Source organism: Phascolarctos cinereus, unplaced genomic scaffold (genome assembly GCF_003287225.1).
Source record: "Phascolarctos cinereus isolate Bilbo 61053 unplaced genomic scaffold, phaCin_HiC Scaffold_5;HRSCAF=322, whole genome shotgun sequence".
NCBI lineage: Eukaryota > Metazoa > Chordata > Mammalia > Diprotodontia > Phascolarctidae > Phascolarctos > Phascolarctos cinereus.
The window spans coordinates 252,380,859-252,519,462 of NW_027555958.1; the positions used below are offsets into that span (position 1 = coordinate 252,380,859).

A 138,604-nucleotide genomic window follows, 5' to 3' on the forward strand; every position below is an offset into this window, starting at 1 on the left:
TGGCAGTAGGATGAATTTCCAGCATGAGAGAGAGACCACTGATGGTGGTCCGTCTGGCCAGAATCTCTGTCTTGGAGTGGTCAGAGGGATTCCCGTGTGTGGCCAGCCATTCCTGACTTCATTAACATGGTGGACCAGCTAGGGGCAGTGACATCCTTGCCTGTAGCCCTAGGGTGGGGTGAGGGAAGGAAGAGGCACCTAGCCTGCCACAGGGAGATAGCATAAGGAAACAGAGCTCAAACCCTAGCCTCAGTGGCTGTACCTGTGGCAACACTCAGTACAGAATGCATATGGGGAGAAGAGCTCAGGCTGCAGTAATGTCAGCATCAAGTGATAAGGGGCAGTGCCAGCACCTTTGGCATTACTGAGACCCTGGCAGAGGGAAGCAGCACTCAGTCTGGTACATGGTGACAGTATTCAGGTCTTGGGATAAGGGGGCATCACTAGAGTGAGGACGGAGGGAGGATAGAAGGTGGTCTAGCTGCCACATGCAAGCAATCACTTACACAGAATAGGGATTCAGAGTCAGATCCCAGCAGTGGAAGTGACTGCCACTGGAGGTCAATAGCAGTGGCTCTGGTGGTGCTCAGATTTTGGCATAGTGGGGTAGTGCCCAGGACAGAATGGGGAAAGCACTTGGGCTCTGGAATAGGGGTCAGAACTTAAAAACCAGCAGTGGTAGTGCTTGGCACAGTCCACAGCAGTGCTCAGGCCCTGGCTTAGGGAGACATCACTCATTCTGATACCGAAGGGCACGTGTAGGCCCAGCAGTGGCAGTGCCCTGGGTAGCCTTCCTGCTTTATCCCAGTTGATTAGGGGAGAGGCGGGTATAGCAATGGCACCAGGCAGCAGAATGGGCAGAGGTAGAGGCCCCAGCAACAGCAGCAAGGTGGGCAGTTATATGGATTCCAGGCAGACAGCAGAAGGAAGGGGCACAATGGGAATCCCAGTGGAGTGGGCTCAGAATAGTCTTCTGCTTACTTTAAGCTGAACTGGGAGCACCCCTTGTTGGAGGCAAAGCTCTAAAACCAGCCCCCTGTTCATTCAAGTTCAGTGTTAGGATGAAATAATGCGATGGGAAGTCACTAAACATTTAACACATCGGTTTACTTTGCCCTAACACTTCAAGGAAGTATAATAAAGATACAGCGGCATTTAGCTTCCTCTCCTCTCCATTTAGAAGCCCATGTAAGCATGAGGTTAACAGGTTATGGCTACTAAGTGGTGTTAGGCACCCACCAAGTCTGAGGGGCCCGGACTTCACGAAGCTGGGACCAAGTAGCTGCATCATGGAAGACAGGTCCAATCAGATCCCAGGGGCGGTTTTATCTTCCTTCAGGCAAAGCTTCCCATGTTTTGAGTAGGAGGAAAGAAGTTGCGTCAGTGTCCCATCCCATTCCTCCACATTGCTGCCAAGGTCACTGGACAACTCCTTCCTAAGGAAGGCTTGGATAGCTAAGATGACTTTTGAAGGTGGCTTGCTTTCTGGTAGGGAGGATGGGGGAGGGGGTGCGGAACCTAGCCCTCACAGAAGAAGATAGCTTAGCAGAGGTTTCTTAATAGGCAAAGACTTGGTATGCTTCCTCTTTTCTTGCCCCTCGTGACTCCATGAAGGGGGAGGAATGGAGCTGAGAACACTGAGTGGGCAGTGGTACTGGACAGTGTTGACCTTGGCACTGGAACAGACAATATGCAACAGGGTAATGACCTCTTAGTTACTGACTACAGATGACCCTGACCCATGCTGAGCATCAGTGACTGTGCCAGAAGTGACATTTTCCGCCCCTACAGCCCTGATGTCCCTGTTGATATTCCTAATCCTCTTTTATATTATAGGTTCTTCTTTACCCCCCTTTACATCAGGAGATCCACTGTGAACTGCCAAGATTTGACATGATATTTGATCACTCCTTCCGGGGACCATTATATTACTTGTCTCTGTTTTTTCTTTTTTTGGATGTCTTTCTGTTTTAGGTTTGTTCTTTTATTTTTTCCTTCCCCCTCTTTTAGCAAGGCAATTTATTAAGCATCTACTGCATGTCAAGTGGAAGCAGCTAGGTAAGAGTCAGGAAGACCTAAGTTCAAATCCAGCCTCAAACACGTACTAGCTGTCTGACACTGGCAAGTCACTTAACTTCTGTTTGCCTAGAGAAGGAAATGGCTATTATCTTTGCCAAGAAAACCCCATGAAGAGCATTGGCATACTATGGTCCACTAGGTCAGTAAGAGCTGGACACGACTGACTGAATGAATGAACAACAAATGTGCCAAATGCTGTACTAAGTGCCTGGCATGTAGTAGGTGCTGTACAAATATTGGTTATTATTTTTATCGTCATCATCTAACCTAAGCTACCAGACGAACCTGAATGAGGCCTATGACAGAGAGGGGTGGCTGAGCCAAATGACCTTGAAAGTGCCTTCTGGGTCTAATGACCCTGTTCTGTGTGTCTGTAGTTTTGTTTTGGGGTATGTGTGTATGTAGGTGTGGGGTGTGTGTATGGGTGTGTGTTATGCACACCTAAGAAAGGAGGAGAACGGTAGCAAAGCATTGATTAGGACTTGATAAAATGAAAAAAACAAAATTAACAACCATCACCATTGATCAACAACATCTTGGTAACAATTCATGGAACAGAGACACACGCGAATAGAATCTGGAACAGCACAGGGGAAGTATGAAAGACCTCCCTCTGTACTGATTGCAGGCACATGGAATGTTGTGGAACACTGCTTGGGCAGACTGATGCCCTGTCCACATTCCAGCACTTATTTACAAAATATTAGCACACGCTTGTTAAATCAGTGAAATGGAAAAGAACACTTAAATGAAATCTTAATCTTTTACCAGAACCCTCAGGATCACAGCTAACAAACATACAAAGGGTTCAAACATCTGGTTAGTGACTCATGTTGCAAGTTCACAAAATATGAACTAACATCAATCCTAGTTCATGCATGTGGCATATTTCTCCATACCAGAAGGGCTGAAGATCACAGAATTACAGATTTTAGAGCTGAAATGGGACCTTAGAGGTCATCTAGACAGGAGTCAAACATGTGGCCCACAGCACTTTGGTGTGCAACCTGCACCCAATTAAAATGTAGTTTCTATCTGGTTTTAATGTGTTAGTGTGTTAATAAATATGCAAAATGCATACATATATATACCCATATACATATATATACACACATATATACATCGACATGCAGCCTGCAAAGATCTTTGTGTACGGTTTAGTGGCCTCCTTGTTTCTATTTGACTTTGAAACCCCTGGTCCAGACTAGCACCCTTATTCTTCTGCTTAAGAAACTGAGCCCCAGACAAGTTAAGTGACTCGCCCAAAATCACACAGGTAACAGAGGCAGGATTTGAAACCAGGGTTCCTAACTCTAAATCCAATGTTATTTAATTCACACCATGGAATTCGTTCCGGTTTATTTCTCAGGAGGGACTCAAGGTTCTGCAAAATTCACCTTGGTATTCCCAGTTGGCAGAAAGATTTATCTATCTGTCAAAGAAGGTGGTAGCTTACCACTGGGCGGGGTCAGGAAGAAAGGAGCAGAAAGGAACCTGTTTCCACACTGGAATACCATGGCTCTTACCCAAGTGGGCCATTCTATGTTGAAACAGATACCTCCAGGGTAGTCTTGGGGTCCCCTCTCAGGAGTAGCACTATATAATCACAGTCTAGGAAAGTGCTACTTATTGAGGCAGTCTTAAAGAATAGGTATCTTTTCTTAAAGTAGATGGTCATCCCATACTGGTGATGAAAGAGACCAAAAGAGCCAACTTTATTTGAGGTGAGGAAGAAAAACTCAGTACTGTCTCTCTGTCAGAGACAATTTATTATCTCCAAGCATTGCTGCTTATAGAGAACACCAAAGGGCAGAGGTTCCTATTTTTTGCTGCAATTCTATCACAATCAATATCTTCTTATATCTTATAGTGACTGGGAAAGAAAGATTCTACAGAAAGATTAAAACAAGAGCACAAAGTTCAATCTTGGGATTTTTGATACACCTAACAGAATTATAGAAATATTAGTGTTGGTCCTACCTTTGCAGATGATGTCTTTCAGAAAAACTAAGGTCAGGTCTGAGAAATAATAGGAGGGTCACCTCCCTTGAGTTAGTCTGTGATCAGGGATGCTATGGAAGGGGCTAACAAAGGAATATAACCTCAAACTTAAGAGATAATTTTCTTAACTGAATTAAAATAAAATAAAATTTAAAATAAAGTTTCACTCTTAATTTGATCCCCACCGTATTGCAGAGAAAATGCCTTCCTGACCTTGATTGAGTCCAAGAATTTTTAGGTTTTTGATAAGCATGAAATAAAAAAACTTCAGAGCAAAACATTGTCTCTTTTGCCCTGATAATTTTTAAAAAATACTAATATGGTTTTTCATTCAGATTAGACCAAGGACATTAGATAAAAATACTATGAAAATATTTTATTTCTAAATATTGCAGGGAAAAAGTGGTCCAGTTATTGTCTGGCCAACATAATATTTCGGTTTTGCTATCTTCCTGATACTTTATAAGGATCTTGCCACTACCTGTATACAAGAATACTTTATTTTTCCTTTGTTTTATTGATATCTTTTGTTTTTACAGCATTTCTGAATATTTACATAATTTCTCTTTCCTCTACATAGTAAACCTACTCTTATAACAAAGATTTCTTTCAAATTCAATTTTATTTTATTTTCAGTTCTAAACTCTCTTTCTCCTTCCTCTCTCTCCCTTGCCCATTAAGAAGGTAAGAAAAATAAACCCATTAAAATATGTAGTCTTCCAAAACAAATTCCCATATTAGCTATGTCAAAAGAAAAATGGAAAAAAATATATACTTCAATCTTCATTCTTAGTCCATTTCCTCTTGTCTGTAGATGCTAACATATTTTATCACAAGTCCTTGGGAGTCCTGGTTGGATATTGTGTTGATCAGAGTTTCTAAGTCTTTCAAATTTGATTATCTTTATAATAATGTTGATATTGCACAAATTGTTCTCTTGGTTCTGCTCACTTCATCAATCCATACAAGTTTCCCTAGGTTTTTCTGAAATCATTCCCTTTATTATTTTTTATAGCACAGGGGTGGGGAACCTGTGGCCTCGAGGCCACATGTGGCCTTCTAGGTCCATGGATGTGGCCTTTTGACTGAGTCCAAGTTTTACAGAACAAATCTTTTTATAAAGGAGATTTGTCCTGTGAAGTTTGGATTCAGTTAAAGGGCCACACTTGAGGACCTAGAGGGCCACATGTGGCCTCGAGGCCACAAGTTCCCCACCCCTGTTATAGCATGTCTTCCATCAAATTCATATACCATGACTTGTTCAGCCATTCCCTAACTAATGGGCATCTTCCCAGTTTCCAATTCTCTGCAACCTCAAAAAGAACTGCCATAAATATTTTTATACATATGTGTCCTTTATCTCTTTCTTCTCTCTTTGGGGCATAGATCTAGTAGCAGTATCACTGGGTCAAAAGATATGCAGTTTAATAGCTTTTTGGGTCATAGTTTCAAATTGCTTTCCAGAATGGTTGGAGTAGCTCACAACTCTACCAACAGTGTGTTAAAGTATTTGTTTTCCCAAAGCCCCTCAAGGATTTGCCATTTCCCCTTTTTGTCAACTTAGCCAATCTAATGGATATGAGGTGGTACCTTAAAATTGTTTTTGTTTTTTGTTTTGTTTTTTTTTCAGTTTTCAACATTCACTTCCATAAGATTTTGAGTTCTAAATTTTCTCCCTCTCCTTCCCCTTCCCCCTCCCTAAGACTGTGTGCAATCTGATATAGGCTATACATACATATTTTCGCATTAGTCATATTGTAAAGAAGAATTAGGACCAATGGGAGAAAGAAGAAACAACAACAACAACAAAAGAGACCAAATAGTATGCTTCCATCTGCATTCAGACTCCATAGTGCTTTCTCTGCACGTGGAGAGCGTTTTCCATCATGAGTCTTTTGGAGTTGTCTTAGATCCTTGCATTGCTGAGAAGAGCTAAGTCTATCAAAGTTAGTCACTGCACAATGCTGCTGTTAACTATGTACAGTGTTCTCTTGGTTCTGCTCACTTCCCTCTGCATCAGTTCATGTAAATCTTTCCAGGTGTTTCTGAAGTCTGTCTGCTCATCATTTCTGATGGAACAATAGTATTCCATAACATTCACATACCACAATTTGTTCAGCCATTCCGCAATTGATGGGCATCCTCTTAACTTCCAATTCTTGGACATCACAAAAAGAGCTGCTACAAATATTTTTGTACATGTGGATCCTTTTCCCATTTTTAAGATCTCTTTGGGATACAGAGCTAGAAGTGGTATTGCTGGGTCAAAGGGTACGCACATTTTTATAGCCCTTTGGGCATAGTTCCAAATCACTTTCCAGAATAGTTGGATCAGTTCACAACTCAACCAACAATGCATTAGTATTCCAGTTTCCACACATCTTCTCCAACATTTATTATTTTTCTGTTTTGTCATGTTAGTCAATCTGACAGGTGTGATGTGGTACCTCAGAGTTGTTTTGATTTGCATTTCTCTAATCAATCGTGATTTAGAGCATTTTTTTCATATGACTATAGATAGCTTTAATTTCTGTATCTGAAAACAGCCTGTTCATATCCTTTGATCATTTGTCCATTGGGGAATGACCTGTATTCTAATAAGTTTGACTCAGTTCTCTATATATTTTAGAAATGCCTTTTTCAGATACATTGGTTGTAAAAAGTATTTCCCAGCTTTTTCTTTCCCTTTTAATCTTGGTTGCATTGGGTTTGTTTGTGCAAAAACTCTTCAATTTAATGTAACCAAAATTATCCATTTTGCATTTCATAATGTTCTCTATCTGGGGCAGCTGTGTAGCACAGTGGATAGAGCACTGGACCTGAAGTCGAGAGTACCTGAGTTCAAATCCAGCCTCAAACCAAACACTTGACCACTTGACACTTACTGGCTGTGTGACCCTGGGCAAGTCACTTAATCCCAATTGCCTAAAAAACAAAACAAAAAACAAAAACAAACCCCCCCTTAATGTTCTCTATCTCTTATTTGGTCATAAATTCTTCTGTTCTCCATAAACCTGACAGGTAAACTATCCCTTGCTCTCCTAATTTGCTTATAGTATCAGCCTTTATATATAAATTGTGTACCTATCTTGATTTTATCTTGGTGTATGGTGTAAGATGTTGGTCTATGCCTAGTTTCTGCCACACTATTTTCCAGTTTTCCCAGCAGTTTTTGTTAAATAGTGAGTTCTTATCCCAGAAGCTGTAGTCTTTGGGTTTATTAAACAGTAGATTACTATAGTCATTGACTACTATGTCTTCATTTATTTTCCCAAATAGTTTATATAGTATTGAAATTAATTGTTCTTTAAATGTTTGATAGAATTCACTTATAGATCTATCTGGCTCTGGAAATCTTTTCTTAGGGAGTTCATTGATGACTTGTTCAATTTCTTTTTCTGAAATGGGATTATTTAAGTATTTTATTTCCTCTTCTATTAATCTGGGAAATTTATATTTTTGTAAATATTCATCCATTTCACCAAGACTATCAAATTTATTGGCATACAGTTGGGCAAAATAACTCCTAATTATTGTTTTAATTTCCTCTTCATGGGTGGTGAATTTATCCTTTTCATTTTTGATGCTGGTAATTTATTTTTCTTCTTTTTTTTAATCAAATTAACTAAAATTTATCTTTTTTTTCCCATAAAACCAGCTCTTAGTTGTATTTACTAGTTCAATAGTTTTCTTAATTTCAATTTTATTGATCTCTCCTTTGATTTTCAGAATTTCTAATTTGACATTTAATTGGGAATTTAAAATTTATTTTCTTCTAGCTTTTTAAGTTGTGTGCCCACTTCACTGATCTTCTCTTTCTTTATTTCACTCATGTAAGCATTGAAAGATAAAATCTCCCCTAAGAACTACTTTGGCTGCATCCTATAAGTTTTGGTATGTTATCTCATTATTGTCATCCTCTTGAATGAAGTTACTGATTGTTTCTATGATTTGTTGTTTGACCCACTCATTCTTTAGGATTAGATTATTTAGTTTCCAATTAATTTTTAGTCTATCTTTCCATGGCCCATTATCACATGTAATTTTCATTGCATCATGATCTGAAAAGGATGTATTTAATATTGCTGCCTTTCTGTATTGGATTGTGAGATTTTTATGCTCTAGTACATGGTCAATTTTTGTGTAGGTTCCAGGGACCACTGAGGAAAAAGTATATTTCTTTCTATATCCATTCAATTTTCTCTAGGGTTCTACCATATCTAATTTTTCTAAGATTCTATTTACCTCCTTAATTTATTTCTTATTTATTTTGTGGTTAGATTTATCTAGTTCAGAGAGCCAGAGGTTGAGGTGTCCCACTAGTATAGTTTTGCTGTCTATTTCTTCCTGTAACTCATTTAACTTCTCCTCTAAGAATATGGATGCTATACCACCTGGTGCATATATGTTTAGTATTGATATTACTTAATTGTCTATGGTACCTTTTAGCAGGCTGTAGTTTCCTTCCTTATCCTTTTTAATTAGATCTATTTTTGTTTTTGCTTTGTCTGAGATCAGAATTGCTATCCCTGTTTGTTTTTTTTTTACTTCAGCTGAAACATAATATATTCCAGCCTTTTACCTTTACTCTGTGTGCATCTCTCTGCTTCAAAGGTGTTTTTTGTAAACAACATATGGCGGGATTATGGTTTTTTGTTTTTGTTTTTGTTTTTTGTCTTTTGTCTTTTTTTCTTTTGGTGAGGCAATTGGGATTAAGCGATTTGCCCAGAGTCACACAGCTAGTAAGTATTACGTGTCTGAGGCCAGATTTGAACTCAGGTCCTCCTGACTTCAGGGCCAGTGCTCTATCCAGTGCGCCACCTAGCTGCCCCAGGGATTATGGTTTTTTAATCCCTCTACTATTCACTTTTGTTTTATAGGAGAGTTCATCCCATTCAGATTCACAGTAATGATTGCTAAGTGTGTCTTTCTTTCTATCCTACTTCCCCTCTGTGTTTTTCTCTCTCCTTTCTCCCTTTTCCTCCTTATCTGTGTTTTACTTCTGACCACACACCTCCTTTTATAGACCCCCTCCTTTTTCTTTTCCCTTTCCCTTCCTAGTTCCTATAGGATAAGATAGATTTCTATATCCAAGTGAGTGTATATGATAGTCCCTCTTTGAGCTAAATTCAATGAGAATAAGGTTCAAACAATATTTGCCTCCCTCCCTTCTTTCCTTTTACTGTAATAGGTCTTTGTGCCATTTTATGTGATGTAATTTTACCTTTTTCTGCCTCCCCCTTTTCTCTTCCCCAGTACAATCTTTTTTTTAACCTCTTTTTTTTTTATCATCACATCAAAGTCAACTTATATCCACATCCACTGTCTATGTATACCCATTCTAAATGTCATAATAAAGATATAGTTCTCAAGAGTTGTAAGTGTCATAGAGGAGCTTGATACATGCTTATTTTCTTCTCCTTTCCCTCCCCCCTCCCCCCTCAGCTACTACTGAGACAACAGTGGGTACCACCATAGCTTCAATTGAGGTCACTCCAAACACCACTACAATTGCTCTTGTTACCTCTATAGGCACTACTATAGATACAACTTCAACCACTACAATTACCACCACAGGTGAATCAGACACCATAATATCCCCTGCTCCTACAACTGTACCAGAAACTATACCAGCCACCCCCATAGCTTCCTCCTAAAACCAATTATAGCCTCTACCACCATAAAACAAAACCTTACAGCCATGACCACTATCGCAGCTGCAACTATGGTGACAGCCATTACCACCAATAATATTGTACTTAAGTATATTACCATTACCAGCAATAATATTGTGCTTATTATGGTAGGGACAAAAGTCCCTACCACAACATGACTAATGTCATGGGAATTTGTTTTGGTTGACTGTGCTTATGTAAATTGGGTCCTTCCTTCTTCCCTTCCTTCCTCCTTTCCTTTATCCCCTCTTTCCCTCCCTCTTTTCTTTCTTTCCTTCCTTCTTTCCTTTTTTCCTTCCAGATGGAGGAAGGATATTTGATAATTGGAAAAATTAAATGAAAAACAGTTTTGATGATGTCACTCCTGAGCAAACATCAACAGCAATAGCAACAATAACGACAACAAACCCACAACTATGCTAAGGATCACTGTAACCCACCAGCACCAATGCCATCACCATAGCTACACTGTATACCACAATAGTCAGTACCACTACAATATGATAGGTTATTCACACAGCATGAGTGAAGGATAAAAAACTCTCTTGCCTTTTGTTCCATTGGTATTCTCTTTATGTTAGAAGAAATCTGAGAAAAGACCTTCAGTATGTTGGGTAGACAATTCCTGTTGCAAATGTGGTATGTGATTAAGTTGCATAGGATAGTCAAAAATTAATGGGTTGAAATCTGAATCCTGAAAGGAAACATCCATATTAATGAAATCATATACATTTTTATGTTTAATTTCATTTATTCTTTTAGCTATAAAAATTAATATTAGACTTATATTTGTAGACAATAAAAAAAATCAGTGTGTTTTTGGAAGCTGTTGTGCGCAAGTGGTTTACATGTATGCATGTATGCTATTCTAAATAAAATTTATTTTTTTCCTACCAAAAAAAAAGTTGCAAGTGTCATCTTCCCACGTAGGAATGTAAACAGTTTAACTTTGTTGAATAACATGGTGGGGGTTTTTTCTTTCCCTGTTTACCTTTTTATGCTTCTCTTGAGTCTTGTATTTGGAAACTAAATTTTCTTTCAGCTCTGGATTTTTCATCAGGAAAATTTGGAAGTGCCCTATTTCATTGAATGTCCATCTCCTCCCCTGACAGATTATGCTGAATTTTGCTGGGTAGTTGATGCTTGGTTGCAATCTAATCTCCTTTGCCTTAAAGAATATCATATTCCAAGCCTTCCAATATTTTAATGTAGAAGGTCCTGTGTAATCCTGACTATGATTCCACAATATTTAAATAGCTTCTTTCTGACTGCTTGTAGTATTTTCTCCTTGAACTGATAATTCTGGAATTTGGCCACAATATTCCTTGGCATTTTCACTTTGGGATCTTTTTTTGGGAGGTGATCAGCAGATTCTTTTGATGACTATTTTACCCCCTAGTTCTAGGACCTCAGGGCAGTTTTCCTTGATAATTTCTTTTTTTATTGGTTTTTTTTTTTTGCTTTTTTTAGGCAATTGGGGTTAAGTGACTTGCCCAGGGTCACACAGCTAGTACATGTCAAGTGTTTGGTCTGAGGCCAGATTTGAACTCAGGTCCTCCTGACTTCAGGGCTGGTGCTCTACCCACTGCACCACCTAGCTGCCCCTACCTTGATAATTTCTTGAAAGATGCTATCCAGGCTCTTTTTTAAATTACGGGTTTCAGGTAGACCAATAATTCTTAAATTATCTCTCTTAGATTTATTTTCCAGGTCAATTGTTTTTCCAATAAGATATTTTATATTTTCTTCTATTTTCGTTTGACTGATTCTTGATGTCTCATAGTCATTAGCTTTCACTTGCCCAGTTCTAATTTTTAACAAATTATTTTCTTTAGTTAACTTTTGTACCTCCTTTTCCATTTGGCCAATTCTACTTTTTAAGGAGTTGTTTTCTTCAGTGGACTTTTTTTCCATTTGGCTAATTGTATTTTTTAAGGAATTGTTTTCTACAGTCAAATTTTGCCCTTCCTTTTCCAAATTGTTAACTCTCTCTTGCATACTTCTCATTTTCTTTCCCAATTTTTCTTCTACCTCTCTTATTTGACTTTTAAAATCCTTCTTGAGCTCTTCCAAGAACACTTTTTGGGCTTAAGACCAGTTCATATTCCCCTTTGAAGTTTTAGATGTAGGTATATTGACAATGTTGTCCTCTTCTGAATTTGTGTTTTGATCTTTCCTGTCCCCATAGAAAGAATCTATGGTTAGTGTCCATTTCTGCTTTTTGCTCATGGTGTTTGTCTATTTCCTGGCGTTTAAAGTTGAGCTGTACTTTTGGGGCACAGGGGGGCACTGTCCCAAGCTTCTTGTGCTGGGGGCCAGGGTCCTGGTCACTGGCTTTGTGTGCTGGGGCCTCAGGTGTTGGCAACTGGAGGCTGTAGGGGTCTGGTAGCTTAGCTGGTGCTGAGCTGGGGTCCTAGTGGTGATGTCTGGTGTGTGCTAAAGCCACGTAGGGTTTTTCTGCATTTCCCTAGGGCTACACTGAAGCTCACAGGATAGAGGTAAGGAGTCTGACTGCTGGAGGATGCCTGATCACCTGGGGCTGTGCTGAATCATGGGGCAGCTGGCTGTTGGAGGACACCTTCCTGCCACATGTGCTGGTTCTCCGATCTGGAGTGTGCTGGTTCCCCTAGCTGTACCAAGGCATGCAGGGGTTCTGGTGTTGGTGCTTGCCTGCTCCATCACTCTGGGGCTCAAGATGTCCCACTGGCCTGCTAAGGTGGGCCTTGCCGGGATACTTCCTGTCCTGGACCATACTCTCCTTCCACCAGAGTCAGAGGGACCTTTCTTGCTGATGCCCCAAGCCTCCCGGGCTAATAGAATGCTCCTCCCCATTTTTCTGCTAGTTCTGTCTGCTGTTCCAGGATTTTTCCTGGGGTGATATTTTCTGGGTTTTTAGAGGTCAATAAGGGAGAGTCAGAGGGACCTACTGCTTACTCTGCCATCTTGGCTCTTAAAATTGTTTTAATTTGCATTTCTCTAGTTATTAGCGATTTAGAGCATTTTCTCATATGCCTATTGATAGTACAGATTTCTTCTAAAAACTGCCTATTCATATCCTTTGACCACTTATCGATTTGGAAATTGCTCTCATTCTTATAAATTTGACTTGGTTCCCTATATATCTCAGAAATGAAACCTTTATTAGAGAAACTTACTACAAAAATTTCCCCTTCCCCCAATTTCTTGCTTCTCTCCTAGTTTTAGCTACATTGGTTTTGTCTGTGATCAAAATTGTTCATTTTACATCCTGTGAACCTCTCCATTTCTTATTTGGTCATGACCTTGTAACAAAGATTAAAGAAAACAAAGAAAAGCAGTTCAGCAAAACCAACCAACACATAGACTGAGTCTACATCTGATGGTACCCTGGTTCCCATTTAGTTAGCCAGTCAATAAACATTTATTAAGTGCCAGGCAGTATGCTAAGTGCTAGGGATATAATACAAAAGAGAAGACAGCTTTTGACCTCAAGGAGTATATATATATTTTTTATAATTAATTTATTTTTAGTTTTCAACATTCACTTCCATAGGATTCTGAATTTTAAATTTTCTCTCCCTCCCCCCCCCAAAGAAGGCATGCAATCTGATATAGGCTGTACTTATACATTCATATTAAGCATATTTTCCCTTTAGTCGTGATGTAAAGAACAATTAGAATTAATGGGAGAAACCACGAGAATGAAGCAATAAAACAACAAAGGAAAAGGAGAGGAAATGGTATGCTTCCATCTGCACATTCAGACTCCATAATTCTTTCTCTGGATGCAGATAGCAATTTCCATCATGAGTCTTTTGGAGTTGTCTTAGATACTGGCATTGCTGTGAGGAGCCAAGTCTATCAAAGTCAGTCATCACACAATGTGGTTGTTACTGTGTACAATGTTCTCCTGGTTCTGCTCATTTCATTCTGCATCAGTTCATGTAAGTCTTTCCAGGTTTTTTTGAAGTCTGCCTGCCCATCATTTCTTATAGCACAATAGTATTTCATTACATTCACATACCACAACTTGTTCAGCCATTCCCCAAACAATACTCTTAGAAGCTGTGCAGGCCTTGCTTGGTCCTGAGTGGGGTGGCTAAGACTGGGCCCCACCTTCTGCAAGGATTTTTTTTGGCTTTGTCTCTTGCCATGACCCAGCCTGCCTAAATGCTAGGTTAGGTTAAGGCTGCCTGGATAATTGCTCAGGGCTGCTCTCTAAGAGTATAACAGTGCAACTCATCAAGCACCATGAATTTCTATATCTTGGCAAGAGAGATCGGGAAATTCCCCCACAGTTTTTCACCACATATTTGGGTGAAAAAGCATTTTCACTTTATTCCTATTTTAAATCAAAATTGTTGTTATTCAATTATTTCAGTTGTGTCTGACTCTTCATGACCCCATTTGGGGTTTTCTTGGCAAAGATACTAGAGTGGTTTGCCATTTCCTTCTCCAGCTCATTTTACAAGTGAGGAAACTGAGGCAAATTGGTAAATGGCTTGCTCAGGGTCACAAAGCTAGTAAGTGTCTGAGGCTAGATTTGAACTAAGGTCTTCCTGACTTTAGGCCTGGTGTTCCATCCACTGTACCACCTAGCAGCACTAATTAAATTCTATTTATTCATAAGACTATCTTTTGTGCAAAGGACAGAGTACCGAGCCTGGAGTCAGCATGGATATGCAAAAATGATACAGAGACATTTAGCTTCTCTGAATGAGGCCCCCTTTGTTTCCATATAGAAATATATCTACTCAGCAAGGCAGGACTGCTGCCATGTGGGCTTCAGAAATCCAAGTCCAAGGGGCTTAGACTCCACCTGGCTGGAACTGTTTATACCCTTAGAAGACTAGAAATTGTATCAGGAAAGATAGTTCCAATTAAGTCCCAAAGTGGAGTGGGGTGGTTTGAGGAAGGAAGTTCCATCAAGGAAGTTGGAGCCAATCACATTGGCCAATCAGGTCTTGGGGTCAGCTTTGTCTTCTTTTAAGTAAATCCCCACCCCCCACCCATGCTATGATGTAGGTGGGACAAAAGAAACTGAGTCAGGGAAATCCCTATCACAAATGGAGATCTCAATGTACCCCTTTCAGACCTAGACAAATCTAAGATTTTTTTTAAAAGGGTAAGGATCTGAATATAATTTTAGAAAAAATAAAAATAGCAGATCTCTGGGGATTACTGAAATGAAACAGAAAGCAGTTTAATTCTCAGCCATGTTTGTTGCATTTACAAAATTGACTTTATATAGGGACATAAAGACTTCACCAAAAAACCAAACAAATAACCAAAAACCTCAGAAAATCAGAAATACTAAAAACATCATTTTCTGATTATAAGAAATAAAAACCTCTGAAGAAAAAATTAAAAATTAATTGGAGCCTAAATAAGTTAATTCTAAAGAACTGGGGGTATGGGCAGCTAGGTGGCACAGTGCATAGAGCACTGGCCCTGGAGTCAGGAGGACTTGAGCTCAAATCCAGCCTCAGACACTTAACACTTACTAGCTGTGTGACCCTGGGCATGTCACTTAATCCCAATTGCTTCACTAAAAAAAAAAAAAGGAACTGGAGGGTCAAAGAACAAATAATAGAAGCAATAGAAATTTTCATTAAAAAATTAAAATAAGATATCAAACCAAAACTTATGAGAGATCTGTAAATATTTTCATCAACAAAAGAGAAGTAAAAAAAAAAGGAGAAAGAGATGTAACAAAAATGATAAATTGGACATGTACATTAAAAACAGCCACTAGAACAACAAATTAAGCCCTTTCAACTAAACAACAAGTAGACATTCTTAATCAAAGAAGAGGTTAATAAAATTGAGAGAGAAAATTATCAAATTGCTAAACAAAGCTAGGAACCTTTTGGGGGAAAAAAAAACTAAAAAAAAAAGATGCCATTAATCTAACATTTTAAAAGGGTGAGGAAAATCATTGTATTTGTATCAAAAATGAAAAAGGAAAATTCACAATTTAGGAGAAAAATAAAGGAAATTATCAGAATTATCAGCTAAATCACATGCTAACAAAAATCATCACTTACAGGAAGTTAATAAATTTTTACAAAAACATAAAACACCTTAGATTAACAAAAGAAGAAATAGATTATTTAAATAACTTCATATCAAGTAAAATAAATTGAATAAGCTATAAATAAACTTCCAAAGGGGAAAAAAATTCTCCAGGATCAGACAGACTTACAAGTAAATTTTACCAAATATTCCAAGAAAAACTAGTCCCAATATTACTTACACTATTTGAAAAAAAGAGGAAAAGAATGGGCTTTTCCAATTTTTTTCTTTCACACAAATATGATCTTGCTGCCTAAACCAGACAGAAACAAAGCAGAAAAGAAAACTATAGACCAATTTACCTAATGAACACTGAAGCAAAAAATTTTAAATAAAATGCTAGCAAATAGGATATAACAACATATTAGAAAAATTATACACTATGACTTGATTGGATTTTTGCCAGGAACACAGAGTTAGTTAATATAAAGAAAGATGTAAACATAATAAACAACATTAATAATATTAATAATGACAACCACATGAGTATATCAATAGGTATGGAAAAGGCTATTGACAAAATCCAACACCAATCTATTTTAAAAAAACAAACACTAGAACTCATGGAAATAAGTGGATTTTTCCTTAATATGGTAAATAATATCTATTTAAAACAAAGAGCAAACATATTTAAAGCTAAAAGCTGCAGGCCTTTTAAATAAGATAAGGAGTAAAGCAAGGATGCTCATTATTGCCACTACTATTTAACATAGTTCTGGAAATGATAGCCTTAGCAATAAGACAAGAAAGAAAAAGTGAGGGGCTAAGCATAGGCAAAAGAGGAAAAGCAAAATTATTGCTCTTTGCAGATGATACATTAAAGTCAATTAAAAATGAATTGAAATGATAAAATAAATTCTGCAGTTTCAGGATATAAAATAAAACTAAAAATTATCAGCATCCCTATATATTCCAACAAAACTCAGCAAGAAGAGGTAGAAAGAAAATTTCAATTCAAAGTAACTTCAGACTGTATAAAATCTTTGGAAATTTCTTTACCAAGACACACCCAAGAACTTTATGAATTCCACTCTTCATTTAAAATTTATTTTAAAATACTCTTTATGGAACTAATGACAGATCTAAATAATTGGAAATATATTCATTGCATCTGAGTAGGTTGTGTCAATATGACTAAAATTAAAATATCATTCAAATCAATTTACTTATTCAATGTCACACCAACCAAACTACTAAATACTTAATTTATATAGCTAGAAAAATAATAATAAAATTCACATGGTGGTGCAGAAAGTCAAGAATCTCAAGAGACCTAAAGGAAAGAAGTAGGAAAGAACAGGTCCTAGAAGTACCAGATCTCAAGCTATTCTGAACCAAAATGATTTGGTTCTCTTAAAAAAAATTGAGGGAAGGGGAAGCTAGGTGGCACAATGGATAGAGCACTGGCCCAGAAGTTGGGAGAATCTGAGTTCAAATTTGGCCTCAGACCAAACACTTGACACTTACTAGCTGTGTGACCCTGGGCAAGTCACTTAACCCCAATTCCCCCCCCCAAAATTGAGGAGAATGGATGAACAAGCTGTGGTAAATTATTTTGATGGAATACTACTGTACTATAAGAAATGATAAAGGGAATGGTTTCAGAAAAACTCAGGAAGACATACATGAACTGATGCAAAGTTAAGTAAGCAAAACCAAGCAAATATTGCAACATTGAATAACAATAATAGCAATATTGTAGCAATAATCAATGGTGAAAGATATAGCTATTCTGATCAATACAATGATTCACAACTATTCCAAAGGACCCATTATGAAAAATGCTATCCACTTCCAGAGAAAACTGATGAACTTGAGTGCAGAATGAAGCTTTTTTTTTCCACTTGATTTTTCTTGCCTTTTTTCCCCCAACATAGTTAATACGGAAACACGTTTTGCATGATTTCACATTAGTAATGAACATCATATTGCTTGTTTTCTCCAAGGCAAGGGGGAGAAGCGGTGCAGGTGGGAGGAGGAGAATTTAGGACTCAAAATTTAAAAAAAAGAATGTTAAAAAATTTTAATGAAAAAATTCAGGGGCAGCTAGGTGGTGCAATGGATGGAGCACTGGCCCTGGATTCAGGAGGACCTGAGTTCAAATCCGACCTCAGACACATAACACTTACTAGCTGTGTGACCCTGGGCAAGTCACTTAACCCCATTGCCTAGCCAAAAAAGAAAAAAAAAATTCAAAGAATAAATTTAAAAAAAAAAAGACTGGCTATACAACATACAAAAGGAAAACAAACATAGTATCACAGTATTCAAAACACCTAAAGACCCCAATTAGTGGGTACTGATGAAAGTTGCTGGGAAAACTGGGCAACAATTTAGCACAAATTAGGTTCAGACCAAGCCTCACAATTCCATCAAGATAAATACCCAATGGATATATGACTTAGATACAAATGATTATATCGCAAGCAAATTAGAGGAGGGAGAAAAAAATTACCTTTTGGTTTTATGGATAGGGAAGAGTTCATAACCAAATAAGAGACAGAGAGATTAACAAAAACAGATGGTTTTTCTTGCATAAATGTAATGAATATGCTCTGGTTCCTTCTCCCAGAGCTGGGCCTGCTACATCTCCTCTCAGGGATCCAGGCAGTAACACTTAAGGGTGGAATATGTCTTCTCTAATGTCATAGGTGAAAGCTGCATCCCCAGCTGTGTTTTCCCCATTGTTAAGGACATGTGCCTAGCACCCCAGTTCCATGTAATCACTTCACATCAGTTAGCTTTTAAAAAGGCATAGCATAGGGGGGCAGCCAGGTGGTGCGGTGGGTAGAACACCTAGCCCTGTAGTCAGAAGAACCTGAGTTCAAATGAGGCCTCAGATGCTTAACACTCACTAGCTGTGTGACTCCGGGCAAGTCACTTAACCCCAATTGCCTCAACAAACAAATAAACAAAAATAAATAAAAAGGGGGCAGCTAGGTGGTGCCACCAGCCCTAAAGTCAGGGGAACCTGAGTTCAAATGTGGCCTCAGACACACAACATTCACCATTTATGTGACTCTGGGCAAGTCGCTTAACCCCAACTGCCTCACAAAAAAAAAAGGCATAGTATATTCACTTCAAAAATATAGCCTTTTTTTCTGGGAGAGTATGCTCAAAACTTAACTCATTTCCTTGCATAGTATCCTACTAAGTTCATGTTCAGAGGCAGCATTACTTCCAGATGAATCCTTGTTCCAGCTTTCACTAGAATGGGTCCAGAAGATTTCTTTCTTTCTTTCTTTCTTTCTTTCTTTCTTTCTTTCTTTCTTTCTTTCTTTCTTTCTTTCTTTCTTTCTTTCTTTCTTCTTTCCTTCTTTCTCTTCTTTCTTTCTTCTTTCTTTCTTTCCTTCTTCTTTCTTTCTTTCTTCTTCCTTCCTTTCTTCCTTCCTCCTTCTTTCTTCTTTCTTCTTCCTTCCTTCTTCCTTCTTTCCTTCCTTCCTTCCTTCCTTCTTCCTTCCTTCCTTCCTTCCTTCCTTCTCTTCTTTCTTTTCTTTCTTTCTTTCTTTCTTTCTTTCTTTCTTTCTTTCTTTCTTTCTTTCTTTTTCTCTTTGGTCTCTGGGGCATCAGTGCTGGGCTGCTTGCAAAAGTCATGCACTTGGGACCTCTGGGGTGCAAAGGCCCCCTTTAGACCTTTTGAATTCACAAAGTTGTGGAGGCTCCCTTTCCTGTACCTGGTACAGAAAAAGAATAAATACAAAGAGGAAGAACCAATGCATCTTTATCAGGGGCCACATGACATCAGAGGGGAGAAGGCCCCAAGGAAGCTCTCCTTACAGCATGGTCTTTCCTTGGATGTTTTGAGTGAAAGAGTCACCCAAATCCCCAAATCCCCCTCAAGAGTGACTAAGGCAAAAGGGGAGGTAACTGATGAGCTTTTTGAAGATGCTGACAGTTGATAGGTAGCCAATCAAAAAGTCTCTTCCATGGTACACAGTCTTTTTGTTTTGTTTTGGGTTGTTTTTGGCAAGGCAATGGTGTTAAGTGACTTGCCCAGGGTCACACAGCTAGTAAGTGTTGTGTCTGAGGCTGGATTTGAACTCAGGTCCTCCTGAATCCAGGGCTGGTGCTCTATCCATTGCACCACCTAACTGCTCCCCACTGTGCCACCTAGCTGCCCCAATGGTACACAGTCTTCCTAAGGTACTTCCCTTTATACAACTTCACAATTCTCCAGAAGCAAGCTCCCTAACATCCTCTACATAAAGAAGTTACATCAGCTGAGCCATCTGATGGAGTCTGCACAAAACTGAAATTACATAATTTAACTGAGGGCAGTGGAAAGGAATCTTTGCAGCTAGTTATTCTGATAAAGATCTCATATCCAATATATACAAGGAGCTGATTCAAATTTGTAAGAACAAGTACCATTCACCAATAGATATGAACAGGTATTTTAAAAGGAAGAAATTCAGACTATCACTAGACATGTGGAAAAAATGTTCCAAATCACTAAGAATTAAAGAACTGCAAATTAAAACAACTCTAAGGTTCCACCTCACCATCATTAGATTGTCAAATTTGACAAAAAAAATAAAAAGCAAGAAATGTCAGAGTTGCTTCAGGAAAATAGTCACATTAATATACTATTGATGAAGAGGTAAATTGGCCCACACATTCTGGAAAGCAATTTGAAACTCCACCCCAAAAGTAATTAATACGTGACATACCCTTTGATCCAGTGATACTGCTTCCCAGCCATATATCCCACAGAGATGAATGAAAATATCTATGTGTATGAAAATATGTATGGCAGCTCTTTTTGTGGTAGAAAAGAACTGGAAATTAAGGGGTATCCAACTATTGAGAAATAGCTAAATAAATTATGGTCTATGAATGCAAGTGTAAAGACTTCAGAACTCTGATCAATGCAATGAGAAACCAAGATTCCAGATGACCAAAGATGAATAATACTCCCTATCTCCTGCCAGAGAGGAGATGTATTTAAAACGCAAAATGAGATACATTTTTGCACATGGCCAAAGCAGCGATTATTTTTGCTTGACTATGAAGACTTGCTATGAGGGTTTTCTTTTTTTTTTTTTGCTCAGTGGGAGTTAGTGGAAGGGGAGGGGAAAGGAAGTGAGAGAGAAAATGAATGCTTGTTAATTGGGGAAAAAAACTATGAAATTAATATTTAAAAATAATGTGAGTTCCTTGAAGGTAGGAACTATTTTTGCCTTTCTTCATATATCCAGTGCCTGGAACATAGTAAGCACTTAAGAAATGCTTTTTTACCACCTACCCAGCAAAACTGAGTATAATCCTTCAGGGTAAAAAATTGTCATTCAATGAAATAGGGGACTTTCAAGCATTCCTGAGGAAAAGACCAGAGCTGAATATAAAATTTGACTTTCAAATAGAAGACTCAAGTGAAACATGGAAGAGGTAAACAGGAAAGAGAAATCATAAAAGACTTATTAAGGTTGAACTATTTACATTCTTGCATGGAAAGATGATATTTGTAACTCATGAGTCCATCAGTATTAAGGTAGTTGGAGGGGAAAAAATTATATGTATGTATAGATAATAGATAGATAGATAGATAGATAGATAGATAGATAGATAGATAGATAGATAGATAGATAGATGGCACAGGGTGAGTTGAAGATGAAAGGGTAGTATCTGGAAAATAAAATTAAGGGATGAGAGAGGATTATTCTGGGAGAAGGAGAAAGGGAGAAGAAGAATGGAGTAAATTATCTCACATGAAACAGACAAGAAAAGACTTTTACAGTGGAGGGGAAGTGGGGAAAGGTGAGAGGGAATGAGTGAATCTTATTCTCATAGGATTTGGCTTAAAGAGGGAATAACATACACAATGGGGTATGAAAATCTATCTTGCCCTACAGGAAAATAAGAGGGGAAGGGGACAAGACAGCAAGCGAATGATAGAGAGAGGGGCAGATAGGCAGAGGGGATGATCAGAAGCAAACACCTCTAAGGAGGGACAGGGTCAAAAGAGAGAATAGAATAAATGGGGGGTAGGATAGGATGAAGGGAAATATACTTAGTTTTTCACAACATGACTACTATGGAAGTGTTTTGTATGATTACACTTCCATAACCTGTATCAAGATGTTTGCCTTTTCAATGACGGTGGATGGGGAGGGAGGAAGGGAGGAAATTTGTAACCCAGAGTTTTAAGAACACATGTTAAAAATTAAAAAAAAAATTTTTTTAAAAGAACTATGAGTCTCCTTAATAAATGGATACCCACTAAGAAAAAAAAATTTTTTTAGATTTACAATTTGCATGTTTACACCTTGAAAAAAAAAGAAATGCTTTTTAATCAATTGATTGATTGGTTTATTGATTCATGTATCCCTAACTGCTGAATGGACACCTGACAGTATTTGTCAAGCATTGCCAAAAACACCACCAGAGCCATGGAAGCCAGATCTTTGCTGTTTTTTTCCTCTACTTTCACAAGGCTATTCCAATACAATACTTCAAACTACCATCACTTATAAGCCAGTCCCAATTCACTTTGTGATCATCTAATCCAGGGATCAGCAACCCACAGGTTGGTCAGAAAGCCAAATCTGGCTCTTCTGTCTTTTTTCCACTTTATAATGGAAGGTTGATTTGGCCCTCAGCTTTGTTATAGTTTTCCAACCCCTGATCTAACAGTTAATGTGAAAGGCATACTCTGCAAGGATACAGCATTGATTCAGGTGAATACAGCTTCCCTACCCCTCTGCTGGCCGTGCTGATGGGCTGGTAGGCTGGTCAAAACGCAGTGAGGAACCACGACTGTCTTCTCATGGGCTGGCTTTTGTACTTAGGCTGACCAGGAAGCCACAATCCTAAACCTTACTCCCTTTTAATTCTAAAGGACAGCTTTAATACCCTGAATCAGTTATTTCAGACATTTCAGGTGAAGAGGGCAGTATGCTGTAACCCAATGATCAATGCAAAATAGGGGAGAGGATAGAAACCATAGAAAAAGTATTGATTTCTCTGCCTAGAGCTTCAATCGTAGGGACTCTTATTGTACAAACACAACCCATATGTAGTCATATTGTCAGCCTACCTGGGCCTTTCACAAATATAGATTTGGGAATGCAGGTCTACAATTCTAAAGGGGACTCCAACTAATCCATATCCTTGACTAGCTGAAGGGTAGATAGGTTAGCAGGACCCAAGTAAGTGAATGAATTGACAATGTTACAGGGAAAATTGGGGAAATTGGGGCAGCTAGGTGGCACAGTGGATATAGCACTGGCCCTGAAGTCAGGAGGACCTGAGTTCAAATCTGACCTTGGACCAAACACTTGACACTTACTAGCTGTGTGACCCTGGGCAAGTCACTTAACCCCAATTGCCTTAAAAAAAAAAAAGAAAATTGAGGAAATCATTGCACATGGAGCCTGAAGACAATGGTTATCTTTACTTATGTAATATGCTTTGAATGTTATTGGATATTGCTGGATGTATCATATATCATCACAAGTTTTGAATATGTTTTATTAAGTTCATGTTTAATTGCTTTTGTGTTAGTATTGTGCATATATTGTAGCTACATTAGTCTATTTCCTATGCATAGACTTGATGCTTGTGTTTGAACATTTACAGCTGGGTTGGGTTTTTTTTTTACATATTTTGTTATTCTGAAGGCTATTTGTGCTTTTCCTTTGTGCTTCTGTTATACATAGTTGTATTCTTTGGATATTGACAAATTGCTGTGACATGTGCACATAATACATCCTACGTGTAATTTAGACTTGTAGTCATTGAAACATCCTGTCAAATGATGCTTTACACTGTGCTATACATATAAAACGTCTCTTTGCTATGATATTTCTTTGCTATGAATGGCACCCCGAGATCATTACCTGGGATGCTGGGTTAATCATTTTTGTGCTGTTAAGCAATGATACTTATTTTGATGCTGTGCTGTAGAATTCCACGTTAGGTGTAGTTGGTTTTGCAAGGGACTGTGAAATTTCTAACCCTGGAGAGGAAAGAAAAGTGGCAAGCAAAATATGTGGGAGGCAAGAGGCAAGCAATGCACTTGAGGTCAGATGGGGTCAGATGGAAAAAGAAGCTCTCTCTCTCTCTCTCTCTCTCTCTCTCTCTCTCTCTCTCTCTCTCTCTCTCTCTCTCTCTCTCTCTCTCTCTCTTTTTCCAAATCACAGGAGTGTCTAACTGAGGGCTTGTCAAGAACCAAGGCAATTTTATTGTTAATTTGCATGATGTCCTCCCAAAAAAAGCAGAGGGAAGAAAATGCCATGGAAATCTGGACCTCATGGATTAGCAGCCTGGGCAAAAAGAATGAAAGTCTGCACCAGGTAAACAAGAGGAAGTTTTCCAGGCCTCACGCAACAACTTTTCCCATTGTTCTCCCTCGAGCAGGTTTAAAAGTCTTGTTCCCCGCAGTGGCTTGTTGAAATGAGAGAGGATTCAGCCCCCGCACTCAGACCTGGGGTAAGCAGGCAGTGTGGCTGTGGCCAGTAACTGTCTGTCGACTGGAGCTCAATCCAGAGGCAAGACTATACTACCTAGATCTAAACTTAGGTGGAAAGCCTGGAAAGCCCAGGAGGGCAGTGATCGGGCTAAGGGAAACAAAGAGACTGAGGGGAGAGGTCAGGACACTCCAGGCATGGGAAACAGTCCATGCAAAGGCACAGAGATAGAAGATAGAGGGTTGTGTGCAATAAAGGGCAAGTTGTGAGTATGGGATGCAAATTATTTATTGAGCATCTATTATGTGCCAGGCACTGTGCTAAATGCTTACAAATATTATCTCATTTGAGTTGTCTAGTATATCTGGAGCATAGAGTGCATGGAGGGAAGTAAACTGTAAGAAAATGAAACAGTAGAAAAGCGCCAAATTATGAAGAGCTTAGATGCCAGACAGAAGACACTATTTGACCTTAGAGGTAATAGGGAGCCTTGGAGCTAATTGAGTGGGGGGCAAGGGAGTGAGATGGGAAGACCTGTGGTTTATAGAAATCACTTTGGCCATTGAGTGGAGGAAGGATTGGGGTGAAAAGAGAGATGTGGCAAGGAAATCAATTAGAAGCCTCTTGCAATAGTGCAGGTGAGAGGTGATGAAGGCCTGAACCATGTGGAGGTGGATGTGTGAGTTAAGAAAAGGGGATATGCACAAAAGATATTGTAAAGGCACAAACAAGATTTGATAACTCATTAGATATGTTGGATGTGCATGAAGCGTTGAGGATGCTGGTGCAAGCCTGGGTAAGTGTGGTAACTGGGCACCCTTGGGCCCTAAGAAGGAAATTTGAAGACAGGAAGGGGGAGGCAGCAGATAACAAGTTCATGTTGCATTTGAGATGCCTATGGGACATCTAGTTTGAGATATCTAAAAGGCAGTTGGTATGCCCAAAGGGCAAGCAAACTGTGCATACCCTTTGATCCAGCAATACCAGTACTAGGTCTATATCCCAGAGAGATCATAAAAAAGGGAAAAGGACCTACTTGTGCGAAAATATTTATAGCAGTCCTTTTTGTGGTGGCAAAATATTAACCCTATCAATTGGGGAATGGCTGAACAACTTGTGGTATGTGAATGTAATGGAATACTATTATGCAATAAGAAATGATGAGCAGGCAGACTTCAGAAAAACCTGGAAAGACTTATACGAACTGATGCTGAGTGAAAAGAACAGAACCAGGAAAACATTGTATGTAGCATTAGCAACATTGTGTGATGATCAACTATGAGGGACTTAGCTCTCCTCAGCAACACAAGACAAGTACAAAGGACTTATGATGGAAAACGCTATCCACAACCATTGATAGACTCTGAATGTAGATCAAAGCAGACTTCTTTAACTTCCTGAATTTTTCTTTGCGCTTTTTGTCTCTCTCACAACTGTGAACTAATATGGAAATATGTTTTACATAATTGTACATACATAACCTATATCAAATTGCTACCATTTTAGGAAGAAGGGAGGGGCGAGAGAGGGGGAGAAAAATTTGGAACTCAAAATTTTGTAAAAATGAATACTCAAAATTGTCTTGACATATAATTGGGTAAAAAGAACATATTATTAAAAAATAAAATAAAAGGCAGTTGGTGCTGTGGGATTGTGGCTCAGAAGGAAAACTAAGGGTGGACAAATAGATCCTAAAATCCTCTGGAAGAAGAAGTGAGGGAGCACAGTGGGTCGAGCACTGGGCAGGTCAGGAAGACTTGAGTCCCAATCCAGCCTCAGATACAGTAACTGTGTATCCCTGGGAGTCACTTAACCTTTGCCTCAATCTCCTCAACTGTAAAAGGGGGATAATAATAGCACTTACCTATCAGGGTTGTTGTAAGGATCAAGTAAGATAATATTTATAAAGTGCTTGGGATTAACTAGAGAGACTCAGTCCTACCCTGTGGGGGATTTTGAAAAAAATCATAAGCAAGCTCAGAACTCGGGGAATCTGGCCAACCTAAAGGAGAAAGCAATTCCCAACCAAGCCTGTGAGAGGGAAGAGCTTAGGGTTGGGGATGGGGGTGGGGTGGGGTCAGGTGGGGAGGAGACTGAGTCTCTTTAGCCAACCCTAATATATTTCTATTATAGCTAGATAGTATAATGGATAGGATTTTGGATCTGGAATCAGGAAGACCTGAATTCTAATCCAGCCTCAGACATTTACTGTGTGTGGCCCTGGGCAGGTCACTTAAACTCTGTTTGCCTCAGTTTCCTCATATGTAAAATAGGGATAACAATAGAATCTACCTCCCAGGACCACTAAGATAAAAAAAATTTGTAATTTGCTTTTGTAAACCTTAATATGTTACATAAGCAATAGCTCTTATCATACATCACATATATCATGTGTGTTATATATCATCAAATGGCTAGAAGTATTTCTATTCCTAAACCTCATTAACTGGGTTGTTCACACTTAGATCACTACAATGGATTGACAGATTCATAAATGCAATAGAGGTGTTCTCATCCATTTTGTCAGCAGTTAGTGATTGATCAATTGATTGATTTGATTGAGCTTCCTCCCCGCCCCCAACACACACACCCTTACAATAGGATCAAGTAAGGATTTTTTTTAAAGATTGGGAATACATGAACATGTTCGTAGACAGTAGGGAAGAAGTCAAGGAGAGAATAAAAATAACAGAGAAAGTGGGACAATCTGACAGAAAAGATTGGAGGGAGGGGCAGCTAGGTGGCGCAGTGGATAGAGCACCACCCCTGGATTCAGGAGGACTTGCGCTCAAATCAAACCTCAGACACATAACACTTACTAGCTGTGTGACCCTGGGCAAGTCACTTGACCCCAATGCTTAGCCAAAAATAAGAAAAGAAAGAAAAGATTGGAGGGATTGGGATCAATTAATCAATAAAGAGGCATTGGCTATGGCAAGGAGGAGGGCACCAGAGTAAAAGACAAAATAGTTGGGGGAAGATTCCTTGAATGATTTCAGAAGATGGGGGAGCAAATAACACTCAATGTTTCCAGTGAAGTTCTGCTGATGAGAGGGTTGCAAGAGGGTTTGTCATGGGAGGCTTGAGGAGAGATGAAAAAGTTTGAAATGGTTCTTGTGGAAAATAGGATAATAACTTGGTTAAGGAGTAGAATGATTGCCTTGCTGCAGTGAAGACCCAGTTGAGATTAGAGAAAGTAAATTTGTAGTAGACTCAGTCAGTTTTGATTTGGTGATTTCCTGCAAATCAGCTCAGCAATATGTGAATAGGAGCAAAGGAGAAAGATGGTGTGAATAATCCCACTTATCAATATGGGATTGGTTGGTTATAGGACAAGGATAAGAGGGATTTGAGAGTAGAGAGTAGTTCAGAGTTGAATAGGTTCACTTGGGATTGAGTCATAGAAGGGAAAGTATGAAAGCAGTGCAGGGGTAAAGGCCTGGGAAAGAAATGAGGGATGGAGGTCCAGATGAGAATGAAGAACAGGAGTTGTGAGGCATAGGGAAAGATGGAATGAAAAAAAGATTTTGATCAAATAAAGGAATTTTCAGAGTTTATAAACATGTTAAGTAGAACACTTGTGGGTGGTGGCAACTTCAAGCATATGACCACCTCTAGATATAGCTGAGGTGGTGAGGAGGGAGTTCATGAGGATTGAGTAAACTGAAGAACTGGGAAGTTAGGGTATGTGAATATCAAATATATAAGTATCAATATATAGGGTATCAACATATATGTTGAAGGGCAGCTGGGTAGCGCAATGGACAGAGTACTGGGCCTGAAGTCAGGAAGACTTCTCTTCCTGAGTTCAAATCTGGGACCTTACTAAGCTATGTGACCCTGGGCAAGTCATTTAACCCTATTTGTCTCAGTTTCCTCATCTATAAAATGAACTGGAGAATGACATGGCAAACCACTCCAGAAGCTTTGCCAAGAAAACCCCAAGAAAATGGGGTTACAAAGAGTTGGATACAACTGAAAAAAAAATGACTGAACAACAACATAGATGCTGAAGTCCCCTAGCATGAAGACGTGAGATTGGAAAGGCTATGAGCCAGGCACTGAACTCATGGAGAAAGAAGAAAAATGTTTTAGGGGTCAAAAAATAATAGCCAAAAGGTCAGGTGACAAATTTGGACAATCTCCTCCTCGAAGGAGGAGAAGTTGTACCGTGGACAAGTAGAGGGAGAATCTGGAATGGCAATTTGGGGCAAGGAATGTTCTGACTCCATCGTTGCAACCAGTGAGTTAGGGGACATGAAAGAAAGTGTAGCTAGTACAAGAGATACGTGCTTACAGTTTCTGAATGAGGCTGGAACAAGACAGCATATATAATGGAAAAGGTATGTATTTGGAGTTGGATGACTTGGGTTTGAAATTCAGCCACTAACTTGCTATGCAACCTGAGAAAATTCATTACCCTCTCTGAGCCTATTTCCAAATCTGAAAGATGAGGGGGTTGATCTATAAGGGCCTAAAAACTCAAACATTTTATGATCCTACATCTAATTTGCTTTTATAGGGTTTCAAGCATTGTTTGAGAAACCTACAGTTGATTGCTTCCTCTTGTCTCCCATATTTATCCTAACATTGGGATTCTCCACCCTCTATTCCCTGTCCTCTCCATCCCCCCTTCCCCCAATCACACACAGAAAAGAAGTTTGGGGAGTTCACTTTAATTCCTGTTTGACCTCCATCACATAACCTCTATAATCTTTCAAGGAGGCTCTAGTGAGCCGGAAAGATTCTGAGGAAACCTGGCACTGCTGGATTACTTAAAGCACAATCACTTCTAAGGGTGATTCTAGAAGATTTCAGGAATTCTGGATTATTTCCCTCAGTTGCTGGGCTGCTCCAAGGAGATTCCTGGATGGAAATGGTGTATGTTCCCGCAGGGTTCCTAGGTAGCCTTTTTGAACACCATCTCACAGACCCAGCGATAGGGGCGCTGGCAGACGTCATCATTCCAGCTTCCATCAGAGTGCAAGTGGACACAATCCTCACCTCCTCCTAGCCCATGCCCATACCAGTTGTCTGGCTGGGCTGGCATCCAATTCCTAAAGGAGATGAAAACAGCCCCAGGTCCCCCAGGATTTCAAGTCTCATCAGTTCCTGAGAGGTCCCCAGCCAAGGGTAATCCAATTCTGAAGGAGGTAAGGGTACATAGAGGATGGGAAAAATGAGTAATAGAGGGAAGGAAAAGACTATTTGAGAAGGGAATTGCTGAGAAAGAGGGAAAATTGCTGAACAGAGGGAATTGGTCCCTGAGGGAGATAGAGACTGGGAGCCTAATGGTTAGGACCCTCAAGTCTGATAAAGTAATCTATAGGGTTGGGATGGAGCTGAGTCTATAGGAGGACTTAGACACAGAGAACCAAATGGGACATCGGAGTTCTCTGGTCCAACCCTTTCATTTCAGAGAAATGAGGGGATACTCACTTGATGTTAGAGTCATAGTTTGTCCCGTCCACCCATTTCCAGGGGCCTTCTGCGTCAGTGAGGCCTATCCAGGCAAACACAGGTGAAGTGTGATGGCTAACAAAGCTCTGGGTTGGAGGTAATGGAGGTGGGGTCAGAAGGTTAAGGCAATAAACATTTGTCCAGGTCCATCCCCTCCCTGGTGCCTAGATGTTTTCTTCACCTAAAAAGCATTGTATTTGCTTATCTATGTTGGATCCACAACACTCCCTCCCCCAGAATATAAGTCCCTTGAGATCAAGGGCTGTTTCATTCTTTGTATTCTCCTCACATAGCACTATGCCTGGCACATAGCAGGTACTCAATAAATGTCTGGAGAATGGAATAATTGCATTGAATCTGGCCTAGCCCTCACCTGTTCATTCCAAGAGTTTATAACAACCAGGTGTGAATTCTCCATCTGACAGTATTTCTCAGCCTCAGTCCAGGATTTCCCAGTGCGAGAGAAAACCAGTAGCAGCTCTCCTCAAATTCCAACCAGCCAAGAGGGCAACACATTTTGCTGTCGGTACCTGAGCAAAAGAGAAAAGAAGAGGAAGGGGGCAGGGGGGTCCAGCCACGGCAGGGAACATGGGGAAGGTGAGAAATGTCTAGAGTAGGTGCAGGGTTAAAGGACATTAAAGTCCTCCCTCTCCTTACCATTGCTTTGGAGCATTATCAGCTGACAATTCAGGGTTCGAAAATCTGCTGAAATGCGTTGCTCATGGAAGAGGAAACTAGAGAGATCTAGGATGTGCAAGAGAGGCAGACAGGAAGTGAGTGAATATGTAGTCCTACTGTCTGTCTCTGGGATAACTAGAATTAATGATTTCCACCCTAATAAGGACCCCAATATTTGAAGTGAGAGGCTCTCCTCCTCCCCTTGTTCTGCTATCCTGCCCAGCCCATCACCTTTCTCTAACCTTCTTCCCTGTCCTTTTGATGCTTCTGTAGCTTAGCCTCCAGAGATTTCACCTTTTCGTTCATACTGCTTCCTGTTGGAGATATAAGTTCAGGGTCCTTGAACATGAGACCCACACCCTGCCCTGGGGACTGCAACCAACAATCCATCCTTACCCTGGCTCTTTAATACTTGGATCTCTGACACCATCTTCTCTGAGAAGTTGGCGAAAGTTTCTTTAAGTGTCTGTAGATCTCCCCGAAGCTGAGTGTCTGTTAAGGAGGTGATGTGTAGGAATGAAGAGGTGAAACAGATGTCCAGTGTCCCCCTTCTTCTCTACTATAGGCCTTCGGCAGACATTCCGGAACCTCCTTCCCTTTTGTGCTGTCCCATCCATCCCATCCCCACCCCCTACTTCAGTTGCTATACTCTTGTTCTCCTGGGCTATTCCAAGCTTCCCTCTAGATCCTACTTCCTTCAAGTCTCTCTACCTATTCCCAGCTACTTCCCAGCTTCCATGTCCTTTTCCCATCACTCACTTTTAGATCCCAACACAGAGATGACCACTATCAATAGGAAGCTGATTCCCAGGGAGACAAGGAAGAGGCGGTTAAGAGGGCAGAGACGCTGGAGGATGGGCTGGGGTGAAGGGGTCCCTAAAATGGGAGAGGATAGGTTAGTGAGGAAGTCAGTTCAAGGACTACTGGAGAAGTGGGGGAATGGGAGGTCCTGTGGGACAAAAAAGCAGTAATATAGAAGAACCTGGATTGGGAACCAAAATGAAGGAAAACAAAGTAGAAGTCATGAGAATGAGCCAGAGGAGTTAGGTAATCCTGTGGGTAAACTCAGAATCATCTCTTTGTAACTCTTCCTCCTTCAGCTTCATAAGGCCATGAACCTACTAAACTGGACTGAACTGGGAATTGGTATGCTCCCATAGCCTAAAATTCTACAGGGGAAATCAGCCCAGGAGGAAAGGAATATGTTGCTTAAAACATCCTTCTTTTCACTATCCCACCCTACTAGTTTCATATTGACATCAGCTCTCCCCTCTTAGCCTTTGAAAGAGGAAGCAATTCCACTCCTTTTCTCTTGCCCTGTTTTCTAGAAAAAAATACATGGACTCTTTTTTTTGGGGGGGGGTGTCTTTTAAAGGGTTTTAAAAGTAAACACTACAAGGCTAAAAATAACTAAGGAAGAAATCCTAAAGTTGATAAAGGCCTCCTCTTTTCATGCAAATGTCTTTGAATTAGGCCTTGTTCTTTCTTAGTTTCCTCTCTCTTATTTAGCTCATCCCATTTCTTTCAAATTATATATCCTACCTCAAGCCTATCTGGGATGGAGATTAGATCAGTAGTACATTTCTTGCAGAGGCATATTTAGTCTGGCTATTAGTGTGTCAGACTGTCCTAGAATGTGGACACCCAACTCTTAGCTATGGGTCCTTTCGTATGCTTGCTTGCTCCTTCCATATGAATCCTTCTCCTGAGATTCTGATATACAATAAATTTATCATCTCTCTTGCCATGGAATTTTGGAAGTCCTGTCCTCGCTCCCTATTTCAGAAAGATTTTTATCTCCAAAGATTTCCTTCCTTGGTCTTCACTCTTTCCAGCTTCCCAAACTCTAGCAGTCACTTACAGCACCCTCTTGGATTTAGTTATCAGTGTTCTTGGTTCCTGGAATCTTCTTCTCTTTCCCTCTCTCTTCTTCTTCCTGTTCCTCTCATTCTGTTCTCCCTCTCCCTCTCTGCCTTTCAACCTTGACCCATCTTCTCTGAGTTAGTTGATTGCCTGAAGCAAATTCTTTAGCCAGATGGCAGTAACTGGCTATGCCCTTGATGATGAAACTGAATCTTCCCAATAACATCTTAAACTGTTTGCTGAAGTAGAAACAAAAGGAAATCTTTGGAGGAAGTTTCTACTCCAACTCATAGTTTGTGATAGCAAAGGAAAGTCAAGTCAAACATTAGTCTGTCTGATATATATCATAGATTTGGGGAGAGCAAATTTCAGAGTTCAGAGAAATGACATGTAGGAATTGAACGGAATTGAGTATAGGTATGATTCCATGGCCTAAAATTTTACAGGGGAATTTCGCTACAGAGGAATAAAAGCTCTCAAGAATGACTGTTCTGAAAAGGAATAAAAGGAAGAGTTGTCTAAAGAGACCAATGGGGATGTGCAAGGGAATCAACAAAAAAACACATACAGAAAATAGAAAGGGCAGTAGAGTCCTGTATAAGCAGTCAGGAGTATCAAAGCTCAGAATGATCTATGGTTGGCAAAAGAAAAAAAGATAGAAAACAGAAAAGGAGAAAGCTTTTTTAAAGCTATGTTGGGAAAAAGGAATAGAATAGGAATAGAAACTAGCATAGGGAATGGAAAAGGAATAAGGAAGGAACAGAACCATGACTTATGGTGGTTAGGATGATAATAATTAATGCTAAGAAGCAGGATTTGAATCAGACTCCAAGTTCAGTTACACCATTCTACTTTTCTAAGAATAAAAAAAAGACTGCTGTTCCAGGTGGATGGAGCAAAGAGACGAAGGAGGAAAGGTAGAGCTGCTTATCTCTTACTTTGCTACTCTTTTCTCTTCCAGGAGGAATTGTCTTTGGCCTGGAAAGGACAGAATGAAAATGCCTACTTATTTAAAAGCCCCAAACCACCATAAATGGAAAAATAATAAGAAAGCACCTAGCTGCTCTTGACTGAATTCAAGTTGCCTGTCACAGATAAACTACATCCCAGGGTCCTATAAGAACTAGAAGTTCTGATTGCTGAACTACTATCAGTGATCTTTAAAACAGTATGAGAATAGAAGAGGCACAGTGGGACTGGAGGATGAGTGTTCTCTTGATTTTCAAAAGTAGGAAGAGAGAAATGTACAAAACTTTTGGTCAATGAGCTTATATCAGTTTCTGGCAAAAGTCTAGGATGTATTAGTGAAAGGATGGATTTCGTGAAAAGGAAGCAATGATCACAAAGAGCCTGTGTGACTTCTTCAAGAACAAGACATCACATTCCCTTTGCTGACAGTGTCACTAGACTGCTAGAACATAGGAACACTGTAGATATAATTAACCTAGATTTCAATGGAGCATTTGACAAAGTTTCTCATTCTATTCTTATGATCAAGTTGGGAGATATGAGCTAAACCACAGCATAGTTTAGCAGGGGTGGGAAATCTGTGACCTGCAGAGCACATGCGGCTACTAGGTCCTCAAGTACAGCCCTTTCCCTCTTCGGGGGAACTCTAGTCTGTGAAGTTTGGATTCAAAGGTACTTGAAGACGTAGAAGGACACTTGTGGCCTCAAGGCCCCAGGTTCCCTACCTCTGTTGGATTCATAACTGGTTGATGGACCCAAAGAGGAATCAGTAATGGTTCACTGTCAACTTGGAAGAAGGTCAGGCAGTAGTAAATATGGGCGTGCCCCCAGGAATTTGTGTATGCCTGGCATTATTTGCCATTGGTTATTAATGAGTTGGATAAATATATGATGGCATACTTTCACGCTATGAAAAGTTCTGCCATCTGTGTAACTTTTCTGGGGTTCAGTTTCCTCCTCTGTAAAATGTGGGGTTGGACTAGATGACCTCTAATGTACCTTCAAATGCTAATGTTGAAGAAGGATAATTAACATATTGGATAAGAGAATTAGGATAAAAAAAAAAGAATTCAACAGGTGAGAACACTAGGCCAAATTTAGTAAGATGAAATTTAATAGAAAGGAATTCTACTGGGATGGTCAGGGTAGGCCTGTGCAGGGCCATCTCATAAAGCATACCCATCCCCATGCATCCTCTATGAGATGAGCCCTCATAGATGGCTCCCATATAAAGTTTTATACTTGGATTCAGAAAATCAGCTTCACAAATACAAGATGAGAAAGACATGCCTAGGCAACAATTCAATTTGGGAATTTTAGCAGACTGATAGCTTCATATGGGTCAACAGTGTGATCTTAGGTTGCCTGAAGAGAGGATGGTGCCTCTCTGTATTCTGCTATCTTTGTCAGATCACATCTAGAGTACTGAGTGCCACATTTTAAGAAGAATATGGATACACTGGAGAGCATCCAGAGAAGGTAACCAGGATGGTAAAGGGCCACGTGTGGACAAGTTGAAAGAGATAGAAGAAATTTGGAGGGAACATGAAAGCTGTGTTCAAACAGTTGAAGGGCTATCATGTGGAAAATTAACACATTTATAAAGCCCTTTAAGTTTTGCAAAGTACTTTATGTAGTATCTCATTTGATCCTCACAACAATCCTGGGAGATAGGTGCTATTATCCCTATTTTACAGATGAGGAAACTGAGAGTGACTTGCCCACAGTCACACAGCTACAAAGCCTCCAAAGCTGGATTGAAACTCGGGTTATTCTGACGCCAGGTCCTATGTTCTATCCACTGTGACAACTGGCTGTCCTTCCTTGTTCTTCTTGGCCCTGTGGGGCAGGGTTAGGAGATAGGTAGAAGCTGCAGAGAGGAGGGCTTAGAGTTGAAGCCAGGAAAAACTTCTAACCAGTAAGAGCTATACAGAAGTAGGATGGACTACCTTAGGACACAGGCAGCTACCCCTCACTAGAGGTTTTCAAGTAGTCTGGATGTCATTTGTGTAGAATAAGAGAGAATCTTGTTGGGGTATTGGGCAAATGGGGCTTTGTCCCAGGTGCTATAATCTGGTGGCACACCTGGACTTTTCAAACATGGAGACATTTGAATGGCAAGAATGATTAGTTAAAATAGGAAGCTACCTTCACACCTCTGACCAAAGTGCTGGCGGGTCCTTTTCTGTCCCTGCCTCACACTGTTCCCTGTTGCCTACCACAGACACCTCCCTAGCAACTGTTTTGCAGTGCCCCAAATATGTCCACTGTTGCCCTCCCCCAGTTGAACTGAGGGTCTTCCATGCCACTTGCCCCAGGAGCAAAAATTTCTGCAAAAGCTCTGGGTTGGAACATGTGGCCTCTGGGGCCTCATCCCAGACTCAGACAGTGTGATTCTGATCTCTGGAGGCCAATGTGGCTCAGAGACATCAGGCTTAGGTTTCTTTCTTCTTGTTTTTAAGGCAATGTGGGTTAAGTGACTTGCCCAGGGTCACATAACTAGTAAATGTCTGAGGCTGGACTTGAACTCAGATCCTCCTGACCCCAGGACCAGTGCTCTATACATTGTGCTACCTAACTGCCCCTAGGCTTAGATTTCATGATGCCTTCCCCTGGTCATGCTGTTACCAGCACGCAGCCTGATTTCTCTCCTCATTCTGACACTGGGCTGATAGAGTTCTCTGGCTCTAACTCAGGTCAGAGCTCAAATGAAAGACGCCCTGAGCCAATGAACACTGGACACCTGGTCCTGATCCTAGTCCAGTTGTCTGTTCCAATCATTTCCCTGCTCTCAGATTGCTGTGTCATGGCTGCTTTTCCTCCCCAAGACAGTAGGTTACTAGTATCTGGGCTCACAATTAGGAAAATTCCTTAAACACATTTTTTAATCCAAAAAGAAAGAAAAGGTCTGGTACTATAAACCTTCAAACTTTGGGAAACTGGGAGACAGAGACTTTGACAAAGTGATGACAGATTTAGAACTAGAACAGATACTTTCATTTGACAAAGAAGGAAACTGAGGTCTAGAGAGATGAAGTGACTGGCCAAGTCATACAGGTTCTAAGTGGGAGGGTCAGGATTTGAATTATTTCTCTCACTTGCAAGTACCATAGGAATGCCAGGGCTGGAAGAGACTTCAGAGATCATCTTGGCCAACCCCCTCATTTTACAGTTGAGGAAACTGAAGCCTAGGAGGCTGAATGATTTGCCTAAGATCAAACATAAGAGGCAAAGCTCAGATTTGAACCCAATTCTCTGAATCCAAATCTAGTTTTCTTTCCACACTACGCTGCCTCCGTGTCTTGTCTCCCCATCGGCCTAGGAGTTACTAAGAATGAGGACCTTCTCTCTCCCATCATGAGAATTCAGAGCTTGTAGGGACCTCTACTACAACCATCTAATTTAAAAGATGAGGAAACTGAGAGCCAAAGAGAGTAAGTGAACTGGCCTAGTTAGAAACAGGGCTGAGACAAGATCACAGTTTCCCTGACCCGTGACTCTCGCCCCTGAACCAAGTCCTTTGCACAAGGGAGATGAAGGATCCAGTGAAGGCATGAGAAAGGGAAAAGACATCTGGTTCCTTCCCAAGAGGTGACCCAGCCACGTCCTCTTCATGTGTCGATAGAACTTTGCTACCAGTACAGATAGGTGGTATGGTGTTTGGGCTAGACATGGATTTCTCCTAAGCAAAAAACTTTACATGGGAGCATATATGATCTTAATCGATAAAAAAAAATAAAGTAGATGCTTAATTGAAAGTGAGAGACACAAGAACAGAGGCACAGAATGAGGCAAAAACACATAAAGACAAAAATAGATGAACAGAAGAGTGAGCAAGGGACATTTTGAGGTGACCCTATTTTTGGGTCTCCTTGTTCCCCTCCTTCTTCCTCCCACAACCCTGTTGTTACCTTTACTGAACTGATGGCCATTGTCTTCACTCTCCAGGTGCTGAAGGTCTTGATAATCCTTTGCCATGTTTGTCCCCCAATCTGGATTCCGCTGGGGTGAGGGGCAGAGGGAGGACTCAGTCTTCTCCACTGCCCAAATCCATTACCCATGCCTGATTCTGCCCAGCCCACCTCTACCTGAACCCTGGGATAATTTTCCCCACACTTCCCCACTGTTGTAACCTACCAGGATTTGGGGTCTTGGGCACCTGGGTCCCTTGGGGGCAAGCCCCCTGTACCAGGGAGTGGAGTAGGGGGTGAATAGAAGCAGAGGTCTATGTGAAGAGGGTAGAGGTGGGGGAAGGGTATCCCTTAGGGGCAGAGTCCTAAAGAATGCCCAGTGTTCCACTGTCCCTCTCTCAGCATCCCTGGCTTACGTGGACTTTGGATGATAAACAGAAACAGGAATGGAACTGGATCAGAGGTAAAAGGGGTGGGACACAGCTCTACTCAATCTATCTCCAAACACATATCTATGCTGGGGGGGGTCCCCTATCCCTACTCCCTAGAAGTGGGGACAAAGTTTTGTACCTCAAGTCTAGGATTACAGTTCTTTCCAGACTACTACTGTGATAGGGTGTAGGGGATAGGGAGGCGGCTGACTCAAGATAAAGGCATTCTAGAGGCCTTGGGGGAAAAGGCCATTTCTCCTTTTCATTATCTGATTTTGAATTTCCCAGAACTGATTTTTCTAAATATTCCTAATTAGTTCATATGAGCTGCCTGCCTCAGGGTTGTCTTCTCCTTGAGAACTCAAGACATTAAGCTTCCCCATCTCTCACCTGCCTCTTCACACCCCAGAAGGCTTAATGTCAACCCTAGGTCACCAAAAACCCCAGTCAATGAAAGAGGTAATTAGAAAGCATCCCTCTCTTTACCAGCTTTTTTTTGACTTGAGAGTAAGCCCCATTTGTAGCCTGGTTGAGGTGCCAGATGAAATAGGGCCTGGGGTACATTGAAGAACAAAATAAAAAGGGCCTAAAAATGGCATTTTATATTTCTTCCTCTCACTATGACACAAAGAAATGGGAGAATTGGAGGTGGAGATTAAAAGAGTAGGCCTAAAGTTATATGGAGGATTCTGATGGACGTGGACTTCCCAGAAGCAATTTGCATGTGGCCTCCATGTAAGTATTAGACTGACATGATAGTTCTCAAAACCAGATGTTCACTGTAAGACCCAGATATCAGGACCCCTGGGAAAAAGAAGGTACCATGGGAGGAGATGTTGAATTCTACCTTTTGCAAGATGACCTGCCTTTAGTATCCCAAGTGGGGAGGAAAGCCCTGACTTCCACAGGATTTGAGGACAGGAGGTACAAGAGATAGGAATGAGGTGATAGACCTTTTAGCTGGCCTTACGTGTGCCATTTGACTAGAGATACCTCCTCCATATTAAGGTTAACCCTCAGTAACCCTAGTCAAATGATCAGCCCTGATTTTAGCAATTTTAGCCACTCCAAGATGCGCTGCTGGAGACATCTTGCAGGGATCATATCAACAATCTCACAGCATGCTTGGGGCTACAGCAGTTTGGAAAAAGAGCCAGATAGACTGGCTCCTGCCCTCCAGAAGCTCACACTCTTCTGGTTGGACACTCCAACCTCATATTAATTTAGGGTCCCATCTCCAAAAGTTCTCTGTCCACTTCTGGTCATTTTAACACCAACCCATCTTTCTCATATTCATCCTTCATCAGGTTCATATCCTATTTCTATCAGTGTCCCAACCTCCCTCCAATGATAAAAGTCTTAATTAAATCTGGGTATTTCCACACCCACCCTATTTACCTCCCTTTCCCCCCTCTACTCCCAAATAATCAGGCCACAAGCATTTTCAAGTATCTGTCTCTTCCTTTCGCTCTCTCAAAAAAAAAATAAATTGCAGAAGGCGGCAGCATATCTAATCTCCCCCAGCTCCCCAAGGCCCACCCCCCCCTTTCCCCTCTCCCCACCCCCTCCCATTTTCCCTACTCCCCAGACCCTGTCCCTCCCCCTTCCCCAAAAAATCCCAGAAAAAAAGCCACAGTTAGACCTTCCACTCATGCAAACCAGCAAGAAAAAGGGGGAAATTCATGGGGAAGGTGGGGGGGGGGGGTCTGTGTGACTGCCCCCAACACCCTTCCCAAAAAAATAAACCACCTTTGAGAAGAAAAAAATGGAGAACAGAAAAAAGAAACTTGAGAGAAATCAAGGGGACGTGGGAAGTTGGGATGTCGAAGAGCTCAAGCCGCTCCCTCAGCTGAGAAGGCTGAGCCCAGTGGCCCCTCAGGCCCCAAGCCTGGGCTGCTCCAGCAAGTGCTAGTTCCCTTGCATTCTGGAATGCGAAAGGGTGAAGAAGCAGGAAGGGATGGCTGAAGTGTCCCAGGTCCTGGAGGTTGTTGGGGGGTGAGGGGAGAGGAATATTTAGGAGAGAGGTTCCTGGATCAAGAATCCAAGCGTCCAGCTCCCCTAGCTTCTCTGTGCTCCTGGGACCCAGGCATCCAGCTCAGGGGGGTGGGGCACATGCAGAGAAGTCCCCCCCATCTGGGTTGGGTCATAAAGGAAATAAATAAGAGGAGAAGGGCTTGGACAGGTGAGTCCAGGCTGAGGGGCCTTGAAGGGCAGATGAGTCCAGGCTGCAGTGGTAGACAAGGGATCAGAGTCTCTCTCGGGCTGGGACCCAAATATATGGCCCTGATAGCTCCTCAATGATACGTTTTACTTTGTGGTATATCTCCTCAAAGGTTTCACCCTCCACAATGGCTGTAAGGGTGAAAAGAAAGGAAAAAGATAAGGACTGTTATTGGTTTCTCAATGTCTCCAGCTCTCCCCCAGAAATTCCAGTCTCTTTCTTCCCATTCCCCCACATACCTGAGAAACACTCTGTGAATTCCTGCTCCAGTTTGGTGGCTCTGTCAAAGGCTTTGCGGGCCTGATCTTCTGTTATCCGTTTGTTAATTTCTCTAGGGAGAGAAGATGGGCGAGACAAATGAGACAGTATGGTCCCAGCCCTCTCTTATTGCATTCCCTCTCAATGCCATGAGCATAAATCAGCGGGTAAGAAGCTAAGGTGCTTTTGGAATGTGTTTGGGGGAGAGAGAGACAGCTGTGAACAAAAGCTTACAATCTCAGCAGCCCTTGGACCCCGGGCCCCTACATCTAAGCAACGCCCTCCAAAAAACCCAACCAAACAAAAATCCCTCCAGAACTTCATCTCTGGTGCCAGTCCCCACTGTGGGAGTTACAATCCCAGAAGCACTTGGGTCCAGGCTCCTCTAACCTGAAGTTGTTGCCAGAAGTTGTCATCTCAACTCCTTCAATTAAAAAAAACCAAACAACTTATTCTGGACCTGTGATTTCATCAGTATGGGGAACTCCCAGTGTGGAAATTCCCTTGACTGGGGCAGATCAACAATTTAACTGTAACTTGTGGCCTCAGTGACTTGTTCCAGCTTACATACAGTGTACCAGGTCTTCATGACTCCAAGGTCCAACGCTATCTATTGTGCCAGACACTTCTCTGACTCCCTCTACAGGTTAACAACACTGTACAGGGTGACAAGGGGGTTACAGACAGGACTGTAACTCTATAACTCCCAGCAGCATTTGGGACCCTATTCTCCCATCCTTGGGGCTATCCTTCAGGCTGCTAGAACTGAGGTCCAGAAGGACTAAAAAGGGAATTTCATGGAATTGAGTGAGACGGGGGAAGGGTCCATAGCCCTATCCCCCAAGTGACAACATCGATTGTCAGAAAAAGCTCCCTGGAAATCTGACATTGACTTGAATCACCTTGCCACTACTCGGTGTGTCTTCGTGTCTGTGTGATGGGACATCGTGGTAGGAACCAGGAAGTACAAGGAATGAGGAGCTGGTGATGAGGCATGTGGGGAGGCTCTGATTCACACACCCCTCCCCCATCTTGTCCCCGGAGGCTTGGACAGTACTCACAGGATGTTCTCCAGGGATCGAGGTCTGATGAAGATGGCAATAGGGTGCAGGTGGGCCGCCTGCAGCCGCCGCACGGCATTGGCCGAGACGTCAAGGATACAGTGCTTTCCCTGGGGGGCGGCAGGGGAGGGGGGAGGACAGGAGGGTGCATAGGTGGGGACAGAGAGAGTAGGGAAGGAGGAGACAGACAGAAGCACCCAAGTATGGAAGGGGAGAGAGCATGGAAGGAGAAGAAAGATAAGTAGATAAAGAGAAAGTTTGGAGGAGTAAAGACAAAGGAAAGAAAGAACAGAAAAAGTATATAGAGACATACAACAGATAGAGGACAGATAATGATAGATTAAAGTACAGAGAATAAAGAGAGGAGAAGAAAAGGAAGGAGTATAAGCAGATGAAGCAAGGAAGAAGAGAAGGAAACAAAGATAGAGGGAACAGAGGGAGAAGAATGGAGAAAGCAGACGGAATGACAAAGAGAAAGAGGGAAGGACAGATGGACAGGGCCAGGGAGCAAGAGGGCGGAAGGAAGATGAGAGAACAGAAATGAGAGGAAGGAGATAGAACAGATGGATGGATAGAACAGGTATGCAGGCAAAGTGAAGGGGAAGGAGACAAAGAAGAGGGAGAATAGACAGAGGACAGACAGATGGAGAAACAAGGAGAGACAGACGGCAAAGGAGGGAGGCAGATGGGGAGAGGAGGAGCAGAGAAGGGAGGGAGGAGGAATGGGAACAGGAGGGCAGATGGGGGAGGGAGGAACCATAGACAGGTAGCCACACAATGCCAAAAGGAGAGAGAGAAGGCAAAGGTAACAGAGGGAGGAAGTAAAAGAATGGGTATGGGTCATACAAACACACAGAAAAAAAGAGGCAGAGACCCCAAAAGTGTATAGAGAAGGAAAGACAAAGACAAAACCAGAGAGAGATTGAGAGGGAGAAAGGCCAGCCAGTCAGAGAGAATGAGGGCAGATGTAGGAGAGAGTTAGGTTGCAAAGCCAGGAATGGGAGGAAACAAAGAAGAGACCAACCAGATGGAGAAAGGAAATAGGGCACAAAGAAAGGAGGAGGGGTAAGGGGGAGACACAGAAAGAAAAGCAGGCAAAAACATACCAAAAGAGTTGGGGGACAGCAGGAGATGAGGGAGCACAGCAGGTGGGGGTGGGATCAGACAGAGGAGCAGGATACGGAGTCAAGACCCAGCAGGGGAAAGAGACAGAAAGAGAAAAGTTAGAGTGAGAGAGCTAGAGGAAGGCAAGGGGCTGGGGGAGGTGTAGGGGGGAAAGGGACACTTGCGGAGCCCAGGCCCCAGGGCGGTACCTGTTCAGCCACCTCTCGTACAGACTGCACGCTGGTCCCATAGAGGTGGCTGTTGTATTGGCCGGCCTCAATGAACTTGTGAGCCTGGATGTCCTTCTCCATTTTCTCTCTCGATGACACAAAGTGGTAATCCCGACCATCCACCTCATACTCCCGCTTTGGCCGCGTTGTATCTGCCAGGAAGGCCCCCACCCCAACCTGAACTCTAGTCACCGTCCCTCCCACTGCATGGCCTGCCTTCATGGAACTGAAGAACCCAAACCCTCTGTGGCCTGACCGTGCAGCCAGCTCTGCTGAGGTGGGGTGACAGTAGGGAGGCAAGGGGCTTGAGAGATAACTATGACTCCCAGTACTTCTTGGGGCAACTAACTTGCTGGCTTGAGAAGGCTGCTACTACTCGAGGGTTTGGAGGAATGTGGTCTCCAGCTATCCCTGACCTTCCTGGTCCCTCGCTACCAGGTGATTATGAACTATATAATTCCCAACAACCTTTGGGGCAACCTGTTCCTTGGGCAAAGGATTATGTGGCATACTAGCTCATATGGAAAGGAAATCTTTGAAGGCTATAACATACTGCCTCCCCTCTTCCAACATCCCCAACCCAGTCACTCACGGGGAACACAGGATCCAAATTTGTCAGGGAACTCAGAGAGGAGGTCGTCATTGGCCCTGTCCTTGGTTGGACCAAGAATGATAATGGGGCGAGCATAGTGCACTGAGGAAGGAGACAGTGGAGTCAGAGTTAAAAGAGATCTTCCCCTTAGGGGAAGGGGACAGAATCAGGATAATGGGTGAAAAGAAGAGTTGTTGGGATGAGAGGCTGAATAGAGGCCAGAGGAAGAGCATCAAAAGAGACTCTGTATGGGACAGGGTACAGGCAGGGATGGACTTTCACCTTCCATCTGTGTCACTGTCTCATAGCTCAGCACTGTGTCTTCTCGACCTAAAAAAGGGAAATAAGTCTGTGATATAACCTTCCCAACTCTTCACCATCCCCACCCCACCCCCATTGCAACCCCTGACTTCATTTAAGCCCATCCTTTAAGACATACCCACCTTGAGATCCTGAGCTAGAACCCCAGTCCTAAGAAAGAAATGGGAGAGAGGTCACTGGGTTCCTCCCCCTTAGCTCCTCCACTCCCCAAAGGTTTTATTTCCTTAAACTTTCCACTTCTCACAGGCTCAGCATCCCCTGTCCTTTCTCCGAGCTCACCTTGGCCTTTAACCTTGACCATTCCCGGCGCTCAACCCTGTGGGGCATAATGGCAGTTAAAGGAATATGTAAGAACTTTAATATCTTCCTTCAAATAATTCCCCAGACCTCTGACCTCCAGAAATAGGGAACTGTCCCCTTTTCCCTAGGCTTCCAAAGTCCTAGGAAGACTCTGAATAGATTGAAAATGGGCTCTTCTGGCTCCTACCCTCTTGACCTTCAGGCCCCTAAGTACTGCAACATCTAGTAATTCCTGAGGCCTATGCTCTTCTGAATGAGAAGCTGCCTGCCTTTAAGACTCATGGATGTTATGGTCCCACAGAAGAGCTTGGATGAATTCAACTTTCAAGAGTTCAAAGGTTATGACCTCCTTTACTAATGAGCCACACATTCTATACTCTCTCCTGTTGATGAGTTATCTGCCCTACAGGCTAAGCTGCATTCTTAGATTTGCTGAGGTCAGGTGAGTGCCTCCACTCACCTCCGTTTACTAGGGATGAAGCCAATGTCATCGGTCTCACCATCAGGCTGGACACGTCGTGCCTGCCACCATTCTTCATCGCCAGCATCAATCACATGCAATACATCCCCAAAACGGAAACTAAGGGCCTGACTCAGAAAGCCACAGTCCTTGGTTTTGTCATAGTCAAACAGGGCCCTGTTTGGGTTTGGAGAAGTTTGGAAGAGAGGTCACGGTCTCACCACATACCTCCCAGCCCTACACCCTGAAAAATGAGCACAGTCTAGCCCGATACAGGGAAATGAGATTACAGGAAGGAGGGCGACAGCAAGAGCAACAAAAACAACAGATGACACTCACATTAGTGTTTTAAGGTTTATAAAGCTCTTTACACAAATCATCTCATTTGAGCCTCAGAGTGGCCCTCTGAAACTCTCGATTATTATCATCCCCATTTTACAGATGAGGAAACTGAGACTAAGAAGTAGAGTTGCCTGATGAGTATATAGCTAAGGCAGAATTTGAACTCAGCTCTTCCTAAATCAAAGTCTGGCATCCTATCCACCCACCACCTAGCTTCTACTCAACCAGCAAATGTTTGGACAGACAGGTAGATGACCATAAGAAGAGAGGGACTAGGAAGAATGTTGGGGTGGGAGAGCAAGGGCGATGTGAGAGAGTGGGAAGATGAGGGAGACCCAGGAAGGTTCCTGAGCAAATGACAAGGATGTGGGGAGCAGGAACAGTGGTCAGGGGAATGAGAGGGATTTAAATTTGTGAGTGAAGGGATGGGCAAATAAATTACAGAAGAAGAAAAGAAGGATGAGTAACTAGAACGAGAAAATGGAGCCTGCACTATGATCTGGTATCAGAACACAGGTGATTGGGACAGGAAGGTAGATGGAAAGACAATGTGGAGGAATGGAAAGAGGCTACAGCTGCATGACCTTGGTCAAGTCACATCATCTTTTGGGGTCTTGGTGTCTTCATCTACAAAATGGAGATAATAACTTCTCTACTACCTAGCTCACAGGACTGTTGTGAGAACTCAATGAAATGACCCATTTTAAAGTGCTTTGAAAACTGCAAAGCACTGTACAGATGTGGAGAAGACAGAGGGAGCCTTGCATGGTGGAAAGAGAAGTCAGATCATCTCAGCTATTCCAGCTCTGATGCTTCCCTGACAAGGGGTGAGCTAGCTGCTCATACTGTGCCTCTGGTCAGAAGGTTTCCTTTCCCTGGAATGCCACCCTTGAAAGCCCAGCCCTTAAGGAAAATGAAAGCCAATGAAGTGCTTACTGTTGCATGGAGATGGAGGTATGAGGAATTGTGAAAACAGAGGGATAAGAAAATAGCTAGGGCATGGGAAACAATGATATGAAGTTATGGAGAATGAAAAGGAGTGGAGAGAGAGGAATGTAGATGAAGGAAAAGGACTGAACTCTGACCTGATATAAAAGCCTCGTTTGGGGTTACTCCGAAGAGAGGCAGTCCCAGAACCCAAGCTGCTGTTCATTAGCTGTTCCCGCAAGTCATGGATTTTGGCCTCAAATCGACTATATTCTGAGAAAAAAGGAGAATCCTCTCCATCACAAGCTGAGGCCCCTATAGCCCCATCCAAAGATAGCCACCCACATATACACCTCCCAACCCACCCCGGCTCTTATTTTCTGTTCCTTTCACTGGCAGCTATGACCTGAGTCACCTTCTTAGCTCTGCCTCATTCCTACACGATTACCTTCTGGTTTGTACTGAGCGATAATAGTGACAGTCTGGCCAGCATTCTTCAGTGCAATAGCAGCTTGTTCATGGGTAGCATTTCGAAGATCCACACCATTGACCTGAGGAGAGAGAGGGGTTGGACGGAGGTCACCCAGTTCTAACTAGGTCATATTGCTGGAAAGATCCCTATGGACCTCAGAGTTTGGCCTGAGGGGTAGGGCTGGACTTCTAGGCTCTATTACCAGGGGGCCCTAGTGTCAAATTGAGATGGAAGGCAGAGTCTTACATATCTGCTACAGCGTCTGCAAGGATGATTAGGTTACAGGATTCATGGGATCCCAAAGCACTTCCTCCTTAACAACCATAGCTGGGGGTCAGGAGCTTCATGGAATGGGGCAGCTGATGCCCTCACCGAGAGAATTTGGTCCCCCTTGCGTAGCTCTCCACTGAGGTCGGCTGGACCCCCAGCAAGAATGAAGGAGATGAAGATGCCTTCACCATCTTCACCTCCCACGATGTTGAACCCTAAGCCTGTGGAGCCCCGATGGATCACAATCCGGCGTGGCTCCCTGTAGGGATGGAGGGTAGAGGGGTCACTACCACACAATCTAGTCATCTTCCTAGGACTTCTCAATCTTTAGTGCCCATCTGAATTCCCTGATCCTCTAGGGACTCAGGATTCTGGCCCCAAGACCCTTCCTCTTTTCTTCCCACCTCCCAACTTCAGGTTCACTCAGAGTTCCAGGTATCTGGTCTTTCCCCACCTAGGAATATCCTCCTCTCCCAGCAGCTCTTTGGCCACCGGGGAGTATCGACGGGGGGAGGTGGGTGTCATGGCTGGTGGATAATCAGTACCCAGGTAGCTACTGTGGCTGATCTCATTGTCCAAGTGCTGGGAATAGGCTGGGAAGAGACACAGAAGTGAGGACTGGCAGGTGGTTCAGGGAAGAGAAGCCCTCCCCCCATCCTACCTCACCACCCTGGGAAGCCTCCTGGTATTTAGACTATAGATTTTGAGGGGGAGTTTCACAAGCTGTGTTATCAAGGGACTTGGAGAGGGAGAGCTTCTCATAAAGGGTGATGTCAAGGGAACTGAAAAGGGTGCATTCACAGGCAGTCATGTTGGGCTGCTTCCCCAGGAAATGATGTCAGGGTCTGGAAGATTCTTACAGGTAAAAGCAGGTATATTAGGGATTCTCACAGGGAGAGAGAGCAGAGAGTTGGGGAGGAGTTCGTAGAGTGTGATGTTGGGATATAGAGGAAACTCTCATAAGGGGTGACATCAGGGGTTTGGGGGGGGCTCTCACAAGTGGTAATGTCAGGTGGGGCATAGCTATCACTCAGATAGGTGTTGCTAGGTTTGGCCACTTTCAAGTAGACAACATCATATGTGTTCTTCAGGGCAGCCACTGCATCTTCATGCATCACATCCTCCAGCCCTACACTGTTCACCTAGAAATGGGAGAACAAAGGGAGGAACTGGATCAGAGGGTACCAGGCAGTAAGCTGGGGAGCCAGGGAGGCCCGTCTGATCAAAGTCACGGCTGTGGGCTCAGAGGAAAGGGGAACTCACAGCGAGGATCTTGTCCCCAATCTGTAGCCGCCCATCTTTGTGAGCAGCCCCGCCTTCAATGATCTTTGTCACATAGATGCTATTATCTCCCGGGATGTGCTGGTTCCCCACTCCACCTGCAATGCTGAAGCCGAGCCCTGCAGAGGGAGGGGAAGAGAGCCAGGAGCTGGAGCTGAAAGAGCAGACTCAGTAGGGAGAGCCACGGCACATAGGAGAACCTGGGGGCCTGGATCCTTGAAGAGAGGCCGAGCCACAAGTCAACGGTTACCTTTCGGTCCCTTGATAAGCTTGATCTCCATCAGCTTCTCGGCGGGAGGCTTCCGACGCATGACGTACAGACGAACAATCGAACCTGCTTCCTTCAGGGCTTCCACAGCAGCAGAGTGGGTCACCTCCCTTACGTCCACCTCATTGACAAACAGGATGCTGTCATTGACCCTGAGGGGACAGCAAAGCAGGGATCTTCAAACGTTGATTTCCCCCCTCCCACCAGTTCCCCTGTTCTCCTCAGGGACTCAAGCATTAGGATTTGTGATTCTCCCTCCCATTCCTCCCAGCTATATTGCTCCTCTCAGGGCCTTAGCTCCCCAGCCCCCAGTCCCCTCTCCCTCAGGGACCCAGGTATCCAGGCCCCCACACCTGAGTCGGCCATCCTGTGCTGCAGCCCCCCCAGGAATGATCTTGGTGATGAAAATGGATGGGTCATCGCCAATGTGTGGGTTGTCGGTGCCACCTGCGATGCTGAAGCCCAGGCCTGAGTTACCCTGGGTGAAGGGGAGTGGGGGGAGAAAGAATCAGCAGCTCCTACCTCTGCCTTGTTTCCACTGGTAGAGTCCTCTCCATAAAATCAACAGGAATAAAGACATAGGGGCAAAAGGAGGGAGGGTGGCTGGAGCAAAGGGGTTGGGGAAGAGAGAAGAACAAGAGCTAGGAGGTGAGGGGCTGTTAGCAGGTAAGGGAAGTGGAAGTTAGAGAATTAGAGGGCTGAAATAGTGAAATCAGAGAAAGAAGCAAAGATAGGGCCTGAAAAGCATGAAGAAGATGGGAGCTAGAGAGAATAGGGGGCACTTACTCACCCGTTCCAGAGTGATCTCCTCATACTCCATCTCCCCTTCTGTTCCGTTCACCTGCAGCTCCAACACAGGCCAGAAACACAAAGACAGTGAGACGGACATTCCTATCTTGGTAACCTGGGACCCTACTTCTTCTCTCCCTCTCCACTTGTACCTCATCATTGGGTTTTCTCCACTCCCTAGTTCTCCTCTCTACCTCTCTACCTAACCCTCCCAAGGTTCCTGTCCCCCAAATCCGACCAACTCACATATCCAGGGGCTTCAAGAGTATCTGTATTCACAATCACGGGGGGAGAGTTGGCCTGGGGTAAAGAGACAAGAAAACACCATGAGCCTTGACCCCAGATAAAGCTTTTGCTGGGGTAGAGGGAAGGGTCCCCACTAGCCCAGCTCCTCTTCCAGTTTTCACAGCCTCAGATCTGCTCATTGGCCCAGGGATTTTTCCCTCCATTGGCGTCTAAGCTCTCATTTCCCCACTTCCCTCAGGGAACCCTCAAGAACTGTCCATCCGGATGACAGTTCTTGAATGTCTAAAAATTCTGAAAAGAGACAGGGAGATTAGAGGGTCTCAAGGGAGTCTCAGTTCTCTCACTCCAACACGTAAGGTAGTTTGTGCACCTGAATACGCGCACATTGTTTGTGTATCGCTGTCGGCTGGTGAAGGGAGACTGTGTATCTATGAGAAATAGCTTTTAAAGGAGAGAAAGAGGGAGGGGAAAAGCCTTACAAGGAGAACAAATGATGATGGGTAAGGTTGAACAAGCATGGGGTGACAGGAGAGAGTTTCTCCATGCTACACACATATATATACAACCAGGGCCTCAGGGACAAGGCATTACCTACATTGTCCCCTTTCCCTACTATTTTTCAGGAATCTCCTAAGGACTTCCAGGTGTCTCCCCCTGAATTCTCAGTTCTTCCTAATCTCTGTCCCTTAGTCACACTGCTTCACTTCAGGGCCCCAGGGTCGCTCCTTCCCCCTATTGCTCAGCAGTACTATATCACTAGTTGTTATCAAAGCAATAAGCAGGAGAGGGGGACAAACAACTAGCCTCAAAGGAGGTTCCTTTGAGCACACTCATCCTTCCACAGCTCTGCCTCTCATTACCAGGATCTAAAATAATACATCTTGAATCTTCTTTAGGCCCTTCTTCACTCTTGCCCTCCTCCCCAGATCCTATAGAAAAGGGAGGATGATAAAAGACATCCTAGTCCTTGCTCAGATGATTTCTCCTCATTCCATCAAGGAAGGAGTTAACAAGTGAGGAAAGTGGGGCCAAATTTCTTCCTAATCTCACTCTTCACCAAGGTTAAGGCCTGGGGTTGTTAAGGGGATGGAGGGGCCTGTACCCACAACTGAGAGGAAGGAGGTAAGAAGACTGAGAGTGCTCCCTCTGCTGTTCTCAGACTGTTCTTTGCCCAAACCCTAACGCACATCTTCTGGATCTCCCCAAGCTGGCTCCTACCCCATTTATTGTCAAGTCTTTATATGGGGATCCATCTGATCCCCATCTATAGGGTTCCCCCCCATCACTATTTCCTATGGTCCACCATTCATCCCTAACCTCCATCTCCATCCATTATCCCCATGTTCTCATCATTCATTCACAACCCCATCCTCCATCCTCTATATCCTCCATCTCCCATTCATTTCCCAACTCATACCTCTATTTCACATTTCATACCCCTCTCATCCCACATCTTATACCCTCTACTCCTAATCTCTGATCCCATAATCCTTACTCTCTATTCCTCATTTCTTATTCCATTTTCCTTTCTTATCATCTGCCCCACATCTCTTTCTAACCCCCAATACAAACACATCCCATCTTCCTACCTTTTTCTAAACTCTCCCTCTCACCTGCCTCTAGTTCTCCAGGCCACTGGCTCCCTTATTCTAAATCCCTATTTTTCCCTCTGCCCCATCTTTTGCTGCCCTAACCCTTGAATCTCCTATATACGTGTATCCTAATATGCTTGCTCCTTATCCATCCCCATGTCCTGTTCCCCCAAACCTTTATCCGCGTCTCTTATACCTATCACCTAACTTGCACTCCCAACCCCTACTTCCCTTTAACTCTTTAACCTTTTACATACTCCTTCCAATATAATTCCTTCTCAGTTACCTAACTGGCTCCATTCAGCCAAGCACCCTCATTTTATTTTCCATTTTATTGTCTATATTAACTTCTGGCCAGACCCACAGAGTATCTCCTTTTATAATTATTAAGTGAAAGAAGAGGGGTAACATGTACCATCTCATCTCCCAGCTAAATCCTTTCCATCTCCCTCTACCACCTCCCATTCCTAATCCTAGCTATTCTCAACAGAAGCAAATTTTTCAATAACCTCAACCTCATTCTTCTCATAGCATTCCAATTCTCTTTTCTGAGTCTTTCTCTTCCATACAAATCTTGTCTCTGACATCCCAATACCAAAGACCCAAAACTCTATACCTCTACCACTCCCTGTCTTCCTGACCCTCATCACTCTAGACAGCAAGGTAGTAGGTATAGTGGGTAGAATGCTAGTCTTACAGTCAGGAAGATCTAAGTTCAAATCCTGACTAAGATTTGAATTTACTAGCTCTATGATCTTGGGCAAGTCCCTTAACCTCAGTTTCCTTATCTGTAAAATGTGGGGAGGGGATATGAACTTGATGGCCTCTAGGGTTCCTTCCATGACTATGTTCCTATGATGATCTATTTACTCTGGCTCCCTGGTATTAGTCTCATCCAATTCTCCTTTCTCCAGGTTCCCCTATTTCAGTTTCAGCTCCCTCCTTGAATGGTGTTTAGCAGTAGATAGACAGAGAACTGGCCCTGGAGTTAGGAGGACCTGAGTTCAAATCTGACCTCAGACACTTAACACTTACTAGCTGTGTGACCCTGGGCAAGTCACTTAACCCTGATTGCCTCAGGGGGAAAAAAAGAAATCCCCTTTCCATAAACTTAGCATACCACCATCCTCCTCCCAGTCCCCAGTACCTTCTTTCCTCTAACAACCAACCCACTGGAATGCATTAACACGAACCTTCAATCACCCACTACTCTTAGTCTGTCTTATCTGAGATGACATAGGCAGAGAGAGCAAGGGAGAGGCGATGGAGAACCTGGGGGTATGTGGTATGAGATGAGAGTTCCTGTGAAAGAGACACACAGTACCCTTTCACCAGGTTAGGGGGTAGAGCCCAGTAATTATGAGAGATTTCTTCCTCCTTGAGACAAACACATCAATAGATAGAAAAGGCAGAAGACAGTAGGGCTGTTTGGATCCTACTACTCCCACCTCCAGCGCTCCCAGCCTGACTAATGCAAGGTATGGGGGTCCAGGGGACTTGAAGCCTAGAGGTACAGTCTGAGAATCTGGGAAATGTGGGTCAGCAAAGGGAAGGAACTTTGTGGGAGGGAGAGGGTGTGAGTAAGGGAGAGCATGAATGGAGGAAAAACAGGGCAGGAAGTTTGGGTAGAAGAGTAAGAAAGAGACAGAGACAAAAAAAGGGTAACAAAACTGAGACAACAACAGAGAGACAAACAGGCTAAAAAGTGAGTGAGAGAGACAGAGACACTAAGACAGTTGATAAACTAGAGACAAGGATAGAGATATATTAAGACAAGGAACACAGTTTTAAAAAATCGTAGAGAAGGAAGGAAGAAAGAAAGAAGGAAGAAAAGGCTTTGCCAAACTGAAGTGGAGTTGATGAAGTACTAATGGAGGCATTAATAAATGATAAAGAGCCTGTTCTGCCTCTATGTGTGTTGGTGGGGGTTGTAGCAGGGGAAGAACTAATGTAAAGAGACAACTCTTCTACCTCACTTGTGAGGGTTCTCCCCTTCTGGAGGTGGTGGAACCCTAAGTTCCATTTCCCTTCCTTCTCTAGGTCCCGAGTGTGCTACTCTCCCCATGACCCAGGAAGCCGCCTCTCCCATCCTCTCACCCCCACCCTGGCTTTCTTCCCCCGTACCGGCCCTTGGGGGGTGGCAGCGGCTCCAAAGCTCCAAGGGACGGGGGAGGGGGCCACCTGGGTCTCCTACCTTGAGCGGGGAGAGGTGGGCGTGGCCCACGACCCCACTGACGGCCTCGAGATGGGACAAGTTCCTCTCCGACACGTGCACCAGCTCGGGGGCGTTTACCTGGTTGGGAAGGTGGGCCGGGCTGTGTTCCAGAGGGGGCGTGTCTTCATCTTGATAGCGGTATTTCTGGGAATGAAGGCGAGGGAAGAAGGTATCAGGGCAGCTCCAGGTACCAGGGTTTCCCTGGTCTTTCCTCATCCCACTCCCTGCTGCTTGACTCCCTTCCCCCAGATCCAATTCTTCCTAGACAGCCCAGGCATCTACAATCGTCCACACCCCAGAGCCTAGCATCCTCCCTCAAACATTTATCCACCTTTTCCTCTGTTCCCGACCCACACAATTCTCTCTGTCCCTCGAAATTTCCAGCTCCATTGTCCACTTCTCCGAACTATTTTTCTACCTCCCCAGGTACTTCTTTCCAAACTATTTGTTCTCCCACAGCATATACTTTGTCCCCTCCCCCATTTTGTCACCTTTCCCTTCATTTGACATTCCATTCCTCTCTGTACCAAGTCACCCCTTTATCGGTCCTCAGTCCCCCAAGTCCTCAGTGCCCCACCTTCAGTTTCCCATCTTCTCAGTTCCCAATTGCCCTATCTTTAATACTGCCATCCCTTAAATCCTGTTTCCCATTCCCTCAGTTCCCAGTTTTCCAGTCCTTCAACCCCTCATCCCCAGTTCCCATCCGCTCTATTCTTATTCCTCTATTTCCTCATTCCTTACAATTCTCTCATTTCTTTAGTTTTCAGGCTCCTCATCTCAGTATTCAATTTACTAACCTCTCAGTCTCCAGTTTCCCATTCTTTCAGTCTTCAGTCACTTTACTACGTGCCTAGTACACAACAAGCACTTAAATGTTTACTGAATTGAATTGTTTTTCATCTCCTCAGTAACTCTTTAATTCTCCAACTACTGCTTATGGCTGGTCCCTACTCCCTCAATCCTTATAGTCTCCTTGTCTCCAGTTCTCAGATTTTCCTCTTTCCAAGCCTCCCACTCCCAAATCCTGTTTTCAGTCTTCAGTCCTTCAACCTTTCAGGCATTCAACTCCCTTATTCTTTTTTTTTTAAGGCAATTGGGGTTAAGTGACTTGCCCAGGGTCACACAGCTAGTAAGTGTCAAGTGTTTGGTCTGAGGCCACATTTGAACTCAGCTCCTCCTGACTTCAGGGCTGGTGCTGTATTCAGTGCGCCACCTAGGTGCCCCCTCAACCCCCTTATTCTAAACTCAGTCCTCAATCCCCATCTTCTTGGTTCTCACAGTACCCCCCTTCCAACTCAGTCTTCAATCTTGCCCCTATGCTGAGTTCTCAGCCCCTATCCCCTAAATTGTGCTTTCTGTCATTCATGCTAAAGTCCCATCTTGCAGGCACTTAATGTTTATTGATTATTACCTAATCCCATCCTCCTTCTTTGCCCCTAATACTCCAGCTTCTCCAGCCCTTGTTCACTGATAACAAATCTCTCCTCTCTGCCTCCATCAAAGAGCTTCTCTATTATCAGATCACACTAACACTTCCTTGCCCACTTTGCTAGGAGAGGGAGTTAGCCATTCATATCTTCAAGACACCCAGGATCCCAGGCAGGAAGTATCTAATAGTACTCCCAACCAGCATCACTTCTACTCTTCAGTTGCAAAGGTCATGGATTCAGACCCAGGCATTAAAACTCTGCCCCCCCCCCACATACTCACTGTTCCTCTCCACCCCCACCCCTAATCTCAGTTGTGGGATCAACTAATCCTGATATTCCTGGGTGAAGGTTAAGAGAAAGATGGCAATAGAGAACAGGGAACCCTTGTTTACTGAGTGGGATGGGGATAGGACAATTGGACTGAGCTTCCGCCACTGATGGGCTAGGACAGTAAAAGTTGGGAAAAGGGTTGAACAGGGCCTTTGAGAGGAATCAATTTCCTCTCATCAACTTCTAATTCTTTCTTCATTGTCTCTAGTTTAAAGAGGGACACCAAATTAACTGGAGGTAGAGACAGGGGAAGGGAGGCAGTATCTTCTAGGTAAAGGGAGAAGGAAAAATGGAGATAAGTATGTATGTGTGGGGAGAATATATTTGTTCTCTTTCCTCTGCCCCAGCTCTGCCCTCCTCCACTCTTCTTCCTTTCTGTTCTATTCTTCCTGTCCCTCACTGTAGTTCCCAGTGTCTGATTCTATTCAAAAAGATAGTGCAAGGTTCTATCTGGTTCTCCCTAATTCTGAGGCTTCCTACCTCTGGGCATCCAATAATATGTGAATTGGGCAGATCTGGTAATGAATGATTTCACTGGACTAGGCTAATTTCCCTTCTTAAGAAGCAGCCTCCCCAAACTCTTTAGGTGTTCTTTGATCCCAAAGCTTGAATACTCCCAAACCCTAGGGCTTAGGTTCCTGAACAAATCACAGGGTAAGTGTGTTTGGAGGACCAGGCAACCTCCTCCTGGGAAAAGGTTTCAGGAAACAATATAGAAAAGCTGAATCTCAATAAAGTTTAGGATGTGTTAGAAGAGAAAAAAAGAAAGGGACAGAATGTCATTCATTTCCTGTTGAGAAGTATCTTATGATTTTTTAGGGTGTACCTAGAGAACAAGGAAAGCTAAAGTCCCCTTACTCAGGCAGTTTCAATATACTGAGATATGCTTTTGAGAATTTTAGGGAGTGCTATGGTTAAGCACCAAATCTGGGGATATGCCATGAAGGCAATGCAAAGAACAAGGGAGGGGACTCACCCTTTGATACATTAGACATAGGCAGCATTCCAATAATTTTGGGAAATCTTGCAGAAAAGTTCTGATCATAAAAGCTCAGGACAATCTGAACCACAGACTGAGACTTAGGAGGGGTATTCAACTCCAAGAAAATACCCAAGCTCAAGTTCCATACACCAAAAATCTTGAGGTAAGTAAATGGAAAAACGTGGGTAACATCTCTCAAATCATCTTAAGAATATTCTTTCCAAAACTGAATTATTAATCTTAACTATCCCTAAAAGGAACTGGGTTTGATAATACTCCTCTCTGGTGAATATATTTGGGGTACAGTTAGATAACATGAGAGAACAGAAAAAGGGACGAAGCTTCATAGGACATTAAGATTTAATTCATCTCTGTTCATCATTAGGTGCTCCCAAAACAAAAGATCTTAGTCTTAAATCTTATAAATTGGGTATGAGAACTATATTCCAAAGATACCTTCTAATACTATGAGGAGCAAGTGATGGGGGGGAAGGGGTTAGAAACTTTTATCTCTGCAGTCCTCATCTCAACGCCAAGGAATAGAACAGCCTGAGGGAAAGAAGCCTCTAGGACTGGGGAATATTCTGCCCTTCAAAACGTCAACACTGAAGATAAATGGAGAATGGAGGTTGGTGACAACATTCAGTACCCTGAGAATCTGAGGATATAGGAGACTAAGAAATGTGGGGGGGGGGACAGGAAGAAAAAAACATCTGTTCATCTGAGATGAAGGGAAGAGAAAGAGGAAGCCCATTCCTGAAGCCTCAGTGAAGTGCAGTGAATATGGGACTAGGATGGAAGCTTTTGTGCTCCCAATATCAGGAAACAGTTTGAAAAATGGACATTGCTCTCATTCCTCTGAAACTCACCCTTACCAAGAAGGCAGAGAGTGCTGGCTTGAATCCCCAAATTATTGGAAAACAGGGGCAACAAAAGTGGGAGAAAGGACCCTGTTGCTCTTTTCTCTTTGAGACCCTTCACCCCTGAGGCCCTGCATATGAATCTGGGGCTATGGTTTGCACCCAAAAAATACAGATGCCAAGGAAGTAAAACAGAATGGGGGAGGGCAACTGCTTCAATCCCACTGGGGTTCACCATCTCTGAGGCCCAGGACAGATGAAAGAAGCTGGGGCAGATGTTTACACCCCCCTCCCCCATATTAGGCTCTAGATAAAACTGAAGAGAAAGTGAGAAGGGGGCTCTGTTGCTCACATCCCTTGGGACCCTCCTCCCCAGCCCCCAAGGCATGAAAGGGAAGTAAATGAGGGCAGAATCCCCAAGGAATCTCCACCCTCGGGACCCTATGCCCAGTAGAGGGGAAGGGATGCTCTTGAAGCCTGTACCCCGAGATTCGGTGGGGGTCGTGAAAATGGGGAGGGGGGCCGGGAGCCCATACCCCATCGCACGTACCACGCAGAGACACATGGAGGCGAATCTGTTCCGAGCCGACATGGAGGAGGGGAGGGGGATAGTGGGGGAAGGGAGAGTGGAATATTAGGGGGTCCCAGGGTAGGGGGAGGGGCGGGGGCTGCGGCGCCGGCAACTGGAGGCTGCGGCCGGAGAGGAGGGGGGTGAGCAGCGCCTGCGCAGTGCGGGAGAGCGTCATGGGGGGGGAGGGAGAGGAGTGAGAAGAGACCCCCCCCGGAGCCAAACGCTCCCCTCCCGCCCGCCGGTTGCGGGTTCCCTAGGCTGCCTCTTCCGCTGGGCGCCCCCATTCAACTCCGCCCCAAGTCCATACATCCTCAAAACTTGCCCCCGCAGTCCCTCTCTGGCCCGCTCCTTCCCCCCCCCTTCCCCAAGCAGTCTCCAGAAACCTCCCTCCCGCGCACAGCTGGTCCACGGGTCCCGAACCAACCCCTCCGCCGCTCCGCCTCACAGCTGAACCCCTAGTCCCACCACCCACTAGTTCCCCCCTGCCCAAAATAAGTTTTTCTGCCCAGGGAAACCTCAAATTGAGAGTGACCTCCAAACTGCCGAGAGGCGGCGTCAGTGGATGGCCAGCCCTGGCATATAAAGCTGTGTGACCCTGGGTAAGTCAGATCTCCTAGTGCCCTGGGCTACGGCCTCAAATTTACAATAGCGGAGCAGGTGCAGGGCCTGCAGGAGGGGTAGGGGTGTCTCGTTCAGAAGTACCCTACATCAATAAAATGTACCTCTTTCAGAAATTCCCTACATCAGTGAAATCACAGGTCCAGTAGCAACTCCTAATCCTTCCACGCTTAGCTTCCCTCAAAAAACTCCAGGTTTCTCGAGCCGTCCATGCCCATCGAAACCCCATCAAATTTCCCTCAGCTTTCTTAGAACCTGTCTTCCTTCCCCAATATATCACAAAATTAGAATCACTTATAGTATAAGACCCATATAAATTACATTTTAATTTAATCAAGAGCCCTTTGTAAATCCCAAGTTAAGGTCCCCCAGGTGTTTGGGGTTTTCTATCTGAATTCTCTGAAATGTCCCATTTCCAACTTTCTAATACAAATCAGCTACTTTAACTCAGGGAACAAAGCAACCTATCATTAACTGCCTTAAAGACACTTAACTCTTCTCTAATATAGGGGTACTTCTTTACAACTGGAATCCAGTTGCCCCTCCCCCATGACTCCCTCAAAACTGAATTTCAGAGACATCTCCATACCCCCTTATACAATTCCCCTCCATATGTGGGGTAGGGTGGGAAAAGAAGGTGATGTTATATTTGCTTCTTATTAGTTTCAACACTTTCCCATGATCTAGTTCCCTGAAAGGAAACATCCTTAAAATCCTCTACCTCCTCAAAAGTTAAGTAACAAAAGCTACTGACCACATGCTCTCAAATTCCACAGAGAGACCACCACCTTAAGTGAATGCCTAAAATGGATTGTTGTCATTTCTCCAGACCTTTCTAAATTGCCAAAATTGTCATCAGATTCCAAGGGAGTTGTTCAAAACAATTCCCATTGAACCCCCAGATTTTCCAGGTCCCCCAAATTCAATTACCTTAAATTTGCTTTCTGGTTTTAAAAAAATTGCTTTCTGGTACCTCTAGAATGTTTCAGAGCAGAGGCATCTGTCAAAATCTAGTGCGGCCATATCAATTTTTTACTCACCACCATCTATATAGTTATCCACACACCCCAAAATGACACCCAGGGCTCACACTATTCCTTAAGCTTCATATATTGATCATATATGGATGACTTTTTAAATCTAATAGATGCCCTTAAACTTCACTGATGCCCCAAAACCCAACTCAGGAAAAATATGACACAGGAAAGGACACCCTAAAAGGACAGGGTCCTCTCCTGGATTTCTGGGGTCCTGCTCTATTCTGGACCTCCCCAAATAACCTTTCCTCACCCACCTTAAAAAATAAGCCACTAAATTCAAGGGAATATTCTGGCTCCCAGCTATTCTGCCCAAGACATACTATGCCCAGCCATCTTCCCTATCTCTCACCCCGCTTGTTCAGCTTCCCTGGTGGACCAAAGTATCAACCCTGGTCCCAATTTCCTTCCTTCCCTGAAAGAGAAAAGCTTTTGAATAAGAGAAGGCATGAATCCCTAAAGGGGATGGCTGCTGGGGGAATCGGGATCTTTGGGCCCAAGATCTGGGGATGAAAGGGGCAGTGGGGAGAATGGTACAAACTTCCTAGTTCTCCAGCAGGGGGCGACATTCTTTTCAGCCTCCCACCCCACCCCCATTTCCTTTTTTCCCTCCATTTTCCGTTTCCTGTTGCCTAGCAACACAGCAATCAAGGACTTTGCCATTGCCTTGACAACCGTCTCCCAGGGACACGAAATAGGTGGGAGGGGTGTCTGATTCGATCTGAACAGACCTCCATCTTAGGTAGCCCAGGCGTGAGGACTCCCACTGCCAGATTCCCTCTCCCAAGACCCTACTGCCCTCAGCGGCTCTGGAGCCCACCGCCTCCAAGCTTCTCTAATTCGGGCCCAGCCACGCCTTCTTCTAGGCCAACCCCGCCCCTTAGGCCGGTAACTCGGCCTCAATGCCCCGCCCACCACCTCCATGAGGCCACGCCTCCCTCCCCATTCGCTCCCACGGCCTCACCCCCATTGTCCCCGGTTCCAACCCGCCCCGCCCATCTCGGCCAATAAGCATGGGCTGGTGGCCGGTCCGACTCCGCCCCCGGCGTCCCCGAGTTGCCCAATTAGGACCGCCTGGAGGCTTTAACTGCTTCGCGTCCGGGTCTCAGGCCAAAGTCAACCGCCCCCTCCCCCACGGCCCCGCCCCCGTGCTCGCACCCCCAACCTCCGTGGGCCCCGCCCGCCAGCCTGCCAAGCCGCTTTAGTCGTCGCCGGTTACCATGGCAACGGCGCCAGCGCAGGGAAATAGGAGGTGGAAATAGGAGGTGGAAGGGGGAGGCAAGTAGGTTGGGGGCGGGGGCGGGAGAGACAGACAGACAGACAGACAAGGAGATAGAAACAAGAGATGGAAACCGACGTCAGGGTAAATAGATTACGGGAGAGGGCCAGAGGTAAAGGCCTCAACGGGGCGAGGAACAAGTGCACGCAATACCCGCCGAGGAGTGCTGGGACATAGCGTCCTCTGCTGGCCTCTCCCGTTCTACCCCGAGCCGGCGGACTGGGCAGGACTACGACTCCCAACAGGTCCCAGGGCAACACTTCCAGTGTACTTAGGGGCCTTCTACCCTAGGGACTCATGGGAGTTGGAGTCCCACCTTCACCAGCGCTGAAAAGTTTTCAAGGCAAAGAAAAATCTAGTTTTCCCCCGAGCCACCAATGTGTCAAGTCTTCCTTCCTCCTCGCTGTAGAGACCCTATGGCGCCAGGATCCTTAGCTTTTGGCTCAGTTCTAGATCAGAATAAGGGGAGGCTGTTTCTGTGGACTTAGTGAACATCTTACAAGCCTAGATTTCTTCCTCTTTATCCTCACATGTCTATTTTCACATGTCCCCAGAAAGGTTTGTACCCAGTACCTCAGTATGGATCTTTCCTTTTGCATATATCTATACAAAACATCACTGGGGAGGCATGGGGGAGAGGAAGTGGAGGGGGGAAGAAGAGAAGGAAGCATGTCCTCAAGTGTCCCTTATTTGCTCAGGCCTTTCCTTCCTGTCTCCCCAACGTGTTGGCCTTGGGGAAGGGCAGGGGGAGGAAAGGGGGAAGACTGAGAGACACAGAAGGGAAAATACTGACAGGACACATGAAAACAAGATGAGGGGAAGTGGGGAGGGGGGCATGAAGGACATAAAACATGGGTCAGAGAAAAACAGAGGCAGAAAGGCAGAAAAAAGGGGGGGGCAGAAACAGGGAGACAATGAATTAGGGATAAAAGCCCCAGGGAAAGGCCCAAAAAATGTGTGTGGAAAAAGGCAAAGGTGTGAGGTGGGATAGCAGATGCTAAGACTAAAAAGGCATCCAGGCTTGGTTTCCATGAATCCTGTCTCTAAGTCCTTCCCATAGCCTCTGTCTTCCTAAGGCCCAACTCTATGCCAACGTGTGCACATGAACATCCATGTGCATGGCGGGATATGTGAGTAGCCTTCCCCCTAGATGCTGTAGCTCCCACTAAATATAACCCCTTCCCCATCCTATGACTCACCCAGACCCTGCTTCCCCCAGCCACCACTTCCTGTCCCTCCTATTCTTCTCCACCCTCCCAGCCTGCCACCTGCCTAACCCTCTACAGAGGCATCTAACCCCCAAATCTCAGATTCTCCCATAAGGGAGCCCCGTGTCCTTCCCCCCCCACGACCACCCAGGCCCTTCTGCCTTTCAGAGACTAGCCCCTCCACATTCAGCTTTTTCCCTGACTCCCCCAATTTCCCCTACCGCCCCCAGTCCCCTTCTATTCTTCTACTCCCCCTCATTCTGCCTACCTTCACTTTGTCTCCATCCCAAGCCCCATGCAACTCCTTAAGGCCTAGATCCTTTCCTTGGTCTGGGGGTCACCCTCCAAATCCAGGGTGTCCTTCACATCCCTCCCCCTAAAGAGCCTGGTTGAGCAGGGCTGGAGTTTGTCTTTCCATCTGCTTTTCTCTCCTTCCCTCTCTCCTGCTGGGGACAGGAGTGAGAGCTAGAGCAAAGTGAATGGGCAAAGGCAAAGGAAGAAGAATGAACACCTGCTTGGGGGTCTCCCAAATTCACCACCCACATGACACCCCAAATCAGCCAATTCCTGTAAGCCCATCTCAGATTCTTAGATTTTCTCTTGCCCTAGAGTAGGGGATCCCCAATGATATAGCACCCCAAATCTTAACCTCATCTCAACTGGTTCTTTAAAATGGTTTCCTGACTCAGGCCTTGACCCACTGAACCTCTACTACTCCCAGTCACCCTCATACTTGGTGAGCCCCCAAAATAAGTGTGGTCCCTAAACTGTAATTATATTCCTCCAGTGGGGTTTAGGCAATTCCCTCAATCTCAAGGCCTTTAATTCTGCCCCCCAAATATGGTCCCTAAAATCAAGCCTGCCCTCTTCCACCAGTGAAGACCCCTCCACCTCTAAAACATAAGAACTTCTTTCCCAGTATGAGCCAGGCTTCCCCCAAGACAAGCATCCCCACATCCCCCACAAATTCCAAACTGCCAGGCTCCCCCAAAGCCATAGAAACCCCCTCCCACATTTGTGCTCCATATAGACACTTGGGGAATCACTCCAGGGTGCCCCATGGCTGCCTCTAGTCTTCCCTGCATTATCTATGTCCCTGTGTTTCCCCAATCTGGGGAGACAAATCCTAAGCACCCCACTTCTACTGAGCTTTCCCTAATGGACCCTAGGCTGCAGATAAGGCCTACCTAGTATCTCTCTACAAACTCTGTTCCCTCTAGATATCAGCCTTTTGACACCCCTTTCTCCACTCCCCCCCAATATCCTGCTTACCTTGGTTGTCACGATACAGAGACAGTCCATGTTTGGGGGGCTGGACGCTGTGGCGTGTGGGGGGCTCTGACTTCATTAGGGTCTCATTCCCCCCCTCAGCCAGGTCCCCCCTCCCCCCTCCGTACCCCACTTTTTTGGGGGGCGGGTGGGGGGAGGGGTGAGGAGGGGAGGGAGGGGGAGGGAGAAGAGGAAGAGAGGGGAAGCGTGGGAGGGAGGGGAAGAGGGGCCCCAAAAGGTGGTCCCCCGAATAGAAGACAGAGAGCTTGGGGGGTGCCCACCCCAATCTCAGGAAGGGTGGGGGCGCAAGGGGCTTGAAGCCCCAGGGGCCGGAGGCTGAGACATGAGCTGGGATAGGAGGGGGAGGGGGAGAAGGGGTGGGAGAAGCTGGGATGGGGGGGGTCTTGAGAGAGGGGCTGGGGAGGGTCTCTCCTGGCAGCTGGGAAAGGGGGAATGGGGAGGGGGGTTGGAGGCGGCAGCCACGGCCAAGGGAGCAAGGAGCTGAGAAGGGAAGGCGAGAGAGGAGAGAGGAAGAGGGGGGAGGAAGGGAGGGAGCAAGGGATGGGGGGGGAGCAAGGGAGGTTAACTCCTTCAGTGCTTGGGGGAGCCCGGATACACGGGGATGAGGATGGAGATGAAGGCGGAGATGAAGACAGAGTCACAGACACACACATACAGATGAGGACAAAGAGAGAAAGATACACCGTCACAGCCAGAAAAACAGACACAATCAGAGAGTCACCAAGACACAACGAGAGAGGCATAGAGATGTTGAGAAAAAAGAATGAAGGCAGAGGGGGAAAAAATCATGTAACTGACTGGATTTCTTGGCAGGGGCAATGGTATGGTGGGGAGCACCTGTGAGTGGGAGGGGACCCTGAAAATATTCTTGAGGCAAAGGGGTGGGGAGGAGGAGGAGAAGGAGATAAAGAGGGATTAGGAGGGAGGATTCTGAGTCCCTGGCTGCCTACATTGGGGGAACTGATGGCCTTGGCTTCCCTTTGGGGTGGTTTTTAGGAGGCAGAGATGAAATGTGACTAAGTCCAGGACTCTGTAGGGCCAGAAATATGAGAAGTAGAAAGAATAAGGGTGGGATGTAGAGAAAAGTGTAGGATGGAACACAGATATTCAGCCAATGGCACCTCTGGCTTCTACTACCTTCCAGGACACAGGGCTCTGCACTCCCACCTTAGAACTTGTTTCTTTGCCCCAGTTTAATTCCAATATTTCCTTTCCTTCTGTTGCCACACCCAATTTCCCTCAAAGACATTTTCCCTTAAGGGTAAAGGTATTTAGACCCTTACCCCAAGGCCCTTACCAGACTATCACAGACAGCAGCTTCATAGTAATCCAGGATATCTAGGAGGAACAAGTGTGAGTTGCCCAGGCATCTAGTTCTACATACTCTGGCTTTCCTTAGATACTATTCTGAATACCACCATCACTATCACCCCTTCCCCCTAATCAACCCTGCCAGGGACCCAGTGGTTTTAGCCCCTCTGGTACTCACCCAGCAGAGCCTGGAAGAGGTCACTGTGCAGCACCGCAAGGAGGTGGGGTGCCCACTGCAAGAGTGGGGGAGCCAGAAGCCAAAGGGCCGATCTAGGGACTGGAGAGATGAAGACAGGATTATTGGGGTAGAAACATAGAGAAAGACACTGAAACAGAGACAGGGTATGACCTAGGGAAATACATGCTAATGCCTTCACAATCTTAGATCCCTCTGTCCCTCTCACCATAGTCATCTATAGAGGAATCCCATGTTCCAAGCTTCTAGAGACCCCTAGAACTCCAAAACCTCCCCTCCAGAACCCCTGTTTCTAACCTCCTGGTTCCCTTGGCATCTCTCTCTGTCATTTTAATCTCCCTAATCCATCAGGATTTAAATTAAGCTGCCTTCTCCACCCGCCCAGATTGTTAAGTAATGTAATTACTCTTTCCCAAATCCTTAGGCATCCCAACTCACTTGTTATAAGTGCTCTTCTCAGTCTACCTAACCCCCAACCAGATATATTTGTAACAGTATGGATGTCCCACTTAATGCGGAAAAGAAGAGAGGAAGATAAAAGGTAAGGGGCCTCTCTGGAGGAGGCTGTAGCAGAAAGACCAAGGGATGACTAGCACTTTTCCTCATAGGCCTGACTCATATAGAGACTACAGCAAAAGGGATTCAGATTAGACTCAGGAAAGACATTAATTTAGGGCTAGAAGAAAGTGGGTTGCTCAGTGAAGAGTAGATATTGCTTATGGGAACTTCCTGACACTCTTTTCTCATTTCCACTTCCAATTCCCAACCATGGGAAGAGGGGGGTCCTTCTCAGTAGAAAAGATGATCTCCACAGATGAACTAAGGAGACCATAGTAGTCTCTAAGATACATGTGTTTAGAGCTTTGTAGCAGCCAAGCTGAAATGACCTGTTGGGTTCCTTTTAACCCAAAGAGTTTTAGACTGCAAGTCTCAAAGTCATGGGGACTTCCTATGTCTGAAGAGGGGCAGTGTGTGAAAAGTCGATACTTGGAGCAGGCACATGTACACACTTATAATTTTACGAATTCCCATCCTCTGTGTGTGTGTGTGTGTGTGTGTGTGTGTGTCTGTCTGTCTGTCTGGGTGTGAATGGGGTTATTTCAAGGCAAGGGACTGAAAATAAAACATATCTGACCAAGCATCTCAGACAAGATCTCTCTAAGCCTAGATTTACTTTTCTCATCTCCAAGCAACTAGGATATCCTCTCTCCATCCCTCTAATTTTAGCTTTTTTCCTTTTCTCCAGCCCCTATCCCTCCCCATTCCATCTCATCCTCTCCAGCCCTTGCAAGACACAGATCTGGGCCTTAATGGAAAGCTGAGACAAGGGGACCAAGAGGTACACCTTGAGCCCAGGGGAATGAGAAAAGGACCTAAGAACCACATATCCCAGCATGCCTTGGGTGCAATAAGCCCCACCTACCTCCCCCAGTTGTATGATGGGTTGATGAGTCAGGGGTAGGGCAGGGCAAGGGGTTGGGCAAATCTATGTAACAGGAGGAGGGGGAGGAGAAGTGGAAGGTCAGAGTCAGGAGAGGAGTTGCCTTTGGGAGGCACGGGCCAGGCAGGAGGCACCGAGCAGGAGGTTAAGATGATGGCTGCAGGAATGGTTCACAGGGTGGGGCTCCAGATGCTGAGGCAGGGGAGGGCCAGGTGAGTGATGGGAGATGGGGGGGGCGTCTGGGGAAGGTGGGGCAGGAGCAGAGCAATAGGAAGGTCTCCTCCATCCAACATTCTGGTCCCTAATCCTGAGGAGCTTCGGGGGAGGGGAATGAAGAGTTAGCATGGGACAAGGGTAGCAGCTGGGAATTTGGGGGGATAGGGTAAAGGGATCCCAAAGCTAATCGCCCTGCCCCCTTGCCCAGCCCCCAGAGCTGTTGTTCACTTTTGGGCATGAAGTCTGCTCGTAACTACACCGACAAGGCCACAGAGGTAAGCTTGGAGGGTGTGCTGGGCTAGGCTGGGCTGGGTGACAGCTTGGGGGCTCCCCCTGGCTGCCTGCTGGGATTAAACTGTTCTGAGTCACCTGTTCCTGTATGTGGCTGTGAAATTAGGGGAAAGGTCATGAGGAAGAAGTTAGGATAAAGGTTACAGAATCCACATTGCCCCCCCATCCCTTCTTAGAAACTCTCCCCCTTGCCTTTGGAACTCTCTAATCTTCTAGTTCTTCCTTCACAGGGACACAGATCTACAGTTAGAAGGACTGTCAGAGGCCATGGCTTCCTTATTCCCTATTCTCCACTCCCTCCCCCATTCCTGCCCCTGCAGCTCCCAGTATTTTATTCACCTTTCCCTTCTCCATAGGTGGTACAGGACAAAATGGGTTCAGTGAGGTGATAAGTACCACCTGAGTTGGGTGATGTGGGCGGAGAGGAGCTAGTAATGGGGGAATATTTCCCTTTCTTCCATTCAATTTCCTGACATTTCCCCTTCTTCCTGTCCTAGGAGTCCAAGTCATTTGCGGTAGGGATGTTTAAAGGACAGCTTACTACAGAGCAGGTGTTTCCTTACCCTTCAGGTAAACTGTTTTCCTCTGGTAGGAGGTGGGTAGAGGAAGAAGGTCAGCTTTCTTAGAGTGATGTCCAATCTGACTCTCTGACCTTTATAGTGCTGAATGAGGAGCAGATGCAGTTCCTGAAAGAGCTGGTGGGGCCTGTGTCTCGATTCTTTGAGGTGAGGGCTGTGGATGCGGGTGGCTAGATGGTGGTTAGTTCAGTTGAGGGGAGGGTGGTTGCCACCATGTTTTTATAAGTGATTTACACAAAGGCAGAGATGACATGCTTACCAAATTTGTGGATAAGCTGAATCAGGGAGATACAGCTAACATATTGAATAACAGAATGAGGATCCAAAAAGTTCTCAATAGGCTGGAAAGAAGGACTAAGTCTAGGATGAATGTGATAGAGAAAAATTGTTATATCCCATAGTTGTGTTCAAAGACTCAGCTTCGTGAGGGTAGGATGAAGGAACCATGGCTAGAAACAGTTTGTATGAAAATGATCTGAGGGCTTTCGTCCACTGAAAGTTCAGTACTAGTTACCAGGGGAATATGGTGGCCAGAATCAAATCTGATCATAAGACAGAGTAGGAAACATAACTTCGAGAACCAGGGAACCCCTGCTGTGCTCTACCCTGATTCAGCCCATATTTGGAATTTAGTGTTTAGTTTTAGATGCTGTGTATTAAGAAGGACATTGACAAGGTAGAGTACAACCAGAAGATGGTGAATGGGGGGTTAAGAGGACAGGAAACCATGTCATATAAATGTAGTTGAAGGAAAAAGGGATGGTTAGCTGCCAGAAGAGATTTCTTTATGGGGCAGAGGGACACATAATGGCTGTCTTCAATTTGTCATTATGCTAAACTTGACCACCACCAACAAACATAAACATCTCCATATATAAGGAACAGAAAAAGAGGATTTATACACGAAACTGCAAATTATTACATGTAGCTTGTTTTTGTAAGTCTGTAGAAAATTCAGCATGTTGTGTATATCAAGGGGATTGTTGAGGGGATTCTGGTATACAAGTCTGGGTTGGCCTACATGGCTTCTGAGGCCTTCTTGAATGTTTAAGATTTTGTGAAGTTGTGGTTTTCCCTCTTATGTATAGGAGGTGAATGATCCTGCCAAGAATGACAGCCTAGAAAAGGTGGAGGACTCCACCATGCAGGGGCTAAAGGAATTGGGAGCCTTTGGGCTCCAAGTGCCCTCTGAGCTAGGTGGTGTAGGACTTTGTAATACCCAGGTAAGATTTTCTACCCTATCCCTAACTCAACTTTAAGTCAGAGCTTCTCATTCTCTAATATCTCCATATCTCTACATTACTTTCCATATCTCTATGACTTCTTATCTCCTGTGCCTCTAAAGACTGCCATACAGTCTTACAGACAGCTTTTCTGTCCATATGCCTTCTTTATTTCCTAAGGGAAGACTCTCTTTGGGAAGGAGCTTTGTGAGGCCTGAGCCTCTTTTACTCCTGAGACTAGATGCTGAGAGAGGCTAGTTAATAGGGAGCATGATCCCTGGAAATGGTCCACTAATGCTCATGACCAGAGGGAAGAGATGCCTCCCATAGCTGCCCTTCCATCTGCTCTCTTCAGTACCCTAAACTTATCTTCTTTTTCCTAAGCTCCTTCTTAGCCCGGAATCTCAGTCTTTTCTCTGTTCTAGCTAAGATCATAGGATCATAGGTTTTGAGCTGGGAAGGACTTAAGGTCCCTTTTCCCAACCCTTTCCAGGTGTCTATAGGCCTGTAGATCCAGACTGAGATTTTTCTTAGAAGCCTCATCTCTCTCCTCCTTCTGGCCCTTCCAACTAGCTTTAAGCATACTTTCACAAGTATGGGCCAAATCAGATTCATCTTTTTTTTTTAAAGCAATTGGGGTTAAGTGACTTGCCTAGGGTCACACAGCTAGTAAGTATCAAGTGTTTGGTCTGAGGTCGGATTTGAACTCTTTGAGGTCCTCTTGACTTCAGGGCCAGTGCTCTATCCACTGCACCATTTAGCTGCCCCTAGATTCATCTTCTACCTACCCCCTGTGGCCTGGCTGCTCTGAGTTGTGGGGACAAGATACATAATCTTTGGTTGCCAGCCTCAACCAAACCTAAGCAAAAGCCTCGTCACGTTCCTTCCAGTATGCCCGCCTCGTGGAGATTGTAGGGATGCATGACCTTGCTGTGGCCATCGTTCTGGGGGCCCACCAGTCCATCGGTTTCAAAGGTATTCTGCTCTTTGGCACTGATGCCCAGAAGAAGAAATATCTCCCTAAACTCGCATCTGGTAGGTGAAGCCAACAGAAGGGTTCAAAATTTGTTCAGCTGGAATCAGTTTTAATATTAATAGCCTTGCCTAGAGCTAGCTACCGCAAATAGCCAGGGACTCATCTTTGGGTTGGAGGAGGGGGTCAGTGAGATTTGAAGGGGTCAAAGATTGGATATGACTGGAGGAAGAGCTCTAGGTAGGAAAAAGAGGGCACATAGGACTGTTGGCAGTTTGGCGGTAATGCTAAAACCATTGGTGACTGTGAGGATGAACTAAGGTGACTATGGAAGGATGAGGCGCTCAATAAGGGAGTTATTAGAGGTCAGGGCTGGGGACTAAGGGCATATTGGGATTTGGGATTTTGGGATAAGGGGTTTGGAGTGGGGTTGCATGGTCCTCTTTCCATAATGACCTCTCTCCTCCTCTCCTGACAGGAGAGAACTTGGCAGCTTTTTGTCTAACAGAACCCTCGAGTGGATCTGATGCAGCTTCCATTCGAACTACAGCTGTGCCCAGCTCCTGTGGAAAGTACTATACCCTAAATGGTAGCAAGCTCTGGATCAGGTGATTAACCCCATCTTCTTTGGCTGGGCCCCATATCTCTATTCTCCCCCATTTTATGCTGTGCCTGGCTCCCCTCTTCCCTTTGAGCATCTCTCTCCTCTCTACTTCATTTTTTCCTCTACTCTGATCCTATACCTCTCCACCCTTCCACAGTAATGGGGGTCTGGCAGAGATCTTTACAGTATTTGCCAAGACACCATTGAAGGATGCATCCAGTGGGGCAGTGAAGGAAAAGATCACAGCTTTCGTGGTAGAAAGGAGCTTTGGAGGAGTCACTAAGTGAGTGTTTGGGGGTGAGGGGTGAGAGGCAGCGGAAAGGGTTGGGAAAATAAAACCTAATGGGACCTGGGGACCCAGGACCAGTTTATCCTTTCAAGCATGCTGGAAGATGTAGGTTCAGCACAATATTAAGTCACCAGGGTAAGTAGGCTGGAGCTGTCCCCTCAACATACTAAGAACCAATACTGTCTTAGTTGCTTACCCAGCCCCATCACCAATCTCACTGTGGGAGTTACAGAGTTGAGTCCCTTGTCCCCACAAGATGGTCCCCTACTTTTTCTACTCTGTCACTTCCCATTTTCCCATTCCATACCCATGTAGTGGGCCTGGTGAGAAGAAGATGGGAATCAAGGCTTCCAACACAGCGGAAGTGTATTTTGATGGCGTGCAGGTGCCTACAGAGAATGTGCTGGGGGAAGTTGGAGGTGGCTTCAAAGTTGCAATGCATATCCTCAACAATGGAAGGTTTGGCATGGCTGCTGCCCTTGCTGGCACCATGAAGGGCATCATTGCCAAAGCAGTAAGTCCCCTGGCATGCATGATCTGCCAGTTTGGCCAAGTTTTTCTGTCCCTCCAAGTCTGTCAAAATGTCACTTTTAGCTCTTATTTGATAGTCCTATCCTTTATCAGTGCTCTACTCCCAATTCTGCCCGGCCTACCATGAGCCAGGCAGGGAGCTAAGCACTTTTACAAATATCATCCCATTTGATCCTTACAAGAACCCTGAGAGGTAGATGCTATTATAATCTCCATTTTCCAGTTAAGGAAACTGAGGCAGACAGAGGTTAACTGACTTGCGTGGGTTCACAAAGCTAATGAGTTATCAGAGTCTGAATTTGAATTCAGGTCTTCCTGACTCCAGGTCCACTATTCTATCCACTGTGCCACCAATGGTTTCTGTATACCCTGACCTTCATAATGAGAGACTTTCTGCCTGTTTATAAGATCTCATTCCTTAATCTTCTGTTTTGGAGGAATAAGAGTGGACAGGTCCAGAGAAGGGCCAGGGTGAGACCAGGGTCAGGGATTAATGTTTTTGGGTGTGCATTTGTAATTGTTCTTTAGGATTCTAATGTATTACGTCTTTGTTCCAGGTGGACCATGCTGCCAATCGCACCCAATTTGGGGACAAAATCCACAACTTTGGGTTGATCCAGGAGAAGCTGGCTCGGATGGCTGTACTGCAATATGTGACTGAGGTGAGAGGCTCTCCCTCTCAAAGACTTCAGGGCGTCTACCTCTTCCCTTCCTGGGACACTGTGGGCTAGCCAGCCTTAGCCACCCCTTAGACCAGCATCCTGCGGTATGCCAAGAATTAGAATTGGATTTGCTGAGGATAGAAAGGCTAAAGGTAAATGAGATTGTCCTTCATGGATTGATCCCCTCCCACTTTGGAAAGCCATGGACAAAAATTTAAGACAGGCTTTTGAAATGGTGAGAGGCACTGATTCTGTAAACTTGTATTCTGGTTATTCTAATGTAGACTGATGAGATGGTAACTCTGTGACCCTCTCCAGGGTTAGAAAGGCACCTAAGAAGGGTGTGCCTTTCACTAGAACCTTGGTTTTCTTCCTTTGGAAGTTAAGTACAATTCTCAATAAGCCCTGGTATGTGGATTTGTATGGGTCCAAAATTGCCTACTACCCTCTGGGAATTATAATTTGGCTTGTCCCCAGACATGGGAAAGACTTTTTTTAATGGCACTAATTTATTTTTCGGGGGGAAGGGGGAGGAGATGGGTTAAATATTGTTTGGTTTGGGAGATTTCAGAGATGAACCTACTGTCTTCTCCCCTGCCCCCAACCTTATTGTCTCAGTCTATGGCATATATGGTGAGCTCCAACATGGACCAGGGATTTAAGGACTTCCAGATAGAGGCAGCCATCAGCAAAATCTTTGGCTCGGTGAGGCCCTGAAATGTGCTGGTTAAGGAGCAGTGGAAGGGAGGGGAAAAGAGGGTCCACTAGGGTATAAGGGATGAGATGGGTGTGAAAGATGGGTTAGCAGGGATAAGGTATAGAATGGTCATGGGTAGGGTGTAACTGGCTTTGACCCTATCTCTGTCGTCTCTCTACCCTCAGGAAGCGGCATGGACAGTGACGGATGAGTGTATCCAGATCATGGGTGGCATGGGCTTTATGAAGGTGGACATCCCTGACTCATCCCATAGGGGGTCTTTGGGTAGAGATGGCCTGAAGCCATGACCAGGCTCTGACTATGAACAAATTGGGTGGTTCTAGAGGTGGGAGGAAATGGTCCACAGTGTTCTGACACTGCCCCATTTTCTTGCCTCTAGGAACCAGGTGTGGAAAAGGTGCTTCGAGATCTTCGTATCTTCCGGATCTTTGAAGGGACAAATGACATTCTGAGGTTGTTTGTGGCCCTTCAGGGCTGTATGGTGAGAGAGGGAAGATTTGGGGAGAAGAGGTAGTGGAGTGGTATGAATGTAGGGTCTTGTTACTATATTTCCCCCTCCATCCTAAACAGGACAAGGGAAAGGAACTCACTAGCCTTGGTAAGGCTTTGAAAAATCCTTTTGGAAATGCTGGCCTTCTGCTAGCAGAGGCAGGAAAGCAGTTTAGGCGGTAAGGAGATGGAACTCAGCTGAAGGGAATCAGGGGAGACTAGGGACTTGAAAAGTAAGTTGCCTTACGGTATTCCTCCTCCAGCCGGACAGGTCTAGGCAGCGGCCTGAGTCTGAGCAGAGTTGTCCACCCAGATCTGAGTCGGAGTGGTGAGTTGGTGAGTAGGAAACTTAAGGTAGAGGGTTGATAGCGGTGGGGAATCTGGGGGCTATGTGTAGCCCCTCTCACCCCTTATGCCTCTTCCCCCTCCTCTAGGCAGTAGGAGCTCTGGAACTATTTGCCACAGTAGTAGAGGCCAAGTTGATAAAGTACAAGAAGGACATTATCAGTAAGACACCAAAACTATTCCCCCAATCCTTTCCAATTGCCCTTATCTTTCCATAAGCAGACTCCCTCTGTCTCCTCTCCAGATGAGCAATTCCTCCTGCATCGATTGGCAGACAGTGCCATTGACCTCTATGCCATGGTGGTGGTACTTTCCAGGTAAGAAGAGGCCAGCCAAGTCTGGGGCACGGTGTAAGATGGGCCTCTTCCATTCTATCTTTCTTATCATCTCTCTCACACTTCAGGGCCTCCCGATCTCTGAGTGAGGGCCACCCCACAGCCCAACATGAGAAGATGCTCTGTGACACCTGGTGTATAGAGGTATATGAGGGCTGAGGGTTGTAAGAGAAAAGGGGTTAGGGAAGGAACAATAACCCTTCCCTCTTCATCCCTGTGTTTTCTTCTAGGCAGCAGTCCGGGTCCGGGACACCATGGCCAGCCTGCAATCAGACCCCCAACAGCCCCAGCTCTTTCGCAACTTTAAGGGCATCTCTCAGGCAATGGTGGAAAAGGGAGGTGTGGTTACCAATAACCCTCTTGGCTTCTGAGCATTCTCAACTTCTTTTTCACACCACCCCGTATGTGCCTTTTCTTTGGCCAAAGCCAGGTTTCTCATTTCATCCCTACCTCACACTAGCCAGGCCCTTGAGAGAGGGCATGGCTTTGAGGGACCTGAAGTGGCCAGCCCTATTTATCTCCTCTTACTAGGGAGGGGCTTAAACATCTTGTATTTCTGCTTTGACAGTGGGTGAGTTTCTCCTTCACAAAAAAGTAAAGATTTTTAACACGGAAAATCTTGTGTGAGATGTCTCTCCAAATCCTATTCCCTTCTTGAAGCTAGAGGTCTGTTTTACCAAGAAAATGGCCAGTCAACAGGAAATTCCCATTTATTGCTTTATTTAGGGTTTTATACACAAAAGTCTAAAATAAATAGCAATATAGGCAGCTATGGAGCCCTTGCTTTGGGGATCCTGAATTCTAAAGGCAGGTGGAAATAGGGTACCCACAACATCCCAATCTTACTCCCCAACCATTTGGGTAAACACAAAGAAGATGGGGAGGGATTGTCCCAGGGCTACTTCATTTGAGAAAAATATCTTTCTTAAGTATCAAAAAGTATAAGAAAAATTTATTTTTTTCTCCCCTCCCCCCCTAAAAAAAGTTTATTATATAAAATCTCCTATAACCCTATGAAGAGAGTCAGATCAGGCACTGCTGGTGGTAGTTGGCTGGGTTAAGTCACAAAAACACATGTTGGACCTCATGGTGTCCAACGAATGCCAAAAGTGAGTCTTGGTTACAGAAATGTGAGGGGGAACGGCTACTCGCACGCTAAGAATTAAAATCAAGACAGAAGTAATAGAAAAAGTCCTACATGACATCCACAAAAAACTCACTAGGGTTACCCATGGCCAGGTGGAAGCTCTGTCGGCTGGCAGTTAGCTCAGGTGGTACAGAGCCCAGGTCACGAACAGGAGGTGCTCCAGGAGGCTGGACTGCTGGGGGTGGTGGAGGAGGCATCATAACCACCATCATGGGATTATATGGTAGGGCCACACCAGGAGGTGGTCCATAGGGATGGAGATTAGGGTGAGAACGAAGACTGCTGCCACCCCCACCTAGTCCCCTGGGTGGAGGAGGTGTGGCATCACCAGAATCCCCACCCCAGTGGAGGCTGCCACCACGACTTGATGGCTCGGATTCACTCCCACTGCCTGACTTGGACTCTGGGCCCCGATCTTCTGGTCTTCCGGTCCGTCCTATTCCCCCATCACTTCGTGTAGACCCACTGCTCCGGCTTCCTGGGAAGAGGGGATGGGAATATTGGAATACTCACAGAAAACCTATGGATGTTCCCCTTCTGGTCCCATCTATACTTGTTATCTAGCTCCCTTGGTTCTACCTACCCAGCCACCCCAAGGCCACTTGATATGCAACTTACCCTCACTATGCTGGCTGCCGGCACTGCCCCCTCCATAGCTGTAGGATGAGAGCTCATGGTAAGGGGGAGGCTGGGGGCTATAGGGATGTGGGGCTGGATACTGGTAGGAGAAAGTAGGCAGCAGGGGCCAGGGTGTGGCCCCCGGCAGGGGAGCCAGTGTGTCTTGGTCAGAAGCTCCACTTGATCCATCATTATCATTCAGAGACAGGTTCACAAGGTCTGAAGGAAGAGAATACCCTGGTTCAAGAACCTAAGATCTTTAGCCTCTGTGCTAGGGAGAGCTGTTTTTTTCAAGGGTATCTTAGAACTAGTATGGTTGGGACTAGGGGAGGAAAACTGTTTTGCAAGTCCAAGTTTCTCACGGCCCCTCTGACAAGAGAAGAATCCGTTTTCATAGGTTTAGAGCTGGAAAGGATCTTATTTTTAGAAACAAGGAAACTGGCTTTAATAATTTACACACGGTGAGCCAGGATTGAGTTAGCAGAGCTGGAATTCAAACCTAGGCCTCCATGTCCAGCATTCTATTTGCCCTATACATTTATATCTCCCCCCCCACCCCCCAACCCTGAATCAGAGAGAGCAGTCTGTTCGTGAGGGATAAAAGTTAAGGCAGGGTTCTCAATCAGGGAGAGCTGAAGGCTCCCAGGTTGGGAAGTGGGAAAGGAAGGAATGGCTTACAACTTTCACAGCCCCCACTGAGGTCCCCGAAGACATAGTAACACTGTTCAGAAAAGGTGATCTTGTTGACAGTATGCCGGATGAGGCCTGCCTTCAGCAACCCACTGGCATATTTCCTGGCCTCCCGACGCTCAGGGAACCCCTCCACATGGTGGTAAAGCCAGTCTACTACATCTGAGCCTGTTGCAGACAAGGATGCAGAAGGGCATCACAAAGGGCCACCTGGACCCCAACTCCCCCAGCTGGCCTCAGCCCTATCCTCATGTTTGCCCTTCTTACCCAGAAAGGCATTGGGGATAGTTATCTTGAGCCACATTTCGGTCCCGGACCTCCAGCCCAGACTCGGGGGCTGCCATGGCCTTGGTCACAGATGCCATGTCTGTGTGTATAGACAGGCTGCGCCCTTCACACCCTGGGAAAAAAATGTGCTCACTGAGGACAACAGGCAGGACTCATCTCTCCTGGGAGGAAGAGAATAAGCTCAGGAAGTAAGTCAAGAAGAACCTGAGGTGCCCTGGTAAGCCAAGGACCATTCTATCCTTCAGGGAGTTTTGGGATCAGGGCCTTGTTTTCCCTTGTTGGGGAGGACAGCACCATAGAGTAGGGCCTTACCATCAGGCAGGGAGGAGCCTGAGGTTATGGTACTCATAGAAGAAGAGCCTGGGTAGGCAGGGAAGGCACCAGTGAGTGCTGCTGAATGAGAGACCCAGGCAGCAGGGTCAATAGGCTGGATTGGCTCATCTGTCGGGGGGAAGAATGAAGAATACAACAGAAGATCAGAATTGGATCACTTCACTTTCCAGACCCAGGCATCTGACCCACCTCCCCTTTAGACTATGTATACTCCACAATTCCTCAGCTTCCTTTCTCTTCAAAGACCTAGGAATTCTCGCCATTGGTTTTTATGCATTCCCTCTCTCCCCAAAACACAAGAGATAACTCACTTCGAGGGAGTGTGAAGTAGGCCTGAGGCGAGGGATCCCAGCACTTGGCCACTGTTAACACAATGGGGCTGTAAGGGAGGAAGGGCTGGTCAATAGCAGGCTGGATGATAGTGTCACGGAAGGACAGAATATAGGATAAGGCAGTTAGCTGAGAGAGGTGCGACAATGGCAAATCAGAACAACCAGATAAAGGAGGAAAAGAAGACTTTTAGGAAAATGGGATATGGAAGGAGGAGGAGGAGGGATGAGGCAGGGGAAGGAAAGGCCAAGTGGACAGAAAGGGGAACGGAGCCAGAGGTAAGAAAAGTACCACAGGAAAAGAGCTGAGAAGACACAGCGAGGTCTGGTTCTTTGCCTCACCCAGGCTTGTGCACAATCTCTCTTAGCACCCGTACAGCATCATCATTACTCATGTTCTCAAAGTTCATGTCATTCACCTGGGGGGAGGAGTCAAGAGAATCAAGGTGAGAGGGAGGCTGAGGGCGCCAAGGAAGGGGGAAAACCTGTGCTACTATGCACACCTGCAGTAGCATGTCCCCTGGTTCAATCCGCCCATCTGCAGCCACAGCACCACCCTTCATGATGGAGCCAATGTAGATGCCGCCATCGCCACGTTCATTGCTTTGGCCCACAATGGAGATGCCCAGGAAATTGTACTTTTCTGTGGAGGCATTTTGTTTGGCAGTTTGAGTCCCCATCCCCTAGAGACTCACATAAACAAGCCCCGATAAACCACCACTACTTAAGTCCCAGCAATCTACCTCCCATACACGACCTCCTCCCATCTCAGGGTCCCAGGCTTCCAACTGCCCCCATACCCATGTTGAGTGTGACTGTGATGATGTTGAGAGACATGGTGGAATCCGTTACACTGCTGAAGGATGATGTCTGTGGAGGGGAAGAAATAAGAACAGTGAGGAAGTCTCATTCCTTTCTGGAACTAAGGTGTCCATCTCTACAATCCTTATCCCTATCTCGTTTCTCCCCTTCCATTTCAACCAGGTCTTATACAGACACAGTTTCTCCAAGATTTCCCAGTTCTACCCATTAGTTTCCCTCAGAGACTCCCTCAGAGGTGTCTGGCCACATCACCCTCTCCAGTCGAGGTGGTCGCTGTTTCCTCCTCCGACGGTGTCTCTTTAGGAGTCGGGAAGCACTGCTCTGCTCTGTGGAGCTACTGAACCTAATAGGGATAATGTGGGCAAAAAAGATCAAGGGTCTAAGGGAAGCGGTAAGAGGGATCACATCAGCTTCAGTTGAAGAGGGAAGCAAGGAGTGTGGAGAAAGAATAAGAAAGGGAGATATAAGCTATACCTGCTCATGGTATCATCCTCATCTGAATCTCCCAGGCTGGTGTTCTCCAGCTCACTAGTTAGTAGAGTAGAGGAGCTCTCATAACCAGCCAGGTGTCGCTCCAGGCGGGAAGAACCACTAGGCCGATGGCCCCCACCTAGTCAGATATAGGGATACAGGCGGCTCGACTCCCGCCCCAGGAGATCCAAAGTCTAGCTTCCCTGGTTCTTTCTTCTCCACGTTTCACTGCTCCTATCCCCTTGCAGACCCAGATGTGCTTACTGCACAAACCATGCCTCCTTTTCTCAGAACTTAGGAGTGTGATTGCCCTCACCAACATGATCGATGCTCTCTCTTCTCCTGGACCGCTCCCGTCTCAGTGATACTACTGACTCTGTTTCTGTCTCAGGTTCCAGGTTCTCTCGGCTGCTAGATACATTAGGGCTAGAAAAGGAATGGAGTCAGGGAGAGAAGTAATGGTGATGGGATTCCTCCTAAAAGCAATAGTGATCAGCTAGCCCAAGAATCTAACTAGAACCCAGTCTGTTCTCTCCCTCCTTCTCACTCCCATCACCAACAAGACTCTCTAGGACTCACTGGAAGGATGGAGGCCTTGAATCCCCAATGCCGCTAGTTCTCTCAGGAGGGAGGGGAGGCAGTGGTGGGGGTGGAGATGAGGGTTCTGCCCGAGGTTCAGGGGCTGGGGGGGCATTCTCTGGCTGTGGGTTATCTGAGGACACAAGCTAGAGAGGTGGAGAACAGGGATGAAAAGGGCTTGTTAGGAAAGGTAAGAACAGGGTAAAAGTTCTGGTGGGCATAAATGATAGGAGGGAAGGAGAGGGAGATGAAGCCTAGGAGAACCCGGAATGGGATCCAAGATGGAAAAACAAAACCTGGAAGCTCCAAGAAAAGAATCTTGAGAGTCATACCGAATGGTAAACTAGGGCTTATGAAACTAAAAAGTTGTTTTGAGGAAGGGGAATAGGAAAGTCTGAAAGCCCCTAGGCAGGGGCAGAAGCAAGGGCAAAAGCAGACTGGTGAGCAGGAGTTCCTTTTAAGGAACCAGTTAGTGGGGCTGATAAGGTGAAAGAACGAGGGTCCCCCCACAGGCCGAGCCACCTTACCCAAGAGACCACCCTCCCATTGAAGCAGGGCAATCGGGCATTGTCATCTGAAATCTCTTCCTTCACCACTCTGCAAGGAGATGGAAACAGAGTCAACAGTGCTAGGTGAAACATTGCAATTTCAAAGGTTCTGCCTTTGAACATTTCAGCCTTCTTTCTGAACCCCTCCTAGCTGGGAAATTATCATTTCCCCTCCCCACTCTCTCAAGTTGACAACAGCAATGCTTTTCATCTTCCTCTAGGAATCCCCCTGCCTAGTAATTTTTCTCACTTACTTCCTTTTACTTTTCTTTTCCACCTAAGTTAGGAACCTGGCAGGAGTTCTAAGTGTTTTTTGTGTCTACTTGAAACTCCTAGCTTAACCTTCAAGGGTCACCCACCCAAGCTCACCCAATCTCCTTAAACTATTTGTCTAACCTCAAGGCTTGGTCTGTCTACCCCAGTTAGGTAAAGATGGTCTTTCTTTCTTTTGCCCCTGCTTTGCCTTCTCCAGACACCAAGTCTTTCCAGAGATGTGTCCCCCATGCTTTTCAAATCCACAACTCTCCCTAATTTCCTAATTTTGTTCCAATGGGAGTCTTGACTGATCCCATTTACCTACATCTTTCATTCCACTATTACTTGCTGGCACTCATGTCTGAAGTTCTGTCCAGTTAGTGAATGTTTTCTTTTTTACCCTCTGACCCATGTCTAGCAATCCTTCCAAATATATACCATCTACACTTGGATTTCTGTCTGTGTCTAGGGAAGCACCCTATCAAACTGTCCAAAGGTGGGAACTGTGTCTCTCCCATCAGCAAGGAAGCTATCTCCTCATTTGACCCCAAACTCCAAAGGAATGTCAACTCTCCCTTTTTTCCCCCAGCACAAGGTAATATATACAATGCAAACAGATGAAGACCCACTAATACTACGATGTCCAAATTTCTTAATCTTCTTTCCCTTGAATATCTCTTTTGATCCAAAAGGCCTCTATGACCACACCTCCTCAATGATCAAACTGACTTTGTCTTCTAAATGTATATTCTCCATAATTTGCCTTTCAGTTTAGTATATTCAGGGAGCCTCCGTCACAGACCAAATTAACCCACGTTGACTACTCTCTCCCCAGGATTTGCTCCATCAAAGTGTAGTCTCCCACCTAGCACAATCCCTAGTATTGCCCAGTCAATCTATCCTTTATCATCACTATCCTCATCATTAGAATAATAGCTTACCTTTACATAGCACTTTTTGTTTTAAACGATCTAGTTGGATCCTGACAATAAGTGTGAGAAAAGTAGTGCAAACATCGCCACCCAGAAGTCAGTGTGAAGAGAGCTAGACTCCAAGTCTAGAGACCTGGCTTCTATTTCTGGCTCTGACATTTAATTTCTGTGTAACTCTGGGCAAAATCACTTAACCTCTCAGTGCCTCAGTTTCCTCATCTGCAAAATAAGGTTTAATTTAATTTTAAGATCGTTCAAAACTGCACCAAGACTTTTGGGACACGCTGTATTATTTCTCGACCTACCCTCCCAAGGTTCTTGGAGCCCAAGTGCCATCTGCCCCGTTTTACAAAGCGGGAAACTGAGCCGAAAGGACCTGCCCGAAGCCGGGGCTCGGCCCGCCGGACGATGGCAGCGGCCGCTGGGACCCCGCGCCCCCGCCGCCGCCGCCACGCCTCCCGGCCGCTCGGGCGGGCCCAGGGGCCCGCGCTCACCCGAAATCCTGGTCCATTGACTTGAAGTAGTACTTGGCCCCGGCGGGGCGCTGCAGGACGCTCTTAAAGTCTCCCAAGGTGATGCGCTCGGCCGGGACCGGGATCTTGACCAGGTACGGCGTCTCCTCCTCGTCCAGATGGTAAATCACCTTCGTCTCGCCGGCCCCGCCGAGTCCAGCGGCGCCGCTGCCCGCCATGGTCTCGCCCGCGTCGCCCTCCCCGCCTCCAGGCTCCCCTCTCCTTTCCCCTCTCCCACCAGACCGAGCCCAGCAGCCGCTGCCGCCGCGCCTGCGCACACGAGCGCGGGGCCGAGCCAACCAAACCCAAGCAGGCTAGTTGGGGGAAGGGGGCGGAGCCCAAACACAGTCCGCCCCCCCCCCCCCCCGGCCCTGCTTACACCTTCAAAGTGGACGCCCTCCCGGGTCTTCTCCCTCCCAGTACCACCCCTCCTACCCAGCCCCACGCCACACACTTCCCACTGCCGTCCCTCACGTGATACGGTACGCCTCACTTCCGGCTTCTCAGCTCCCCTCTGTCACGTGAGGACTCCCCAGCCTCTGCCCACCCACGGTGCTGCCGTCCCTTCCCCCGAAAACTCCCACCCCCTCACTCTTCCCTCATCTCCAATCTCCCAATCCCCAGTCAAGAGTCCCGCCCCTAAAATTACCTCTAGCTCTCACTAAAGTCCAAGGACCGAGAAAACTCACCTTCCTTCACTGACCACCAACTCTCTTCTTGTACCTCTGTCCCCATACATCCTCCACCATTCCCTCCCACCCACCCCCACCCACCGCGGGGACAGACCCTCATGGAAAGCCAGTTCTAGGGACTTTCTTACTCATGGCCCGAGGAATTATATTCAAATGTCTAAACCAGGAGACCTTAGAGAGCATCTAAATCCTTTCATTTTATAGAGCAGAAAACGGGCTAGATCTCAGTATTGGGGGTGGGGGGTGAAGAGTGGAGAACATGATGATCTAGCCCTGCTTTCCCTTCTCTTCTACATCAGACACATCTTCCAAGAAGGAAAGACAAGGGTCACAGGGCTATAAACACAAAAGAGCCCACTTGGTTTTATTTACAAACACGCTGTATGTACAAGCAGCTGGCCAATATTATTAAAACAAAGAAGTGGGTAGATGATACAAATATCACCAGTCCCACACAAAAGACAAGAGACCCATGGGTTACGTTCCTTTAGGCCATCTGAGCCAAAAGGTTTTCAAAAGGAAAGAAATGGGAGAGGGGGTTCAAAAAAATAAAAGAGTCCAAACAAATGATGGAAGAAAGGGGTGGGCAATGCTATATTACACTAGAGGTATAGACAACTGCCTCACCCCACCCTGATTCCAACCCTAAGTCTGGGCTGGTGGATATGGGAGTAAGCAGGGTCAACTGGCAGAACAGTGAAGGGATGAAGAAGGGAATCTTAGGAATAGGGACACCTTCCTGTTCAATGGATCAAAATTCAAGTCCTAAAGGCTTTAGGGAAAGACCCATTCATTCCCAAGCAAGCCTTCCTTGAGAATCCCCACTCCATAATGGGACAGTGTTCCAAGTCCCAGTGTAGAGACCCCATCTCAGCGATGAAGTCTCTGTGAAGAGTTCCAGCTTGAAGTAGGAAAGGTTGGGGTGGATCCTAGGGCTCTCCAGGCTTGGAGAGACCACCAGACCGACGGGCCTCTGGCCGCAACTCCTTGCACTTCTGGCAGTAAAATATGTCAGGGACGTTGGTCTTCTTAATCTTAGCACATGAAAGATGGATCCATGTTCCACACAAACTGCACTCAATCATGGGCCTCCCTGCAAAGGGCTTCTGGCAATAACAGGTGATCAAGTCCCATGAGTCATCGCCTGGGAGAAGGGATGGTTGTGATCAGGTTTCTGCTGAGGACTCAGAATCTACAGAATTTCAAGCACTCCCCCACCCCAAAGAACCCACTCCCTTCAGGGACAAAAGTATATGTCCTTCTCTATTCCCACCCCTACTCCCGAGTGTACTTCCCTCAAACACCCTTCTTACCTGATTCTACCATGATGTCCTCATCCATTACCCGCATTTCACCCCTCACTGGAGCTCCCATCCCCATCCTGGCTTGTCTCTGTGCTCCCCACTTCCTTGGCTTCACTCTCAGTAGGGATACCTCCTGGGGGGGTTGAGGTGAGGGGCCGGGGAGCCTCAGGGGGTGGAGGGAGTACAGAAGCTGGGGCCTCACCCCCACAACTGCCTGCTACTGCTGTTGTCACTGCTACCATTTCATCTTCTTCTTCCTCCTCCTCCTCTTCCTCTTCTTCAGAGTCTGTGTCACTTGGAAGAGCCCGAGGGGGGCCCAGAAGGGGGGGGTCGATCTCCCCTCTCCGGTTTTTTCAACTTTCGCTTCTTACTCTTCTTTATTCTTGACCTCTTCTCACCATCTGCAGGAGCTGACCGAGGTCTCCGAAGCACTCCAAAGCTTCCTCCCCCACCTGGTCCCAACTTTCGGTTCTTTCGGTCCTTTTTTCGAGAGGGTTGAGGGAGATCCTCCTGGGAAGCAATGACAGGGGTGAGGGTAGTAGGGGGCCGAGGGGCATGTGTTGGGGGTGCAGGGACCAGAGGGGGTGCCACTTTGGGTCCATCCAGATCAAAGAGAGAGTCCTTAAGCTTCATCTTCTCAAGCAGTGTAGCATTGTCAGAGGCCTGAAGTCGAGGAAAGGTGGGCCCTGGTGGAGGGGGGCCTGCTTGAGCAGCCCGCCTCTTGGAAGATTTAGCCTTTTTGACAAAAGTCTGGATGGTTCGAAGGTCTGAAGGGGCTGAATCCCAGCCATCACTATCTGCAGCACTCTCTCCCCGAAATGGTGAACTAGAGCCAGAAGCTGGCCAGTCACTTTCCTAGGGGGGGTGGGAAGGGAGGGTTAAGTATTGGTGCCCCCTTTTAATAGAATTCCAACTCCATTCCTCACACCTGCAGACACATCAGACTTAACCACAACCAGGTCATCTAATACCCTGGGCCTCTTGCATGGCTAACTTCTCCAAGCTCAATCAATTCAGATATCTAACCCACCTACGTCCCTGCAAATGCTAACAGTTCAGCCTCTAAACTAACCAGTCCCCAAACACCTACATGAAATCTCTTTTGTCTCTAGAACCCCTATTTCCCCCCATGATCCATTACCCTAACCTTAATCATCATAATATAATAATAATAACCATCCACAATACACAGAACTTTCAAGGTTGGCAAATAGATTTCCTTCAAGTAGATATTTCAAGTATCATACCAATTTTATAGAAGACTGTGATCAATGCTAATAATTATTTGGACAGGATTTGAACCAAGGTCTCATGACACTAAATGCAACACTGGATATCTTCAACCTTACCTCCACAAGATCCCAAGAGTGCCCCTGAAGACCCTCAAAAACTTTTCTGGCATACAGACAAAACCACCATTCCCCAATTGTCCTATTTCCCTAACTTGCCCCACCCCCAAATGCCTGCATTAATCTTATCTCCATTAATTCTAATTCTCTTGAATCCCTATAACTTCTCCATTTTCAATATCCTTCCATTCTCCCAAAGCCAGATTCACCTAATCATTTTATTTTTCATAACCTTCTAGATTTATTTCCATAACTACCTCTGAATTCCCCTTTACCCTGCCAATCTTATGCTAGCCTTCCCTCCCTTTCTCCTTATAGAAACTTCATGTCCCATTCCTAAGATCATTGCCCCTACCTCTTTGCTGGAGGGAATGTAGCCAGCATATGCCAAGACAAAACTGCAAAATTTGTTGAAATCCTCAATTGTTCGCCTTCGTTTTTCAGGGGGCTACAGAAAAAGAAGGAATCAGACACAATCTCAAAGGGAACGGTCCAGAAGCAAAATTTCCCTGAAGAGAGGCAGAACTGGGGTAGAATATCTGGGGGAATCTTATGTCTGGTTCTCTAAAGGAAGCTTAGCAGGAGTAGGAAGGGAAATCTCACCTGGGCCTCTGGCTTCAGGTTCGGAGGAAGATCTGAAAAAAAACAATGAAAGAGCTGAGTCAAGGGACTAGAAAAGTGTAGATGCTTCTTTCCCCCAACATTATTACTCTTTAAGGACCTGACCTCTCTTCCCTCCCTCCCTTCCTACAGGAAGAAGGCCTGAGTGATTCTGCTTCCACTTTCTTCCTAACTAATCTTCCCTATTCCATTGCCCAGCTTCTCAGAGTGCATTAGCTTGCATCTGCACTTCCACGTAGATGTTTCCCCAGGTTCTACTCTTCTTTCCACTGTTACCCTTTCTGATCTCAAGGGCCTCTGGCTCCTCCTTTGCCCTTTATACTGGGCTCCCACTCCCCATCCTTTGGTTGGGACACTCCCACACACCATCAGGTCTTGTGCCCCACTACTCTATTCTCTGGGTTGTCTTTTTAGACCAGTTCATGCAGAATCCCTTGTTCATACTCCTCAAAGCTCTCAGGTTTAGACTGACTTTATTATACACCTCATTATCAGTTCTCAAGACCTTGTTCTCAGGCCTGGACATGTGGCTCACCTCCCCCAACTCAATTAGATGGTTCCCCAGGCCCCACTCTAATTTGTAGATCTTCTGCTTATACTCTGTCCATATTCTGTCACTACCCCCAAGCACAATACCTCACACCCCAAAACTCTCCACTCTCTCCAACCTTCTCCCAGCCTCTGGTTTCTCAGCGGGGGGGGGGGGGGGGGCGGGGTGAGAGGGGAACAGGGAGGCTGGCCCTCAGGCTTCTCCTAGCCGCTCCCTACAGCCCATTTTCTCCCAGCCAAAGTGCCCCTTTACTACTAACTCTTGGACAAGTCTCCAGTTGCTGGTCCTCATGGCTCTTCCAGCTCCCACCAATCAACTCCCCGGCTCCAGCTCCCCAGTCACCCTTCCCCTCCCCCAGCAGTTACCCAGTTCCACAGCACCCCTCCCCCGCAGCAGTTCCCCATCTTTTCTCCTCCCGGCCGTCCCCCCCAAATAACCTGGATCCACAAGCCCCCACATTATCTGGCTCCGCACTCCCCAATTTTATCCTGTTTCGCAGTCACTTCCCATTCTTGAACCCCAAACTGCACCCAGATCCACAGCAGATCCCCTCCCCGCCCGAAAAGCAGCTCCAAAAGGCCGTTCCTCACAAGCTGCCCAAGTCCCGCGTTCCGGCCCAGTCCACCGGCCCTCCCTCACCCCCTCCGAAGTCCGACCTCTCCCTCCAGTCCCTTCAGTCTCCGCTTCCCGGTCCTGGTATCCCAACTCATCACCCCCTCCCCCAGGCCCCTACGGGGCTCCCCGCCCCCCAAGTTTCCCGGTCCCCAACTCCGGGACCCCAGGCTCACCTTCAGGGCTGGGCTCCGCCATGGCTTCCAGCATCGCCACCGCACCGCCCCTCCCCCCCAACCCCCCACCCCCAGACTCCCGGTGCTGTCTCCGGTGCCTCTACAGTCTCCCACCCTCCCGAGACTGTCTCAGCCCTAACCCCAGCCCAAGTTCGGGTGCCGTCCCGCTACCCTGTCTTCTCCCGAGCTCTTCTTTCCCCTGTGGTTGAACCGCCTGGCTCCTGCCGCCTCCCGCACTCCCGGACCGGACCCCCCCACCCCCCCGTCGCCTGCCGCCTGCCGCCTGCCGCCTGCTCCCTACTCCTCCCCTCCCCCCTTCCTCTCCGCCCTCTGCCTCCAGCGCGCAATGCACCACGGGGTGCGTAGTCCTGGTTTATGTAGCTGTACGTGAACAGCCAAGGTCCGTGTTACTACAATTCCCAGTAGTCCTAGTCCATGCGCAGGCGCACCGCTTTCTCCTCCTCCTCCAGCGGCGGGGAAAGGAGGAGCTAAGGGATTGGGGGTGGGGGGAAATGGACCGCATGGGCTGTCGGGAACTGTAGGCTGGGCGGGACCGCAAAGAGAAAGGAAGAGGGAAACTTAGCTTCCGGCCACCTTACCGCCTCTCTTTGCTACTTCACCACTAGTCAAGGGCGCTTCCGATCAAGCGGAAGCAGACTTCTGGGAGACATGATTCTCTCTTACTTAGCTCGGGCTAGAGCGCTTTCCCCTTTGGTCAGGTATAATAGGCAAGGGCCCCTTACTACACACAGATATTCTAACACTACTTGTGTTAAATGTGGAAGTGACAATATTGTCTTTGAACTAATTTCACACAGAGGAATCAACCCATCCTTCCCACTGTGACGAGCATAAAGGAAGGAGGCAGGTGAAGATGGTCCCATTTTTCCCTTCATGGGCCCCAAGACGACGAAGAGCAGAAAATGGGCAGGAAGCAAAGCAGTTAAGTTGGTGGTTTCTTTATTGATCTTCTCCACCCCCAGCCCACTCCCACCCCTCCACCCCTACCCCGTGGGAGGGAAGATGAAAGGGGTGGAGGTGAGGGGAGGAACTGTAGGAACCCAAGTCCCTTGGGGAGTCTGGGAAGAAACAGAAACCAAAACAATCAGTGAGTGAGACAAAAAGAAAATGGGAATTGACAACCAAGGAGAGATTGGGGGAGGGCTGGAGGGAAGAGAGGAAGAGGCAGAAAAGGTTTAGGTCCACGGGAGAGAACAAGAAAATAGACATTGGGGGGGGTCCTCCTCTACCCTTGCCCTCCCCAACTGCAGCCAGAATGGGCTGAGGGAAAGAGAGTCTTAAACATTGCAAATTGCAGGCCTTGACAAGAGGTGGTGGTGTTTGTCTTCCAGCAAGGAGGAGAAACTGAGGAGAATGGGGTAGTTAGGGGATATGGAGAGGAAGAGACAGGGGAACCCTCACTCTTCTTAGAGAAGGGCCCCCCCACCCAGGAGTGGAAGGCAGCTTCACAGACCATAGACACTTTCGTCGCTGTAGGCAATGTATAGAAAGAAGTCTTCTTCGTGATGTTCCTAGGGTAGGGGGACAATGTTGGCATGAAGGTAATCTGCCCATGAATAGATCAAGTTCCTTAGAGACCCATACATCCCATCTTGCTCCAGGAAAGTTGGTCAGAATTACCTACTAACAGCTGCTGAAACATAGGATCCAGGAAAGGAATAGCTAATGGCTGCTCCAGCCACAGGACATAATTAACCTTTCCTGCCCACCCTTTCAGCAATCAAAATTTCCTATTAACTTCTAAGGATTAGGATCAGAATTGAGTGGGAAGCCAACTAGTTACCCAACCACTGTTGGTACTTTCTCAGCAATTTCACCTGAGCTAGGAAGGGAGTTGTTTTCTTAAAGCCCTTTCAGGGATTTTCTCCCACTACCCCCCTCTTCATACCTGGTAAAGCTGACCCATGGTGGCGCTGGTGGGTGGAATGACATTGTTGACAAAGAAAAATAGGGCATCCTCAGCTCGAAGGTGAATTCGCTTCCGGATCAAGAAGTAGAACTGACCAACTATAAGGAATGTTGGGAGGAGGGGTTGTAGAAAACTAAAATCACACTAGAGATCAGAGTAAGGCCTCAGGGGCTCATAGAAAGGAGTTGTCTACTTTGTGCCTCCAAATGGAATTCAGCCTACCATCTCCCCGCCCACCAGTGCCACCACCATGGATCAGCTTATTCAGTAATTCCCACCTGTGAGATCAGAAGGCACCAGGTATTTCTTCTTGTCCAGGTCACCTATCCGGGCCTTAGGAGCTTTTTCCACAATCACCTGGAAGAAGTGAGAAAGAGGGCACATAGATCAAAAAGCTATTAGGGTAGTATCACTGTGCCCTCCTCTCACTCCACAGCTTCCCTACAAACAGATCCTGGAGTATGATTTTGCCTCCCCTGATAGCTACACTTTTGGAAGCCCTGACACTGGGAATGAAGATGCCTTACCAGTAAAAGGACCTTCTGACCCCATTTTTTTCTCCAGGCTTCCCAGCAATTAGCATCCAAAAAAGGAAAGGAGTTAGTGAATCTCGCTTTGAAGGAGCAAGAGTTAAATGACTAGTGTCAGAAGTAATAAGTGTGTAATAACTATGTTAAATTGCAGATGGAATTTCAATTGAGGCACAAGTTGGATTCAGAGGTCCCTTTTAACTCTGAGATTCTGTATCCTAGGTGTCTAATAGTAATCCTCAACAGGAACCCTTGTAGTGATCCTATCAGAACCTAGATTTTCTCTAGAATAATCTGTCTTAGAATAGACAAAGTATAGCTTTATGAATAGATGTCCTAGCATTCCCATTCCCAGTTCATCAACCCATCCTGAAACCCTGGAAGTTTGTGTGAAATAGGTAAGGATCTCAATTTATACACTGGCACCAACTCAGTCGGGAGCTCCGACTACCACCAACTCCCTAATATCTAGCTCACCTTAGAAACTCGGCTCTAGTCCCTCTGATGTCTTTTTCGACTCCTAAACCACACCCACAAGCTAACCTCCCCCGCCTCCTTTCCCAGCTCTCCAGGGCTGCCTCTACAGATGGGGGAATTCCCTTCCCCGGCCCAGGAAGGCCCCGCAGCCTCCGGCCTCCCACAGTCCAAATCTTGCGTATCCCTAGGCGCCCCCGCTCTGGTCCTACGTCCCGACACGCACAGCCTGGCTCCGCCACGGAGAGTATAACGTCCGCCCTGCCCCGCCGCGCCCCGCCTCACCGGGACCCGATCGGGATACTTCTTGCGGATCTTCTCGCCTTCAGAGCGGCGCTTCTCGAACGGGTGCTCCTCCTTGTAAACGAACTTCATCCTCCCAGGGACCGGGCCGGGATGGGCTGAGGGGAGCGGGGGAGGGGAGGGCGGACGGGGCCGGGGCGGGGGGCAGCGGCGACGGAGACGGACGGCCGGGCGGGTGAACTCACTCGGCGGAGCGATCTCTGCGACCTGCGCCACTTCCCTATTCACCAACTCCGCCCCGCTTCCCCCGGCTCCACTGGGAGCCGCCCAGTCGCCCTGTATACGCCAACCTCGCAGGGGGGCGGGGTCTTCTACGCGGCGGGCGCAAGAACCGTCCACATCGCCTCCCTCTTACGCAACTGGAGTAACCGCTTCGGAACGGGTTTACGAAAGTACGGCAACGGATTCGCTGTCCCGATACGCACGGTGAAGGCGACTCAGACTATATTTCAGATTTCAGACGCCATGGGGGTGTGAGCAGATGAAGACTTTTTAACCACTAGGGATCCCGAAAGGAAATGCAGACAGTTACGACGAGCGGATTCACGAAGCGTGGTGCTACGCAAGGAATTTTGCTGACATCAAAACAAAATAGTGCCAAAGTGGGAAAGGAAGATAAAGGTCGGAAACCAGGAAGGCACCTGGATTAACATGGAGTGCAAACAGCGCATAACCCTGAAGCCGGTGGGGCACTAGGGTCCCAAAAGATAAAATGAAGAAGGGACGCGAATTACGTCAACACAAGACCTATAGATACGTGAGGCGTCATAAAAACGGTGGGGGGAAGAGAACAGAGTATGTCACGTGACAAGGAAGTGGAAGTAGATCCGGTGTGGAACTGACGTAGAAGGGAGCCAATGAGGGCGAAAGAAATGAGGAGCCTGTCACTACACCCCGCCCAGAACCTGTGTGTCCACCCTATCCTGCTTAATTCTCTTAATCGCAGCAGGGCAGTCGTAAACAACCACCTTCCCCTATACCATTTCAAAATCTGACCAGCCTCTCTTCCTAATCCAGATGCACCTTAGCGTCCTCCCTCAGGCACCCCTTCACCACTAGGCAAAACATAAACTCTCCCTTTTCATCGTTCCTCTCCATTAGTCCACCAAAACTCTCTGTTTACCCTCCCAAAGCAGGGGAGGATGGGGCAATAAAAACCCCTTCCCAGTGGCCCACCCACTGTCTTTCCCATGATCCCACAGATGGGGCCTGGGCAGCTTCAATTTCAGTTATAATGCATGGTTCAATGGGGATAGAAGACCTGGGTTGGGAAGAGGCAGAAGATGTTTACAAGTGGGAAAGGCAAGAGAAGGACGAGTTAGCAATATTTTGGGAGGGAGGGTAGAAATCGGTGGGCTGCACGAAGCCCTGGGTTCCCCTCCCAAACCCACCCCTCGGAGTAGCAGTGAAGAATTAGATCTGTTTTTTACAAGAGTTTAAAAAAAAAATCAAATCACAACAGAGCTGGTTTAGCATCTGTCTGACCCTCCCGGGTCAGTCTCTCCCTACCTCTGACCAGTCTTTCACCCCTGATACGGGGGCTGTTTTGGCCCTCCCAGGCCACAGTCTGTATCCCAACCTGGAGTTTCCAGGGAGTGTGTGAACATGGTGAGGCTGTTTCAGTATCTGGGCTTGTATGTCCATCTGGCCTCCAAGTGGAGTGTAGATGGCCCAGGCTAGGCAGTCCTCAGAAATGGGCTGGGGATGGAGCAAGCAGCCCAAGGGCTCTCCCTCCCCTCCCCCACTCCATTTGTGTGCATGGGGGGGGAGTGGGGGGAGTGGCTGTCACCAGAGCCGATGTTGGTGAAGGTTTCGGCTCAGCACAGAGCGGACGTCGGCAGTGAACCTGGGGTAGGGGAAGAAGGGAATAGTAGGGGATAAACATTCACCCACTGACAACGGATTCAGGATCCCTAGGTCTCCTTTTCCTCCAGCCCCTAATTTCCTCCAGTAACAAAAGACATTTTATATGGTGTAGTTAATGACTACAAAGTGCTTTACATAAATTATCTCATTTGATCATAACAGAACAATCCTGTGATATAAGTACTACAGATATACCCATTTTACAGATGGCAGGTTAAGGGACTTGCTTGTACTCACAGAGCTACAAGTGCTAGAGGTGAGATTTAAACCCAGGTCTTCCCAACTCTTAAGTCTAGCATTCATTCCATGATACCTCTCCAGTACCCAGACCCAAGTGTTCAACCCTGGCCTTCTCACCTGAGAGCATCCAGCATAGGGAGTAGGTTGAGGAGTGCTGTGTCACTGGGGTCACTAAACCAGGACTTGATTGGGATGGCATTATCTGGAAGTAGGGATCAAGAAAATAAGATTGAGCAAGTTTGAAAAGATAAACTATTAACTACCAAGCATTTGCCTTACAACCACACTGTGAGGCAATGCATTATCACCTTTATTTCACAGATGAGAAAAAGGGCTCATAGTTTAAGTGACTTACCCAAGGTTAGACAATTAAATATTTGAACAAAGAGCTAGTATTTCAAGTCCAGTGGTTTTCCCAATTTACCTCTTCCCTGAATATCCTTTATTCAATATACGAAAATTAGCTATATTTTATAGCTCAGTTTAATCATAGTTTGATCATAGAAAGCTACTGGAGGGGCAGCTAGGTGGCGCAGTGGATAGAGCACCGGCCCTGGATTCAGGAGGACCTGAGTTCAAATCCAGCCTCAGACACATAACACTTACTAGCTGTGTGACCCTGGGCAAGTCACTTAACCCCATTGCCTAACTCCCCCCAAAAAAAGCTACTGGACAATTATGATCTATTACAATTAAATTGCTACATTTGAAAATGCAGCTTTGTAAAATAAATTTAGGAGAGTTTAGTTTACAAAAGAATTTGTCACAGTATTCTTTTTAAAAGCGTCCTCTCTGACTGCATTTAGAATAATTTGACTCAAACTTCGTAAGCATATGTATTAAGCAAAAGATCAATAAATTAGGACCTCTTGTTGGTACAATATTAAAAACAAAAGCCTCTCTCCCAAAATGCTTTTACACCATTCTGATTTATTACTACAACAGTGGTCTGAAGAAGAGCAGGGAAGGATAAGTCTGCCCATTTTATAGAGGTTACACCCCTAAGTCAGTCAGTGGCTGAATAGAGTACCCACCACGCCTCCCCTGGCCACTTTCTAGGGCTTCCCTTAACCCTCCTACCTGGATGGCTCCTATAGGCTCCTGGGGAGTTATCCAGGATCACAATGCTGGAAAGGTCACTGTGGACTACAGAGAGGTCCTTGATGTAGCTGCCCAACTCCAAAGTGCAGTGCTGGGAGGTGGTGTAGACAAGGGCATTAGCTAAGAAGAGACAGACCCCCTCTGGGGCTGGTTCCTAAAATCCCAACTTGCCCCAGATCTTTAGTTGTTCTCACATTCTAATGGTGGTGGGGAAAAAGGGAAGGAAGCTACCTCCCTAGCCCTTTCACCTAATGAAAGGGGCTGTATTAGCAATGTTATCTCCTTGCCTGAAAACCTATAGATCTGCTCCCCCCACCCTCAAGGATATTAACATCTGGGCTCCCAAGCCCTATTTTCTTAAAAAAAAAAAAAAGAACACAGGCCCCTTACCTGTCTGTAGTATCGTCTCTTAAGTATGCTCCGGCTATTGTCCAACTTGTCAGCCACAGCTGAACCATAAATCTCCATGCTTGCTGTAAATACTACCAGCTCATACCACTGGCTCACCTGAAGGGAAAGGAAATGGAAAGCTATCACAGGCTGAGATGCTCACATCATCTCTATGAAGCAGGTACCAAACCCACAATCCCTGGTTATGTCTTTCATTCTTTTTGAGGATCAAAATATGCTGCCCCCAAATTCAAAAGGGTAAAGATAGAAGGCTCAAAAATAAACAGAAGCTAATGGCACAGCTAGAGTTGAAGAATAAGACCACAATAAAACCACCCTTACTAATTCCCATCCATTCCTATACTGCCGTTGCTCCAAGTCTCCTACATACAACTAACCTCTATCCTCATCCTCCCTAGATCCCAACACTCACTCCATAGTCCCAATCCTTTACAGCTCCTAGATTCTGAAAATTACTTTTTTCTTTTCTAAAACAACCTCCCCAATTCCCTTGAACTCCCCAAGACTTACCACTTCTAAGAAGAAGTCCACATGGGGCCTCTTATGTACAAAAAAACGGACAGGATGTTTGTCTATTACGACCTGTGGGGGGGGACAAGGAGGGGCTTGGGGGGAAGCCCTACTAGCATCCCCTCCCTGGAGAGATTTTTGCCCCACCAGGTTTACCCCAGTCCCAAGGAACAAGGAACAGAAAACCCCAGGAGGAGGAGTTGAAGAAGAAAGAGTAAAAGGTAATGGGGGCATGGAGAGGAGAAGGGCAGAGTAGTGGCATATACATCCATCCCATTCACCCTCAGACCTTGAGGATGAAGTCAGGAGGTGTTCCTGGTCGAACTGTAGGCCTGAGGACCCCATCATGGTGGGAGTGAATAAGAGTTTCATCCAAATCCAGCACTAGTATCTTTCGCTTTACCTGGGCTAGAAGCAGAGGGTGGGGGGAAAATGAGAACTTTGTTACAGAGTTTTTTGGCTTCTCCAAGGCATTTACTAGTGGCTAACCTTCAGGCTCCATCCATCCTACTCTCAGTTTTAACCTTCAATGGTTTCCCAAGGTTCCAGGTACTCACCAAGCCGGTTTCGGGACACAGGGGATAGAGGAAGGATGTCATATCGAACAGTCTGATACTGAATTATCTAGAGGCAACAAGAAAAAGTATAAGGACTTTTGACTAGAGGAAGCCCTTTCGCAATAAAAGCCAGGCACCCATAAAGTTCTATCTTAGCCCACACTATATCCCAAGGATGTTTTATAGCAGCTCTTAATATTGTCTTATCATTGTAGACTGAAATGGAGCTAGATACTTGGGTCTCTGATCCCTGAATAGTGTCAGTTGGAATGACTATTCTTCCGAGGAAAAGAGCTGAAGACTGGGAGGAATTCCAGGGTCTGAGGGGGAATGAGGGTCTGATTGGGGACTGAAAGGTCAGTCCCCTAGGGTGTGTCTCACCTGGGCCTATGCATATTCAGAGATTGTCAGGTCAGTTAAGTTCTCCAGGCCAAGGGCCATGAAGCCTATTTTAACCAGCCACCTGTCCACTTCCATCATCACTAGCAGTCATGGGTTACATAGGACCTTGGCCCCCAAGACAACTCTCCCTAGGTGCTCAGTCTAACTGCTGAAAGCCCTAGCCTTTTAGGCAGATTTGACTGGTTATTAGAAAGCCTAAAGCATTAATTTCCAAGGAAAGTTGAGACAGATCCATCTCTCCTCCCTCTCCAATCTCAAGCTTTCTGCTCTTTCTCCCTCTTCCCTGCTCAGAACTATACGAATTCCTAGTTCTCATAGGACCATAAATTAAGAGCTGGAAAGAATCAAGGCCCTCACTCTACATAAGGAAACTGAGGCTCAGAGGGGTTAAGTGATTTGTCTTACATACCTACTGTGAGGTTTGAATCTTGAGGTGTGATTTGAACCCAGGTCTTTACTAGAGAAGCTCCAATACCCCACCCTACTGAAGCCCAAAGCCATCTTGGATTGATGTCCTTATTTACCTGACTCCAGATCTTACTTCCTATAGGAATCTAGACTTCTTGACACAGGTGTTTTGTAAAAATCCAAGTGTCTCATCCCTCCCATTTCCATGATATTTCCCCATTCCCTGTTCTCTCCACCCCAGGATAGGGCATGATTGGGACAGGTGACAGCTAGGGCACCCTATACTATCTTGGACTGCATATGCTAAGCATGTAGGGAAATGCTCTAAGCAGTTGCCAACAGAAAAAGAAGGGGAGCTGCCTGGAAATGGGAGGACTTAGGAGTCTGGCTTGGCTCTGGGATATAGACCAACTACAGAGATAATTTTGGAGGTCCCTATCCCCAGTACCAAGACAGACTGGAATTCCTCCTCCTATACCTGGGATAAAATGAAGCATGGGTTTGGAAAGATGACGAGGATGTAGGGCAAGGTCAAGCAGAAAGATATCTCAGGAGAATAGACCTAGTGTAGTAGGGATAGCAAAAGTAGTAATGGTTCACATTTACATAGCACCTGTTTGAAAATAACTTCACTATTCTGTGAGGTGGGTAGTACATTTCCTATTTTCAGGATGTGGAAATTGAGGCAGAGAGATTAAGTGATTTGTTTTAAGGAGTCATATAGCTATTGTCAGAGCCAGAACACACCCCCCCCCCCCCGGCCTCAAATTCCCTGTCCTCTACTTCTCTTTCTCAATCCTAGCTCTCTTAAGAGGTTCAAGGGCTCAGGCCTTAAGGATAGTGGTGGAAACCCTCTCAATACCCTGACAGAAAAAGACAAATTAAAGGTTAAGCCCATGGCCTCAAACTGAAGGGGTCAATACACCCTAAAATCCAAGGGAAAGGACATTCCTAAAAGTCTCTGTTTTGTTTTACTTGGAATTTCAGTGAAAGTTGTGGGGCCAACTTAAGGGACTCTTCTACATCTGCCCTCTGTGCCCATAAATTCTCCCTTCCTGGAGGATTTTTCTCCCATGAGGATGAGAATAAGCTGGAGTAAAAAGCTAAAGTCTGAAAACTATATCTTAAGGGGAAAGGTTACAGAGGTAATTCACCCAAATATTTCCATGAAGCAATGGGCCTCACTAGGCTCTTCCTCTCAGCATACATTTATAACACTCACACACACTCTCTCTCTCTGGTTCTTCCAACTAAGGGGTCATTCATGCTTCACCTAGTAGATATCCAACTCAAAGTATCACTCAGTCCAACTACGATTTACACATGAGGAAAACCACCACCCAGGAGACTCACCAAAATGTCATGTTACACACACCTTCACACTTCAAACTTTTCCTAAAGGTTTTTTAAGTCTCCTCTGGCAAGAGGCTCTCTTTACCCTCATATTCTTGCTTAAACTCCAGGTCCTTTTCCACAGGGGTCTCCTTCAATTCTAACTTCACAATGGCTCCTCCCCTTTGCAAACGTGACTCAATTCTTGTTATAAGAGGTTAGTGGAAACTTGAGGACCCCTTATATACACAAAATTTCCACAGAAAAGTCCCTCCACCAACCCAGATCCCTAGGTAAAAATCAGGTTCTTCAAAAACAATTAGTTTATTTATAGAAACCCTCCCCTATATCAACAAGGCCTACCCCTTAAACAAATTTTGGGGCCTTGTCAACAGGGCTTTCTATGAAGTACCCTTCCTTCAAATCCCTACCCTACTAAAGGAAAGTCTCAACCAGCTCAAGGGTGGAGGTTCCCCCAGCAGGCCATCTCACAATATACATGCTTACCCAACTCCTGTCCTAGACCCAACGAGAGTAGCCCACCAATTACTCCGGATTGCTTCTCCCGATCCCCCCAAAATCCAGCGGGGGGGGGGGGAGAGAGCTCCAGCCGGCTTGCTGACACCCCAGTCTCACCGTTCGGACCTGTCTCCGAAGAAGGTACAGGCAGAAGCTCCAGAGCTTGGCAGCAAAGGCCACGAAGGTGCGCAGACCCAGGAGACATTGAGTCCTCATCATCCCGACGCCCCTGGCCCTGATGGCCCTGGGGGCCCCGGGGCCCGGCTCAGCCAGACCCCAGGGGGCAGTGCCTCCCCTTCCCCCCTCCCGCTGTTGGGAGGGGAAAGGTATGGGGTTGAAGCACTAGAAAGCTACAGCTAGGATACGAGGGGATGCAGCTCAAGGAGGTCTCCCCCAAAGGAGAGAAATATCCCCAAGGAGTAAGAGGAGAGGTATGGCAAGTCCTTAGGGACCCGTGGGAGGCTCACCCTAAAAGAAGGGGGGAAGATACGCGTTAAATGGGGGCCAGAGATTTTAGGGTAGGGTCTTTGGACGGAGAGGAAAGGGGGTAGATGGGGAGGGGGGAGGGAGGAAGAAGAGGGAAGCCCGCGACGCAGGCGCACTAGGTGGCTGAGTGCAGGAAAGCCGGCGGGAGGAAGGGAAGGGCTGGGTGAGCAGGGCGCGCGGAGCTGGGAATGAGGAAGGAGAAAGAGAGAGAGCGGAAAGAGGGGAGGGGGAGCCACGGAGTATGAGGCGCGTGCCTGAAGCTGGTCTCCCCCCCCCCACACTCGGGGGATGCCTTAACCGCTCGGAAGCAGGGCCGCTGCCTCTGCCGCCACATCCCCGAGCCTGACAGGCGCCATTTTACCGCCTAGAGTCCTCCCTCTCCCACTTTCCTCCTCCTCCCTTCTGACATCATTTCCGGCGACCCACCCACGTACAGCAATGGCGGTAGAGGCTACATCCGGACTCATCTACTCACTATCCTCCCATCCGGCTGTACTGCGCAAGCTCCTGACTGAAGCTACTAAATCACTCCCCAGAAAAGAACTGGGAGGGAGTGGAGGGTGGGGGTGGGGCGGAAGGTGGATCTTGGTGAAAGGGGATTGGTTCCTCCTCTACCCCACCCCCGACTTCTAGTGAGCCGGAAATCAGAGAAACGCGCGGGACTACAGGAGTGACGTATTCTCAGGCTGTGGCCTAAATCTTTGCGTTTTAGCATATAGTAGTGCGGTGCGCACGCGCCGCCCCTCCTCCCACCACCTAACCTCAATTGCCCCCAATGGCTTTTCAAGTCCTTCCGCGTGACCTACTGCAATGCACCCCTCCCCCTCTCTCTTAAAGAAAAGCAGTGCGGTCAAAAGTCAGACGACTTCTTATGTCTCTACGTTTGGTTATGCTCCGTCCTGTAATAAGTTCCGTTCGTGGGCAACCGGGCAGGAGGCTCGAGGATCCCTCCAATACTTCCCCGCACCCTTGAGTTTTCATTCTTCAGGGCCGCCCCACACCAACTCCCATTTCAAATTTCTAAAAATCACTGTATAGTCAGATCAGGACCTCAGTCTTGCCTGGGCACTGCCTCGGGCGCCGAAGCTAACCGGTGACGTCACAATGCGGGCTCAGACAGGCCTCAGGAAGGGCCGGGGAAGGGGGGGCGTGGCAGGAAATCAGTCCGCCTACGCAGGCGTCCGAATTCTGTGACGCCATCAACACGCGACCAGCCCGCTGGAAGGAAGCCAAGCTCGGGACAGAAAATGCTTCGGTGGCTCCCGGCCGGTGGCGCCCTGGGGCCTTTAGGAGGTCACGGTGCTGGCGAAAGAGCAATGAGGGAGCGAGGTAGGAGACGTGGTAAAGTGGTTCGAAAAACCTGGGACTTCGGGCGCAGTGCATGGTTTTCACCCTGATCTCGGTTTGAGGGGCAGAGTTTAGGAAGGGGCTTTGGCACTGGAGCTTAGGAGAGCTCTCGTTTGGGTGTGGGGACTTTGACTGGCTCTGAATTTCTAGCGAACACCTGTCCCCGCGTCCTCACCCTCTTGGGTGGGAGTGCCACACAGCCTGTTTTAGGAAGTAACCCCGAGGTGAGCCTCTCTCCCACGCTACTTTGGGGACTCCCTCACCCCTCTACCTTAAGGAACTCTCTTGAAAGCCTACCTTGTGTCTTTTGCAGAGGGAGGGAGGTTGAAGTCTTGGGTTGAGGTGATGGGAAGAAGCATTCAAAGAAAGTTTGAATTCGGATACCCACAGCGGGTGAGAGAAAAAGCAATACATGAATGAAGGGAGTAGTGCCCCTCCCATTCATTGCTTCCTCCCCCCTCCCCCCCTCAGTTCATTCATTGAAGGAAGATTTGGGGGAAAAAAATCAGATTCAAGTAGAAAGGCAGTAATAAGATTCAGGTAGAATCCAACAGGTACTCCGAGACAGAAATAAAAGGGGAAAAAAAGCTGTATGCCAAAGCCAGACTACCAGACTGTACTAAAACACTTACATTACGCCTACTGCTGAATGAAGTTCAAGTTCCCTGTGCCCAGATCTTTTGCCCCCTTGCATAATTGGCTTCATCTTATGTATACAGCTCCCTGACATGTGCCCTCCATTTAATTCAATTTGGTATTGGTATACTTTTCATTGTACAACGTTCCCATTAATTCTTGTCTATCTCAGTTTCCTCAGCTTGTAAAGTGGGAACAATAGTAGCACTTCATAGGGTTGTTTTAAGGATCAAATGAGATTATATTTGTAAAGTACTTAGCCTAGGACCTGCTTACTAAATGCTCTTTCCCTTCTCTTCCCCCTTTCCCTCATCTCTGTGACTTTGATCATGCTGGAATCCCTGTCCAGATCCGTGAAGTTGCCTCCAGCCCACACTGATCTCTCTCTTTTCTGTTCTCCTATTGCATTAATAGTAAATACCGTAAATTTTAGTTTTCAGTGCCGTATTTATTCAAATTATATTTAAGAAGCTTGTTTCTCTCAGTGTCCACTTTGTCTTTTGGCTTTTTGTATCTACCACAGTACTGATGATTGGTAGGCACTCATTAAATTTGAGTTGGTTGATTGGTTAACAAAAGTATGGAAGGCTACAGATAAGGGAGCTCCAGACCTAGGTTAGAATTGGGAAGAAAATGGTTGGAAGAAGAAGGCTATAGGAGGTGGGGTGGGGAATAGTCAGTCACAAGCAAAATTAGCTTTCTGATCCTTAAGGGGAAAATAAAAGGGGATAGATAAATATAAGGGGGTATCTTTGATTGCCTCTTAGATAATTGGGGATTGACTGAACAAATTGTGATTGGTAAATGTAAGAGAATATTACTACATTTTAATAAATCATGAAAGAGATTATTTCAGTTAAATGCTGGGTATATCAACTAATGCAGAGTGAATTGAGCATTACAAGGACAACAGGGTTATAAAGAAAACTTTGAAATGTTTAAGAATTCTGATTAAAGCAGTGATCAACCAAATCTCTGGAGAAACTAAAGCATATTTTATCCACTTCCTGACCGAAGTGATGGACAAAAGGTACAGACATGCATTTTTTGATGGCCACTGTGTAGATTGATTCATTTTGCTTGCTTTTGCTTATTTATTAAGGCTTTTTAAGTTGAAGGGCAATGGGGGTTAGCAATAAGTGTACAAAAGAGGGCCATTGTAACACTTCAGAAGTACACCAAAAAGAACAGAAAAAAGCACAGATAAGTAGAACAATTTTGAGAATAATATATAGAATTTATATGCTTTTTTTTTAAAGCAAGAGGTGCTAAATGGAGATTCAGGGTTTCATAAAGAATTCTTTTGTGTTCTTGTATATTGAAATGCTTTTTAGTGTTTAGGCTCAGAATTTAATGGTTTTTGTTCTTTTCTACTCTTCCCTTGTGAGCTTCTTTACTACATGTCTTCAGAGACCCACTTGTGCTGGGTGAGACCTTCAAGTGAGACCTTGAAGCCTTGAGAGCATTTTTTTGGAGAGAGGACCCTGACCTTTGCACCCTTGTTTTGGATTTGATAGCCATCTGTTGCTTCTTGCTCCCAGCAGCTTCCTTCCTCTTCCATATTCTGTAGTCTCTGGGCCATGGGAACTTCATACATATTTTGGTGAGAAACCTTCATTCTCCCTTATATTCCATACTTTATCCCAATCCCAAATCAGCCTGCCATGAATAGGGTCCTTCTTTGTGTTTTTCGTGACTTCACATGTATAATGTATATCATATTACTTGCCCTCTCAAGGGCTGGGAGGGTGAAAATTTGAAACTCAAAATTTTTAAAAATGTTTTTAAAATTTTAAATGTAATTGGGAAATATTTAACAAAATAAATAATATATTTGAATACAACAGGCTTTTCCCATTCCTTTTGTTGCTTCTCTTTTTTCCTCTTAGCCTCTTCTTCCTGGTCCACCCTGTTTTTCTCTACTCCTATTCTGAGTTCAATTCTTGCCCTAATGTACCCTACTTTACATAATGCCCTCAGTTCGCTCATATCCTGTTTGCCTTTCCCCCTGCCTTTCTTTCCCCCATGACAAGTTTATGTGGTAGGACTGCTACATGAAGACATTCGTGGGTTAGGTCTCTTGGGTGTCTTGAATATTCTGGCTTAGTTTGAAGTGACAAGATAAAGGTGGGCCTTTGGGAGGCTGTTTGTCCAGTGTTTGTTAGGAGCAGGATTAAAGGATGAGGAAGAAGAGGTAGAAATTATGTAGTTATGAAGTAAGGGAATAGAGCGAACTTGAAAAAGGATAGGGGTCGGGGTGGAACCAGCTAGCCACAATTTGGTTCTGAGTACCTCTCTTCCCTTCTTTTAATCCTTTTCTTCCTGATTCTTTTCATTTAGATTCATTAGTTCTCTATCCTGCCCAACTTCGGTATAGGAATCCCTAGTCCTACTGAAGAAGCCCCTCACTCCCAGGGCTATGGGATGTATCCAGTTCCTACAAGTTCATGTATTTGATCAGGGAGAGCTTAAGGAAGGCTGGTGTCTAGAGAGGTAAGGGGTGATATCTAAGGATTTGGAGAATTAAAGAATTTGGAGGTGGGAAGGTTAAACTAAGGGTGGGACAAGTTCTCAGTATCCTCTGCTCCCATAGGTGTGGATTCCATGAGATTTGCCCTGCTTGTCCCAGAAGAAGAGGGAAGCCTGGAATATCCTGGCCCTGCCCTTCCAGTTCAGTTTGGAAAAGTAAGGCTTCTTAAGAATTGGAACTGTGAAAGTAAGACTGTGATTGTTAGGGATAGATATCTGGGTCTCAAGCAGTGGGGAATTAAATTAATGATTGCTAGCATTTATATTAAATTTTGCAAAATTGTTTACATGTGTTAGATCAACAACCCTGTGAGGTAGGTGCTGTTACGATCCCCATTTTACAGATGAGCAGACTGAGTTTGGGAGAGTTTAAGTGACTTGTCCAGGGTCACACTGCTAGTAAGTGTCTGAGACTGGCTTTGAACTTGGGTCTTCTTGATTCCAAGTCCAGCACACTCCATTGAAACCACCTAGCTCCCCAGAGTAAAAGTTACTGATTAACCTCTCAAACCTCTAGAGGGACTAAAGTCCTTTCCTAGCTGATGATATGTCTGGGGAGTGGCTCTACCACTGCTTAGAGATGGGTAAGCAAGAACTGAGGAAAAGGAGTTTGAAGTCTTCATGAGTTCCATGGTTCTATTTGTAACCCCCAACTCCCACCGATTCTTGGAATTCTTAGAATGTGACCGGGACTGGTCCCTTGGGAAAAAGGAGGCAGAATAACAATAAACACTTCTACCACCTTCTTGGGAAGTTCCAGATAGAGTGGAGATTGAACACAGACTGACAGGTGTTCATTAAATACCTGTTGCATTGTGTGGCCACTAGGGGAAAAAAGCTTTAGCAAAACCACTATTTCTCCAATCATGTTGAGGAGATAAGACATACCCATAACAATATTACAAGTACTACCAAATTAGAAGTGACTGAAGGAATAGCCCTGGAGGAGTACACTGTGCAAAGGCTTGAACATCCCTTTATTCTAACACTATACTTTTTTTCCTCTTTAGGCAGCAATCTTTGCTTTATCCTGCCCTAGCCTCTTCCACCAACCTTATATACATGTGTTTTATGGGTCTAATTCTGATGACTACCTACCTAGAAGATTCAGACAATGACCTGGATATCTGATGGTGCTGATGGACTGACTATGAATCCTGACTAACCTTGACCTACTCCCTGCAGCTATACAGTATACAGTCACACTTCAGTTTGTAGATTATGTTCTGAAATCCGTGTGTAAGCCACAGTGATACAGTTAAAATTAGTCTTGAAATGTCTCATAAAATACATTATAGTATCTTTAAACAGTTATAGCTGGAAAGGAGCTAGGGTCTCTTTGAAGGAAGGCAGTCTCTATCAGAGAGTGAAGAAACTGAAGTTGTTACTATAGAAATAATTGAAAATAAAATTTTATTTTTCATTATATTCAACTTAACTGTTGGTCAGGAAAGTAACTGGTCTCAAAGGAAAAATAAAAGATATATTCTTAACTAGTAATGAAAACCAATGGCATGGGGAAAACACTTTTTTTACAGTGTAAATACCTTTAATCAGTTGATCAATAAACATTCATTCACTTATTTATCCATTTGTTTATTTTGTTTATTTATTTGTTTATGTAGGCGGTTGGGGTTAAGTGACTTGCCCAGGGTCACACAGCTAGTTAGTGTCAAGTTTTTGGTCTGAGGCCGGCTTTAGAACTCAGGTCTTCCTGACTTCAGGGCCGGTGCTCTATCCACTGTGCCACTTAGCTGCCCTGGAAAACATATACTTGAAAGGGCTTTATACATAAGTGTTATTCTATTAAAAGTGGACCTTTTCTTTCTTCACCACAAGGAAGGCCAAGGGAATACTGACCAGAAACCCCAGGAAAGGTAACTAAGACTGCCCTTCTCATTAGCTTTACCAAGTTCAAGAGAAGGGATTGTGGGTATAATGAAAAGGAGTCACTAGAGTCACCCTCATTCCATGGCTTGTCCTCACTGAGTGGAATGGCAGATTCTACCTGTATCATCTAAATTGTTTTTCTCCCCTTTTTCAGTAAGTTAAATTGAATCAAGGCATATCATGTATGATGAGACCCATATAGCATCTGCTTTACGTTTGCATAGGACCTGTTAGGACTGGAAGATACTCATCCTGATACCTTTTTACCTTCATCCTTGTCTACCTCTTTTTTCAGATATCATTGACCTGAATCAGTAGGGCAACTCCTCCCTAGGGAAGTAGAAGTAGAATGGGCTGCTTCTAATGAGAAATTTCATACCAAAAAATGCATTTTTGCAGAAAGCTAGAAAATGATATATATGAGAGAGCCAAATCTCTTGGCCATTGTGAAGAATGAGCCATGAGAGTCTAGGGTTGGTGAATGGTCTTGGAACTGGGTCCAAAGTAATTCAGGAGAACTTAGAAAGAATTAGGTACTGAATCAACATAAGAATGAGACAAGCATTGGGATAGATATGAAAGGTAACTGACATTTATAAACTTATAGAACCTCAGATGGGAATAGAGGCTGAATACTTTAGGAAAAGGACAGCAGGGGCTGGGTGGAAGTGAATGAGACAGCACAGGTGTCAGATGTCTGGCCCCAGTGCAGAATAGCCAAGATCCAAAACACAAACTTCTTTATTATTATACAAAAAGAACTGCTCATACCCTTTACCTCCCACCTCCCGTTCCCCATTCCCCTGGTCTTCCAGTAGACTACATCTGTAGTAGTTAGAAGAGCCTGGAGAACTCTGCCCTCCCCCTTCTCCACTGGCTCAGATTTCTCTTCTAGTCTCCTCCTCACCCCTTCCCATCCTGAATTATATTTCAGGCCCCTGACCTTTAGGGAATGGGGTGAGGGGGGGAAATGTGTAGGAAACCCAGCTCTTTCAGACATACTCCTTAGCAGAATTGGTATTGGGGTAGGAGCGTGGGGACCGGTACTGTGCTTTGCTCTCTGTAACTGGGCAAGACCAAGAAAGGAGTCCACCGCCCAAGATAACCAGGCTAGAGCCAGCCCAGCCGATGAAAATGGCAGAGCCAAATTCGTACCTGTGGAGAGAAGCAGAGGAGTTTTATGATCAAAGTGTCCAGTTACTTGGCCTATAAGCTGTGAGGACTCTGTCATTATTCCTGCAATACTCCCATGATTTCCTGCTGCCATTTATGACCCCAGGCACCTAAATAGAGTCCAATACTTACTTATTATTCGTAGCGACCAATACACTGTAAAAATCTGTTATGATCTGGTGGCCATACCAGGAACAAGCTACGAGGGCTGCAAGACCTGATGGGGAAAGGAATAATGTATTCAGAGATCCTCCCTTAAAAGCTAGTATCCCACTTTACAAATCCTTAAGTGTCTAAAAACAGGAGATTTGTCCAGGGGAAACCTGAAAGAAGTCCCAGATCTAAAGCAATGTTACTAGACTGTCAAATAGGAGAGGGGAAATGGGGCTTCAGGGAGGGGAAACCTAGTCTTAGGGTGTGGGGAGGGAGGCAAGGACCACTTACCAGCCACAATGAAGATTATACCGCCTGTCATGGCAATTCGAGCCTTCTTCACCTTATCATCACCCCCACATCGTGTACACTTCATGCCCATAGCAGCCACCATCATAGCCAGAAAGCCCAAAACCAGGGATATCACCATCAGGGCCCGGGTGGCCTGTATGAAACCTGGAAAAGGGAAGAAGGCTTATTGTCATTGCCTTCAGTTAGGGGGAGCAACAAGTCCTCTAATTTATTGGTAGAGAGAACTCCCCAGGTGAGGAAATTCTGCTAACCTATACCTTCTCTGCAGCTTACATTCTTAGTGAGTTGCCTAGGTTCACACAGCCATGTTAGAGGCAGATCTTGAATCCAGGTCTTAATGGCTCCAAAACCATTAAATCCCCTATACAACATTGTGTTATCACCTCTGCCTTCCCACTTTTAATTGAGTCCCACGTTATTTCTCTAGATGTATTGCTTTTCTGAGATCTAGTAACTCATTTCTAATTGTCTACCAGACAATTACACCTGAATTTCCACCAATACTTCAAACTCCATATATACTTTAAATGAAATTCATCACCTTTCCCCTAAAAAACCTCTCCCCACCCCCAAACAGTTGCCAAGTTCTGATAATTTTACTCCAACAATATTTTTCCCACCCACTTCACACACACTGCTACCACTGTAGTTTATCTCACCTGGACATAATCTACTTAATAAGTCTACTTCCTTACCAGTCTCTGCTTTTAATCTTTCCCTCTCTCTAATCCATTTTTGATTGAGGAGCCAAAATAACATTTTTCAGTGGCCCACTCAGATCACATTTCTTGTCTACTAAAAAATCATCAATTTTTCTCTGTCTTACTGAATAAATTCCTGCTTCCATGCAAGATCATCTGTAATATCTGACTCCAATCTTACTACACTTCATATACTCTAATGGTCTGCCAAAGGGGACTAATTATTCATCTAGTTTTGTCCTCTCTTCTGACTCTTGGCTCTCCTCCTCTCTTCCTTGACTGGATTTGAAATGGATTCCCATCTCTGCCCTCCTTTCCTTCAAGGCCCTTCATCAATCCTGGCTCCTGAAGGACTCAGGTAAGCTCTCCCTACTCAATAGTACTTTGCCTGGATCTCTTATTCACTCACCTGTTCTCCGTGGTTTAACTGTGTTCATGCCTTCCCCTCACTGTTTTGTTGTAGTTAATTAAAAGTTCACATTTATAGTTTATATAATGCTTACTGATTTACAACTTTCCTCAGAGCAACCACCTGAGGTTCCTAGTGCAAATTTCTTTGAAGGCAAGATCTGTATGTTTTTGTAGTTGTGTTTCTTGGACCCATTATTGGACCTTATTACACGCAAATAAGGCGCTTTATTGAATACAACGAATGCTTTAGGAAGCAAGGTCCCTATTTCCTCTCGGGATCCAGGTATCCCAGCTTCCTCCATAGCGAGCAACCGTCTTTATTCCCCTCCCACTGACCCCTGTACCCTTCGGGAGTGGCTCATCTTTCAGCCATCCCGCAAACCTAATCCTCGTTCCTAATTTCAATATCTGGACTCCTCTCTACACACGGGTCCCAATTTTGTTCATATAACCAGGCCTGGGCCCTTTCCCTCAACTCTCCTCTCTTCCTGGGGTCCAGTCAGCAGTAGCCGGATCCTTCCTCTCTTCCCCCGTTCCTGCTCCCTCCTCCCGCACCTGAGCCTTCCTGTTTAGTCCCTGCCTCGCCCCGCCCGAGGAGCCTCACCTCAGCTCCTGGACAACGCCCGGGGCGCCCAAGTTTCGGCGAAACTCTCAGGGGGAGCGGCTTCGGGGAACAGAGCTAGCCCCTGCAAAGACCCCGAAGTCCAGCCTGGCCCAGGCTCTGAGTGCCGAGCCGCACCCTTTGACCTCCCTCCGGCCTTACTATCAGCAACCTCGGGTGCTAGTTACTATAGCTAATCAGGGAGATAAGATTAGAGGCTGTGGCAGCCGGCTCCGAGTCCCGCGGAGACTCAGGCATTCCGGCCCCCAGTTTTCCCATTGCTCTCTAGTTCGCCGAAGTGCCTACGGGACCGAAATGTTAGATTGCTGGCAGTGAGTTCTTCCTTCTGCTCCCACCCATGCTCGGGCGCAAAGAAACACAAGTACTCTGCATCCGTTAAAGACCTAACTTCCCACAGGCTAGCCACCCTAATCATTCTACTTTCTGGCCCTCTCCTCTCAGTGGCCTCTAAGGTTTTCACTTAGTGGAAGTGAAAAAAGCAGAGCAGATTGGGACTAGAGGTGGGTGGGTGAGGAGCTGGAGGGACGTCGAACTCTAAAGTTTTATAGCGGGTGGGGCAGGATGAAGAGAGGGAAGGGGAGAAATCAGAAGTGAAAGGGAGAGGGTATTAAACTCCTTGAACACAGGATCTTCCGACCTTCTCTTCTAGGCCCATCTAGACTTCATTCACTTCAGATGTCCCTATCCCCACCTGCCTCAGCTTTCTTCCCTCCTCCTCACCTCGGCCATTTGTCTCCTTCACATACTTCCCAACTTCCCTCCAACTCCTCCCTCAACCAGGGACCTCAGGTGAGCCTTTAGCCCCTGGATCTCTAAACTTCTTCCACTGTGCCTCTCTCTCCAGGAAACGAGATCCTCTCCACCCCAACTCCTTCACTTTCCGCCCTTCCCTCCCACCATCTCCCGTCCAGACCCAAGTGACCAATGCTCCCCAGCCTCACCAGACAGAGAGAGGATTGAGTCGTAGGACTTGCAGCTGACGAGGCCGGTGCTCTGACTGACGCATTCCATCCACAGCCCCTTGTACATCGCCTGGGAAGTAATGATGTTGTCTCCCGCATAGGAGCTGACCTGCCACTGAGGGAGCGCGGTGGCGGCTATCAATCCTACCCACCCCAGAGCGGCCATGGTGAACCCCAACAGCTGAAGCCCTGAGTTTGCCATTTTCCTCACCCTAAAAAAAGATGATCTTACGATAAACAAAAAAAAAATCTTTGGCGTACTCTACAAAAAGTACAACTCACCCGCCTACTTGGCCTTTTCTGAGAGAACCCTGAAAAAAAGCACTTCTGTGGTCAGAACCTTTACAATTTTCTAATTATTTTCTTCTCTGAACACCCTACAGTGAACAAAAGGTATTTCTCCCTGGGGGACAGATTGGGGACCCTAGGTGAACAGGGGAGGTGAAGAGGAGGGACCTGGAGACAAAAAAAGGAGGTCGCCGCAGTCCCCGAGTCAGACAAAAGAGAAGGTACTCTAGGGTAAAAGGTAGAACTCCCCAACACCCACGCTTTGTTTTTAGGGGCCTCCGGGGCGTTCTAGCGCGGCAGCCAACCCTACTCAAACAAAAGGTGGGCAAGCCTATCCGGCCAGCAAGCAAAGATTGGTCCTGGGTCTCTAGAGGCTTCCAACTGGAGTAGCTAGTTCAGATCACCCTGCCGGTAAGAAAGCCCCCCCACAAAGCTCCGTGCCCACAGCTGCCCCAGCCTTCAGTCAGTTCGGATTGCCGCTGGGCTACAATTCAGTCCCAGAGCAATGCAGTCCAGAATGGCAGCTAAGCTCTCCCGAGGATGGGACAGGTGCAGCTTGAGCACCTGTTTATAAGACCCTGGAAGTGGGGGGGGGGGAGAGTGGAAGGGGCGAGGGACAGGGGCGTGGCCAGGAGGTACTGGAGAAGGTGACTTGACGTCACAGAAAGGGACAGTCATCTAGACCGGAAGTCCCCCATACACACACCTGCACAGGTGAGACAGTGGAGTAGGGAGTCTGGAACTCTGGGAAGTGCCAACTCTCACCTGGAGGTTCTGAAGGGAACTTGATTCTCCTTAAAGGGAGACACAACCTGTGGGTCTCTGGGGCTCCTCAGGGAAGGGAGGACTTCTGGCCACCCGAGGTTTTCCTTCCCACTTTCCCTCTGAGTCACCTGTGGTCCCTCCACACACTGTCTGACCTCTCCTTCCTCTTCCACTCCCTTTACCCTCCCCCACTTCCCGCCTCCCCGGGCTAGTTGTTTGACTCTAAAGCTAATTCAACCGCACCCAAGCGAATTATCCCTGGACACAGAGAGGTGCCCCTGGTGCCACCCTGTGGGGAAAGGGATAGCTTTAGGGGAACCAGCTCCTCCTAGTGCAAGCAAATCTTTCTGTCCCGACCTCCTCCCCTCAGCTCTGCATTTCTCTGTCTCTGTCTATCCGTGCTATTATAGCAGCAGATATGTGATGATATCTGGTATATAAAAGCTCATATGTATGGTATGCTTATATGGTGTATATATATATATATATATATATATATGCTCATATCTTATCCCCTACCTAGAGTAAGCTCCATATTATACACAGGTTCCGTGTTTTAGCTCAGATTTGCTTGGAGGGGGAAAACTTAGTAAGTGGCAAGAGCATGGCCTCTGGGTGGGGCTGAAATCCTGTTTCTGATCATTACTACCTGTGTGACTTTGGGTAAGTCACTTTAACAACCTTTCTGGCCTTCAGTTTCCTTATCTGCAAAATGACTACTGTGGTCTCTTGAGTTTCCTCCCAACTGCTAGACCTCTTAGTGTCTTGTAACAATCCTTTTTTCGCAATAGGAGCTTAACAAATAAATATGGTATTACTTTCCCTCGTTACTCCCTTGCATCCCCTTCTTTCAGTCTCTACCCCATGTCAGTTCTTTCTACTATAATCCCTTTTCCTCTCCCAAATATTCATTCCTATCTCTGGACTTCATCATATCTTGACTCCTGCCATGTATATTCTGTTCCCATCTTCCAGTGTTGCTGGCCTTTGGCTTCATAATAATTTATCACATTTATAAAGAGTCTTTAGCTCTAACTTTCCCTTCTTTATCTTTTCTTCCTCATCTCTCTAAGCATCTCTTCCCCCTATCTTCCTATCAATCTTTCTCTGTCCCCATCTTGCTCTCGTTTCTTTACCTCTTGTCTGTATTTCTATCCCATATCACCCCTATTTCATATCTCTCCTCTCTCCATCTTTTCCCTCTTATCTCTCCCAATCTCTTGTTCATTTTTTCTATGCTATACCTCTCCCCAACTCCTCTCCATTTCTTCTTCATGTCTTGCATCACTTCTTTCCCCTTCATTTCCTATCTCTTTCCATCATTCTCCCCTCCTATATTCTCTATATAATTTCCTTTCCAATTTCTATCACTTTCCCCATCATCCTGCCAATGCTAACTTAGTATTTCTCCATCTCAATCTCCAATATACTGTGTATTTTTCTTCTTTCCATTGTTTCCTTAACCTAGATATCTTATATTTCTCTTTCCAGATCTCTTCCCATCCTCACTTTCTCCAATCTCATTCTCTCCATTTGTCTTCCTTTCTCTCTCATCTGTTTCCCTTCCTTTCACATTTTTCTCCCTCACTCTTCTCTCAATTTCATTTTCAATTCAACATATACCTATTAAGTGCCCAAGCATATTGCTGAAGATAAAAAAGATAAATATGAAACAGACCCACTCTCAAGGAGTTTACAATCTAATGGAGTGGAGGAGCATGAACATTATTATAAGAAGGAAGATACAATAAATGAATTGGAAAGGTTCAGACAAAGTGCTCTGAGAAATCTGAGGAATTCTAACTGGGAAGACTTCATGGGTGAAGTGAGTTCTGAGCTGTGCTGTAAAGGGAAGGATCTCATCAGATTGAGCAGCTCTCTAATGATAGAAGTCCATTCAGGCAGTAGGAAAGGTGTAGTGTAAACTGATATAAAATGTAAAGTATGAGATGACTGCAAAGGTTGGAGCTGTAAAGGAACTTCAATGCCAAGATAAGAAGTTTATTTCTTGGACACTGGAGAATCACCAAAGTTTTAGGGTATGAAAGAATAATCTGGTTATAGTGATACATCAACTTGGAGAAAGAAATACCAATTATGAGGCTATTATAATAGTCTAAGCAAGAAGAGATAGAGTCTGGTTGCAGTATAAAGGAAAAACAGATATGAAAGTAAAAAGATTTCAAAGATAGAATCAAGAGAATTGGGAAGTTGATTGAACATATGGCATATAGAAAAAGAAAACATCAAAAGTTACTCCAAGATTACTAGTTCCTAGGTGACTATCCCTATCTTTCCCCTTCCCCTCAATCTTGCTAACTATGCCTCTTTTTCCATCATCCTTTTACCTTTCTTTCCATTTCTATCTCATCTTTTAATCTTTCTCTTCCATTTTTCTGTTCTACTTCTTTTTCTGTCTTTCTTGATAGCTTTCAGCCTAATGCTTTCTCTCTTCCCCATTTCTGCCTTCTCTTCCTCCCATCTCTATCTTTCCTTCTCTCACTCTCTCTATTTCCCTTCTCATCTCTTCCAGTCTACCAATCATTTCCTTCTTACTTTATTCTTCTCATTTCCTATTCTGATTCTCATCCTTCACTTTTTCCCCTTTCTTTCAATCTTACCTTTTTTTGCCTTTTGCCTTCTGATCTTATTCTCCCCTATGTCTCAAGTTATGCCACAAGTAAAATCATTTCCTTAAAATTGCAGATGCCTAATTTTTAAACCTTCCTTATATACAAAAGTTTCCCACCTCTATCACAGCCAAAGGATAACTAAGCTATCCTTGGCCTGTGTAACCATCCTGGTGATTGTTGTTGGGAGCTGACTGAACCAACTTCTATTCTCAACCCTCTTCTCTTCCCCCCTCAGGGGATCCGTAGGATATTATACTCTTTATTCTTCTGTCTTTTGCCAGTCACAGTTCAGTTAACCTCCAAATTTTTTTCTTACACATATACACTAAAATTCAAATGAGTCTGTGATCTTACCATTCCCAACAATGGCAATCCATCCAAGCCTGCCCATCTAGTGTGACTTCTCATAAATCTCTGTATCTTCTCATAAATGTGCCACAGGGGCCCCTACCCTATATATTGGGGTCCTTCTTCAGTTTCTCTTGACAGTGAATGAGCTCACATGGGATCACAGGACCATAGATCCAGAGCTGGAGCCATCTGGTCCAGTCCTCCTATTTTACGGTTGAGAAAACTGAGCTCAATCCAGGCAGATTAAGGGACTTGGCCAAAGTCACAGAGCTGGGATTTGAACACAGGACCTCTAAATCCAAATCCAGCCCTCTTTCCCCTATGCTACATTACCATCTATGACCAGTCCACATTCTTTTTCAATCATACATTTCTTTGGTGACATCCTTTACTCTGACTCCTCTTACTTCTTCATTTGTTATATACTTCTCCATTTTTCTCTGAGTGATAATCCATTTTAATTCTTCAGGGACAGAAGTGTTCCATATATTGCAGCCATACAACAAAACTGGTAGAATACTGATATTAGAAATCTAGACCTTTATTTCAGGGAGAAGATTGTGTCATGAAAGTGGCTCTGCAATTTCCCATAGACAGTTCAACCTACTCTCCTTCTTGTGGTTAATGCTGCGTCCTACTCATTGTCCATTTGTGCCTGTCCAAGGTATATGTACCAATAGATGAGGTTGTCCATCTAAATTACATTTCTGGACAATAGGTATTCTCTGTCTCCTTGGATTTTCTTCTGTGGATGGTGAGGCCAAACTTTTTGGAGTATGTATGAATCTCATTCAGAAGACTTTGATGATCTGGGGCTTGAAGCAACCAGCACAATGTTGTATTCAAACAGCATCTTTGGAAGGTCCTCATCATCTATATAAATCTTCAGTTTCAACTTGTACCCTGCCCCAGATCTCCTCTATGCCAGTAGTGGATACCTGATAATAGTAATGCTCATACAAAACAACACCTTTACCATTTTTCTCTTTCTCTTCTCTCTTCCAATTCATGCCTGATTATTTCTGGAAAATCTCTTTCTTCATTCCCTTTGGAAGCCCCAAATCACTTTAATCATGTCTAATAAACCAGAATAATGTTAGTGCTAGACCATTATCATGGAAAAAGGAAATCTACAAGTTGCAAAGTCATGTCAGATGAAAAAAAGAAACCAGTGCAATGACCTCGTAAAGCCTTTCAGGAAACTCATGGAATTAAATCTGTTTTTCTTCAAACACCAGCTTTTGAGATGCCCCTCCCCCCCCAAATCCTATCATGATATTATAATTAGGAGGGGATTCATAATTCAAATAGGAACTAGACTAAATGATCTCTCTTCCAACTCTAGGACTCCAGAATTTAATTTTTACATTTTACTGTATTGCTTAATTCCTAGCGTAACAACAGTAGAACAGTACAGTAGGGTAGTGTAGAAATGGAAATGTATTTGGAGTTCAAGGACCTGGGTTCTTACCTAGGATCTACCGCTTGCTGCTTGAGGAAGTCATCTAATCTTTTTCAAAATTAGTTTCTTCATCTATAAAAGGGAAACAAATGAGTGCATTTTCAACTTCCCAGTATTAATGGGGCAGGAGGGAGCTTTGTGAACTTCAAAGTGCTTTGTAAACGTATGTGCTGTTAAGATGAGCTTGGATTGATTCTCATTGTCAGTGCTCATTATTTCACATAAGAGGTCAGAAGACATTTGTGGCCATAATGTGTAACAATAACATCCCTAAGAGTAAAGAGCATTGTTGAACTTTAGAAACCTTTTTGTAACACAGGTACCATCTATGTTAATTGACAGTTGTGCGTACATATTGTACTAAAGATCCAAAATATAGCCATTGTTCTCAGGGAGTTTACAATCTAGATGGGTATGGGGATACAAAATATACACATGTAACCAACATATATTAACACAATACAGAACACAAGCAATCGAATATTTGGTAGAGATTTAGAAGTGCTATAGCGATTCGCCCTATCTCCAACATAAATGCCTTCCTTAATCCAATTCTCTTTCCTGTTTCCTCTCTTTTCATCTTTACTTTTCCTCTAATTTCTTTCTTCCATAATTGTCTCCTTATCTTTTAGCCATTTAATCTTTTCCATCTTTCTCCCTCATCCACCTCTCCAGTTTTTCTTTTGCTTCCACCATAATTCTTCTGTCTGTCCCCTAAGATCATAGGATTTGTGTCTGGGAAAGTCCTAAAGAGTCCAATTCCTTCATCTTCATTAAGTAATTTTCCCAAGGTGATATTAGAAAGTGGAAGAAAAAGGAATCAAACCTTGTCTATAAATCCAATTCAACAATCACTTTTTAAAAACATTTTTATTTGAAGTTTTGAGATCCACTTTCTAGCTCTACCTCCCTGTCTCCTCTCCCCCCTCCCTGAGATGGTAAGCAATCAGATGTAAGTTATACATATGCAATTACGTAAAACATTTCTATATTAGTCATTTTGTACAAGAAGACTTGAATGAAAGAAAGTGAAAAATAGTATGCTTCAGTTTGTATTCAAACAATATCAGTTCTTTCTCTGGAGGTGGATAGTATGCTTTATCATTAGTCCTTTGGGATTGTCTTAGATAATTGTATTGTTGAGAATAGCTAAATCATTTACAATTCTTCATCAAACAATATCACTGTTACTATGTACAACATTCTCCTGGTTCTGTTCACTTCACTATGCATCAGTTCATGTAAAGTCTTTCCAGGTTTTTCTGAAATCAACCTGTTTGTCATTTCTTATAGCACAATAATATTCCATTACAATCATATACCACAGCTTGTTTAGCCATTCTCCAACTGATGGGCATCCCTTTGATTTCCAATTTGTTAGCTACCACAAAAAGAGCAGCTACAAATATTTTTGTACAAATAGATCTTTCTCCCTTTTTTTGGGATATCTTTGTGATATAGACCTAGCAATGGTAACAATCACTTATTAAACACCTGTTATATATAAGCTCCTGTTATGTACAAGGCTCTGGTCTAGGCAAGGGGGATACAAAGAGAAACCAAAAACAGCCCCACTCTCAAGGAACTTACAACATTTAATGTTAAAATTGGATACACATAGAGTGCTCTTTCCACTATGCTCTGTTTTTCCCATCTTTTTCTCTTCTATTGTCATTGACTGTTTCATCTCTCATCCTATATTTCTCTCCTAACTCTTTCTCATTACTAACCTTCAATTTTCTGATTCCTTTCATAATTCTTTTCCCGTCTCGTGTCCGATCCTGTGTCCAATCCATGTCTCTCCTCCTTCCTTTTCCAGCTGTTTTCCACTATAGCATACTATTCCATAGAGGCAGTTGGTAGTGCAGCAAATAGAATACTATGCCTGGAGTGAGGAAGACCCAAGTTCAAATCTGGCCTCAGATACTTGCTAGCTATGTGACTCTGGGTAAGTCATTTAACCTGTCTGCCTGTTTCCTTATCTTAAGATAGGGATAATAATAGCACCTGCTTCCCAGGGTTGTTATGAGGATCAAATGATATAATCTTAGTAAATTGTTTAACATAGTGCCTGTGTTAAGTCCCAATAGAGTAGGTACCATATAAATGCTTATTCTTAACAGTTCTAACAAAACTTGTAGGCCATATATAAATGCTTATTATCTTCCCTTTCTCCATCTGTTTCCCAATAACACCCTTATTTTTACATTTATTCTTCCTGACTCACAAATTTTTTTTTCAGTTTCTCTTGTACCCCCTCACCCTCATCTCTCAGCTCATTTTCCCCAATTTCCACCCTTAGCACTGTCCTCATCTCTCTATTTTCTCATCTCTTCCCATTTCTTCCTCATATCTTCCTACAGCTCTCTTCTATTTTTTTCTTACCATTTCTCATACTTTCTCCCAAATTTCATGTGGTCTTCCTTTTTCTCCTCTATCCACCCAAGTCTACCTCCCAATATCTTTTATACACACATACACTCATGTGTGTACACATACATACATGCATGCATACATACATTTATATATGTATATACGCCTTACATCTTTTCACCACTCCCTCCTGTTTCTTAGTAGAAAGAGTAGAACAGTAAAAAAAAAACATTCGATTTAAAAATCAGAAAATCTATGTTTGAATTCTAGCCCTGGTGCTTGCTAGTCACATCACTTAATGTCAATGAGTTTTGTCTTCCTTCTCAGGAAAACAGGGATAATTGTCTATGTCCCACTTCCCAAAGTCATTGAGAGGTAAGTGCCATAGGAATTATCATCCCTTCTCTGCCCCCCCCCAATTCTTCTCCTTTTTCTTGTATTTCTCAATTCCCCTTTTTGATCTTTTGGCTTCCTTTAAAAATTTTAAGCATCCCTTTCTTACTGAAACCTACTTACTTCATCAACTCCAATGATGTGGCACTCTCTTATTTCTCCATTCCTTCATCTTCTTCACTGGTCTCTCTTCTTCCCCACTACCTGAAGCCCTGAGCCTCAAGCTTTCACCTTCTGTTTTCAATAAGTGGTGGCCTCATAGGTGGCTCTATGTTGGCCAGTACTGTTTCAGAAAACACCTCAGCCCTCTGTAAGCCCTGAGTGCCCAGACCAGGGGAGGCCACCACTGACACCAAGGCCCGTGACTCAGCACCTCCTTTGTGAATCCATCATTGGCTTCACAGGATTCAGCCCTCTCCAGAAAGGGGGAACTCCAACACAACCCCTCTGAGAAACCGAATTTAAAGGCCTTTTGGTCATTAGATCTGCTGCCACAGGTAGAGGCACCACCCAGTCTTTCCCATTTCATCAAATGTCTTGAGAAAAATAACACCTCAGACCAATAGAATCAAGTTCTCCAATATCAGGCCTCTCATCGTTAAGATTTCATCCAGGAGTTTCATCCATAGTTTCAAACAACTGGCATTGTATGTGTTCAGTAGGCCATTAGGGCAACTAATTACCAGGTATTTATAGACTCAGATGCTGCCCAGTCCAATCTTCTTACCACCTGCTCCCTGGTTTGACAGTGAGAGAACAGGGTTAGGATGTTCTCTATCATCACAGGACCCTGGAGGTTGGGAGAAAATTATCTTCTGGCCCCTTAAGTCTATGATTCAGAGTCCCCATCTGATAAGATAAAATCTCTCTTTCATCTTTCATCAGCATATTACTCAGCCATCCCCCTCCCTAATCTTTATCCTCCTTTGCTCCCCAGTTCCATTGCATGCTTTGTATAGCCTGTCCTATCATTAACAAGCCTCTACTTGTCCTCGATCTTCTGTCACTAATGAAGCCTGGCTCCTTCCAGAAAACCCTGAATTCCTAGCCACCTGCTTTCTTTGTCCTTTTCTTACTGTCTAGACTGTTCCCTCAGCCACCATCACTAACCTCTCTCTCTCTCTCTCTCTCTCTCTCTCTCTCTCTCTCTCTCTCTCTCTCTCTCTCTCTCTCTTTCTTTTGAGGTTCACTATATCACTCTCTCCAGATTCAAGCTGCAGTCAAGCACCTGCTTCCAGGTCACCTTTGCCTTTATCAAATAATTCAGTACCTGGTTTATAGCCTTCCTCTCCATTCCTAGCTCTCTCCTTATACTTGGGGACTTCATATACATGTAGCATCATGCAACACCCTGGTCTGCCACAGCATCCTGGGACTCAACTCCCATGACTTCTTCCATCTTCCTCCTGAGCTCTAAAATCAACCTCCCTGATCATAACCTCTTGGCCCTCTATCTCTTCTTCTGTTTCACTCCTCCTAAACATCCTCTTGCCATCCCCACTATAACTTCTAGCCCTTCCAGTCCATCACCTGTTTTCACACTCTTGACTCTATTACTGTCCAATTCAAATATCCATCCTTCAATCCCTTTCCCACTATCCTGTGAACTTTTTGGCTCATTCTGATCTTGTGTTTACCCAACCATCAGCCTTCATTCCTATTCCAGTGTTGCCAAATGCTTCAGGAAGAAGTAACACAACTATGCTGATGGAGTCAATTATAAATTTATATTATGTAGCTTCAAATGGGTGCTGTTTGTATGATAATCTCCTTTTATCCTTCCTGAATTGATTTCCCATCACACTTCTAACAGTGGTTATACCTTCTGTACTTTCCTTAAACCTTATAAACATCCCTTTCCTCTCTCTTTTACAGAAAAAATTTCACTAAAGGCCATCTGCTATAAGCTCCTTCTTCTTTCTAGGATAAATAGTCAACCAAGCAGAGGTATTCCAACCCTCTGGAGATCAAGGGCCCAGTTGGGGAGTGTCTCTGGAGAGGGCACTATATACAGAAAAAATCAGATGGTAGCAGCTCCATACAATAATCTGAGAAAGTCCACAAGATCCAAACAACTGGATAGGGTTTAGAGGCTACTCATGCTCCCCCAATTCTAGAACAATCAGAATTGTGGGGCTAGACCCATAGGATATCAGAGCTAGAAGAAACCTTTGAGGCAATCTAGTTTTATCTTTACATTTCACAGATGAGAAAACTGAGGACACATAGAAAGTTCATGAGGGCCAAACTCGATTTGGCATTCAAGGCTCTCCAGAATCAAGCCCCTAACCTTTCTGACCTGAAGTCCTTATTCAGTTCCTCCTCTTCCCTCCAGGTGGCACTACTGCTGCATCTGTCCCCATTTCTTCTTTTTTTTTTTTTTTAAGAGGCAGAATTCACCACACATTCTCCTTCCCTCAACTCTGTCTCCCTCCCCATCTGTGTAGGGAGTCAGCAAGCTGTACCCCAATGACATGACTATGGTGACCCAATTTGGGGTATATTTCTTCCCTCATCCACACTGGGAGGCTACCACCAAACTGAATGTTTAGAGGCTTTTGAAGAACAGAAGGTCAAAGCTTGAGCCTTAGGGCTTCAGGGAATGGAAAAGGCAGCAGCCAATAGGTTGAGTCGGTTTAGAGTGGACCCTTTATCTCTGTCATTGTCCCCCCTTTTTTTTTTTGCCTGTTTCTGTCAACATGAGTGTGTCTCTACTTTTTCAGGCCCCCAGTGCCTGCATGACACGTGCAGGGCGGCTCTGATGTCCCCCACGGGATGGTGACCTGATGGCTCACCACAGCCACCTGTCCCTCCTGCTCACACTCTTCCGCCCGCCCTACCCTGGCCACCACCTCCGAGCAGCTGCCCTTGGGGGAAGGGCCCTACAGAGTGACCGGCACAAGGAAAGAGCTACAAAACTAAAGACAACCAGCGAAAGAAAGGGACCGGGAGGGGAGAGGTCTGAGTAACACCCAAAGCGGGACATACGTGGAAAAAATCCTAAAATTATAGCTCCGACGCTGCTGCTAACACCCACCCACACCCACACCCACACCCACACACCAGTCACTTTACAGATGAAGAAACTAAGACCCAGGGAGGTTAAGTTATTTGCCCAGATCACACAGCATCATAATCAGGATTGGATCTTAGGGCCACTGACTCCAGGACCAGAGCTTTTCCCTCTGCTTGGAGATACCAGGGAAGTAGGCTTTTAATAAATATTTATTGACTGACTGCCTGTTGGATTAGCGGAGAGACAATTAGCAATACCTCTTCAGCCCCCCCTTCTTTTGAGAAGCATGGAGCAATGACGACCCTTTAAATTCACGGTCTCGCTACTCTGTCCGCCTCCTTCTCGGCCTGGGACGAGGAGTTACACTCGGGACCTGACATTTGACGGCTCCCGAGGCAGGAGCTAAAAATATATCTAGTGAAGGTTACTTCAGGCCATTGCCACTCCACCCCCGGACCCAGGAATCCCGCCCCGGCATGCGTCTTTTTCTGCTCCGCCCCGCTCTGTCCATCCCACCTAGGACACAGTCATTCGGGGGACTCCATCCACCTAGACCCTTTCCCTTCAAAAACCCACCCGAGAGTTCTAGTCTCCACCTCTTGTACATTTCCCCAGCCAGCACACAAGCAGGGGGCGGGGGGCTCGGGGCGCGCGTGAGGAGTGGAGGTAGGAGACTGGTGCCTAGCACCAGCCAGAAGGGGTGTGCTTGCCAAAGAACCTGAAGCCAATGGTTGCCCACGGAGAGCGTGACCCCTCCTTCCCCAGGCCCGTTTTCTCCCAGTTACTTTGGGTCTTTCTGAGTGGAGGGGAAGACTGGAGCTGAGGAGGTGTGTCTCCTTGGACTGCCCGCATGGCCCGCACCCAACAGGCACAGCAGCGAGCCCCCTTCATTTTAGTGGTTCTTGACTTTCCCCAAACTCCTCCCCTTGGGTACTCTGAAGAAGGCGGAGTTTCTTTGGCCCTCCTGGGAGGATCGTGACTTTGGGGGGAGTATGGGATCTCAGCCAATGGGTGTTGCGAGAAGGCGTGGTTCGTGGGGGGGTGTGGTTTGTTGGAGGGGATGGGGACTCAAGGATTAGGTGTGGGGTGGGGGTGGGGGGGGTTCGCCGGGTCTCTCCCCTGTTCTGGGGTAGGATAGATACCCGGTTGCCCCGCTCCTCTCCAGCTCCTCTACTCCGGGTTCCCCTCCTAGTGCTCCCATTCACCTACCCTTTTCTTTCTTCCCCAATTCCCTCCTTCCAAATTTTTGCCAGTTCCTTTCCCCTATTTCCCATTAGTCTATCTCCAGTCATCCTTTTGCTCCCGACTTCTCTCTAGTTCATCCAACTTCTCGGAATCCCGGTTCTGTTTCCAATTCTTTTCTTATATTCCTAGACCCTCGCCCCACCTCCAAGTTTCTTCCCTCTTCGTCAGAGAGATGCCGTCGGGGTTTCAGCAGATCTGGTCCGAGGTAGGGAAAACTGACTTTCTGGGAATTGGGCTGGGAGGGATTCTCTCTAGGTTCCCCCTTTTCCTACCGAGTATGTGTGTGTGTAGGGGGGAGAACGTGAGACTCCAGCTCAGGCTCTACAGTGAGCCTGTGGTGAGTAAGGGGGGTGATACTGGGCAGGGGAAGGGGCAGTAGGGGCTTCTGGCTATTTATACCATGGCTGAACAATCCCGTGACTTTAGGGCTTCGCCACTGCGAGGTGGGAGATTAGAGGGGAGGGGTTCGGTCGGCATCTGTCAAAAACTGAATCTAGAAGGCAGGGTGGGGGTGGGGTGTCTTATGAGAAGCCGTCAAGTCTCAAATGTGGGGACATGGGGCTCCTGTTCTGGTACAGAACGTGCGGTAGTATCGGAAAGAATAGCTCGAGCAACCAGTACGTGTCTTTCTCTGTGTCTTCAGGTCAATGTCCCTGGTGTGACTGATACCACTGTCTGTGACACCCATGCTCCCATCATGTGTTTGGGGGAGGGGGGAGTTAGAGATGAACATGCAGGGTCACTGCCAGGCATGTCATATTCTGAGTCATTTGGGGGATGGGAGGCCTGGACATCTGGGGTCTTGATCAGTCAGGGCATTTGAGTTGTAATTGCTCTGTCCTGTTCCTCTTGGCTAGTTTCCTCCATGTGAGTTCCTATCCCCACCCCCACCCCCCAACACACACACACACACACACACACACACACACACACACACACACACACACACACACACACACACACACACACACACACACACACACACACACCCGGCTTCTTTCCAGATCTCTGAACTTTCCCTTTGGCTCCACGGTTAGACAGGGGGAGGAGGAAGAGGGGAGTGTCATAAGGCGCCCCCCTTCCCCCAGCCTCCAGCTCAGTTTCCACTGGAGAGACAGTCTGTGCTGCCAGCCAGCATCTACCCTGCCAACCTCCACCCTCACCACCACCTTCCCGCCTGACTCCTCTGGGTACCCCCCTCCCCCCAGCAAATCTCTGACTTATTCTCCTACTGGAGGGGGTGCTCTGCAAGAGGAGGTAGCTGAAATTCTTTCCTTTAAGTCTTATTTCAGTGACCTCTATGACCATGTTACAACTATCCTCTTCAACCTCTCAGTAGAAAAGGCCTATAAGTTATACCTTGATAAATTACTGAGAGGGTGACAAAAAGGTGAGAGGGCCCAAGGTACCAGGATTTGGAGAAGTGTTGGGATCTGGGCTACCATGAGGTGATATGAGCTAGTCACAGAGGAGAAAGGTTTTATAGCCCCCCAATTCTCTTACCCTGTGCCCAATTTTATCCTGGTCATAAATCCATTTGTCCAGCCTTTCAGCTTTTCCCTGGGGGTGGGGGGAGGGGCTTGCTTCAAAGCTAGAGTGAATTTCTGTGTTCCCATATGTGTGGGGGTGGGTAGATTCCTTCTGTTCCTCCTGTTTACACTGGGATCTGAATTAGATTCCTAATATGGCCCAGTTTACTTCATTCAGTGCCCCAGTTATGGGCCTGGGGGTAGAAGGTTAAAAGCTTAAAAATGGTTAGCTCAGAATTCTGGCTCTGTGATGTTGCCTGTTCACTATCTAGGAGGGGGACCCTCCACAACAGCGGGTGACAGGAACCCTGATCCTTGCAGTATTCTCTGCTGTGCTTGGCTCCCTCCAGTTTGGCTACAACATTGGAGTTATCAATGCCCCACAGAAGGTAAGGGGCCTGGATATTCTGGCACTGACAGGGGGGTTGAAGACAGCTACCTGGGTCCCATACGGAAGAGTAGAGGGTTTCAGATGGATGCTGTCCTGAAAGGTTTGGAAAAGGGGGTAAGATCCCTTTTAGGGACAGAAATCAGAATATGTGATACTTGGGAAACTTGAAAAACAGAGGACCATTCAGAGAAGGTACTCTACTTCAGTAGAAAAGGAAGCTAGAGAGCCCCTCTTAGGTCACAGGGGATAAGAGTGGGGTAAGAATGGAGGTTCTAAAGGGAATTCACTAGTACTTACTGCCTTCCCTTCAGGTGATTGAACAGAGTTACAATGAAACATGGCTGGCACGTCAAGGCCCTGAGGCCCCCAGATCCATCCCCCCAGGCACCCTCACCACTCTCTGGTCTCTCTCTGTTGCCATCTTCTCTGTGGGTGGCATGATCTCCTCCTTCCTCATTGGCATCATCTCCCAGTGGTTGGGCAGGTACCAGGGGCTAAAGGGAGGGTAAGGGGGACTGTGGGAAAAGGGAGATTTTGCCAGGAGTGGAGAGAATGGGGATGGAGTTATGTGAGCAATTTCCACCACCACCCCTTTCCCCTCCCCACTTCACACATCTCTCTTTCTGGGCTTCTATGTCTGGCACCTATAGGAAGCGTGCCATGATGGTCAATAATGGTGTGGCTCTTCTGGGAGCAGTACTCATGGGCTTGGCCAAGGCAGCTGCCTCTTATGAGATGCTTATTCTTGGACGATTTCTCATTGGCGCCTTTTCAGGTATCCACTGGGAACTCCCCTCTCCAGTCATTTGAGGGAATTTGAATTTGCCCCCAAACCTGATCTGGAAGTATGAGCATGGTGAATATGGAATTTTAGATATCTCTTATGACCTTTCTCCTATCTTACCAGGGCTGACATCAGGATTGGTCCCCATGTATGTAGGGGAGATTGCTCCTACTCACCTTCGAGGAGCTTTAGGAACCCTCAATCAGCTGGCCATAGTCATTGGTATCCTGGTTGCCCAGGTAACCAGTTTTTACTCTTTGTCCTTATTGGGGGGGTGTTGAAATGTAGATAAAAGGAGGGTTTCAGGGAGATGGAAGGGCAAAGCCAGGAGAAAAGAGGTGGAGTTACAGGTATAGGATAGTGCTGGGGGAAGGAGAAATAAGTTTCATCTCAAATCCTCTCTCTCTCTCTCCTTCCCCCTCCTCCCCCAGGTTCTGGGCTTGGATTCTATGCTGGGAACAGAGACATTGTGGCCACTGCTGATGAGCCTGACTGTGCTTCCTACCCTCCTTCAGCTTGTACTATTGCCCTTCTGCCCAGAGAGCCCCCGATACCTTTATATCATTCGTAACCTTGAAGGACCTGCCAGAAAAAGTTAAGACACTCCCTCTTTCCAATAACAAAGGGATCCAAACATCTAAACCCCTGTGCATCCGGCCTACCACTTCCCAACTGTTTTCCCTGAGGATCTCATTCAAGTTTCTATACCCCTGTCTCTGCCTTCCTGACTCTCTTTTCCCTAAGTCCCTTTTGTTAAGGACCCAGGAATTTATCCTCCAGCCCTAGTTCCTCTTTCCCCTTCCCAGGTCTGAAGCAACTGACTGGGTGGGCAGATGTATCTGATGCACTAGCGGAGCTGAAGGAGGAGAAACGCCAGCTAGAACGGGAGCAGCCCCTTTCCTTGCTCCAGCTTCTCCACAGCCGAACACATCGGCAGCCCCTGGTTATTGCCATTGTCCTGCAGCTCAGCCAGCAGCTGTCGGGGATCAATGCTGTAAGGATGTGCCCCCGGGATGAGGTACCCTGGGGAGAGGGCCAGGGACAGAAAGGTAAAGGAATAGACACACGTGGAGGAGCAGGTTTTGAGGTGGGGGAAAGTAAGGAGGTGTGTGTATTTGTGTTTGTATCAAGGAAGAAAAAGAACTAAAAATTATTAAATGGATGGCTACATAGCAGCAGAGATATGCTAGATAGAAGGATCAGAAAACTAGGACAGTATAAGATGGTTAATAGAGGAGAGAGCTTCTCATTCATTTTTCATTTCCTTCTCCCTTACACCCAGGTTTTCTACTATTCAACTAGCATCTTTGAGTCAGCAGGGGTAGGACAGCCAGCATATGCTACCATTGGAGCAGGCGTGGTCAACACAGCTTTCACTTTGGTCTCGGTAATAGCACTGATATGGGAGCCAGGTGGATCTTTTGCCCTTGAGCCTACCTCTCTAGCATATAAAGGTGTAGAGCTTGAGAGCAGCTCCCTCCTTGTTCCATTCTCTCATTGTCTAGACCTCCTTCCCTTTCTCCTTCATCCCTTCTCCCATTTTACTGTCCACTCAGGGAACCAAACTTAAGGCCTCTTGCTTTTTTATCCCCCCAGGTACTTCTTGTGGAACGGGCTGGGCGTCGGACACTACATCTCTTGGGCCTCGCTGGAATGTGTGGATGTGCTATCTTGATGACCGTGGCTCTTCTCCTGCTGGTGATGACTTGGGCGAAGTTGGGGGAGGGGTGGAGAAATGTCGATGTCTGCTTCTGCGGAGAGTCACCACACTTAGGAAATACCTGTGAAGCTCTAATCTCAAAGGAGGGGGATGGGGTGTATAGCAATGCTATTTCTGAGACAATCTCCATGGTCCCAGAAAGGGGATGTCATCATCTCCTCAATCCCTGTGCTTTCCTTGGCCTTTCCAGAAGAGAAGAAACGAAGTAGTCTCTGAGACAGTCATGTCTCCATAGCTATGGGGTTACTTGGCCTGTGGTTGTTTGGATCTATCATTTTCATCTGGGGTTAGGAGTAGGATAACAGGGCTTTGAGAAAAGTCTGCGTTACAACTCTCAGCACTTCTGGAACTTTCATACTTCCTAGCCACCAGGGATCCCCCAGGAATTATTGGGGAACAGAGTCCCGATGTACCCCAACAGCCAAATTATGATCTTCAGATGCTCCTAGGAGACTCGCTATATATTGGCTGACCCAGATGTCTCTATGACTTGTATTCCCCTCAGTCTTCATTGGGATGGCTTTCGGAACTATAATTTCTCTAAAGGATCCAAGGGATTTCTGACCTAGGGGAGCTGGTACCCCAGTACTGGAAGTTGTAGTTTTTTTCTGAACAAAAATATTTGAGGAGCTGGAAGATGCAGAAAAGCATGCAGGTTTTAAATGGATTGTATCTGTCATCCTTGTCTCTCAGGAACGGGTTCCTGCCATGAGCTATGCCAGTATGGTAGCCATCTTTGGCTTTGTGGCTTTCTTTGAGATTGGCCCAGGTCCTATCCCATGGTTCATTGTGGCTGAACTCTTTAGTCAAGGACCCCGACCAGCTGCCATGGCTCTGGCTGGCTTCTCCAACTGGGCATGTAATTTCATCGTGGGTATGAGCTTCCAGTATATTGCGGTAAGTCCTTCCTTCCCCAACTCATACACATACCATACCCCACAGGTGAATTCCAGGTAGAGATTTTCCCATCAGATTGTTAACTGCAATGTAGGGAAGAGATACCCTAACTTCTTGTTTTCTGGTTCTGTTATCTCCACCTGCCCCCCTGCTACCACCTGACCCTCAAATACATAAAACCTAAGGCCTAACTGATGGGAAAGACATCTACACACACATATGTATGTATATACACCCTCACATATGTATGTGTATTTATATGTATATATTTATATGCACACATATGTGTACATATATGTATGTATCGTCTCCTTTCTCTGTTTCTCATTTATTAGAGTTGGGAGAGGCCTCAGAGGCTCTCTAGTGACTTATACCTAAACAAGAATCCTGTCCACAACATACCTGACAAGTAGTCACCCAGCCTTTACCTGAAGGTCTCCTATTGGTACCTAGTGGTACAGCAAAGAGAGATTCCTAGACTAGGGCAGTGCTCAGAAAAAGCCAAGTCAAGGGGAAGAAATGCAGTTTTTATGAGTAATTATTCTTTGAATTAAATGTATTTAAATAAACAATGGATATTCCGCTCTTAATTCAAATCCTTATTTCTATAACTCAAACTCCCCTCCCTAAAATAACTATTAACCTACTGTTAAGCCATCATCAAGTCTCTTTCCACATCCTTACAAGCTGTTAGGACCACCATCCTCCCTAATGCCAGTGGTCCTGTGGGTTGCTGCTACCCTTCTCCTAAGCTAGCTACTTCTTCCTTACCTTTGCTCTAGGATGCCAGTGGCCCTTATGTCTTCCTCCTTTTTGCTGTTCTCCTGCTTGGCTTCTTTCTCTTCACCTACTTGAAGGTGCCAGAGACGAGGGGCCGAACATTTGACCAGATATCTGCAGCCTTCCGACGGACCCCATCATTGCTGGAACAAGAGGTGAAGCCCAGCACAGAACTTGAGTACCTGGGACCAGATGAGAATGACTGAGAGGCAGGGTGGAAGGTGACAAGTACACCTTTTCCCCTTCTTCTCCCTTAACTGAACTCTCCTTCTCCCTGAAGCACTTTAAGTTTCCCTTTCCAACCCTCTCAAGGGCAGGAAGGAGTATCTTAGGTCTGGTGGTACTGGGGGCTAAAATTCATGGCTTGAATTCTCCCTCCCCCAAACCTGTTCCCTTTAGTGTGAATCTCTCAGATTATTTATCTATAGTGGTTGGGTTTGGGGTATAAATATAGGCAGGGCTCTGTCCCCAATCTCCTCACCTACAAGGATTCCCTGGTCCCTCCCTTTCCTTATCCTCAGCCTCAAATTTCTATTTCCTCCCGCTACAAAGAAGGGGAAATAACAGAAATCCCTTAGAACTAATTTTTCCAGGTGGGAAAGAGTAATATAGGTGTCCTGCCTTCCTAAAGAGCTTTGAAGAAGCCTAGGGCCTAGCTCCCTAACTTAGCATCCCCTCTTGACTTCATATTGGCAGATTATCCCTCACGAACAACCTGACAAAGCCAAATAAATTCGTGGTAGGCAGTGGGGAGAATTCTCATGCTGAAAAAGCTCTAGGGAAGGTGCTTCCTTTCATTCTTTCATTCTGTCATTTGGGGAGACTGTGCACATGGTAGGGAGAGTTTTAGGGAAGATACCCCCCTTCACTTCATTTTGTCCTTTGGGAAGACTGTGCACATAGTGAGGGAGAGCTCTAGAAGAAATAGATACCTCCTTTCATTGTCTTTTGGGGAGACTGCACGTGGTGGGGACCACTCTGGGGAAGATACCTCCCTTTATTCTGTCCTTTGGGGAATATTAGCCCAAATATGCCAGTAGGTATTTCTCCTTTGTGGGTTCCCACTTAAGTTGGGGCATTGTCTCCCCCCGAACTCACTCTTACCCTGAAGTGGATTTTGTACAGGTAGCCCTTTGAGCTCCTGAACAAAAAAAGAAAAAAGAAAAGAGTGGAGGCTTCTGTTGGTGTAATAAAAAGGCTGATTGGAGCCTTAGAACATTTTTATATGTTTGTGTAGAAAGAAAAAACCAAAACAGATTATACTTAATGTATATATAAAGGTCACTGTATAAAAGGCAAGTGTGTTGCTTCTTTAAAGAGATACAGAATTAGAGCTGGCTCTTTCTCAACCCTGAGACAAATGTCAGACTTGTGTTAGTGTCTGCCTCATCCTCTCTGCCTGTCCCTTTAATACCTAGCCCAGCTTACTTTCTACTCTCACAAGCCTTCCTTTGATCCCGGGGCATGCTCTAGCCCCATAGCAATAGTTTGTACACCCACCAAGCAGACCACTTGGACCAGTATTCCAACACACTCTTTGATCACTCAAATACTAACTCATCACCCTAGCTTCTGGTCCTGAGAACAGAGTAGAGGCAGAAACACAGACAGCTGTGCAAATTTTTTTTTTTACTGGAGGCTCAGGTGGCACATGACATTTCACCAAATGGCTTCAGAGTTTGGGGTGGGGGAGGGAGAAGACCCAAAAAATAAACTGGGGTGGGGGGGAAGGGAGATCTGGCTCCAGTGGACAAAGGATGTACTCCCTTCCTTCCACCCTTGGGGGTGGGGGTGGGGGGGTTGAACCAAATTAAAAAGTTGTTCTACCCTCCTGGGTCCTGGGAAGGAGGGGACAGGGTGAAGGCTGCTGTTTCAATGTCATGGATTTTTTTGGAGGGGTGGGGGGAGGGAGACAGGGAAGGAGCAGTTGGAAAAAGTTGGCAGATACCTAAGGAACAGAAACAAATTGGAGAGAAAAAGGAAAGTGTTAGAGAATATTTAAAGATGCTACTTCCCACCCCCTTACCCCCAACCCCCATCTTTCTGTATGGCCTCAGACACTGGGATACTCAACCAGATAGCTGCTCTAGCTGTCCCCCTGGTTGGAATCACTCCAGTAAGGTGGTAGGGGAGTCCCCACTGGTTATAGGGGTTGAGGTCTGATGAGAAAAGAATGATTAGAAGTGAGAAGTGTATTTATATAGCTAGAATGCCTAACCACAACTCACTCTTACCTGTTCTCTACTCCCCCTTGCCCAACTCTACACCTAACTCCCCCAATCCTATCCCCCAGGTCCCTCCGTACACCCTCCCCCAAATTCACATCCACAAGCTGGTGCTGTGGCTCCAATCGGGGCTGGGAAGGTGTGTCCGCAGGAGGTGGCATGGGCTTGACTGCCTCTGCTGGGGTCTCCTGATGGGTAGGGCCACCTACTGGGGGTGGGCCCGGGGGTACTGGCTCTTTGTTATCAGCCTGCATGGAGAAGGACAGGGAGAGGGCTGGTTTCAGCTCTTTACTTCCTATCTTCATAACCCTTACCCCCACACATACAGATTAATTTTCCCTAGCTCTTACCTCAGGGGCTGCAGTCTGCCGGGGACCAGGAGGCTGTTGCCTCCTACGTTGAAAGTAAGGCCGATTTCGGGGGCGCTGGGGCTCAGGCCTTGAGCCATCTGTGGGACCTTGGCTGGGTTTGGTCTCTCCATCTCCACCTTCTGTGGTAGGCTGCTGAGGAGGCCGAGGACGAAAAGGCCTGGTTGTTGGGGAGAAAAACCATATCAAGATTAGGGTGAGATATCCTGCCTGCCTGCCACCCCCCACTTTAGCTCTCTGGCTTTCCAGCCTACCTGGTTCTGCTTTGGAAAAGATCTATAGCTGCTAAGAAGCCACAAGCCATGAGCCCAAGCCCACAGTTTTGGCTCCCTCCTCCTTCCAACCTCCTCAGAGCTAGGTTTCCTGCTCTTAAAAGTCTTGTACCTTAGAAGCTAGGCATGTTGCTTCCTAATTTCTTATCCCAATCTCAGTCATTTATTGCTTTTCTTAGAGCTCAAAGTCCACTTTTAAGAAAACCAATAGTAACTGTAGAAGAGGAAAGGGGCTTATGGACACTGATACATGCAAATAAATCAATCTTTAGATATTATAGCTGAGAGAGGGAGGTATGCTTACCTTCGATATCTGGGTCGGAATCTGGGTGGAGGTGCCCGTTCATCTCCCTGCTGTTGGTCCCCTTCTAAGGGGGCTGGGTCTTTGGGCTCTACCCCATCTGTACCCTAAAGATATATAAAATTGGCGTTTGTGAACTTTCAAAATATATTAAGCTGGGTCAGGTTCCACTTCCTAGAACCAAGACGTCCTTAGCTTATCCTGACTGCCACAAAATTCCACACAAAGAGCCAAGCAGCTTATCTCTTCTCCCTTCCCCTCCCTCAACACCCCACCATGTTCTTGTTTCTGGTCATCTACGTAGTTTAGTGCATAGAACACTGGACCCAAGTTCAAATTCTGTCTCGGACACTAGCTAGCTGTGTGACCCTAGGAAAGTCATCGGGAGCAGGATGCAATGATCCCTGAGGTCTCTTCTAGTTCAAAACTTTTCTCCTAGGGCCATGACACTACCTAGTTCTTGGCTTCCTCCTTCTAGGCCTTTGCCCTTTAGGGACACCAGCAACCTAAACCTTCTCTCACCTCCACAGGCTGCTGCTGGTTGGAGGGCCTAGGGCCCCTAACAAAACGTCTTCGGTAAAAGAAGGGGGGTGGGCGGCGTCGGCGAGGTCGCTGAGTGGAGTCCTCAGCTCGTTCCCCTTCACTACCTGGTTCAGCTACCCCTGTAGGGGCCTCTGCCACCAGAGGTGGGGGTGCAGCAGGCCGTGGCCGCGGAATAAATCTACGAAAACGGCGTCGGTTGGGAGCATAGCGACTGCCCTTCACTGGTACCCCCCCTGGACCAGTCACATTAGCAGCTTCTGCACCCTGGGATGGAAAAAATCAGAACTCTTTCCCAACTCCAACTCTCCTTCTGCCCACCCCACATAACCCATTCAGAACACATCATTGACTTCTTATTCTTTTATTAGGGCTAGTATCAGAGGGCACTAAAATTAATTTAGAACCTCTTCTTTTGCATCCCAACTCTTAATTGGGAGTAATAGACTGAGGCAGCCCCCATACCTTCTAGACTGGAAGAAGGGCCATGAAGTAGGGTACATGATAACTTCGTGAAGTTTTGAGGCCCAGGATTAACCCTTCCCTTAACCTTATTCTTCCATGTTTCTAGGTCCTCCTGCCCCTCCACGAATCCCCCAAACCTTCTCTCCTTCCACGACATCAAACTCCACTGTTTCCCCATCCCCAACACTTCGAAGAAACTTCCGAGGGTTGTTTCTTTTAATGGCTGTCTGGTTGGGGAAAAAGCAGTGAGTAGAGCTGGGACAAGACAGGAAGACACAGATATCTTTTACCCATTAATATCAAATACCTATTGTCTTAATGCTCAATAAACTACATATTCAGGTATTTTGGGGGCAGGGAAAAAGATTTGCCAGAAATGGACAAGGGCCTTCAAACCTACATCCCACCCAGACATCCTTAGGGGATTTCCCATTAGGGAAATGTGATTATGTATGAGAAGAAGAGATAGAATATACAATAGAATGTAGGTATAGCTAAGGTAAGATTCAGAGTTAGGCAGTTTGTTTTGGTGTCCATTCTATTCCCTAAATTTATCAACTCTATTTAGGTCATTTTTCCTCCCCAGTTAAATATTCCTGTTGTGCTCTGGATAGGTGGCAGCTAACCTGAGAAACTAATTCATATTATATTAACAGGCATGAGAGGTAGTGTGGAATAGTGGATAGAGAGCTGGACTCAAAAATTAGGAAGACCAGAGCTCAAGTCCAGCGTCTGACACATACTGGTTGTGTGATCCTGGGCAAGTCCCTTAACCTCGCAGTGCTCTAGGTAAATATGATTATAAGTTGAAGGTACTAACCCACATTGACAGAGGGAGTACCCTATTCCAATTCAATCACAGGCCCAGTCCCTATCCCTATTAACAGGCACTACCCATTACTAGCAGGTTACTGTGAGTTAACAGAAGCCTTTGATGCTTTAAGAGTGACTAATGATAGTTATTTCAGGCACTTGTCAGATAGGGCATAATGGGATTGGAGACAATAGTAATAGCCTTTTTAGGGTTGCCATAGCACAGATTCCCATTCTGAGGATGTTAAGACTAAACAAGTAGAGATATTCATTAAGTGACATTCAGAAAAGGAAATGATCCATCTATCTTCTGATGCTACCTAAGAAGCAAGCCTGACTCTTACCTGGTGGACAAAGACATCCTCCTTGGTGTCATTCCTGTGAAATGGGAAGGGGCATCATTAGGGGGCTGAAGGATGTTTGAGGCTTTGAGGGTATACTCCAAATATGATTTCCCTTTGCTTGACCAATTAACTGTTATTTTCTTACCCAGTGTTTCTCAAAGGGGTTTTTTTTGGGGGGGGGAGGGGTGGTCCCAGCAGGCATTAGAAGAGTATCAGCAGCTGTCTGGGGCTCCAGGTGGGAAAGGGTAAAGGCAGGTCAAGGTGTGGCCAAAAAGAGGAAGGGCACAAATCTAGAATTCAGGTGGGAAAACTAGCCTGGTGGGAAACAAAGCAAAGGCACCTTGAACCTGCCAAGGTGCCCAAGAAATGGGACAGCTCTCTGCTAGCTTCTGCCCCACCTTCTACACCCAGGGGCAACTCAAGAACTGGGTGGTGCTGGGTGAAGCTGTTCCTCCTCCCCCTTTCAAAGTGGTTGGAAAATTCCACTCTGCCTCCTTCCTTCTTCCTTGCAGAAGGAGGGAGAAAGGTGGGGGAGGTAGAACAGGAGATGCAGAACAGGTTTTTTGGAGGGGGGGGAGACAAGGAGCCAGGAACCCTTACCACTGCCCCCCCCAACCCTGACCCCAGATCTGTGGACGGATCCCAGTCCCCAGGGTCAGGACATTCCCACTTGACTGGAAACCCTGGTGAGAACAAGTGGGAGGGAGATTTAAGTGAGGAAGTAGGAATACTCATCCATTGTCTACCCCTACTCTTGCCATAATCCTTAACATACCCTAGCTCTAGGCTTTCCCAAAGACTGGATGTTTCAGGCTTTAAGACAGCTGAGTTTGCCAAAGGTCAGACTGCTAAGAGGCTGCCTGGGGTCTTCCCAAGAGACAAACCAGGCAGAGAGCCGATGTTGGGGGAGAGCCTACTGGGGAAGACCTCACTTTTGACTTTCCTTTGTATTTAACATTCAGAGTCTTAACTGAAGTTTCAAAGGGGGCGGAGTAGATAACCTCCTGTTTCCACCTGAGAGGAAGGAAGGTGTATCGTAGAATTAATACTGAGACAATCATTCCTTCTACAGATTACTGAAGAGGGGAAAGGAACACCTCCAAGAAGAAATTGAGGGAAGGTGGGGATCCTCCCAGCAGGGCTCCAAGAGTAGGAAAAGCTCTTCACACTTATCCTGCCCCCAAGGCATGGGAAATAAGAAGCAATTGGGCAATTCCAAGGGGGTGTGGCAGACTCGCAGCCAATTCGTTGGATCCCTAGAGAATTAACCCTGTGCTGTAGGATAAAATAGAAAGAGCCGGCTCGAGTAGAGAAGGCTTCATCTTCCATATTAGGGCGTGGTATTTGTGCAGTGGTTAAAGACGTTCAAATCAGCTTCAGCTGACATTTGGGGCAACCATGTGCCTCAATAATGGGTCTGGATGAAGTTATGGATCCTCCAACCACACAGCCCAGTTTAGAGGACATCCCCACCCCTTCCCTGCCTTAGGTACCTGTTGATGAATCCATAACCATTTCGGACGTTGAACCATTTGACAGTGCCCAGAACTTGGGTTGCTGCCAGGGGGAGGTCCAAGTAGGGAGAATAGGGCAGGGGAAGAGAGATGGAGTTAGGCTCAAATCAGTTCTGAGCACACATCAAAGTCCAGCCCCACTCCTAAAACTACTCACAGCAGGGCAGCCACACCTGCTTAGCTTCAGGGAACTTAAGCTATCCCCAACCAATTACCCGACCTCGTGCTCCAGAGGTCCTAAGCTCCACCACGTTCAATTCCAAGGCACCTCCCTCACAGTCATCGCTGCCGCTGCCCCTGCCCCGCCAGAGTCTCCCACCTGGGGGACAAGGTCCCCGGGGGCGCTTGAGCCTAGCTGCCTCGCCCTAGTCCTTCTGTGGGGCACCGCCTTCCTCCGAGCCTGAGCTCACCTGGCTGCGGCCTCTTCCTGACCTTGGCCTCTCATTCACCTGCACCCTCAGCTCTACCCATCCAACCAGAGCTTCCTCCCGAGACCCCCTCAGGTGTCAGGCCCCCAGACTCGGCCCCCTCACCCCAGCACCGGTTTGTCCGCCTGGCTTCGGGCGGGGGGTGCGGGTGTCCCCGGGGCTGCAGTCGTCGGGGCGCCTGGGGCTGCGGGGCCCGGAACTGCGGGGATCCCGGCGGGGGGGCGGGGCGGCTCCCACTCCCCCTCCCATCCCGCCACCGCCAACGCCGGATTTCTGCAGGTCACCCCCGGGAGACACCACCCGGACCCCCGCCGCATCAGCCGCCGAGGCAGCTGCCGCCGTCTCCGCCTCGCTCATCCCGCCGGGTCCGGTACCGGCCCCCACCGCCTCCGTTGCCGCCGCCTCCTCCTCCGCCGCCCGGCCCTTCCCCCCCGCCCGCGCGCTCCCACTCTTGCCCGGCCCGCTTGCGCCCCGCCTTCCCGCCCGGTCCTCGCGCCCTGAGCCTCTCCCTCGCACCACGCCCCCCCCCTGCTCCTCGCCGCGGCCGCCGGCCAAGCCAATCTGAAGCTTGAGGAGAGGCTCGGTGAAGACTCCCTCTTCCCCGCCCCCCCCGGCCAATGCAGGACCAACAAGCCCAGCCCACGCGCTAATCCAGACCGCTCCCACCCCCAGGCTTCGCACGTGAGGCCAGTTCCCTCGCACCCAGGACTATATCCCTGCCTCGGCCCCGCCCACTGAACTGGGTCACGTGACTACGGTGGGTCCGGTTCATTGGCTGGTAGGTTCTTTTCTCCCCTCCCCCTCTGCCCCCTCTCCTTTTCCTTCTCCGCTCCATCCCTTTCCACCCGCCGAGGGAAATAAAACCGATCTGTCATACGCCAACTGCCACCTGCCGGCCCAGTGAGGGGCGGGGCTCCGCGAGTTCCTCTGTTACCCCTGGCTACGGAGGAGAGAGAGGAAGCTGCCACTTGTGTTCTGCGTGCTCGCGTTGCCCTACCTGTGGATGCGGTTCCTGGAGTCGCGCCGCGCCCTGCACAGTAGCGCCTCCGACACGCCCCCTCGGTCCGGGGTCTCTCCGGTCCAGCCTTCCCAGCTTCGGACCCGTGGCCGTAGTCCCCATTCCCCAGCCACCTGGCCCGGCCCGGGCACCTCAGCGCTGCCTTCTTGGAGTCGGAGGCGGGATGCGTGAGGGAGCTTGCACGTTCCAAATGGGGCCAGGGACTTGTCTTTGATAGCTGTGCTCAGGAAATGGAGGGAAAGGAGACTGGGGCCCTGGAACAGGTGTGGGGAGCCTCCGGGTGGAGCTTAGAGACGATGCGGTGCTTCCTGAAAGACGAGAGCACGAGGTATTTACGGACCTGGAGAATGAATGTCCTGCCACCGAAGCTCTTACTTTAGGATAATGCAAAAAATAAAAACAAAAAACAAATCGTTCGGGCTAGAGTAACGCTGCTCAAGAATCATGATCAGCTAGTTGAAGAAAGTTAACCAGGCACCAGAAGCTGTCTAAATTAATCATGCTAGTTGGAACGGGATTTATTCCAGAGATCGACATCCACTGCCTGCAGCCCTTGACGCCTCTGGGTTTGGAGTGACCAGCCCGAGAAGCTATCCCTTGCTCCTCCATGGAAAGCTCAGTCACCCCCCAGGACTCAATAGATTTAGGGTACGTTGCTGACAACTAACTCTTCCTCCATCCAATCGCTGGCAAACTCCCAGCTTCTGCCTTTCCATCTCCCGTCCCTGTGATTCAGTAAATGTTTACTGCAGCGAAAATGTTTTCACTCAGGTACTGATACAGCTCCAGATACTCTGCCCTTTTTCCACCTCAACCTCCACAATAACTTCCTTTACCCTCAGGAATCCCAGGTGCATCGTTAACAAACTCCGCCTTTAGCCAAGAGCTCTTCAGCGGTACACTTAATTTGGAACTAACAGAAACCTGACTCCCTCTAGAAGCCTCTGTACCTCTGTCAACCCTCTACGGTACTTGATGCTCTTTCATGCGCCCCGTGACACTGAGACATAGAGAGTGATCACACTTTCTGACGTTTCCAGACTCTCCCCTTGCCGCTATTGCCAGCAACCTCCCTTTAAAGTTCGAGCCATCTTTAATTACCTGCTTTAGATCTTTATTGCTGTCATTAACTAGATTCTAGAGAAAGGAAGAGAGAATGACTTGGCTCAGGATCTTCCTTGCCAACCCAAACGCTGCATACGTTCTTGCTTACATGCTGATGTTTCCTCCAACATAGAGGCTTCCTAACATCAACTCCCATGAACTATACCTTTACTCCATTTCATTGACTATATAGTCCTACTCTTGATATCATCACCCAAACTGTGATATCTTCATGATCCAAAATTTTTAATTCTTTTTTAATGATAAACTTTTATTCTTCTGTCCCTCCCTCCTCATTTTCACCTTTAAATCCAGTTTCTCCCACCTCCTTGTTTTTCTAGTCCAAAACATTTGCTATGACTGAAGTCTGCTCTTCCCCTAGTCTTTATAGTGAATTGACCAATTCAACTAGACATTCTCCTCTACCATTAAAGCCCTTGCTTTGTTCTTTTGCCATTCGTATATTGCCAAACCCCAAGCTTAAGTTTCCCCAACCAACAAGTTCTTCACTAATGCGTACTCCTGTGCTGCTGAATGCCTTTGGAGAAAGTCACACAACTGTGCTTAATCTAACCTCAACTGTCAAATTTCAACTAAGTCCTACATTGCTATGTGTTGATTTTATTCTTTTTAGAATCAAATGTTATGAACTCCTTATTCTACACCTCAAAAACCCTTCTGCGTCAACCTGTGTTCTTTGCTCCTTTACTCTGGTTTTTGAGAAAGAGGTGCCAAGGCTACACATTCTACTTGGGCCCTCAAATGAGTTATCTCCTCTGGGAATTGTTTGCCCCCTCTGAGTGTTCTCTTCCTGATCTTCAATTGCTCCTTCCCTGTGGTTTATAAATATTTCTAAATCTCCTCCATTCTGAAACTTTCCCTTGATCCTGACACCTCCTTAAAGTATCTCCCTTTGTCTTCTCCTTTTCACAGCCAAAAGTCTAGAACTAGCCATTTTATATTCAGTTGCCTCCACTCTTTAACTCTTTACAACCCAACTTCCAATCATAGCACTCTACTGAAATTGCTCTCTCCAACTGCTAAATCCAATGGCCTTTATTCAGCCTCATTCTGCTTAATTGTTTTGAAACTTTTGACACTACTAACCACTGGCTTCTGTCATACTGCTCTCTTTTTGTTCTCTTACCTTGTTTTCTCAGTCTCCTTTCTTGGATCATTGCCCACATCCCACCCCCTAATATTAGGTGTTTTGGACTGGATTCCTTTTTTACTCTACAGTCTATTTCTGAGTGAATTCCCATAGATTCAATTATCATCTCTATACAGATAAATCACAAAACTATATATCTAACCCTAATCTCTCTCTCTCTCTCTCTCTCCCCCCCTCCCCTCTCTCTCTCTCTCTCTCACTCTCTCTCTCTCTCTCTCTCTCCCTCTCTCTCTCTCTCTCTCTCTCTCCCTCTCTCTCTCTCCTCCCTCCTCCCCCTCTCTCTCTCTCTTCTCTCTCTCTCTCTCTCTCTCTCTCTCTCTCTCTCTCCTCCCTCTCTCTCTCCCCCTCTCTCTCTCTCCCCCTCCTCTCTCTCTCTCTCTCTCTCTCTCTCTCTCTCTCTCTCTCTCTCTCTCTCTCTCTCTCTCTCTCTCTCTCTCTCTCTCTCTCTCTCTCTCTCTCCCTCTCTCTCTCTCTCTCTCAATCCAATATTACTAACTGTTTGCTGAACATCTCTACCTAGATGTCTCAAAAACATCTCAAACTCAACATATCTGAAATGGAACTCATAATCTACCCATGATCTAATCCTAACATTAATGTTCCTTCATACTTCCCTATTTCTATTGAGGTCACCATCATCTTTCTTGTCATTCAAGTTTGAAACCTGAGAGTCAATTTAATTCAATGTACATTTATTTTCATTTGCATTTCTTGTGCTTTAAATTTTTCTATTGACATATCTTATTTTTATGCCTTTCATTTCCAAATATATCCCTCCCCCTTCCCGGAGAGATTTTCCTTGTAACAAAAAGGATAAAAAAGACAGATCAAGTACTATGTGTAGTTCAGCAAAACTAAGCAATACATCAGAGGAGACTGAAAGTCCAGGCAATATTTCACACCCATAGCCCCCAACTGGGCAAAAGAGGTGAGGAGTGCGTTTTTTTCCTCTTTAGGGCCGAACTTGATCATTATAGTTACAACAGTGCTCCACAAGCATTCGGAGGCCCAGAGGATACAACGACTAATAGAAAACGGTCCCTTCTAGGAGCTTGCATTCAACCGGGGAAAACAATAGGTATCCAGGTAAGTAAATACAAAGTGTATAAAAATAAAAAGTGGTTTGGGAAGGGTGAGGTACTAACCTTTAGAAGAGGAGATCAGGAGAAGCCTTCAGTAGGAGGTAGCACTTGGGCCAACCTTTGAAGGTTGAACTAGGGATACCAGGAGGCAGAGGTAGAGCATTCCAGGCATGAGACATAGTCTGGGCAAAGATACAGGGGCAGAAGATGGAATGTTGTATATTGGAAACAGCAAATAAATCAGTTTTTTTAGAATGTAGAGTATGTGAAGGGGAGTAATGTGAAATGTATCTGACTTGAACCGGACTGTGAAGGGCTTTCAATGCTAGACCTTGCATTTTCATAGAGGTAATGTTGTTGTTATGGGCAACTTGGTAGCACAGTGGATTAAGTGTAGGGCCTGGAGTCAGACCTGAATTCAAATTTGACCTCAGACTGGGTGACCCTGGGCAAGTCACTTACCCCTGTTTGCCTCAGTTTCTTCATCTGTAAAATGAACTGGAGAAGGAAATAGCAAATCATTCCAGTAGCTTTGCTGAGAAAACTCCAACAACAATGTTTTCGTTCAGTTGTATCCAACTCTCAGTGATCCCGTGGACCACACTGTCCATGGAGTTTTCTTGGCAAAGATACTAGAGTGGTTTGCCACTTTCTTCTCCAGTGGATTATGGCAAATAGGTTGTGACTTGCCCAGAGTCACATGGCTAGTGTCTGAAGCCTGATTTAAACTCAGGTCTTCTTGACTCCAGGCCCAGCCCTCCGTCCTTGGAGCTGCCTAGCTGCCTCCCGTAGAGGTAACAGGGAGTCCAAAATTGGTGTGCTTGATGTTCGTTTTCTGCATCCTATCTCCTACCTCTGTTCCATGCCTGTAACGCTGTTTTTCCACTTCCCTGCCTCTTCAGGTCTCCAGCTTCCCTTTGCTCAGGCACCACCTCTAGGTCTTTCCTGATCCTCTCGAGTTGTTAATGCTTTACCACGAAATTATTTTGTATTTACCAGGTATATACTTTGTGTATGCTTATCTATGTTCACATTGTATCCTTACCTCCCTCAAACTTGGCCCCCTTCCCACCCATGAAATATAAGTTCAAGGGATTGTAAATATAAAATGTAAGGCAAGGACTGTTTTTGTCTTTGTATATCCAGTAGAGCATAACAAATGGTTATTACATTGCACTGAGTGATAGGATCTAAGAGGGCATAGGCTTTGTGAAGAAGCAGAGGGGGTGAGTGGAGAATAAAATAATATTTATAAATACTTCATACAGTATCTGCTGGCAAATAGTAGGCACTATGTAAAACTAGCTATTACAGAGGCAGCTAGGTGCCATGGTGAATGGAGCACTGGGCCTGTAGTTAGGAAGACCCACTTACTAGCTTTGTGATGCTGAATAAGTTACCGTGCCTCATTTTC

At 45.8% G+C, this 138,604-nt stretch overlaps 10 protein-coding genes and 3 long non-coding RNA genes across 22 annotated transcripts; 5 read left to right on the top strand and 8 right to left on the bottom strand.

Annotated features, from left to right (window-relative positions):
- Positions 1–28,873: 28,873 nt before the first annotated feature.
- Positions 28,874–37,709, bottom strand: ASGR1 (asialoglycoprotein receptor 1). The gene is given in 10 exon segments (XM_020966859.2): positions 28,874–29,274; positions 29,657–29,763; positions 30,051–30,143; positions 30,146–30,207; positions 30,335–30,421; positions 30,598–30,669; positions 30,752–30,847; positions 31,115–31,231; positions 37,099–37,189; positions 37,325–37,709. Coding segments are annotated over 9 exon segments (858 nt in total). The 5' UTR covers positions 37,166–37,189; positions 37,325–37,709; the 3' UTR covers positions 28,874–29,117.
- Positions 37,710–39,102: 1,393 nt separating this feature from the next.
- Positions 39,103–62,741, bottom strand: DLG4 (discs large MAGUK scaffold protein 4). 6 transcript variants are annotated; one of them, XM_078155614.1, is made up of 21 exons: positions 62,066–62,741; positions 52,458–52,622; positions 48,672–48,725; positions 48,427–48,477; positions 47,990–48,114; positions 47,619–47,788; positions 47,351–47,487; positions 47,085–47,229; positions 46,542–46,680; positions 46,190–46,346; positions 45,794–45,896; positions 45,504–45,618; positions 44,077–44,253; positions 43,596–43,632; positions 43,439–43,466; positions 43,278–43,325; positions 42,996–43,097; positions 42,383–42,555; positions 41,070–41,179; positions 39,990–40,081; positions 39,103–39,881 (listed from the first exon to the last, which is right to left on the bottom strand). In XM_078155614.1, the coding sequence occupies exons 1-21, from the start codon at positions 62,093–62,095 to the stop codon at positions 39,775–39,777; spliced, it is 2,265 nt and encodes a 754-aa protein (XP_078011740.1). In that variant the 5' UTR covers positions 62,096–62,741; the 3' UTR covers positions 39,103–39,774. The 6 variants fall into 6 exon arrangements, with proteins under 6 accessions (XP_078011740.1, XP_020822178.1, XP_020822177.2 ...); XM_020966519.2 differs by having other exon boundaries at positions 52,557–52,622; positions 62,066–62,739; XM_020966518.2 differs by lacking the exon at positions 62,066–62,741 and adding an exon at positions 56,631–56,707 and having other exon boundaries at positions 52,557–52,622.
- LOC110194305 (uncharacterized) lies at positions 56,906–64,923 on the top strand. Its single transcript, XR_002320686.2, has 3 exons — positions 56,906–57,250; positions 64,015–64,131; positions 64,837–64,923. It is a non-coding gene; the product is annotated as an uncharacterized LOC110194305 (long non-coding RNA).
- Positions 64,924–65,081: 158 nt separating this feature from the next.
- Positions 65,082–72,902, top strand: ACADVL (acyl-CoA dehydrogenase very long chain). The gene is made up of 19 exons (XM_020966710.2): positions 65,082–65,243; positions 65,456–65,522; positions 66,036–66,108; positions 66,199–66,263; positions 67,205–67,339; positions 68,230–68,374; positions 68,791–68,920; positions 69,074–69,199; positions 69,521–69,719; positions 70,294–70,398; positions 71,017–71,103; positions 71,281–71,343; positions 71,496–71,597; positions 71,687–71,784; positions 71,869–71,941; positions 72,040–72,112; positions 72,195–72,267; positions 72,354–72,429; positions 72,516–72,902. The coding sequence occupies exons 1-19, from the start codon at positions 65,182–65,184 to the stop codon at positions 72,654–72,656; spliced, it is 1,893 nt and encodes a 630-aa protein (XP_020822369.1). The 5' UTR covers positions 65,082–65,181; the 3' UTR covers positions 72,657–72,902.
- Positions 72,903–72,988: 86 nt separating this feature from the next.
- Positions 72,989–80,145, bottom strand: DVL2 (dishevelled segment polarity protein 2). The gene is given in 16 exon segments (XM_020966666.2): positions 72,989–73,910; positions 74,051–74,269; positions 74,729–74,908; positions 75,008–75,044; positions 75,046–75,140; positions 75,341–75,469; positions 75,673–75,740; positions 76,033–76,109; positions 76,194–76,333; positions 76,491–76,560; positions 76,765–76,855; positions 76,987–77,122; positions 77,300–77,409; positions 77,563–77,708; positions 78,090–78,159; positions 79,792–80,145. Coding segments are annotated over 16 exon segments (2,196 nt in total). The 5' UTR covers positions 79,989–80,145; the 3' UTR covers positions 72,989–73,479.
- A 693-nt stretch (positions 80,146–80,838) lies between these two features.
- On the bottom strand, positions 80,839–85,184 carry PHF23 (PHD finger protein 23). The gene is given in 7 exon segments (XM_020966727.2): positions 80,839–81,645; positions 81,815–81,857; positions 81,859–82,122; positions 82,124–82,660; positions 83,510–83,602; positions 83,758–83,789; positions 85,114–85,184. Coding segments are annotated over 7 exon segments (1,218 nt in total). The 5' UTR covers positions 85,148–85,184; the 3' UTR covers positions 80,839–81,430.
- Positions 85,185–85,650: 466 nt separating this feature from the next.
- LOC110194248 (uncharacterized) lies at positions 85,651–86,242 on the top strand. The gene is made up of 2 exons (XR_002320669.2): positions 85,651–85,832; positions 85,932–86,242. It is a non-coding gene; the product is annotated as an uncharacterized LOC110194248 (long non-coding RNA).
- Positions 86,057–89,310, bottom strand: GABARAP (GABA type A receptor-associated protein). 2 transcript variants are annotated; one of them, XM_020966434.2, is made up of 4 exons: positions 88,333–89,064; positions 87,322–87,400; positions 87,023–87,141; positions 86,057–86,645 (listed from the first exon to the last, which is right to left on the bottom strand). In XM_020966434.2, the coding sequence occupies exons 1-4, from the start codon at positions 88,420–88,422 to the stop codon at positions 86,580–86,582; spliced, it is 354 nt and encodes a 117-aa protein (XP_020822093.1). In that variant the 5' UTR covers positions 88,423–89,064; the 3' UTR covers positions 86,057–86,579. The 2 variants fall into 2 exon arrangements, with proteins under 2 accessions (XP_020822093.1, XP_078011743.1); XM_078155617.1 differs by lacking the exon at positions 87,023–87,141 and having other exon boundaries at positions 88,333–89,310.
- Positions 89,311–89,770: 460 nt separating this feature from the next.
- Positions 89,771–96,581, bottom strand: CTDNEP1 (CTD nuclear envelope phosphatase 1). Of its 3 annotated transcripts, none has more exons than XM_020966431.2 (8): positions 95,823–96,580; positions 93,036–93,102; positions 92,768–92,886; positions 92,479–92,550; positions 91,948–92,064; positions 91,537–91,648; positions 90,574–90,658; positions 89,771–90,196 (listed from the first exon to the last, which is right to left on the bottom strand). In XM_020966431.2, the coding sequence occupies exons 1-8, from the start codon at positions 95,913–95,915 to the stop codon at positions 90,136–90,138; spliced, it is 726 nt and encodes a 241-aa protein (XP_020822090.1). In that variant the 5' UTR covers positions 95,916–96,580; the 3' UTR covers positions 89,771–90,135. The 3 variants fall into 3 exon arrangements, with proteins under 3 accessions (XP_020822090.1, XP_020822089.1, XP_020822091.1); XM_020966430.2 differs by having other exon boundaries at positions 95,814–96,580; XM_020966432.2 differs by lacking the exon at positions 92,479–92,550 and having other exon boundaries at positions 95,814–96,581.
- Positions 96,582–97,365: 784 nt separating this feature from the next.
- LOC110194247 (uncharacterized) lies at positions 97,366–102,281 on the top strand. Its single transcript, XR_002320668.2, has 5 exons — positions 97,366–97,511; positions 99,554–99,768; positions 100,506–100,658; positions 100,759–100,850; positions 101,705–102,281. It is a non-coding gene; the product is annotated as an uncharacterized LOC110194247 (long non-coding RNA).
- Positions 102,282–103,307: 1,026 nt separating this feature from the next.
- CLDN7 (claudin 7) lies at positions 103,308–107,783 on the bottom strand. Its single transcript, XM_020966858.2, has 4 exons — positions 106,898–107,783; positions 104,202–104,366; positions 103,890–103,974; positions 103,308–103,739 (listed from the first exon to the last, which is right to left on the bottom strand). The coding sequence occupies exons 1-4, from the start codon at positions 107,118–107,120 to the stop codon at positions 103,577–103,579; spliced, it is 636 nt and encodes a 211-aa protein (XP_020822517.1). The 5' UTR covers positions 107,121–107,783; the 3' UTR covers positions 103,308–103,576.
- Positions 107,784–119,288: 11,505 nt separating this feature from the next.
- Positions 119,289–126,844, top strand: SLC2A4 (solute carrier family 2 member 4). Of its 2 annotated transcripts, none has more exons than XM_020966528.2 (11): positions 119,289–119,649; positions 121,246–121,362; positions 121,676–121,848; positions 122,015–122,139; positions 122,272–122,387; positions 122,580–122,742; positions 122,955–123,142; positions 123,431–123,535; positions 123,745–123,846; positions 124,562–124,765; positions 125,548–126,844. In XM_020966528.2, exons 1-11 carry the CDS (start codon positions 119,617–119,619, stop codon positions 125,749–125,751), a joined length of 1,530 nt encoding a protein of 509 aa, XP_020822187.1. In that variant the 5' UTR covers positions 119,289–119,616; the 3' UTR covers positions 125,752–126,844. The 2 variants fall into 2 exon arrangements, with proteins under 2 accessions (XP_020822187.1, XP_020822188.1); XM_020966529.1 differs by having other exon boundaries at positions 119,631–119,649; positions 121,295–121,362.
- Positions 126,845–127,260: 416 nt separating this feature from the next.
- YBX2 (Y-box binding protein 2) lies at positions 127,261–133,226 on the bottom strand. The gene is given in 10 exon segments (XM_078155618.1): positions 127,261–127,493; positions 127,620–127,704; positions 128,121–128,298; positions 128,715–128,818; positions 129,234–129,518; positions 129,854–129,943; positions 130,874–130,907; positions 132,367–132,430; positions 132,922–133,037; positions 133,039–133,226. Coding segments are annotated over 9 exon segments (1,056 nt in total). The 5' UTR covers positions 133,173–133,226; the 3' UTR covers positions 127,261–127,493; positions 127,620–127,653.
- Positions 133,227–138,604: the final 5,378 nt, after the last annotated feature.

Bases quoted from the DNA above. Each gene is read 5' to 3' on its own strand.
- CLDN7 (XM_020966858.2), bottom strand. From the start codon at position 107,120: ATGGCAAACTCAGGGCTTCAGCTGTTGGGGTTCACCATGGCCGCTCTG. The intron at 104,367-106,897 runs GTGAGGCTGGGG...TCCCTTTTCCAG, and splicing joins CTCAATCCTCTCTCTGTCTG to GTTTCATACAGGCCACCCGG. The intron at 103,740-103,889 runs GTAAGTATTGGA...TTCTCTCCACAG, and splicing joins TTGGTCGCTACGAATAATAA to GTACGAATTTGGCTCTGCCA.
- ACADVL (XM_020966710.2), top strand. From the start codon at position 65,182: ATGATGGCTGCAGGAATGGTTCACAGGGTGGGGCTCCAGATGCTGAGG. The intron at 65,523-66,035 runs GTAAGCTTGGAG...TTCCTGTCCTAG, and splicing joins ACACCGACAAGGCCACAGAG to GAGTCCAAGTCATTTGCGGT. The intron at 72,268-72,353 runs GTAAGAAGAGGC...CTCACACTTCAG, and splicing joins ATGGTGGTGGTACTTTCCAG to GGCCTCCCGATCTCTGAGTG.
- SLC2A4 (XM_020966528.2), top strand. From the start codon at position 119,617: ATGCCGTCGGGGTTTCAGCAGATCTGGTCCGAG. The intron at 121,363-121,675 runs GTAAGGGGCCTG...CCTTCCCTTCAG, and splicing joins TTATCAATGCCCCACAGAAG to GTGATTGAACAGAGTTACAA. The intron at 124,766-125,547 runs GTAAGTCCTTCC...CCTTTGCTCTAG, and splicing joins TGAGCTTCCAGTATATTGCG to GATGCCAGTGGCCCTTATGT.
- CTDNEP1 (XM_020966430.2), bottom strand. From the start codon at position 95,915: ATGATGAGGACTCAATGTCTCCTGGGTCTGCGCACCTTCGTGGCCTTT. The intron at 93,103-95,813 runs GTGAGACTGGGG...TGTTGCCTCTAG, and splicing joins TTCGGAGACAGGTCCGAACG to ATAATTCAGTATCAGACTGT. The intron at 91,649-91,947 runs GTAAGGGGCCTG...ACCACCTCCCAG, and splicing joins AGAGACGATACTACAGACAG to CACTGCACTTTGGAGTTGGG.
- GABARAP (XM_020966434.2), bottom strand. From the start codon at position 88,422: ATGAAGTTCGTTTACAAGGAGGAGCACCCGTTCGAGAAGCGCCGCTCT. The intron at 87,401-88,332 runs GTGAGGCGGGGC...CACTTCTTCCAG, and splicing joins AGTATCCCGATCGGGTCCCG to GTGATTGTGGAAAAAGCTCC. The intron at 87,142-87,321 runs GTGGGAATTACT...CATTCCTTATAG, and splicing joins GGTGCCTTCTGATCTCACAG to TTGGTCAGTTCTACTTCTTG.
- DLG4 (XM_078155613.1), bottom strand. From the start codon at position 56,672: ATGTCGGCTCGGAACAGATTCGCCTCCATGTGTCTCTGCGTG. The intron at 52,623-56,630 runs GTACGTGCGATG...CTTCATTCCCAG, and splicing joins CCTCCATGTGTCTCTGCGTG to AAATACCGCTATCAAGATGA. The intron at 46,681-47,084 runs GTGAGAGCCCCC...GTCTCTTCCCAG, and splicing joins CCCACCTGACATTACCACTT to CCTATTCCCAGCACTTGGAC.